The sequence below is a fragment of the Hyperolius riggenbachi genome, chromosome 10, assembly GCF_040937935.1.
Source record: "Hyperolius riggenbachi isolate aHypRig1 chromosome 10, aHypRig1.pri, whole genome shotgun sequence".
Classification (NCBI taxonomy): domain Eukaryota; kingdom Metazoa; phylum Chordata; class Amphibia; order Anura; family Hyperoliidae; genus Hyperolius; species Hyperolius riggenbachi.
The window spans coordinates 92,011,534-92,155,712 of NC_090655.1; the positions used below are offsets into that span (position 1 = coordinate 92,011,534).

The 144,179-nt window shown below is 44.3% G+C and overlaps 3 protein-coding genes and 1 long non-coding RNA gene across 8 annotated transcripts in view; 2 read left to right on the forward strand and 2 right to left on the reverse strand.

Moving 5' to 3' along the window:
* Window positions 1-7,587: 7,587 nt before the first annotated feature.
* On the reverse strand, window positions 7,588-33,570 carry LOC137535640 (lysosomal acid lipase/cholesteryl ester hydrolase-like). Of its 3 annotated transcripts, XM_068257498.1 has the most exons (10): window positions 33,489-33,570; window positions 30,198-30,324; window positions 29,379-29,493; window positions 22,564-22,762; window positions 21,408-21,517; window positions 20,715-20,851; window positions 18,481-18,627; window positions 13,660-13,731; window positions 8,795-8,863; window positions 7,588-7,827 (listed from the first exon to the last, which is right to left on the reverse strand). In XM_068257498.1, exons 1-10 carry the CDS (start codon window positions 33,515-33,517, stop codon window positions 7,594-7,596), a joined length of 1,239 nt encoding a protein of 412 aa, XP_068113599.1. In that variant the 5' UTR covers window positions 33,518-33,570; the 3' UTR covers window positions 7,588-7,593. The 3 variants fall into 3 exon arrangements, with proteins under 3 accessions (XP_068113599.1, XP_068113600.1, XP_068113601.1); XM_068257499.1 differs by lacking the exons at window positions 29,379-29,493; window positions 30,198-30,324; window positions 33,489-33,570 and adding an exon at window positions 25,639-25,692; XM_068257500.1 differs by lacking the exons at window positions 29,379-29,493; window positions 30,198-30,324; window positions 33,489-33,570 and adding an exon at window positions 25,658-25,672.
* LOC137535645 (uncharacterized) lies at window positions 30,258-49,282 on the forward strand. Its single transcript, XR_011024424.1, has 3 exons — window positions 30,258-30,339; window positions 46,537-46,664; window positions 49,199-49,282. It is a non-coding gene; the product is annotated as an uncharacterized lncRNA (long non-coding RNA).
* Window positions 49,283-55,484: 6,202 nt separating this feature from the next.
* LOC137535641 (lysosomal acid lipase/cholesteryl ester hydrolase-like) lies at window positions 55,485-92,383 on the reverse strand. Of its 2 annotated transcripts, XM_068257501.1 has the most exons (10): window positions 92,310-92,383; window positions 86,988-87,120; window positions 75,589-75,703; window positions 69,133-69,331; window positions 65,307-65,416; window positions 64,538-64,674; window positions 62,434-62,580; window positions 59,126-59,197; window positions 57,799-57,867; window positions 55,485-55,903 (listed from the first exon to the last, which is right to left on the reverse strand). In XM_068257501.1, the coding sequence occupies exons 2-10, from the start codon at window positions 87,111-87,113 to the stop codon at window positions 55,670-55,672; spliced, it is 1,209 nt and encodes a 402-aa protein (XP_068113602.1). In that variant the 5' UTR covers window positions 87,114-87,120; window positions 92,310-92,383; the 3' UTR covers window positions 55,485-55,669. The 2 variants fall into 2 exon arrangements, with proteins under 2 accessions (XP_068113602.1, XP_068113603.1); XM_068257502.1 differs by lacking the exons at window positions 86,988-87,120; window positions 92,310-92,383 and adding an exon at window positions 86,466-86,683.
* Window positions 92,384-133,629: 41,246 nt separating this feature from the next.
* RNLS (renalase, FAD dependent amine oxidase) overlaps window positions 133,630-144,179 on the forward strand; it is a 207,257-nt gene continuing 196,707 nt past the window's right edge. For both annotated transcript variants that reach the window (XM_068257503.1, XM_068257504.1), the window contains exon 1: window positions 133,630-133,820. In XM_068257503.1, the coding sequence (XP_068113604.1) occupies window positions 133,700-133,820 (121 nt within the window). In that variant the 5' untranslated portion in view covers window positions 133,630-133,699. The remainder of the gene's footprint in view (window positions 133,821-144,179) is intronic.

Below are 144,179 nucleotides of genomic sequence, written 5' to 3' on the forward strand. Positions count from 1 at the left end.
AAGGACAGCCTGGTGTTTGTTCTCACGGCAGTTGCATGCTTAATAAATAAAATAACTGTACATTAATTGACTTGTCCATATTTTGTAAATAGAGTTTTGTTAGATCTGATATTTGAGTGTTAAAACAGCTGCTCACAGACATCCTCTGGGACAGCTGAATGCAATAGTCTGTGATTCTTATTTGCTGGACGTCTATGAAGGGGAAAAAAAAAAAAAATCTGTTGAGGTAAATCCTCTGGAGGAAATTCCATGAGCAATGGGCTGTGACTATCATTAGACATGATCACCAATACATTGATCTAGAATCTGGGAAGAGTGGGTGCACAACTCAAATCCCCGAAAAATATGAGACCGTGCTGGATACCAGGTTTGCCAAGCCAAGTGTTAAATGGACAAGCAAAAAGACAGATCTGCACTTCTGAAACAAATATAAATATATAATATTTACTATCCACTTCCAATCACTAACCTGTTTTTTCCAGTAACCTCCAGGACAGGTCCACCATGAGACGACCTAGGCTCCTCCCAGGAACAGGAAACGTACCAATTGAGCACTCTATAAATTTTCAACTGACCCCTCTAACCTCAGTTGACGTTTCCTGTTCCAGGAAAGAGTACTCTAGGTCGCTCGCCGGTCCGTCTAGCCAGGTGTGCTGGGGACCTTTGGTTGGCGATGTATGGTGGACCGGCCCGGAGAGGAGAGCTGTCTGAGGCGTGCTGGTTTACCTTCTTCTACGCGTTATGGCTGCCCGGGTGGTGGTGGTTCCGAGGACTCGAGCGGCGTCCATGATTCACTCGTGGCGGAGGCTGTGGCGCGCCGGAAGTGACGTGGGGCAAACCTGGGCGTCCGGAGGGACTGGCAGTGGAGTTGCCCTCAATGGCGGCGATCGGAGTGCGTACTTCCGCCCATACATGACGTCATTTCCGGAAGGCGCGAGTGAAGAGACGCCGGATGCCTGCAGAGCTCGGCATTTCATTGTGCGAGCAGAGCAGGATGGACGCTAAGCAGGAGCCAGGAAAGGTAAGATGGGCGGAAGGCTTGGTGACCTTTATGGTATGAGCCGAGGAGCCCTATGCCGCGTCTATGCTGAGGTCTTATCTGAGAATAGAAATTAAGGCAAGGCATGTTATACTGCTTAGCGTCTGATCTGAGGTCTCTATTTGTAACAGAGTATATCCATATGTATATATATATTACGTCTGTCTGAGGTTTGAATACATAGAGGTTGTGTATATGGGCAGGTTGTGTGACATTAGTGTTACTTAGTTGCTATCACATACCTCAGTTTATGTATTTGATAAACCCTGTTCTTTCTGAAATTTCTCAGGGAGCCTCAGTAAAGGTTTTATGTACTGCTATTCTTATACTTATACCTTTTTTCTGTTCTGGTGTTGGAGACATTATAAAAATCACGCTCTGAAATCATACACCTGGGTGTCCTTATAAGCGGCAATTAGAAGCAAGGGATTGACATTCGGTTTTTTTCTGTGTTTCATTATAGGGCACAGAATCTGCTGACCCATCAAGGCCTAGGAGGCGTTGCCCGCTCTGTGACACAAAACTTGCCAATACATACAGTAAACAGTTTTGCCAACCCTGTCTGGTTAAAATAATTCAGGAGCAATCGGGGGGCCTAAAAGATGAAATTATGACAGCTGTTAAGCAGGAAATGTCAGATACTATTAAGTCTTTGAAGGAGGTTTTTTCTTCGGCTATGGTCCCACCTACAGACAGATCTAATGCTAGCACTAGTACGGCTGTTCTAGCAACTTCCGTACCTGATACTGGGGACGCAGTGGCTGAACAACCAGCAAAGTGTAGAACTAAAAGTAAAACCTCATCTAAGAGACCTATCATTTCCTCCTCTGAGGATGAAGAGGTAGAGGAGAGGGAAGATGAGGATGATAATGGTTCTGATATATCTTCAACCAAAAGTATGGAAAGTATATCAGACATAAAGAAAATATCTAGATTCAGATTTCCGGCAGATGAGACTGATCAGCTGATATTAGCAATCAATAAAACTTTAAAAATTGAACCAAAGAAATCGGAAGAGATATCGTTACATGATAGACTGTACCAGGGAATGGAACCAGATGAGCCACTCACATTTCCAGTACATAGATCAACAAAGAATACTATTCTGAGTCAGTGGAAATTCCCAGATAGGAAATTATTTATGTCCAAGGGATTTATGAAGAGATTTCCATTTACCGAGACGGACGCCAAGGTTTGGGACCGATGTCCTAGACTTGACGCAGCTTTCTCTCAAGTCAATAAAGATAACGAATTAGCCTTTGAGGATCTAGGATATCTTAAGGACCCACAGGATAAAAAGGTGGAGTTTGCCCTTAAGAAGGCATGGACTTCAGCGGGAGCAAATTTTAGACCTGCAGCCGCTACGACATGTGTGTCCAGGGTATTAGCCTTATGGGTGAAAGACGTTGAAGACAAGGTAGAGAGAGGAGCATCTAAAGAAGAAATACTAGAATCTTTGGAGGTAGTATCAAAAGCTACAGATTATATAACGGACGCGGCAGCCGAGAACATAAGGGTGAATGCTAGAACTTCTGCCTTAATTAATTCCGCAAGACGTAATTTATGGATCAAGAATTGGGAAGGCAGTCAGGCCTCAAAGACAAGGGTGTGTAACATACCCTTTGATGGAGACCTGTTATTTGGGGCCCAACTGGACGAAATACTGGAGAGAACAGGGGATAGAAAGAAGGGATTCCCAAAGAAAAAAATTTATACAGAATAAGAGGTTCTTTAGAAAGAATAGGCAGGAGATCAGGGATAAACCTCAGCAGAGGAGAAAGCCCTGGGCCTTCAATAGAGAGGTAACGAAAAGGAATCCTTCCTTTCGGAACCCAGATGCTCAAGAAAAGAAGTGACGCCAAAGAAAAGGTTGGGGGTCGTCTAACAAAATTTTATTCACAATGGACGAAAATAAGCAGAAACGATTTCATCCTCAGTCTGGTAAATCAAGGGTACAAGATTCAGTTTCAATCATCTCCAAGAAACAGGTTTGTTTCCACTCCTCTGCCAAGGGACAAACAAAGACGTCAGGCCTTACAAGGCATCATAAAGGATATGATAGAGGAGGAGGTGGTGGTTCCAGTTCCTTGCGATCAACATCGCAAGGGATTTTACTCTACGATATTTCTTGTAAAGAAACCGTCGGGGAAATTCAGGTTAATTCTAAACCTAAAACCTTTAAACCCGTTTGTGACTTATCAAAGATTCAGGATGGAATCGATCTTCTCTGTGAGAAACTTGCTAACCCCCAACTGTTTCATGACAAATATAGATCTAAGAGACGCCTATTGGCATATTCCGATAGGAGAATCATCACAGAGATTTCTCAGATTTGCGGTAAGACAAAACAAATCAATCCAGCATCTCCAATTCAAGGTCCTGCCTTTCGGCATTTCATCGGCACCCCGCATATTCACCAAAGTAATAGGGGAAGTGGTAAAGAATCTTCACGAAAAGGGAATACTAGTAATTCCCTATCTAGACGACTTACTAATAGTGGCAGACTCTCATCAACAAGCAAGAGAGGACACGGAAAAGGTACTGGATCAACTTCAAGCTCTCGGATGGTTGATCAATTGGGAGAAATCAGTACTGAAACCAACATCAAGGATACAGTTTTTAGGGACAGTCATAGACTCAGGAAAAGAAAGACTGTACTTAACAGAAGAGAAGATAATAAAATTAAGGAGGATAATACAGGATTGTATGACAAATCCAAGACTGACGATAAGGGAGGTCATGCGAATACTGGGTTTTCTGACGTCCACATCTCCGGCAATCCAGTGGGCGTTATTACACACAAGACAACTTCAAAGTTGGTTGATGGAAATCTGGAGCAAGAGACAGGACGATCTGGAGAGAGAGGTAACATGTCCAGAGACAGTACTAAGATCATTAGAATGGTGGATGTCAGAGAAAATCCTAACCGAAGAAAGATTATGGACAATTCCAGCACAAAGTTACGTTACCACAGATGCAAGTCTTCTAGGATGGGGGGCTCATCTAAACGGAAGGATGTTCCAGGGTCTCTGGACAAGAGTAATAAGACACCAATCATCAAATTACAGAGAACTAAGAGCAGTAAAGGAGACATTGATACGAACAGTACAGCTTTTGAGAGGACAGCACGTACAGATCAGAACGGACAACACGACAACAGTAGCATACATAAACCGTCAGGGGGGTACAAGGTCAAAGAAACTTCTAGACCTAGCAATAGAGATCCTAACAATGGCAGAGGAAAACTTCCTATCCCTGTCTGCAGTCCACCTGAAGGGTTCATTGAACAATATGGCAGATTTTCTAAGTCGACACAGACTCTCGAATTCAGAGATGGAGATATCCAGGAGGGTCTTCAGAACATTGGTCAAGAGATGGGGTCGGCCCCAATTAGATATCTTCGCAAACAGAGGGAACACGAAGTGCAAGAGGTTTTATTCCTTAAATCCAGGAGAAGGGGCGGAGGCAGTCGATGCGCTCAGCCAGACTTGGACCTTCGAGAAGGCATACGCGTTTCCACCAATACAATTGATACCTCGAGTTTTGCAGAAGTTAAGACAGTCCAGAGCAACATTAATCCTGATAGCTCCAGACTGGCCAGGGAGAAGCTGGTATCCGATCCTTCTAAAGATGAAGCTGGAAGGACCCGTGAGACTCCCTCACGGAACAGTGCTAGCACAAGTGCAGAAGGGAAGTGTAAATTGCATACCAAATCTAAACCTGTCTGCCTGGCTTCTGAGAGGTCTCCTCTAAGGAAGAGAGGTGTTTCCGAAAGAGTGATCAGTACACTTCTGGATTGTAGAAAGAAGATAACTAGAAAAATATATTTGAAATATTGGAAGACTTTTAACATGTGGAAGGAGCAGACAGGATTCTCTGGCGAACTGATACCCACAGTGTTAGAGTTTCTGCAGGACGGAGTAGAAAAGAACATAGCTCTCAGTACATTAAAGGTACAGGTGACAGCAATATCCACTTATATGGACAGAAAATTAGCAAACGATCCCCTTATCATTCAGTTCTTTAGGTCTATAGAAAGAAAGAAACCCATTATAAATAGAAGAGTTCCTCCCTGGGATTTATCCCTGGTATTAAGAGTTCTAAAGGGAGATCAGTTTGAACCTATTACGGAGATTCCGTTAAGACAATTAACAATGAAGGTTATCTTTTTAGTAGCTATTACTTCAGCCAGAAGAGTGAGCGAGCTGGAAGCATTATGCTGTGATGAACCCTTTTGTCTAGTAACGACAAGGTGATATTAAAAACATGTGAAGAATTTCTTCCTAAGGTAGCTACTAGATTCCATAGATCGCAGGAAATTGTACTACCCTCATTCAAAGAAGAACCATCTTTAGATGTCAAAAGGTCTCTTATAGCTTACTTAGATAGAGTAGCAGACTTCAGAGAATCAAGAGCCCTATTCATCAATAGCACAGGCGCTACAAAAGGAAGAAAGATGTCTAAAAGAACTATAGCTAAATGGATAAAACTATGTATAGAAGAGGCATATAGATTAGCAGGGTCCACACTGCTAGGTACATTAAAGGCTCATTCAACTAGGGCAGCTGCCACATCATGGGCCTACAGAGCGGGTGCTACGCCAGAAGAGATTTGTAGAGCCGCTACGTGGTCAAGTATGGGCACCTTCTCGAGACATTACAGGGTGAATTTGATGACTGCAAGACAGCAATCCTTTGGAGAAAAAGTTCTGCAGGCAGTCGGCCCACCCTAGAATTGGTAAGATCTTCTTGCTCATCTTCTCATGGTGGACCTGTCCTGGAGGTTACTGGAAAAACCAGTGTTAGTTACCTGGTAACATCCTTTTTAGTAACCTCCAGGACAGGTCCGTAACCCACCCGGATAACGGGAAAAAATATATACATATATATGTTTACAGATTGATTTAGATGTGTATAGATATGTATTATGATGATATTATGACCCTCTTTGATGGGAAAACAGTTCTTGTGGTTGACTGAGGTTAGAGGGGTCAGTTGAAAATTTATAGAGTGCTCAATTGGTACGTTTCCTGTTCCTGGGAGGAGCCTAGGTCGTCTCATGGTGGACCTGTCCTGGAGGTTACTAAAAAGGATGTTACCAGGTAACTAACACTGGTTTCAGGCCTCATGGGCCCATAATCATAGCCTTAACCAATCATTAGCTATGATTTAAGGATCCATGAGGCCCAAAGCAGGTTAGTGATGAATGGTAGCTGATGTCTGTGCTTTGGTTGATTACAGCCAGCAATACACTGATTTGTTTGAGACTAGTGCTGATCTGTCCTTTTTTTTTTTTTTTTTTTTTTTTTTTTTTTTTTCCTTGCATGTCTTTTTCTATAATATTAAAGGAAACCTGTAGTAACGTAAAAAAAAATCACTTGCCTGGGGCTTCTGCCAGCCGCTTGTAGCCGCCCTGTGCATGTGCCGTCCTGGAATGATCCTTCCGGTCCCCTGCCGTGGCTCCATTTCACTTTTACCGACTTACAAGTCAACGGCCACTGCGCCTGGCCACATGGGTCTTTGTGCTCCCGTCCCCGGGAATGTCCTGCACAGTGCGAGAAAACTCCTTACTGCGTCTACCCAGGACGTTTCCGGTGATGGGAGCGTGAACGAGGATGCGCACAGGTGCAGTGGCCAGCGACAGGCAAAAGTGAAACTGAGCCGTGGTGGAGAACTAGAGGATTGTTTAGACCGGCTCGGGCACAGGGTGGCTGCAGGGGGCTGGCAGAAGCCCCAGGTAAGTGAAACTTGTTTGTTTCTTTTGTTTTTTGTTATTACAGGTGTCCTTTAAAATAAAGGTATAGTTTTTAAAAGGTAGGATTTCAAAGATTACCCAAACTGCTTAACAGCAAGCTATGAGTCTTTACCGCAGAGTTCACCATGAACTATGCTGCTGAATACAGTTACCAGCCTTGGCAATATGCCCTCACTCAGCCCCACTGCTATCCTCTATTTTCTCTAAGGCCTCTTTCACATTACAACGTGTGCAGGAGAACGGCTCCTGCACTCGTTGAATAGGCTGCGATGTGTCGTCGGGAATCTGCAATGCGACGCTGAGTAGCGGCGGTAGTAATTAATCCGACGGGGAAATGCAGATTCCCGAAGTTAAAATGCTCCCAGGTGCGTCGTACCGCAACGCAGCATCGGATGTGAAAGGTAAAATGAAACCCTATGGACTTTCATTTCACCTTGGTCAACGCAAACTATCATAGTTGTTTGAAACGCTGGAAACTAGCTGTAGTGTGAAAGGGGCCTAAGGCACATCCATCATGTCCATTCCATCTGTACAATATCAGAAGCTGAGTGAGGAGGCAGCCATGCTCCATGTGGTACATTTCATATCTAGACACATGATGGGGGGTATGTAAATTGTTGACACATGAGGAAGTGGGGGTCACATAATGAGGGGAGTAAATGAAATGGGTAAGGGGAATGGGGATGTGGGAGGAAACAGGAGTGCCTAAAGGACACTTGTGCAGTGTGGACAACCATAAGATGCTACTTCAACAGTCCATCTAGGGAATTCTTGCTACAACACAAGAAACCCAGTACGAGTTATGAGAATTTCTTCAGAAAATGGACAATCTCGTTGTACATTCGATATGGAGCGTCCAGACCCCAGATGAAGTCTAAATGTTGCCACTGCAGAATCTCTTTGTGATAGACCAGGTTATCCAGTTCCTTTAGTAATAGGGCCATATCGGTACGGTCAGCCAGCCTGTCCCTCCCCCCACTCCACACAGCTGTTGGAACCTTCATGTCTTTTACTTTGTACAAAGGAGGAGTACTCTAGAGGGGAAAAAAAGAGCGAAATGGTACAATTGCTTTTGCCAATTAAAATAAACTAGCAATTATAAAGGTTTCATGGTTACATAACTGCATCTATGATGCTGTAAGTCTATAAAAATCAACTTCATAAAATATTTAAGTATTCTGAGGATAGTTTTACCTCTTAAGGTCTCATTTCTGACCTAATATTGCATGCATTAGCAGTGTAGTCACTTTATGATATTTTTCTCCTTAGAGTACTATCATAAAGACCGATGAGACCTTGCTCAAGACAAAGCAGACCAATATAATATCATAGCAGACACTTAAGCCATGCTTACAGTGAAATTCCAGTATGCATGGGGAATGGGGGTCCCAGATGGTGGCAGAGCATGGGGCCTCTGCCTCTCATGTGCACCAGTGTTTTGGTGATTTTTAATTTTCTAGTTGGGAAGATGCAGTTGGCCTAAATTAAGCTCGGTGTCAGCGGCGGTGCCGGCTATTTTCCTTCCGGGGTCACGCAGCGCTGAGATTAAGCAGCCATGTCAGTCCGCTGCACGCATGCGCTCCCGGCAGCTAGCTTTCTACATAAAAATTGGCTTCAAACTAATTTCCAAGAGTTTGACAAGACCATTGCAAGCTCGAACATTTAGGTAGGGGTCACACTTGTCTTCCAGTTATCAGCGTGAGTTTTTTGACACTGCTGCATTGCTGTCAATTGTTTTTCTACATGTGAAAAACACATTCAAGGATGAATTAGCGGCCCATTGGTTAACAATGGTCCTCAGTTTTTATGAAGTTTGACAGCTGCCTCAGGAGCAAAGGTGGATGTGAATGGTTTAATGCATATAAAAAAAAATGTCCAGGATTTTGTTGGTAGCATAACCATTCACAAATGCATGAAATGTGTAACCTATACAAGAAAATGGCTACATGAAACTGAGTGGCAATAAAAGCAAAACCTTCATCTTTGTCTCCAAGTTCTTACCTGATTGTAATACTTTCTGTTTAGCTTAGAGCCCCAGTCATAAGCTTGCAGACGGCCGGAGTGTACAGCCTACGTAGTGAGTGAAGAAATAGAGTTACAGCAGTGACATGGTTAGAAACAAGGGGCTTGAATCATCAAGCTGCGCTACTAAAGCAGCACAGCTCAATGTGCTGTAGTGCGCGCTATGCATGCCTTACATAGCGGCGCTGGTTGCCATGTAAGGAGCGTGCCTTCCTTAGTTACGTGCATTGCTTCCTTAGCAATACGCGTAACATTAGCTGCGGGTGTTCCTGTTCCTGTGAAGTATCGCTACTGCGATACTTCACTCGCGGCCGCTACTGTGTTCACTTACATTGTTATGTAAATTAACACAGTAGCGGCCGCGAGTGAAGAGTGAAGTATCACGGTAGCGATACTTCACAGGAACAGGACCACCCGCAGCTAATGTTACGCGTATTGCTAAGAAAGCAATGCACGTAACTAAGGAAGGCACGCTCCTTACATGGCAGCCAGCGCTGCTATGTAAGGCCTGCATAGCGCGCACTACAGCACATTGATGAATCAAGCCCATAGCACTGTATTGTGTTAGGAAATATTATGATATCAAATGCTTCATAACTAGAAATATAAATTTTGTATAACCAAGGGTGGGATATATTGGTTTAAAAAACACAAAATGCAGGCTCCTCACCTTGAACTAGGACTTTTAAACACTTAGATAGTGGGGATTAATGGGGAGGGGTATGGCAAGCAAAACTAAAAATGAACTTCCGCACACTCGTGCAAATCCTCATGCACCGTGTAGACACTGGGCTACCTACGCTGTGTATGTGACTATGCAAGAGACTTTATTCTTGTAACGAAGATCCCAGCTTTTAACTTAGCTGTAGGGACAGCATTGATTGCTGCATGAAGTGCGGAAGTTCATTTTGATGGATATATTGGTTTGCAAGGGAAAAGTTAGCTCTAATGGGTGATGTGTTAGAAACAGGAATAAACGGCAAACCTAAGAATCTGATGGCCAAGAACAAGCGCTAAAATGGGATGTTTAAATGACTAGGCAGCAGCAACTTGAAAAAATTATAATAATACAATAATATTAATAATACAATAACATTTCTATAGCGCTTTTCTCCCATAGGACTCAAAGCGCTTAGGCTCTCTCAGATTCAGTAATTAGTAGGATGAAGTATTCACACAACAAATGTTATATTTCTGCAAATGCCAAACTGAACAGGTGGGTTTTCAGTCTGGATTTAAACACGTCCAGGGATGGGGCTGTCCTGATCTGTTGAGGTAAAGAGTTCCAAAACGTAGGGGCAGCATGACAGAAGGCTCTGGGACCAAACGTTTCCAAGTGGACTCTGGGTATGACTAGATTATTAGAACCTGTTGATCTGAGAATGCGGGGATTGCTACGCAGCTGCAACATATCTTTCATGTATCCAGGGCCTAGATTATTCAGGGATTTAAATGTCAGTAGGCCGATCTTGAATAGGACCCTCCATTCTATAGGTAGCCAGTGAAGGGAGTGCAGGACTGGCGTTATGTGGCAGTGACGGGGTTGGTTGGTTAGCAGTCTGGCAGCAGTATTCTGTATCAGCTGTAGATGGTACAAGGCCTTTTTTGGAAGACCAGTGTAGAGAGCATTGCAGTAGTCCAGTCGGGATGTGATGAAGGCGTGGACTAAGGTTGGCAGATCTTCTGGGGGCGATGAGGTGCTTGATTTTTGCAATGTTCTTCAGGTGAAAATAGGATGATTTCACCACAGCAGAGATTTGAGTTCTGAAGTTTAAATCCCAATCAATTAGAACTCCCAGGCTACGCACATGATCAGAGCTGCGTAGATCCGTGCCTCCTATTCCCAGTGGTGAAGACTGCAAGTTAAGTTGTTTTGTTATCATGCTCTGCCCTCCAATCAGAAGGACTTCAGTTTTGTCTGCATTTAGTTTCAGCCAGTTGTCATTCATCCATTTCTGTAGTTCACATAAGCAGGCGTTTATAGTTAGAGTTGGGTCTGTCACACCAGGCTTGAAGAAAAGATATAGTTGAGTGTCGTCTGCATAGCAGTGGTATGTCAGGCCATGTTTTTGGATTAGTTTTCCCAGCGGTAACATGTAAATAGTGAAAAGCAGGGGAGAGAGGATTGAGCCCTGGGGCACCCCATACTTAAGTGATACAGGGGTGGACAGGAAGGGCCCCATAGACACTTTGTGGGTTCTGCCACTCAAGAAGGATTGGAACCACTGAAGAACTATGCCATCAATGCCGCAGTATTCCTGTAGCCTGTTTATCAAAAATTAAGTTGTGTGGGGTGTTGTAAGTATTCTCCTCCCTGAAAGCTTACCCTTTAAGCCATTCACACCTATACTCTCTAAATTTACACTCCTAAATTTCTCCTTCCACATCCAGTTGACTGCCAGCTTTTTCTCCAGTCCTCTGATATTTCTGCCCAGAGCTGGGACAAGGTCCTTGAGCACCCAAGGCTGAGACAGCAAACTGCGCCCCTCCATCCCTCCCACTTCAGCCGTCACACACTGATTGCTATTAGACTAAGAGGTGCCCCAGAGCCCCCAACCTCCCCAACACCTTAATCTCTAGTTATCTGGCTTGCAGTCACTGTCATGTATACCCTTTTCTTATTTCTTTCTGCTTCAAACACAATTGGGAATGACAGCTGAATGAGTTGTGCGCCCCCTCCTACACTGCGCCCTGAGGCTGGAGCCTCTCCAGTCTCGGCCCGGCCCTGTTTCCTCCCAAAACACATTCATCACTCTCCAAACCTTAACCTAAAGGATACCAGACCCGAAAGGCTCTGGTAAAAACTGAAGCTGTACTGGGTAGGGGGCAATAATCAAATATTCACACACCTCCTGTTCCTCTCCATCCCTCACTGCTCTTCTCCAGTCAGTCCCGTTCTCCCGGGCGACATTGGCGACTCCAAACTCGAACACACTGTGCCGCGCATGTGCAGTATGTCCGTTCTGCTCCCCTGTGGCCATGTAGTGATGTCACAGGACAGGAGCGCGCTCGGTCCTGCATCCTGGCGTGAGCACTGATTTGCAATGTGTGGAGAGTGAGCCACAAGGGATCAGAATAGACATACTGCGCATGCGTGGCACAGTATGTCCATGTTTGGAGTCGCCGAAGTCGCCTAAAAGAACGGGACTGGCTGGAGAAGTGCGGCGGGGGACGGAGGGGAACGGGAGGTGCGGTGAGTATTTGATTATTGTCCGCACCCACTACAGCTTCAATTTCTTGGCTCTGGTATCCGTTAATCTATCTGGTACTCAGTGGCTGCCTCAGATATGCAGCTTACTAACGTATTGCTGTACCTTTTTATTTCCTCCCAAGTCTTGTAGATAGTAAGCTCACAAAGCTAGGGCTCTCTTCCTATTGTTTCTTGTAGCTGTTGTATGTTTTAACCACTTCACCCCAAAGGCGTTTTTACCCTTATGGACAAGAGCGATTTTCACCTTTTAGTGCTCATCCCTTTCATGTGCCAATAGCTTAATCATTACTAATCACAATGAAATGATCTATATCTTGTTTTTTTCACCACCAATTGGGCTTTTTGGGGTTGATATTAGTTTTCAGTAATAACTTTATTTTCTATGCATTTTAAAGGGAAAAGCAAGGAAAAAATGAAATATACTATTTGTCCAATTTCATCCCCTATAGTTTTAATATAAACACTGCTACTATACATAAAAACCACACATTTTATCTGCGTATTTGTTCTGGTTATCACAAGATTTGAATTATGCCCCTAGTACAAAGTATGGTGACAATATAGTATTTGGAAATAAAGGTGTATTTTTTCTTTGGTGGTTTTTTTCCCCACTATTTTCACAAGCACGGGAATGCACGTGTATGCGCGGGAGCACGCATGCACACAGCGGCAACAGCACTGCCTGACTTATAAAAATGTCCTGGAGCCATTAAGAGGCTCTAGCAGGACGTTTGTATAAGTCAGCTTGTCATTAAGTGGTTAAACATGGTTTGTTTCAGTCAATCACCAAAGAAGATGATGACATCATATTAATCACTAATAACATATAGCTAAAAAACTGCATTATTATTTATAAATTGCAGATGTTGGTAAATAATATATATTTTGTAGAATTCATATACAGTTAGAGGGTCTGAGGGTATTTTCTGAAAGCAAAGAATTGATTTGTTAAATTGTACTCCTATTTGCCACTAAGGACCCCTTTATATGGATGCCTGAATGCTGCCCTCTCTTATACATGTTCATGAGACTGGCACTTCTGGAGAGGCCACAAAGGCCCACGCCTTGGCCGTCAGCAGCCCAAGGGGGGCACCTGAACATAAAAGAGAAGTTGCTACATAGGAAAGAGAAGGCTAAAAATGGGAGCATTGCATGGAAAAAAGGAAAAATGATGCCCAAGGCAGCTGTTCATGAAGGAAAGGGCTGCAGTAAATGGATGATACACATGGGAGAGGGGGCTGCTCATGAAAGGGGAGCCACTACATAATCGGCACAAAAAGTATAACTCCAGCCTTGCTGCCCACCACCTGCGCTGGATGCTTGCAGCCACCTACAAGGACATTGCAGGCAAAAAGAAACTGTTGACCAACTGCCAGTCGTCCATGTCCCAGTAGTGCAGTAATTACTAGTAAGTAGTGTGAAGTTTTCTTGATCAAGATTTTAATTCTGCTTACATTAGAGCCTCTTTTCGACATGTGCGCTGCTGTATCTGTATTTCACTGCATAATAATTCAGCATTTTACATGTGTGGAACTGTGTGGAGTGTTTATTGTTTGTTATCATAGTTTCTGCTTTGGCAGTTATATGTTAACCCTGTTTATAATATAAATATGCAAAATATTTCCCAACATACCTGTGACCAATGGCGCATATTCCGCACAGATGTCCCAGCAGGACAGTGAGAAACGTACACAGGCACCCGAGTCTGCAGATTGCAATGGAGGAAACGCATAAACATGTTAAGATAAAAAGTAAATCTCATTTGTCTGTCGCAATATAGAAATAATGTCATTTTAAAATGAACCAGAGGTGAAAATAAACTGATGAGATCAACAATTATATTTATCCTCCTACTCCTAAAAATGACCTTTTTAAGTATCCCGGGATTTTCTTAAAGGGAAGGTTCAGGGAGGGTGGGTAAAAAATAAAAATCAATTTCCACTTACCTGGGGCTTCCTCCAGCCCGTGGCAGGCAGGAGGTGCCCTCGCCGCCGCTCCACAGGCTCCCGGTGGTCTCCGGTGGCCGACCCGACCTGGCCAGGCCGGCTGCCAGGTCGGGCTCTTCTGCGCTCCAAGGCCTGGAACTTCTGCGTCCCACGCCGGCGCGCTGACGTCATCGGACGTCCTCCGGGCTCTACGTCCGATGACGTCAGCGCGCCGGCGTGGGACGCAGAAGTTCCGGGCCTTGGAGCGCAGAAGAGCCCGACCTGGCAGCCGGCCTGGCCTGGTCGGGTCGGCCACCGGAGACCACCGGGAGCCTGTGGAGCGGCGGCGAGGGCACCTCCTGCCTGCCACGGGCTGGAGGAAGCCCCAGGTAAGTGGAAATTGATTTTTATTTTTTACCCACCCTCCCTGAACCTTCCCTTTAAACATTTAAATATTTACAAAGTAGGTTGAATGTTTTACTGTCTCTAATCAGTGGCAGCCTATTATGTGTCCCAGATTTAGAAAAAGGTCAGTAGTTCATGTAGTTTAGTACAAATAAGGAGACCGCATATAGATAGCTTCTTCAATGTCTGTATTGAGGCCTTGTTTACATTCGGCAGAGCTATCGCAAGCGCTGAGCGATTTATACTGTGATTTTTCGAAGAGCTTCTCCCTGCGATTTGCACTTAGAAAAGCGTTTTTCTAAGCGCTTTTGTGAAGCGATGGTATTTTTTCACTTCCTGACATTAGTCAGGAAGTGAACTCTTGTACCCGGAAATGAATAAATACAATGTATTTATTCATAAAAGCGCTTGGGAAATCGCCAATCAAGTTGCTTTTCATGCGCTTTGCGATTTCTCTATACTTTCTATTGAAAAGCAAACGCTCAGAAAATGGTACATGCAGCGCGTTTGCAATTCAATAGAAAGCGGAGCGCTTATATATGAACACTCCCATAGGAAATCATTACACAAGCACTTTTAGAGCGATTTCCAAAATCTCCAGTGCTTAAAGGGGAACTGAAGAGAGAGGTATATGGAGGCTGCCATGTTTATTTCCTTTTAAGCAATACCAGTTGCCTGGCAGCCCTGCTGATCCTCTGCCTCTAATACTATTGGCCACAGCCCCTGAACAAGAATGCAGCAGATCAGGTGTTTCAGACTTTAAAGTTAGACCTGACAAGACTAGCTGCATGCTTGTTTCTGGTGTTATTCTGATACTACTGCAGAGAAATAGACCAGCAGGGCTGCCAGGCAACTGGTATTGATTAAAAGGAAATAAATATGGCAGCCTCCGTATACCTCTTACTTCAGTTCCGCTTTAAAAAAATCTGCAAACGCTCATAGTGTGAACAAGCCCCAACAGCATACATAGCTGACAGAGGCACACTTCATGTACTTTATAACTCCCTGCCCTCAGAAGTTGTATTCTGCCTGGAAAACTTTTATGGTTGTAATTTGCTTATCAGTGATGTTTACTGTATTCCCCGACAAGACAGAGGCTGCCACTTTCATGCCTAGAAATTAACTCTTTCAGGCTGCAAAATAAAAGAAGTAAAACAGCCTGGTTACTAATATGCTTTGTACTGTACATATACATGTTTATATCATCATATCACATATCGTCTCAGATAAACTTTAAAGAATAATCTGGTGTAATTAAAGATCAAAATCTTTTTCTTTTTGTCCTTATATTTTGAATCCACTATACATACTTTCCTTCCTTTGGATGTGCTGCTAATTTTAGAATCTAGAACCCCCACATACCCATGCAGAAATCAAAATGGTTAAATGGTTACATGGGGAGATTTTTACATTTGTCTTACAAACCGAAAACAAACTGATTTTCATGGCTGTTGTAAAATAATGCATTATGGGTCCTTTTATACCAAGTGAAAGTGATATTTAGAAATGTTGTCAGCTTTAGGTCCATTTTACTCATCATGTTCACACTATACTGCAGGTTTCCAAAGAGCAGTAGAGCAGAAAGAATGTACTGGCAAGTAGACAAGGATGCAAGGTCCGACTCCGGTCAGATTGTTTAAATGCAAATATACTGTATACAGTATATATATTACATTCTATCTGCTATTCAGATTTCTAACATGTAAGTAATTAGAATTTTGTGTGTGTACATGTGTATGTGCAGATCATAAGTAAGATAATTATAGCCATCCTAACAATAAAATATGTATACTGTCTGTATGTGATGATGTTTTCATTTGTAACACCAAAAAGTTACAGGATTCGTTTTCAGGAGCCCCCAGTTCCTTCGTCAGGTTGCAGGTATCACTACTGGGCAGTAACACCAGCATCTGCAAATCAGGAGCCATTTCTGGCACATTCAATATAATCCATTTCTTTTAACCAGTTCTTGATGGAGCAAGCCTGGTCACATTTCCAAAACTTGACCACGGCCAAAAATTGTCTTAAAAGTGACTTCTAATTTTTTTTGATAGGCATAGGGAATACTAGTAAAAGTAAAGACTCAGGGTTGTCAGGAACGGAGATGCCTAAACATTCATCTGCAATTTTACACATTTTTGACCAGAATGGAAGCAACCTAAAAAAATAACTTTTAAGCATTTTGGAATCTAAAAAGTTGCAAAAAGTAGGTGAAAAAGTACTACCAAAATTGTTTGGAGTGTTTTCTCACTTACGGGGGGTTTAGAAGGTACTCACTTTTTCTCCTAAGTTTTGTCCTAGATGATATTTTCACACTTCGTCATAAAATGTCCTTCTACCAGCAAGCAAGAATATACTCAAAATGATTTTGAAAGAACTTTTTTGCCAGTTTTGGGTACTTTTTCAATTGTAAAAAGCTTAAAATATTTTTTAAAGAGAGCATGAAAATTATCTCCCAGGATAAATCGGGAGAAAAAGCATGATTGCCAATCTGCAGTACCAATCTGCCCAGACAAACCATTTTAATTAAAACCTGAATATGATGGCAAAAATGTGAAGGACAGAAAATATAGAAGTCAGAATGTTAACAATATTAAGTACAAAAGATTATGCTTTCCGCACTAATCGTGTTTGTTGGTTTGTTTTCATTGCTATCGGACAGCTTGGTGGCCACTTTTACTTCAGCAACATCCTTCTCTACCCCATTCCTGATCTGTTTATGACTGTTTATACTGATTATTATGTACAGGGTTTATTGTCTTGTCAGTTAACTGTCCCTCGGAGGGGCTTACAGTCCAATCCCTACCAGAGTCATATATCTATGTATGTATCCTGTAGTGTGTGTCATAATCTAAGGCAGGCATGGGCATGGGCAAACTTGGCCCTCCAGCTGTTAGGCCCCGTTCACATCACAGAACGCAGGCGCGTTCCGTTCAGAACAAAACGCACAGGAACGCACGTCATGTGCGTCTCTGTGCGTTGCGTGGCTGATCCCATTCACTGAAGGTGAATGGGACAGCCGCGCGTTTTGTTAGGAAACGCGTGCAGCATGCGTTCCCGGACCGCACAGGTCCGGAACGCATGCAGTGTGAACATCAGACAGTGTAGTCTATGCACTGTCTGATATCGTGCGTGTCGGCCTCCCGCACGCGTTCCCGAAATGCGGACGGGAACACGTGCAATGTGAACGGGGCCTTAAAGGGATAATGTAGGGGTCGGGGGAAAATGAGCTGAACTTACCCGGGGCTTCTAATGGTCCCCCGCAGACATCCTGTGTTGGCGCAGCCACTCACCGATGCTCCGGCCCCGCCTCCAGTTCACTTCTGGAATTTCTGACTTTAAAGTCAGAAAACCACTGCGCCTGCGCTGCCGTGTCCTCGCTTCCCCTGATGTCACTAGGAGCGTACTGCGCAAGCACAGACCATACTGGGCCTGCGCTGTGCGCTCTTGATGACAGCGGGAGCGAGGACACGGCAATGCAGGCGCAGTGGTTTTCTGACTTTAAAGTCAGAAATTCCAGAAGTTAACCGGAGGCGGGGCCAGAGCATCGGGGAGTGGCTGCGCCAACACAGGATGTCTGCGGGGGACCATTAGAAGCCCCGGGTAAGTTCAGCTCATTTTCCCCCGACCCCCCTACAGTATCCCTTTAAGGATCTACAAATCCCACAATGCATTTGCCTTTATGAGTCATGACTGTGGCTGTCAGACTACTGCAATGCATGGTGGGACTTGTAGTTCCTCAACAGCTGGAGGGCCAAGTTTGCCCATGCCTGGTCTAAGGTCAATTTTAGGGGTAAACTTATCTGTATGTTTTTGGGGTGTGAGAGGAAGGGCCTTTTTGGTCCATTGTGGCTCCTTACACACTCCAATGAGTTCTGGTTTACCATGAGCTTGCTGGGTAGTCTGTAACTCTGGGATGTGAAAGGAAACTAAAGTGCGCAGAGGAAACCCACGCAGACATGGGGAGAACATACAAACTGTGATCTGAACTAGTGACCTAGCGCTGCAAGGCGAGAGTGCTATCCACTACAGCACAGTGATGCCCACATACTACTGCCCACCTATTTGATTTCTGTAATATCTTTGCCCCATACAAGCAGTTCCAGATTATATAAAACACTTACCATATTAAGATTCCATTTATTGAAGCCACACAATAGGAAGAAAACATTCCCACACAGCTCCTCAAGCACCGGTAGGCTGCAAAACCTTTTGGCCATCCATTTGATCATGTTTGATGATGGTAGAAATTGTTTTCGTCCAAAAATGGACTGCAGTTACAAAGAAAGAAATATTATTTATAGAATAGTAATTCAGCCAATATATAAAGCTGCCATGGCAGTTTTATGAAAATAAACTGATAAGATAAACAATTACCGTATATTTATCCTCCTACTCCTAAAAATGACTTTTTAAGTATCAAATGGTTTTCTTTTATATTTAAACAATTACAAAGTAGGTTGAATATTTTACTGTCTCTGATCAGTGGCAGCCTATTAAAGGATACCAGAACCCAAATCACAATGTAAAAAAAAAGACATGGTATGCTGTCAGGAGGGTGTGAGCCCGGTCTTACCGCTCCTTTGTTTGCAACCTGTGTGCCTCCATTCCCCTGTTCTAGACCCCGTTAGCGGCTCCCAACCCCAGCGTCCACTATGGAAATACTGCGCTGTGCATGTGCAGTATTTCCCCCCCCCCCCTCCCCTGTGCCCGCGGCTACGTCATTGTTAGACACGCCCATATGGTGATGACGTAGCTGCGGGCACAGGGGGAGAAGGAAGTAAATACTGTACTGCGCATGCGCGGCGCAGTATTTCCATAGTGGACACTGGGGTCAGGAGCCGCTAACGGGGTCTAGAACAGGGGAACGGAGGCACACATGTTGCAAACAAGTTAGCGGTAAGAGAGGGCTCACACCCTCCTGACAGCATACCTTGGGCTTGATTCACTAACACAAATAGCATGTCTTATCAGAGTTAACATGCCTTATCAGAGTTACTGCGCCTTATCAGAGTAGCATAGCGAGTGCTACGAACGTATGCCTGCTAATTGGCAATGACGAGAGCTCCACTCGTCCTGCCCTGAGCCCCTGAGGGTCCAATCACTTTAAAGGACATTATCCCCACACTTTGATTGGCCCAATAGGCTGCCTGTCACTTGACAGGAAACTTGATAGGCAGCCTATTGGGCCAATCAAAGTACGGGGATAATGTCCTTTAAAGTGATTGGACCCGCAGGGGCTCAGGGCAGGACGAGTGGAGCTCTAGTCATTGCCAATTAGCAGGCATAAGTTTGTAGCGCCAGCAATGCTACTCTGATAAGGTGTGTTAACTCTGATAAGGCGTGTTAACTCTGATAAGACATGCTATTTGTCTTAATGAATCAAGCCCCATGTCTTTTTTTATATTGTGGCTTGGGCTCTGGTATTCTTTAAGTGTCCCAGAGTTAGGAAAATGGTCAATAGTTCATGTATTTTATCTCTCCCTGCCCTCAGAAGTTATATTCTGCCAGGAACTTTTATGGCTGTCCAGTGATGTTTACTATATTCCTGACAAGGTTCTGGCAAGACAGAAGCAGTCACTTTCATGCCTAAAAATTAACTCTTTCAGGCAGCAAAGCAGCCAGGTTATTAATATATGTTTTATGCTCGGGGCTGATCACGGCTGAGCGGCAGACCACGGGAAGTCAGCGAGGGACCTACATGTGTTTATGGGGTGAGAGGAAGCCCCAGGTAAGTATTGATTCTTTAAATTTACTGAGCTCTGGTTTACTTTAAAGGGGGAAAAAAATCTTCATTACGTTTTATGGTAATCCTAAAAAAAAAACTGAAGTTTTAACTTCTGAACACTCCTGGGAGCACCTAAATAGTTACGCCACAGTGTTTACTTATTATCAGAAAACCTAGGCACACAGCTCACAACCCTTATTCACAACTGCAATGGCAATGGCAAGGCTCTGATTTCCTGGTCATGATCACGTGTTAAACCAGGAAGTCATCACAGGAAATCAGAACTTTAAAAATCTATCCACTGATCAAATGGATCACATGATTCTCCATGAGCTCTCCTGATCATGGAGAATCATGTGATCAGTTTGATCAGTGGATAGATTTTTAAAGTTCTGATTTCCTGTGATGACTTCCTGGTTTAACACGTGATCATGACCAGGAAATCAGAGCCTACAAATCTAACAAGTTGATCATCAGTTTGAGCATATCAAACTGATTGCATGCTTCTCCTAAGCATTGACGTCCATCTCCCTAAACAAACACAGAAACCACAGCAGTGAATTTCTTAGAACCTATATGTGTTTTCATTGTGTGCTGTGCAAGAATTCAGGTCCATAAAGATTCTCATACCTCAATAAGACAGTCTGGAAGATATTTGGAAGCTGCAATGGGGCCAATAGGATACCGCACAGTAGCTACTGGACCAAGGGCAAGAAATAGTTTGATTTTTTGAGCCAGTTGGGGCATGGTAGAGAATGCAATAAATGCTATGAAAGTAAAGACAAAAAAAACCCAACAATCAATAAAAGAAAGAAGGCCCAAGAGATACATTACTATTTAAACATGCTGTATTTAATGTTTACGTGAACAAAGCTTTAAGCTGGCCATACACGTATAGATTTCCACCCAATATTCCAAGATTGTTGATTCCTTTCTGAAAAGAATCAATTCAGAAGGAATAGATTCCTTCCATACACTGCACATCAATTTCCAATAGATTCCAGCAGGCAATCTATTAAAAGTCGATCGAACTGCAGAGTAGCACTGTTGGATGCAGTGCAAAGCTATAGGCCATCAATCTGCCAGTGCTTCTGCCCTGCCTCCGATTGATTTACATTTGCCATCCTGTCCGATCAATACTTTTGACTGATTTTTAGTCAAAATCGATCAAAAATTTACATCATTTTGAGGAATCGATTCCCAGCAGATTAATTCAATCTGCAAGCAATTGAAAGATAAAATTGAAGAATGTATGGCCACCTTTTGACGTTAATTATACATATAGAATAATCCTTGACTCCAGTAAATTGTTATAGGACTCACCTATTGTCGCTCCCTGGGAATGGCCGATGTAAAATATCTGTTGTTGTCCTGTCTTCTTCAAAATAAAGTCTATAACAGCAGGAAGATCCTTCTTTGCCATCTCATCATAGCTGAAAGAAAAGAAGATAAGGTTCTACTTGAAACAACTCAATTTAGTTCATCAAAGCCCGAATCTTCTTTTTATGAAACAATGACGTACCTCTTCCATAAAGCACTGAAAATGAACTCTATTATATCTCCATACGTAAAATAATATGCTACTAACGTGTGGGCTGAAAACCATAATCAAGGCGAAGAAAAACAGAGGAAGGAATATTACATGTGATTTTTTTAAAATAGTCATGGATTACCATGAGGGGCAGAAATAAGATAAAGTTACTAGGAATTCTGCTTTATTCTACTATTCTAATCCTTATGGTAATTAATAAAGGATCCTTTTTCTCATTTATTTGGTGTTGGCTATCCACTCACACCAATTAAGAGCGCATCAAAATAGTGTATAGCCTCTCCCTCTATGCACATCAATTACAACTGGACTTCCCAGGACCCAGCTACATGCAACCCAACTTCTTTGTGTCCTCCTAGGTGCCCCATCTCTATGGTGAGAGCTCCGTCTGTCACATGATGACAGATGGCTCTCTTACCATAGAGCCGTCGCACCTAGGAGGACACTATGAAGACTTGCTGCGTGTGGCCAGATACAGAGAAGGTGAGTTGTATCCCGCTACACTGCGTAGGGGATGGCTACTTAAACTGACGTTTCCTGTGTACACATCAGATATAATACAGGCACAATCAGATGCAAAAATATGGTGACTGCTTTACTGCAGCAGCACAAATAACTTGTTTTTTTATTACGTTTTTTTGACTAAGCACTTCTATTACTGTTACTGTATATTTATAAGTTATTTGTGATGACTACTAGCTGATCAATAGAACATTTTATCATTTTTTTTCTTTTAATTTCATGTTAAATTTATTAGGCGTTGAAGTCTATGCATTTCTTCTTGACTCTGGACTCCCCAACTCCACAGCCCTAATCACATCACATAGTAACAAACAACGCATGCAAGAATACCTTGCAAAACAATATTCTCCCTCTCGCATTGATAGTAAAAGTGGACCTTCAGTTAGAACACAGCATTTTTTGACGTACCTAAAATTCCAGAATTTAACTTCTTTAGGAGACCAGATCTTGTGTTTCCGGGACCATGTGTTCCCCCTACTGTTTCCCATCCAGACATCATAGCCAGCATCAGCCAGAATAAACCCCAGGCTATTATACTCAAAGTTAGTGACCCAGTTACTAGCATCTGCCAGCAGTCCGTGTTGCAATAACACCACAGGCCTGGAACCTAACACATGGGAACCAATAAAAGGATTAGTTAGCAATATCATGCATTTCCCTAAGTAGGCCCATAACAGGTGCATGAATCCAAACCAAACTTTGCTCCATTTAGGCCCATATACTGTACAGTTTCTCACACAAGTGAGTTCGCCTGCTTTTCATGGGATAACACTGAAGATGTGACACTTTGATACAATGTAAAGTAGTCAGTGTAAAACTTGTATAATAGTGTAAATTTCCCATCAAAATAACTCAACACACAGCCATTAATGTCTAAAACGCTGGCAACAAAATTGAGTACACCTCTAAGTAAAGAGGCAGCAACAAGCTACAGGGCCGATATGAAATTATTTCTTCTGACTTTTCTCCTAGGAGATACATTTTCAACTTCTTATTAAAATAAACTGACACTTTTCAATTGAAAAAGTACCAAAACATAGTCGAAAAAGTGCTGTCAAAATTATATTGAGTATTTTCTTGCTTGCTGGTTGTTTAAAGGGAATTTTATTAACAAACTGTGAAAATATGACCTAGGAGAAAACTCAGGAGAAAAAGTGAATTGCATATGGGCCAGACTGTCATGTATTGCGTGGACTGTTTTTAATTGTACACACCTCCGAGGTGGTGAAGTTCAGAGCTCTGATATATTGAGGAAAGACTGTATCTGAAGGAATATATATATATATATATATATATATATATATATATATATATACACACACACACACACACACACACATACCCTGGCTATTAAGGAATTAGGGCCATAAAACGTTTCCTAGCAGAGAACAACTTCTGAGAGCAGGGATAGATAAAAAAAAGTCAATAGTTTATGTATTTTAGCACTGGGACACTTAATAGACTGCCATTGAGCAGAGACAATAAAACATTTAATTTACTTTGTAAATGTTTAAACATAAAATAAAACAAAGGGATATCTAAAAAAAAAGTAATTTTTAGTAGTATGAGCATAGATACAATAATTTATCTCATTAGTTTATTTTCACCTCGGCTTCACTTTAACACTGCAGTGTGGTTTGGGTTGTAAAGTTGTGTATAGCGTGTCTTGTTTGAGGTCATATATTTTGAAGGCAAGCTTATTTATGTAGTGGCTGGATAGTGTACTGGTTAAGACTGCTACTGCCTGTAGAGCGCCATAGTGGCTGCAGCTCTGGCACTTTGAGTTTGCCAGGTGAGAAAGCGTGATATAAACGTTCTGGGTCTTGTCTTTGACTGATATGTATGCACAGCAAAGGTAGTCCTGGCAAAGCCAGCAACACCTTATTGTTGGCTCATTTGCTATGTTCATGTTGGTCATGTTCTCTTCACACCTAAGTGGTTCTCAATAGGCATTCTCATTAGGAGTGTAACTCATAAAGCATTTGAACAGGTACATGATACTAGTACATGACCTAAGTGTTTTGGACTTGAAAACAAGGATAGCATGAATATGTTCTGTATTATGTAGTTAAGGGCTGGAAAGGCATTTTTTTGTGTATTTAACGGCCTGCTCAGCCAAAATTATGCTTGTCAAGTCTTAGACAGTCTTAGAAGATCCAATGGCAACAATACCCTAGTGTCATTCCCAATTCAAGTTCCCTTACCTGGAACCTAAAGCAGGGATCACACTTGGGGCAATCATATGCAGTTTCCCCACACACAGAAACACTGCAGATGTGACAGCCCATATCAGGCAATGGGCTGGCTCACATTAGTGTGGTTCCTGCAGGCGGGAATTTTTTTTGGCTGCATACACAATATTTTTTTATTTTTGCACACCACATGTAATTCCTGTTGTCTACATTCATCTGCTGTCAGCTGACTATCGGCTGATGTGTGCAGAAAACACACATTATAAAACAAAAATTAGCCATTTTCCACAGACCCAAGTGTGGTCCCTCCTTAAAGGACCACTATCGGGAGAATCGTAAAATGTAAAATACATGTAAATGAATACAAATAAACAATATGTTTCTTCCAGAGTAAAATAAGCCATAAATTACTTTTCTCCTATGTTGCTGTCACTTACAGTAGGTAGTAGAAATCTGACAGACCCGACAGGTTTTGGACTAGCCCATCTCCTCATGGGGGATTCTCAGGGTCTTGTTTAGTTTCAAAAGCCCTTAGTGAATGGCAGGTGCTCTGTCCAAATGCCAAAAAAAAGTTTGCAGCATGCAGGGAAGCTGGCCAGAATCATTATATAAATCATTTTCAGGGAAGGTCTTTATAAAGAATAAAATCTTTGCTGAAATACCCCATGAAGAGATGGACTAGCTCAAAACCGATCGGTTATATAGCCCGACATCCTCAGCAGCACTGTACAGAGTATATTGTCTTGTCACTTAACTGTTTCTCAGAGGGGCTCACAATCTAATCCCTCCCATAGTCATATGTCTATGTATGTATCGTGTAGCTTATGTATCGTAGTCTAGGGCCCATATTGGGGGAACCCAATTAACTAATCTGTTTTTGGGATGTGGGAGGAGACCATAGTGCGCAGAGGGAACCCAGACAGATCAGGGAAAACATACAAACTCCACGCAGATAGTGCCCTGGCTGGGATCTGAACCTGGGACCCAGCACTGCAAGGCGAGGGTGCTATCCACTATGACATGTTGCCCACCTGCACCACCATGCTGCCCATGGGGAAATATGCAAAAAGGGGGATGATGGGATTGGTGGAAAAGTTTTGGACAGCTGTCTCCCAAATAAGATTGCACTGCTAACCATACAGGAAATGGAGCCGCAGGATCCAGAAGCCAGGCATTTAAAATATATTTAGTGCAAAAAGTATAGATGTGCAATGCAAAACATCTTTGTGCATTGGTACTAAATGCCTGTTAACTATTTTATGCATTAAAAATAGTCAAACCACAGCTTTACAGAAGAGCTTGAAGAGGACCTCCAGTGAACGTTTTACTGTTGGCAGGTGATGTAGCTGCTGCATGGTTTTTGGCAGTTGGAAACAGCTGTAAACAGTTATTTCCCACATTGCAACAAGGTTCATAGACAGGAAACTGACAAAAGTTTGAACTTTTCTTGTGGGAGGGGTTACTTGTGGGAGGGGTTTCACCACAATATCAAGAAGTTTTAAATCAGGATGATACCATTTATTGGCTAACTACAAATGAATAAGAATAAACAAGCTTTCGGCCTTGCAGCCTTCGTCAGGTTTACATCCTGTTAGTTTTTATAAACTAACAGGATGTAAACCTGACGAAGGCTGCAAGGCCGAAAGCTTGATTATTCTTATTCATTTGTAGTTAGCCAATAAATGGTATCATCCTGATTTAAAACTTCTTGCTTTTACTGATGGCTAACACGGTACAATACCCTACTGCTACTACCACAATATCAGTCATACAGCACCCCCTGATGGTCTGTTTGTGAAAAGGAATAGATTTCTCATGTAAAAGGGGGTATCAGCTACTGATTGGGATAAAGTTACATTTTTGGTCGGCGTTTCTTTTTAAATCAATGCATTGCAAATTGAGAAGTTAAAAAATAGATGAGAGATCAAGAAATGATTAATATTCACCAAATAATTTGTTCATATTGTTTAACCTACAATAAGCCTCGCACTGTGGGAGGGGTTTCATCACAATATCAGCCATACAGACACCCCTAATGCTATTAGAGAAAAGGTCAACATTTCTCATGGGAAAGTTGGTATCAGCTACTGATTGGGATGAAGTTTGATCCTTGGTTACGGTTCCTCTTTAAATGGCTGTAAGAGGTTTTGTTTCTAGACTATACATGAAAAATATATATATTTTTGTTCTTCTTCAGATGAATAATTCATAATTGGTCTGGCTGACTTTAAAAGAGTTCATAACAAGGACTCTTGGGTGAAGTGGAGGCTCATAAGGGTCCTTAGAGTCTGTGGCATTTCCGGGGAGAGTCTTTCTCAATAGGTGACTGAGGTGTTTATAGGGAAGGACTGGATAAAGTGGATGAAATGGTGATTCCGTGGCTTTTAGCAGAATTTTAACGAGATGTACAGAGAAAGTTACAAATATTCTTTAAAGCAAGTCTGACATGAAAATAAACTGATATGATAAACAATTGTATCTATATTCCTAATCTTCTAGTTGTATTTTGGTTTAAAAGGTTAACATTTTCAAGTTTTAAGTTTTGAGCGGCTCAGGGGAATAATCATGTTTATTCAGCACCCGTACAGACAGATTTCTATTTTTTTCACTGTTCGGTGTTCTCACAAGTATCTTTCTTACACACAAAGACTTTAATAACCTGTGATTACTTTAAAGAGAGCCCGAGGTGGGCTCATAAAATAAAATAAAAAAAGTAGGCTACCTGATCTGGGGGGGTTGAGCGGATCAGGTAGTCTCAAAAACCAGGACACTGGAATGAGAGACTGTTTCTCATTCACAGTGGGCAGGGAGGCGAGGGAAGCGTCAGGGGGCGTGGCCAGGAAAAGAGAGCTGCCCAATGGCAGCACTGGAAACCTTGTAGGAACACCTCTGGTGGGCGTCTTGAACAGGGAATTCCTCTCCCCTGTGTTTACTTCGAGATGGTGACAAATAATGTTGCCAATCTAGGGGGGAGGGTAAGCTATAGCACGACAGTGGGGGGGGGGGGGGCAGAGAGCGGTGATGGGGGGACACAGGCCTGTCAGGAGGCAGAGAACATGCCTCTGTGTACCATCTGCCCCCCCAAGTACCACCTCGGGTTCTGTTTAAAGTAGTAAACTGCAGTATACATACACACGTTTATCTCGAAAATAAGCCCATACGATTCAATTGAGCTTCAGGCAGTAAAGAATTCGCTTGTGCAATATAATGGCCAATGAGTCTTTTCACCTGAGAGCAGAGCAGGTGAAAAACCCTATCTCCTGTGTCCCACTGGCTTCTTTAGGGATCTTAGAGCCTCCTTTACCAAGGAGACCCCAGGTGCCTGTAATAAGAAAAAAGTACTTATTTACTGCTAAAAAAAATGTATTAATTCTCACAGCTGCCTGTTGGGAGCACCTATCTCACCCATTTGCCCGACACACATATACCACTTTTTCTTCTGCCAGCTCTCTGGCTACAGTGTTTGCAGAGTCCTGGGAAAAGCACCTTTGAGCCTCCCGCCTGGGCTCCCCATTGGTCTTGATATTTAACCAATGACAATCCTCCCTGAGGAGAATTTTCAGTGGTCAGTTTAGAGTCAGTTTAGTCACTTTTGATTGAAGTGTCCTTCAGCCACTGGTCCACATTGTTTGCCGCTTACCCCACGTCCGTGCTGCATACCAGGCACTGCTGGCATCCCTGTCACGGTGCACCGCCTGCTGAACCTGCTGTGACAACAGCTACTGACATCCTCTTCTCTGTCTTCAGGAAGCCCCGGCAGGCGAACACGGTAAATCCAGCGCTGGACACTTGGGCGCAGCAGCGCAGGAGACTTGGGCAAAGCCGGCGCCACCATAGGCCGTAATAGGAACTACGGCTATCGCAGGCACAGGGAGTAACTTCAGCGCCGTCAGATTATTTCATTCCCCCACTATCCATGGCGGCCTGGAGGGGGAATAGTAATTAACACGGCCCGGACTTGTGCGGCAGCAGGATCAGCCATATACTGGCTGTGTCCTGCGCCCAAGTCTCTGGCGCCGTTCTCTCTCGTACGCCCGGCAGGAGCATCTTTGAATGTCCCATTAAGGCTCCCAATTCATCCACTAGGTTGAGCAATGAGAATTATTCTGATTCTCACTGGACCAATGAGAATTAGGATGATTCTTATTGGTCCAGCTAGTGGACGAATCAGGAGCCCTAGTGCAACATTCAAAAATGCTTCTTCCAGGGCTCCACTGAAGATGAAGAAGAGGTGCAACAGGCAGTGTACAGCAACTGTGAGGCGACCGCCAGGATGCGGCAATACCAGCAGTGCCTGAAAAGCAGTGCAGAGGTCTCAAAAGTGCTTAGCATTGCTTGGGATACAGGAGCATCATTCATGTTATGAGTTATGAATTTGCCGGTAAATCCTGAGTGATGTGAGGTGATTAGAAGCTCGCATGTTTTGAGCTTCTGATCACCTCGAATTGCATATGGCCCCGTATGTCAAATCATCCTTCTTTTTCAGCTGATGTATTTTTAAGCTCCCCATTACCCTAAATAAATAAATAAATACATTGAAAGGAATAGCTTGTAATTGTTATTCTAGCTTAATACCAAGGCTTAGAAATCTTCAGGGTGTTCTCCTTTCAGGATTCTGACATATCTCTTATGTTACGTACACACAATACGTTTTTAGGTTCGATAGATGCATTCGATAGATAATTTCCGACATGTCCGATATTACTTTCAATCGTTTTACCGCTCAAATTCTCATAGAAGTGAATGGAAATTGATAAGAAAAGATAAAAGAATCGAGCGGGAAATCGAGCGTAAAAACAAATCGAAAGTCGATCAAATGGCAGAATCAACCGGAAAAACGTATTGTGTGTACCTAGCATTATAATAGAATAATCAGGCCTACGCTTATTTAGAACGCCACAGGGAGACTTTATAATCAGTTTCCTGGCAACAAGAACAAGTACTAAACAGTAGAGCTTTATTTTCACAAATGAGTATCTTTTAGAAAGTATGAGCCATTTAGTCACATTACACCTCAGAAGACAGATGTACCTGTAGGTTTGGACTTGCTTCCATATGGGATTCTGTTTATGCTAAGGATGTACCCATCATCTGTTATCACTTCATACTCTTCACTGGGGTATCCTCTGTTTGTGATCAGCTGACTCTACAAAAGGTTACAGTTCATTATTAGCCATATTCTGTACATTCATCAACACTGCCAAATCTAGATGTATTCTTTATGGGTCTGTAGCCACCTTGGCCTTGATTCACTAGTTATCACGCTTGTCAGCACGAGTAAATTCTAGTGTGCGCATGCTACGTGCAGTCCTGGCAGCGTAGCATGCGTTCTCAAGTTACACGTGATCGTTGTAAGTGCCGTGCGCTGTACTTGTATCGGGACCGCAATACTTCACTAGCATGGCCACTACTATGTTGATTAACGTCGGAGCGGCGGCACTAGTGAAGTATAACAGTTGTGATACAAGTACAATTCACGTCACTGTCATTTGTATGTCATTTGTAACTGGCAATACTATTTGCAGCATTTTTTTCTATTTAAGTTTAAGTCCTCATTTTTTCATTAGAATAATATGTAACACTGAGGTCTGAGGAGCAGTGATGCTTGTTTATGGCCCAGAAATGTATGAGGTATGCTATATGGGTAAAGGAAATATTAAAAAAAAAACCTACAACATGCAACCTAGGTTTAATACTTTTATGTTATGCTCATTATTATTTATTTTCTCTATAGTGTTACTCTTATAATACAGGATACACAGGGATGACAGAGTAAAGGGATGAAAAGCTGAGAAAATAATCTCTCTCTTACATCGCAATCAGTATTGTAATTATCTGAGGGAAACCTACCACATTCATATTGACTTCCGGGTCTACTTGATGATTCCCTTGATTCTTTGCACAAGAAGTATCCAGCAACTCCACGACAGATCCGTGAACCAAAAATGTCAGTGTGATGAACAGCCGCATCTTAAAGCTGGTAACAAAAAAGGTAAAAAGTTTAATATGTCTATGACAAAATCAAATCTTTGTCGTATTGTTGTTTTTTTTTCTTTGATCTACTTTTGCTCAAACTCTAGTGCATTTCATCTATTTGCAGCTTTTGTATTATTCTGCTGTTTAAAGCGAACCTAAAAGGAAAATAAACATACGAGATAAGTAATTGTGTCCGTAGAGCTAATCCTATGTAGTCTCATATTCTATTACAAGTCTGAAGTTTAAGCTATATTTAAGGCCACACAGCGAAGCTCATGGCTGTTTCTAGGCCTGCATGAAGTAGACACAGGGAAATTTGTGAGAAATTAGTCAATAGTAGAATGTCGGTATATTACCAATATTCTACTATTTTACAGTGGTATTTTCATTAGTAAAATATCGGTAAAGCCGGGTTCACACCTATTACTAGTGGTGTGATGCGCTGTAAGCAACGCAGGAATCAACCTTTATAAACCACGGTGCGACGACAGGGTCGTATACAAAGCACCGCCCCTGGCTAATGACGTACTTCCTGCTGGACCCTCCTGGCTCCCAAATGCAGCAATTATACCCCCAACCCCCTTTCCTTTGTAAGAAGTAAAGCCAGTATTTTTTTTTTTAACATAAAATGCCTTTTGAAGAAAACCTGTAACTAAAAAAAGTTCCCCTGGGGGTTACTCACCTCGGGTGGGGGAAGCCTCCGGATCCTATCGAGGCTTCCCCCATCCTCCTGTGTCACCCGGCAGTCTCGCTGTACTCCTCCAAACAGTGGGGATGTGAATATTTACCTTCCAGGCTCCAGTGCAGGCGCAGTATCGGCTCTCCGTTTGGAGATAGGAGGAAATAGCCGATCGCTGTCAGTCCGCTCTACTGCGATTACGATGCGAAATTACGGTAGCGTAATTGCCATTAAAATCGTAATTGAAAATACCGTAAGCGTAATTTTCAACGCGTAATTTCGCGTTTCGTTCATACCGTAATTTCGCATTAAACCATAACGCTCCCGTATAAAAAAGCCGCCGACTTTAAGGGTTAATAGCAAAGCCCCCTTAAATGCTAAGAGCCTCAAATTTGGAGAGTATATTAAGGAGATCAGAAGGAATAAGAGGGAAACATTTTTTTTCAAAAAGACCTTATAGTTTTTCAGAAAATCGATGTTAAAGTTTCAAAGGAAAAATGTATACATTTAAAAACCGACTTTAACGGTTAATAGCAAAGCCTGCTTAAAGTTTAGGAACACCAAATTCCCAGGGTATATTAAGGGGATCAGTGGGAATAAGAGGACAACATTTTTTTTCAAAAAGACCTTATAGTTTTTGAGAAAATCGATTTTTAAGTTTCAAGGGGGAAAATGTCTTTCAAATGCGGAAAATGTCAGTTTTTTTTGCACAGGTAACAATAGTGTATTATTTTCATAGATTCCCCCAAGTGGGAAGAGTTTTACTTACTTCGTTCTGAGTGTGGGAAATATAAAAAAAAAACGATGTGGGGTCCCCCTTCCCAGACCTCTTTAACCCCTTGTCCCCCATGCAGGCTGGGATAGCCAGAATGCTCCGCACCGGCCGCGTGGGGCTCCGCACCCTGACTATACCAGCCCGCATGGTCCATGGATTGGGGGGTCTCGGAATGGGAGGGGCAGCCAAGCTTTCCCCTCCCCCTCCGAGCCCTTGTCCAATCCAAGGACAAGGGGCTCTTCTCCACCTCCGATGGGCGGTGGAGGTTCACAGAGGCGCTCAAACTTATTGCTTGACTCACTGAGTTGTGCTCCCATTTTTGCCTGAGGAAGCGGGGTCACGCCCGTGAAACGCGTTGCATTTGTGGAGTTGAATAAATTACTTGACAATTCTATTTTATTGAGACTCAAGTGAGTTTTCTTTTTTTGTAAGAGGGAGGTGAGTCCACCTTAACATCCCCCTCTCCTTTTAAGCAGTTTTTAAAACGTTTTACTCTACTCTGGCGCCTCTGTATACCGAGTTTTTGCTGACCTTAATATACCCTGGGAATTTGGTGTTCCTAAACTTTAAGCAGGCTTTGCTATTAACCGTTAAAGTCGGCGGGTTTTTAAATGTATACATTTTTCCTTTGAAACTTTAACATCGATTTTCTGAAAAACTATAAGGTCTTTTTGTAAAAAAAAAATTTCCTCTTATTCCTTCTGATCTCCTTAATATATTCTCCAAATTTGAGGCTCTTAGCATTTAAGGGGGCTTTGCAATTAACCCTTAAAGTCGGCGGCTACCTAACATTGATCCATGCGTCAACTTTTCCGCTTGGGAGCAAGGTCATACGCATTAATTTCGTTCTTCATTACGATTCTTCATTACGATTATGTACTTACGGCCATAATCGTAATTACACTAATTACGCGAAATTTCGCAAAATCGTAATTACGTCATTACGCTCATCTCTAGCTATTTCCTCCTATCTCCGTGCTGAGAGCCGCAACAGCGCCCCTGCTGGAGCCAGGGAAGGTAAATATATCAAGTCTTGTCAGGCTTGTCGAGCCAGGATTGCGGGACGCTTCAGGGGAGCCAGCTGCAGCTACAGGGATGGGGAAGCCTCATTGGGACCCTGAGGCTTCCCCCTCCTCAATGAGACTTCCCCCTAGTGAGGTGGGTACCCCCAGGAGACTTTTTTTTAGTACAGGGTCTCTTTAAGCCACCGGCAAGCAAGAAAATGCTCAGAATAATATTGCCAGTACTTTTTCACCTACTTTTTTTGCTACTTTTTCTATTGCAAAGTGCTGAAAGGTTGTTTTAAACAGAAGATGAAAGATTATTAGCAGCTGCATTGAATACGTCTAGCATTGCTAATTATGCAGAACTGCAGATGCAATGTGACACGTATACGAACTGCACAGCTTGAAAAAAGATGGCAATCCGAAACAGTGCGCTGTCGCTCTGATCCAGCAGTTGCTAATATTTTTAACTACTTGAATCCAATAAAGAGCTATTTTTATGAAGTGGTGCTGCCAGGCAATACTTTTGCTGACCTCATAGAGTAGTGAGGTGTCCCTAAACAAAGCACACAAAGATCTCCAGCGAGTGGGTGCCAATCCAACAATCATGCATACATGACACTTGTTTGTCATTTCCACTCATAGAGACTTTGGTAGTAAAAGTAACAGCATTAATACATTGTATCGAAAGGAATCGGCTTACTCACCGCAAGGCACCAGCAATACTGTATGTCATATCAACACCACCGGGAATTTGGTATCAAGTATTAGACGTCGCAGTACTCCACTGGAGAGCCCTGCTTTTATCTGGAAGTATGTGGGAGGGACACAACGTCAAAAAAAAGAGAAAAAAAAAGGTACTCAGGATTTTGCAATAGTTTTAAAACAGATCTACGCCTACAGTCACATTATAAATGAATCAAAAGGAGACCTTCAGGAAGGGGAAAACCCATGCTCACTGACTGCACAAAGCAGTCTTCTTTGTAGTTGTGTAATAAATGAAATCTTCCTCAATCTGCTTTGCCTAACTTGCAAAGATGATTGTAGCTGTTTATAGAAATGAAAAAAAAAGCTGAGTGGTGAAAGTGACATGTTTGTTCTCACACTATGAGGGCTGCAGCGTACACCAGCAGGCAGTGCAGAATATAAGCATTGCTGTGCACGTTTGAACAATGTGTATATTGTGCAGTAGGTGAGGACATCAGAAGTACATAGCATGCGCTGTCTGATGTTTCCACTTATGCAGTGCCCACTGCTGCATGCATTTGCACTCTTCTGTTGTCTCCACTTATGTGGTAACATCCTGCTGCATGCATTTGCACTCTTCTGTTGTCTCCATTTATGTGGTAACACACTGCTGCATGCATTTGCACTCTTCTCTTGACTCCACTTATGCAGTAACACAGTGCTGCATGCATTTTCACTCTTCTGTTGTCTCCACTTACCCGGCAACACCCTGCTGCATACATTTGCATTCTTCTGTTGTCTCCACATATGCGGTAACACACTGCTGCATGCATTTGCACTCTTCTGTTGTTTCCACTCATGCGGTAACACACTGCTGCATGCATTTGAACTCTTCTGTTGTTTTCACTTATGTGGTAACACACTGCTGCATGCATTTGCACTCTTTTGTTGACTCCACTTATGCGGTAACACACTGCTCCATGCATTTGCAGTCTTTTGTTGTTTCCACTTATGCAGTATTGCACTACTGCATGCATTTTGGCAGGCAGTGCAGTGCTGTATTATTCACTGTCACTGTTACAGATTACCCAGCAAGCTCATAGTGAACCAGAACTCCTTGGAGTGTGTAAGAAGTAGGGTTGCTTGTAATCGAAATTAAGAGTATCATTTCCTGACTGTGGGCGAGGGTCAACTTACCCATACTTTATTTTTATAATTTGAAACTTATGAAATATATTAGGTGTTGTGAGTAGGTGTCGAGATCATTTAGGTGTCGTGAGTAGGGATAAAGTTATTGCCGATAAAACAGGGACATAGCTAAAGCATCAAAACTGTTCTGGTCCATAAGGGGAAAACAAGGTCTGGATGCGAAGTGGTTAATACTTAAACTAATTCACAAAGCAGTTTAGACCAACTGCATTCAGAAGTGTACAAGTTGAATTCACGTACAATTACCGAATGGTCTAAAAATGTTTGGTAATTCTGTCATGAACCTTGAATTCACAAAAGTGAAAGTGGGCAACTGGGCATGTTCTGGCAGAGTAGACCAGCTGTTCTATGCCGGGAAATAGATCTGTCATGAAAAATTAGCCCTATTGTAATAGAATTGAATTCATATTACATGAAGTGCAAAACAAATAGTAAACTTTACAAACATAAAACAAAAAAAATCCACATAAAAAAAATAAGTTATTTAGGTTGAAGTGTCTTTGCTGTTAACATCCAGAGAATCACTGTACAAGTTAATTCGGGAGAATACCGCAAAGTTTACCAAATACTTTAGTCCACCTTACCAAATGGTTACCCAACAATTTTAGACCTATTTTACCGAATGTCACCCGCATTTGTAAACTCTTTAGTGAATTTAAAAATAAGAACAGAAATACTGAATGTATTATACCAAACAGTTTTGATTTCCAGAACAGCCCTTAGTGAATTGAGGCCACATGTGTGAGAGATTTTTTTCCTCTTTCCTTCCAAAATGTGGGGTTTTAATATGGGTGGCTATAAATAATGCTTTAGATTATTATGTGAATATTATTTCCAATTGCACACTGCTACTTATGGGTATAAAGTATAAGTTTTTCTTCAAACACGAGCATTAGGTGATGGAGGTCGCCCCGGGCAAATGAGCTTGCAAACAAGTGTTTGCGTTGGGATTTGCGCATTTGTAACTGTGTTTACAAGGTATTGCTCATATTTGCCAGGGATAATCTTATGTCCCATTTTTCCCAGCATGACGTTAAAGCGGATCCGAGATGAAAAACTAACTATAACAAGTAACTTGTCTATATATCTTATCTAAAGTTTAGATAGTTTACACAGAAAATTTAGCTGCCAACAGCTTTATTAGAAAATTATTATTTCTTCCTGTGATACAATGACAGCAGCCATGTTGTTTGTAAACATTACACAGAGGCAGACTTATCTGTATCTTAAGCAAAAAAACCTAATCCCCCCTCCTCCCCTCTGCCTCTGAAATCTCTGGCTAGTAATACCTCCCCCTCCTCCTGCCCAGACTTAGCTCCCATGAGCCCTTGCTACTGTCTGAAAGTGCCTTGGCTCTCTGAAAACCTGTGGGCGTGGCCATGGGCGTCCGCAGAAAATTTTCCAGGGGGGGGCAAAAAGTGGGGAGTTAAAAATTTGGGCTGGTGTTGTGTGGCGCGCGTAGCGCGCCAAAAAATGGAGCTACGTCATGCGGCGCGCGTAGCGCGCCGCGCCGAAAAATGGGTGTGGTCATGAACCAGAATGTGGGTGTGGTCGTGGGTGGAGACAAGTTTACATGAACTAAGCAATGGTGGGACATTAGATTAGGACAATGGTGGCGAACCTTTTGGAGGTCGAGTGTCCAAACTGCAAAGTCACTTTACTATCACAAAGTGCCAACAGCAATTTAAACTAAATACAAACGTTTTAACTCATACATGAACATTATGGAAAATTAAGTTGAAAATAAACTGTGAAGATAAACAATTTCATCCATCGTACTCCTGAAAAAAATTATTCATTTTTTTTAGAACCTCCCAGTTTCATTTTCTGTTTTAAAAAGCAGAAAAAGTAGGTTTAATGCTATTGTCTCATATGATGATGATTCAGCTTTTTCCATAGTCTCGCAGTTAGCAATCATGTGACCCCCAACAAGACAAATTCAGCAATCATGAGGCCCCCCCCATCAAGACAAATTCAGCAATCATGAGGCCCCCAACATGACCAACTCAGCAATCATGAGGCCCCCAACAAGACAAATTCAGCAATCATGAGGCCCCCAACAAGACAAATTCAGCAATCATGAGGCCCCCAACAAGACAAATTCAGCAATCTTGAGGCCCCCAACAAATCATGAGGCCCCCAACAAGACAAAGTCAGTAACCATGAGGCCCGCAACAAGACAAATTCAGCAGTCATGAGGCACATAAATAGACAGCTTTTCACATAAATAGGCAGAATGCCCCCTTAATATGTAGACACCTCTCACCTGGCAGCAGTTCCCCAAAATACACTCAATCTGACAGCAGTGGTTCCCCAAAAATAGGTAGCCCCAGGTCTATAGGTGTCCCCAGAATAGGTGGCCAGCGGTATAGATGTCCCCAGAACTGGTAGCCAGGGGTAGAGATGTCCCCAGAACAGGTAGCCAGGGGTATATGTGCCCAGTATATGTAGGCACGGGTATATGTCCCAGTATATGTAGGCAGGGGGTATATGTCCCAGTATATGTAGGCAGGGGTATATGTCCCAGACAGTATATGTAGGCAGGGGTATATGTAGGCAGGGGTATATGTCCCAGACAGTATATGTAGGCAGGGGTATATGTCCCAGACAGTATATGTAGGCAGGGGTATATGTCCCAGACAGTATATGTAGGCAGGGGTATATGTCCCAGACAGTATATGTAGGCAGGGGTATATGTCCCAGACAGTATATGTAGGCAGGGGTATATGTCCCAGTATATGTAGGCAGGGGTATATGTCCCAGACAGTATATGTAGGCAGGGGTATATGTCCCAGACAGTATATGTAGGCAGGGGTATATGTAGGCAGGGGTATATGTCCCAGTATATGTAGGCAGGGGTATATGTCCCAGACAGTATATGTAGGCAGGGGTATATGTCCCAGACAGTATATGTAGGCAGGGGTATATGTCCCAGTATATGTAGGCAGGGGTATATGTCCCGGTATATGTAGCCAGGGGGATATGTCCCCAGAAAAAGTGGCCATGTGTGCAGGAGGAGGGGAGCAGCGGAGAGAAGAGGGAGAGCTATGGGCACTCACCTTAGGGGGCTCTCCCTCCCTCTCTCGCTCTCCCCTCCGGAGTCCGGAATGAAGTGTGCAGTAGTGTTGTCCGGATCATGAACGATTCGGATCTTTGATCCGAATCTATTTTATGAGTCGATCATCCGAATCATCAAAATGAACGATTCGGATCGCAAAAGGGGCGGGGCCAGGAGCGACACGCCCCCTCTCAGCAGGCAGCGGGGTCCTGGAAGCAGAGCGGAGATGGATCGCTCTGTTGGATGGGAGGCAGCCTTGCAGGGAGACAGGTAGATGAGAGAGAGGGGACATGGGTGCCACTGCCAGATATGTGTAGAGCACACATACTGGCTATAACGTGCTGCCCATTATAGGCTGTCTGTTCCGTAGTTGTGCTGCACAGTGAACACATTGGAAGCTTTTGGCTCAGCACAGCTCAGTAACTTTGCAGACAGTGTGATTGAAAGGCAATATAATCCTCCTGCACTCGGCACTAAACAGCTGCACTTATCTTCTGGGAATGCTTTCTTTCACTGTGCGACCTTTTCTTTCAAAGTACACAGATGAGCATATAGGTGAAATATATGTAAAGCATATGACTTCAGCATGTGGGTATTACGTGCAAACATTTCTGCTCGTCCCTCCTCCCTTCTCTGTCCACTCCCTGCCCTCTGTCCATCTTCTCCCCTTCTCTGTGTGTCCACCCCCTCCCCTTCTCCTGTCCACAGACCTGTCCTGCTGTTCATTTCACCCCCGAATGCTTCCGGTAGTAAAATGATCCGAGATTCGGATCAAAGATCCGGATCTCTTCAATGATCCGATTCGAATCATCCGGATCATTGAAAAGATCCGAACTTCCCATCTCTAGTGTGCAGCGGCTGGCAGCGGTGGGCGGAACTTACCTCCTCTCGTCGCACGCGCCGGATGGATTAGCCGCTACTCTGGCCTGATCCAGACCAGAGTGCGGCACCAGAACTTCCGGCGCAGGAGCGAGAGGAGGTAAGTTCCGCCCACCGCTGCCAGCCGCTGCACACTTCATTCCGGAGGGGACAGCGAGGGAGAGAGAGACCCCTAAGGTGAGGGAAGGGGGGGGAGACGTCCGCCCTTCCCCACTGTGCCCATAGCGCTCTCTCTCTTCTCTGCGTGTTCCCCTCCTGCTGGCTGCACGGGCACGCGGCCAGGGGGGGGCAGCGGGCGGCCAGGCTCGGGCAGATGCCCGGTTTTGCCATATGTGCGGACGCCCATGGGCGTGGCTCGTTTAGTTTATAGAGAATTAGAGTACTAAAACAAAAACAAAAAAGTATTTGGCTTGAGGAATGCCCTATAAACAATAGGAAAGGAACACAATTATGCAATGAGTAAAAGTTCATCTTGGATCCACCTTAAGGTCAGCTAGGTTGGAATAGTCAGTAAGGATTGAGTTCATCCAAGTGACAAGCAACACGCTTGCCTTGGGGTGTAAGCATTCGTGAACTGAACCCGCGAGTTCATAAACACTTTTGCGTGGGATAGCCCTTCGACTTGTGAACGCCATGGGGTAAAGTCCGCCCATCACAAACCAGCATGCATAAAAATCATCAACACTGTTTATGTATCTGTTACAGTATCTCTCTGCCAGTACATACAACACAAACTAACTACAGACTAATGATTAAAATATAACACCATGTCCCCTATCACTTTATGTATAATAATGACATGGCATGCAGCCCACCAAAACTGGCTTTCCAAGAACAGCCAGTGTGTGAGAGAAAAAGGAATAATTTGTTGATGATTGCCACTATTTAGACCACATGTAGAGGTGATCATTACCACAGCAGCACCAATAAACAGCTAATGCAGCAAATGGAGGAGGGCCTAATTTGGGTCCCTCTAGTTCAGGTTCTCGCATGCATTGCATCCTCTGCATCACCTATTGCTGTATATTGCTAGTATAACACTTCTAGTTAGCAGGGCCGGCGCTACCATAGAGGCAAAGGGGGCAATTGCCCCAGGGCCCCAGAACCTGTAGGGCCCCCAAGGTGTCTCCCCCCCCCAACTTAACTGTTGCTCCCCAGGGACCCTGCAGAGTCGTCAGCAAAACCATGGAGTGTCAGCTCATGGTTTAGGAGTCCTGGGAGAAATTTGACTGCAACAAAGGATCCATACTGCTGCTTTTTGGTTGGGGGGTATCTACTGGGGGCCCTCTGGTTAATTTTGCCCTGGGGCCCCACTGTTACTCGAACCGACCCTGCTAGTTAGACTTTAAAGATAGCAAGATGTTAAAAATTGCTCAATACAGTGACAATGCTTCCTGTTTCTTGGCTAATTCAGTTTATCAGTATTGAGGTCGTTGATTTCTTTTTTCTAAGAATAGCTGTATACTGGCTATTTCCTACATGTTCTGATTGAGGTTCGTCTCAGGGATGTGATATGAATTCATACTTAACAAACATTTCGATATTAGGAATAGTACAAATTCTATTGCTCTATTCTATTTTTTATGTTGTTTACTACCTTATTGTAAAACAATAACCTCTTTCAATAAAAATGGATGCAAGTCACCACACCTCGCTGGCTTTATTTGTCCTTTTCACCCTGCAGTTACTGATTTATTGCTGAGTAGTGGGCTAGTATACTCAGGGCCGGTTCTAGACTTTTTGCTGCCTGAGGCAGACTTGTGAGGATGAGCCCCCCTCCACGCCCGATTTGAAATGATCACACAGCACCTGACAATTTATTCTGCTTCATTTAATGTTCTCACATGACATGCTGCAGCTCAACACAATAACACACTGGCTGGCTGTGAGTCTTTGCCAAACAAATTGCTCACCCTCAGCCACTCCATTCCTCCTCAGTCAGGACAGAAGTGCCCTTTTGCTGTGCAAGTCAAATGAAACACTGCTGCTCTCCTGCCGCCCCCTCCTCACTCACTGTCAGACTCCTCACACAGCACAATCAGCTGCTTTTCCCCAATGATGACCTCTTCTCCTTGCTGGCTCTCCTCTCACTTCTCCTCCTACTCTGACTGCATGCTGATAGTGTAAACACAGTACAAAAATGCCTCTGACACAGGACACCAGGGTTCAAATCTCGGCTCTGCCTGTTCAGTAAACCAGCACCTATTCAGTAGGAGACCTTTGGCAAGTCTCCCTAACACTGCTACTGCCTATAGAGCACCCCCTAGTGGCTGCTGCTCTGGCGCTTTGTGTCCGCCAAGAGAAAAGCGCGATATAAATGTTATTTGTCTTGTCTTCATGGGAGAACCGGGCCTATGTATACTTGCGGGTCACTAAGTATTCCAGTACTTATGTCTGACTCGAATGGTTTAACTTTCACAGCAAGATTTTGACTATAAAGAATATTTGCCTCTAATGAAGCAGTTTCTGCACTGTGAAACGAGCCTGAGGTTCCAGTCTTCATTAATACTCCTGCTGTATTTATAATTCTGTTTTTAAGTGAGACCACGTTTTAATTACTAGCATAGAGAGCTTTCTTCCTTTGTATGCGACTCAATTCCAACAGTTGATCAAAATGTACATTTTATGCATGCATTTCTGTATACTTGACTCCAGTTAAACCACATTTTAATGCAACACATAATTTGGTATGATTAATCTACTTTACAGGGGTTGGGGCATGTTCTTTCCACAAAGCTTCTAGCCCATTATTTGTAAAATGTGTGATTGGGCACTGGTGTTCAAGAAATTTCAAACGTTTGTGTAATAGTCTATTTTAGCTTCATTGATTTTCCTTCTGATTATTCAAAAATATAAATGCAGTGGTAATTATATATACAGTATAAAGTATTGCCCTGCTGTAAGACATTAGGAATTTCTCCTCTAGATTAACCATCAAGAAGTTGGCATACTGTGGCGCCATTTTGCTTCCCATGGCAGTCCCCATGAGCTGAACAGTAATTGCCAGTAAGCATGGTCAATGAGGTGCAACTAAGTTCGAGTCGATGCGGGATTATGCAAATTTTGTATGCAAATGTATGCAGCTTGAAAATGGACCAATCGCATTTTACCTCAGCAGGATTTGATTGGTTAATTTTTAAGTTGCTTAAACTATTTGCATAATACTGCATCAACTCAGAATTATTTGCATCTCCTTGACCATCCCTAATTGCCAGTGGTAAAATAACTATGCATATGAAGTTAATAAACTTTGTCAGTTCCTTAGTCATGTGTTTTGGTTCAGTGAGAATGACACAAAATGACAACTACAGTATATATATATTACATGACAACCTACATATACTACGTTACTGGCTATGCTGGTACTATAGCTATATTTTCAGATAATGGTCATTTTTATTATTTTATTTTATGGTGTTCAAGTAACTTGTACACATTTCTGAGCCTGGCGCTCTTAATCACATAGGGCTTGATTCACAAAAGAGTGCTAACTGTTAGCACGGCCGTTTTAGCGTGAATTTTTGCGTTTGCGCGCGATCACGAATTTTCATGCGCAATCAACCGTTTTCGTGCGCAAACGCGAATTTTCATGCAAAAACATTAACGTTTTGCGTGAAAATTCTCGTTTGCGCGGGAAAATGATAACGATTTTGCACGAAAATTCGCATTTGCACGCGAACAGGTTTATTTAATTGTGCGTGAAAATTCGCGATTGTGCGCGAAAATTTGCGTGAAAACGGCCGTGCTAATAGTTAGCACTCTTTTGTGAATCAAGCCCATAGATGACAAGATGACAATCATAGGATAATGTCCGCAAGCTCTGTCTTCTGATCAGTCTCTTATATTGGTTGTTCACACAGTAGCACCATATAAGGAAGATTAGGCATACATTTTCTGTGTGTCATGTAGCATTCTGTCTAACTCAGCAACACCATAACAAAGAGGGTACTTCCAAGTAGTGACTGAAAACTAAAAATAAGAGGTGAAAAAGTCACATAATGTCAGTCATGTGCTGAGCAGTGGATAGATGGAAGTAATGTGTAAGAGTCATGTATGGTTGACCACTAAGAATCCAAGCAGGAAGTTCTTTTGTGGTAACAGCCAGGAGGTCAGGCCTCTCTCAAGGGAATACACAAGTTTAAAGAGGAACTGCAGTGAAAATAACGTATTTTAAAAAAGTGCTTATTTTTTACAATATTTATTTATAAATGATTTAGTCAGTGTTTGCCCATCATAAAATCTTTTCTCTCCCTGATTTACATTCTGACATTTATCACATGGTGACATTTTTACTGCTGGCAAGTGATGTCTGTAGAATGAGATGCTGCTTTTTGGCAGTTGGAAACAGCTGTTATTTCCCACAATGCAACAAGGCTCCCACAGTGTGATGTCAGTAAATAGGTGCTGACATCACACTGTGGAAGGGGTTTCATCACATTTTCAGCCATACAGAGCCCCCTGTTGATCCTTTTGAGAAAAGGAAAAGATTTCTTGTGGGAAAGGCGATATTGCTACTGATTGGGATGAAGTTCAATCCTTGGTTACACTTCCTCTTTAAGGTACAGATTCACTTCGCTCATACAGAACAGCTTCCTCTTTCCCTTATCCATCCAGCGAGGTTCTGATTTAACCCTCTGTGATTATTCAGCATGGGCTGGTTTTACGTTCTGGGTTGGAAGAAGATCTGATCTTAGGAGGTGATAGAAGACTTTTTCCGAGGACAGGACCAACGCCACCATTAAAGGGTGTAAGGTTCAGAGCAGATGTCTGCTTGGTTCTGGTCTTGGTTTGTAGTAAAAGCTCCTGGATAGTGATGGTGGTTTTTGCAAGGTAGCGACTCCGCTGTCATTGGGAGAGAGTGGGGTTCTCCTCCAAATTCAGACTTGAGTTTGGCAGAGGGAAAGTTAATCATCTCACCTACTGCAATCACATAAGGGGCTGCAGCTCTCGGTATGCAGTGGGCTGTGTGTGGAACAAGGAGGCTCCTGAAGGGCTAATGTAGCAGAGAGAGGCTGCACAGTCTGATGTAGCAGGCAGAGCCATTAGGCCCATGGCAAAGTGTAAACTCAGAGTGGTGATTCACCACGGAGGTAACCCAAGAGAAGAGAGTTGGTACAGAAGAGGAAGGCTGTGTATTTTGTATACCCTAATGAATACCCACTGTGGTATTTTGTTGTTGATATGGACAATTTTTGGCTGACGAATCAAGCTGCGTTTTTTTATTTTAATCCTAAAGAACTCACAGGCCGGTATGTTGTGATCCTTCTATGCTATAATATCCTCTACCAACATAAGCTTTGTTAACAACTTCTCCCAGAATATCACAATGGTTACAGGTGGTACTCCTGTTCTGTGACTGGAGCTCCAGCCCCCCATTCCCCCTCCCCACAACTCCCCAGGCCTTTTCCCTGTACTTCTCAGGTGGTACCCACATCTTTGCCCCACTCAAGGCAAACCTCTTAGGGCCTGTAATGTTTCCACTACACGCAGATTCTGGATGCAGAAAAACTGACTCCAATGGAAGCCTATGGGCCTGTTTCCATTAAACGCGATTTTTCTGATGCCGATTTCCCATAGGCATTCATTGGAGTCAGTTTTCTGCATCCAGAATCCGCGTGTAGTGGAAACAGGCCCTTAGTGATCTGTCACCTGGTTGTAGGAGGTGAATACAAGCAGCTTTCCAATTATAGAGAGCTAGAGCTGTATGACCATGGCCAGAAGACACAGAAAGATTTTTAAAAAATCATGCTGAAATTGACTGAAAATGTTTGTGTAGTGTGTGGAGGAATGATCCCTTTCTGATCATATAATGATCAGGATGGACCTATCTGTTGCCCACGTCAACCTGTGTATTATCACCATTAAAAAACATCCACTGTCCACTTCTATTTTCAAGAGCTGTGAATATGTACGTTACATCACTGATTGATTTTGTTGTCCTCCTCTACTGTGTTGTGTAGTATGGATAATTACTAGAACACTAGTAGAAAAGAAAATATTCTCATATTTTTATTTTCAGTTATATAGTTTTTTTTTTGTTTGTTTTTGTATAACATTGCATCATCCTCTAATATTTGCAGTTTACACACTACTCAGTATTCCAAATGATTTTACAGAGCCGGCTAGTAAACTTTTGAACTGTCCTCTGCAGAAATAAAAACAATACAGTGCCAGACACTTGAGATAATAAGTTTCAGAAGACAGAGCTTTCTGCGACCTTGAAAGTCGTGGAACTCAATGGCTCTTTTGCATAGATAACAACTCGAGTTTCTTAACTCTTCCTGTACTGGAAACAATATTAGACTTATGTCTCTGCTCCTAATGTTTTATTTCTTAGCTGTACTACACATGCAAATCAATCTATCCTAATTTTTTTCGCTTCAGTGTCTCTTTAAAGCAAAGATAACCAATTACTGTCAGTCACGTAGGGATTGATTCACTAACATTTGTGTCATGCTGATTGCACATGCAAACTTTCACTATGGCAGAGATGATATCATGTGAAAGAATCTTTAGTTCAGGTTCACTTAAAGGGAACTTAAAGTGAGAGTGATATGGAGGCTGCCATATTTATTTCCCTTTAAACAATGCAAGTTGCCAGGTTATGCCCCTAGTCCTGTGTCTCTAATACTTTTAGCCATAGATCCTGAACAAACATGCAGATTAGGTGCAAGTCTGAATCACACAACTGAAACAAGCATGCAGCTAATCCAGTCAAACACTACTGTCAGAAGATCAGTAGGACTGCCAGGCAACTGGTATTTTTGAAAAGGAAATACGAATGGCATATATGGCCATATCACTCTCTCACCTCGGATACACTTTAATACCTACTGAATGTGCACAATTTAGTCTTTAGCAGTCTGAAACAATCTTTTATCTGCCAATATTCAATATGTAGACATGCTTGCTCAGCTATCCACTAAGCAACCTATGCTGTCTTTTGGTAAGGAAAGGAAAGGAGGCAGAATGAGGGGAATCATAATGACAGTCAGACTGATACAGCACAGCGCATTGCTGGGGAGGAGGCGTTGCCTATACAGATAGTAAGCTGTCATCCAAAATGATCATGATTTCTAATCCTGCACAACCAGCGTCAGCTGTCAGTACATAAAGGCAGCAGAGACAAAGCAAATGCCATTTAGGGCTCTTGCACACTAATTTTTGACGCCATTTTACATGCGATTCTGATTTTAAATCGGTACTGCATGCTGCGTTTTTTCTGCGTTTTTCTTATTTTGATACCATCCAAGGAAAATGAGAATCGCAAATCGAAATCACAAATCGGATTTGCAGTGTGCAGGGGGCCTGACAAACACACAGTGTGGCGTCTGTCACTTTGCCATCACAGCTTGTGCAACTTGAAGTTGGCAAAGTCTCTTCAGCGCTATTCAGGTTGTGGAGAGGCTGAGAAAGAAGCACTTGACAGATTAATAATCAGAAATTGAAGTTCACATACATACTTATTCCGGCCTTTAATCACATTTTCCTTAAATGTGTAGTACGGATAATAAATAGAACATAAGTAGCAAACAAAAGAGTCTCATATTTTTATTTTCAGTTATATGGCTTTTTAATAACATTGCATCATTTTGTTATATTTGCAGTTTAGAAACCCCACTCTGCCTTCTAAGCTATAAAACAAAGCAGAATAATGGCCCTTTAAACTTTCCTGCAGTAAAACCTTATCTCAAGCCGTCTCTCACTGTTTCTTGGCTTTTTAGTGCTTCAGAAAAAAAAGGACTTTTTTCGACCCAGTGGTTGAATAGCTCAGAGAAGCTCTTTTGCACAGATAACAACTGAAGTTTTTTTTTTAACTCTTCCTGTACTGGAACAATATGAGGATCTTTTCTTTGCTACTAATGTTCTATTTCTTTACTACATCTACAATTCATTATCTCATAAGTTTATTTTCACTTCAGGTTTGCTTTAAACCTCATAAACAGAAAAAAGAGAAGTAAGAAACTGGTGACTATGTTCCTAATCATGTGATCATGCCGGTTAGAAAGTGTCAACCAAGAGCGGCAACTCCGAGATGGATCCATGGGAGGTGAGTAATGTGCAGGGCTGCCGCCGATCTATCTAGCGGTATTATTTTTAGGGTCTTAGGCAGGAGTCTCAAACTCAATTTACCTGGGGGCCGCAGGAGGCAAAGTCAGGATGAGGCTGGGCCGCATAAGGAATTTCACAATCGCGGCGCATCGCCGCCTCTGCCCGCCCCTCTCACTCTTCACAGAGAGGGGCGGGGAGAGGCGGCGATCCGTGCTGCGATTGATGTCAGGTGGGGCAGAGCTGAAGCTGAAAGCTCTGCCCCTTCCAGGAAATGCTGGCAAATTGCCCCCTGGGTGATTTGGGGGCTCTGCAGCCCTCATTTAGCGGCGGGGATGCGGTGGATTACTTGGGAGCACTGAAGCGAACTATAAGGAAGATTTTGCCGGCGAGGGCCACAAAATATTGTATCGAGGGCCGCAAATTGCCCACGGGCCGCGAGTTTGAGACCCCTGGTCTTAGGCCTTTTTCACAGTGGGACGTTAAAGCCGCACGTTAGAAAATGTTATAACGCAGACTAACGCACAGCAATACAAAGTCTGTGTGACATTCACAGTGCACACGTTGCGTTCTGTGTAACGTGTGGCAATATTTAGAAAGTGCTGCATGCTGTGTGTTTAGCAATACATTTGCTGCGTTATGTGTGTTGCACATGCTCAGTAAGGTTTTTATTTATAAATAAAATGTAACGCATGCGCCGTTTTCGTTCCATCAGTATGCAACGAAAACAGCGCACCAAGAGACACATAACGCAGTGCAAAATAAGTGCAAAATAAGATCTAATTTCATAACCTACATGCGCTGCGTTAGGGGCACGTTGTGCGACTTTAACGTCGCATCAAACGCAACGTCCCACTGTGAAAGAGGCCTTAAAGCTTGTGAAAAAGTTGCATCACTTTCAGTCCGAAAATAATCATACCACTAGGGAGGTTAATGGTGATCTTCAATAGGGATGTTCAATTAAAAAGCAAATCATTCAGAGTTGATACAGAATCATGCAATTTTTTTTATTCAAATTTATGCTGCTTGAAAAAGTACCAATCTAATCCCACCTTGGCTTCATTCACATAGTTCATTTACATGCGCCTGACATCTGCATAAAAAATGGGCAGAATCCTGCATCAACTCAGAATTATCTGCATCTACTAAAGTGTAGCAGAGATGGCACACTTGCGCTAATTTATACTTACCTGGGGCTTCCTCCAGGCCCATAAGCACCGAGGCTTCCCTCGCCGTTCTTCTCGGGCCCTCAATTAAGCCGATATGACTCCCGGAAATCCGGGTGGTTGTAGCCTTCTGCGCATGCGTGAATCAGTTGCGTGCGCACCTCCACTGTGCTCTTGTCCCCAGGAGTGTTCTGTGCCTACACAGTGCTACTGCGTAGACGCAGAATGCTCCAGGGGATGGGAGCACAACAAGGGGTACGCACGTCGCCGAGCCGCGCATGCGCAGAAGGCCGCAACCACCCAGATTGCTGAAAGTCATAGCGGCTTAATGGAAGGGCCAAGAAGGACAGCGAGGGAGGCCACGGTACTTCTGAGGCTGGAGGAAGCCCCAGGTAAGTATACATTAGTGCTAGAGAACCATTTCAGGTTCACTTTAACCAAATTGTACATATGATCTGTACTGAAGGACTGTACAAATGTAAAGGCTAGAAAATAAGCGAAGTTTGTGATTATAGTATGCTTGGGAAGTTCATAGCTGGCTACATACTGAGCTGGAAAGGTAATTTCAAATTGTGAAAACATTTGTGCCAGTGGCATAGCTAAGGAGCTATGGGCCCCGATGCAAGTTTTACAATGGGGCCCCCCCAAGCACTCCATACATACGGCGCACCAAAACCTGCCAAGGGCAACTACAGTGTCAGGTGCAAGAAGGGGATGGGGAAGAGCTTGTTAATGATTACCACTATTCAACGTACCGTATCTATAGAAGTGATTATTATGAGCACAGGGCCAATAGAGAGCTAATACTGTGGTTGAGGGAGGGCCCTTTTGGCCCAAGGGACCGATGCGGTCGCAACCTCTGCATCCCCTATTGCTACACCCCTGATTAGTGCAAAACATCTGATACTGAACCTGCTTTATAGCAATTTTTTTGCAAGTGTGGAATTTCACTTTAAGGGTTGGTTCACACTGCATCCGCTCCCGGATAATTTCCTGGAAGCTATGCTATGGCAAGAAAGCTAATTTTGGCGCAGAGCTGTGCCGATGATTTGGGCACCACCATAGGCCGTAATTGCAAGAGCTCACATTAGAAAAAAACTAGGTAATTTGACTGGGGCAACAACCGATGCTCAAATTACGTGCTGCCCCACCTCCCGCTACAACTCAGAGGGGGAATAGCATTAAAGCCAACTGGGAGTTTGCCTTCAGCAGGGTGAGCCGTCTTTCGACTTCACCCTTTGCCGACATTTGCCAGCTGCGATTTTAAATGTATGTTGCTATGGACCCTTTCATGCATATCCGTTTGAATGTGTCTGTTGCGTTACCATAATAGACAAAACTAACCTATGTGATTTATTTTTTTGAACAGTGGATGTTGTCATTAACCCAATAAAATGGCATTTAGCTGCCCCACAGTGCAGTGAACACTGCTACAGACCTTCAGAGTCGTACATTGTATCTGTACTAGCTGGATATGGCCAGATCCATTGCTTTGTGCAGCATAAAATCTGGCCTACTTATAAAAGTCTGAAGCACATGCGACTTGTCACCAGATAAAACCCAACATGGGGTGGTCAATTTCATTTACACAGTGTTGGTTGGGGATAATTTTATTAATACAGGATGTTGAACATGAATGGGGCAAGGGTTGCACCACCACTAGTCTCCAACACTTCCAGTTGCCCATAAACACCTGGCATTTTTTTATGGGAGCAACTGACAGACATTGAACCATCAATGGATATGGACCCTATACCAAACTGGTCCCCTGCAGAAGAGGAGCTGCAAGGTGGGCAGAAAAGCTTTGGTAAACACACGATGGATAGGTACCTTGGCACACATGAGGGATAGGTACAGCAGCAGAAACAGGAACCCACATTCATACCTCCATCACAAAAGACACATTAGAGCCACATCTAGATAGTCCCCAGAGCCACATACAGGTAGTTTTCCAGTTAAGAACAAACCAATAGTCCCTATCTTGTTCATAAAGTTGAATTTGTATGTAAGTTGCAAAACCGTGTGCCCCTGTGACTCCAAAATCCCTGTGCCTCCAGTGTCCCCTTCTGACCCCCTGTGCCTCCAGCGCCCTCCTATGCTTCCAGTGTCCCCCTCTGACCAGCTGTGCCTACAATGTCCCACTCTGACCTACTGTACCTCCAGTGTCCTCCTATGCCCACAATGTCCCCCTCTGAACCCTTGTTGATCCAGTGGCATCCTGTGAGTCCAGTGTTCCCCTCTGATCCTCCAGTGTCCCTGCTGTGTCCCCCTATGCCTCCAAAGTCTGACCTGTGCTTCCAGTGTTCACTTATGGCATCCTGTGCCTGCCTTTGCCTCTGTTGTCCCCCATGCCTCCAGTCTTCCACTCTGACCCCCTGTGCCTCCAGTGTCCTTCTGTGGCATTTTGTGCTTCCAGTGTCCCCCTATGCTTCCAGTGTCCCCTCTGACCCCCTGTGCCTCCAAAGTCCCACTGTGCTTCCAGTGTCTCCCCATGGCATCCTGTGCCTCCAGTGTTCCCTTCTGACCCCCTGTGCCTCCAGAGTCCCCCTCTGCCTTCAGTGTCCCCTGTAAATCCAAAGTCCCCCTGTGCTTCCAGTGTCCCCCTGTGGCATCATGTGCCTCCAGTGGAGTACATTTGAAATCGGCGCCGGTAGACTTGGGCGCAGGATACAGCGGTATATAGCTGATCCTGCTTCTGCACAAGTGCGGCCCGATTTAATTACTATTCCCCCTCCAGGCCGCCATGGATAGTGGGAGAATGAAATAATTTGGCTTCCAGCGATTGCTGGAGGCCGAATTATTATGTTTTTAAGCAACCTCGGCTCCAGCTTCTGACAGAGCCGACGTTACTCACTGAGCGCTGCAATAGGAGTGATTCCTATTGTAGTCTATGGAGGCGCCGGCTGCGCCCAAATCTAGCAGCGCTGAAAAGCACTGCTCCGCCTCCAGTGTCCCCCTCTGCCTCCAGTGCCCCCTAGGGCTTCCATTGTTCCCCTGTGCCATCAAAGTCCCCCTGTGCTTCCACTGTCTCCTATGGCATCCTGTGCTTGCAGTGTCCCCCTCTGACCCACTGTGAAGTTTATTCATCACCGAAAATGTCTCGAGGAAATCTGACAAGCTCGTATTCTTCCTCTTCTTCAATGTGGAAGTGACATCATTGTGAAAGGAAGGTTGTTTGTATTGGTGGGTTGTTTGTAAATTGGGACATATGTAACCCAGGCTGCAGTTCATTATCAAGAAATACCGCCAAATATCAGTTTAAAATTGTATTGTTTATTTTGAATCATAAATAATACATTATTTGGGAACAACTGAATAAAAAACCTGTTCATTGTTCTAAAAAATGCACATGAAAACAGTATTATTGCATAAGCGATGCAGTACCTGAGAATATGTTATTGGACCTGATAGGACACTTAATAATAACACTCAACAATAAGATCGGTTTCCAGTCAGTGGCATTATAAGAGAAATGATCACATTACAACACACATACTATTCCAGTGAATCCATCCCGATCGGTAATGTTTATAAAATCAGCAGCAGCTTGTGGTGAAAATTAAGGGATACGTTATACAGTATTTACAACTGTATGACAGGAAGTACAAATATACACTTATGCCTGACTGCTCTAGGGCTATCCAGGGAACTATATAGGGCAGTTCCTATGGTCAGAAGTGCTGCCTAAGTGCATGGGTTTTTCTAAGTCATTGGCCAATCAATACATGGCAAGTGCTGATCATTACAGAGAAACTAAAACAATCAACACATGGTACGTGCTGATCATCACTGAGAAACTAAAACAATCAACACATGGTAGGTGCTGATCATCACTGAGAAACTAAAACAATCAACACATGGTAAGTGCTGATCATCACTGAAAAACGAAAACAAAGTGCTTTAAAGAGAGCCCCGTGAAATGTTATTGGAATGGGAAATTAAACGAAATAATAATTGTCATTTAAGCTTGTTAGAAAGCTTTGTGCTTCAAAAATGATAGCTACACAAAGTTTACATATAAGAAAAAGATAGGGGAAAGAGAAACCGAGAGCCCAATATAGCATACTATGTACTGTTAAAGTATGGTATTCATCAGAGCATGAATAAGAGTAATACTTACAAAAGGAAACCACTGTATAAGCAGGTGGGGAGATTGAACCTGGCCCCACACAGGTTAAGAAGTTGCTCACTGTAGTATAGAAGAAAGAGGAAGCACCCCTCCACCAATGGTGGACAACAGTGGCGAAATGGTAAAAGAAACAGAGGTGCCAACATAGGATTCACTAAAAACTGGTTAAAAATGGAGGTAGTGGTGGAATTACCTCCAAAAAGTTAAAAACTCAAGAAGTCCAGATTCAAAAACAATGTTTATTACTACATTTAAAACAAGCTCTAACTGTGATGCGTTTTGCGAGATAAAACCCGCTTCATCAGGAAAAATAAAGACAGTATCTGTTGTGTCCAAGTGTTTTGTATCTGGACTTGTCAAGTTTAACTTTTTTGGGAGGCAAGTCCACTACTAATTCCATTTTGCACCAATTTTTTATGCATACTGTATTATCCTACGTTGGCGCCTCTGTTCCTTTGACCATTACAACAGAGTTTACATACTCTCTATAGACGGACTTCAATGCACATATAAGTGATTCAGGGAATAGCAGAAGGACACATCATTGGCATCAAAGCTTAAACGACAATAGATGTGTCTTTTAAGACAAGTGCTTTGGGCTGTAGCTTAGCATCTGGGTCATATCACATTACAATGAGGTAGGCAGGTAGGTATGTGTATTAGTACTTCTGTGATTGCAGTTGCATGCGGCATCCACAGCAAGATATATATATATATATATATATTTTAATAACTCCAGGACATCCTGAGGTTTCTTACAAACAAAAATCTTACTGTAAGAGTCCAAATCACAGTCAACAACGTTTGACAGGTTTTCTGGTTCAGTTATAATATCCCCTCTGCTGATACACGGGGATTGCTGGAGATGTCTTAGCGAATAAGCCCCTATACATAATAGACCTACAGAAAAACATTTGTGCATATAAACCTGAGTTTCATAGAGCAACTGCTATTCAACATTGTTGACATACACATGGCCTAACCCTGTAACATCCTCTTCTAAGTCTAATGTATGAAAAATATGCATCTTCAACATAACACTTCATGAACATGAATTGCACAGCTTATATTCTGAGAGTGCAGCTGGTTTAGTGGTATAATTAGCAGTACAGATATTCAATTAATAGCACATTTTTCTGAGCTGATGCAATGTGTGTGGAGTTTAAAAATGCACCAATCAAATGCAGCTGCAGCCAATCCTGATTGGTACCTTTTCAATCTGCATATAAAATACAACTAAACTCGCACCACCTATAGAGGGTATTGTTCTTCTGCTCACCCCACTGCCGGAAGCCACTCTGGCGTTGTCCCACCTCCCCCTCCATAACAACAGAACGCACCGCTAGCTTGCAGGCTAGTAACACATCTGAGCAGCATCGCGCCCCAAACTCAACCAAGCCCTGATCCATGCAGGCAACAATAATCTGAAGTGTGTACAAGGCTTTACAGACTGAGGGACCTTCTGACAGCTGGAGTGGGGTGTACGTATTAGTACACCGCCGGTGAGCAGGGCAAGCTGCATGACCTCTCACCCTGCTGCCGCTCAAATTCCCGGTGGCGTTAAATACTATTCCCCTTCTGAGTCGTCACAACTCAGAGGATGGTGTAATTCGGGGTCTGGCTATTACTGGAATCCCGAAATTACTCTTATGCGCCCTACACACTATACTGTAGCCTTGCTGCTGTAGCGGCACCAAGTTTCGGTGCGGAGTGCCAAAACAACCTGGTGAAGCCATGGAGATATAATGACTTTTGAAGACCAAAAGTCCTTGAAAGTGAATGGATAATGTTTGCTCTTGCTTAAAGTGAACCAGAGACAAATCACCCTCTTGTATTTTAGGATATATATCAGTGAGTGGGAACATTAGAGAAAACACCTACCCTGCTTTCTGTTTCATTCTTCACTGTTCAGCTTGCTTATCAGCTCTGATAAAATCCCCAACTGATCACTAAGTCTGGCTTTGCTCAGGAATCATTATAGCGGAGCCATTATAGCAGAGCCAGAAGGAGGCAGGCTTGGGCTTGAAAATACATCAGAGAAGACAGATTCGGCTATAAAGATTCCTGAGCAAAGCCAGACTGAATGCTCAGTCTGGGATTTTATCAGGGATGTTAACAAGCAAGCTGAACAGTGAAGAATGAAACAGAGAGCAGTGTAGGTGTTTTCTCTAATGTTCCCACTGATATATATGGTAAAATACATGAGGGTGCTTCGTCTCTGGTTCCCTTTAAAGCTTAGAGTGCTATTTTATGGGTAATTTGCTGTGATAAAGCAAATGGAAATGGGTTGAATTCTATCTTAAATTGACTGAATTGATTGCTACCTGGCCAGTCCTTCATTAGAGCAAATTTTGGAAAGGTTGCACCAGAAAATTTGCCAGTATTTTACTTCACTTGTTTAGCAGTGGTTTACATAACACCTGCTCAGAGATAATGGCAGGCCCCAGATCGTGGTATTTATTGCTAGACGTCGGTTAAAAAATTGCTAAAGTACCTCTGAACCGAGAGCAAAATTACTGAATGAGACCCATGATGGGCTAGCTTACCTTCTCCAGAGTGTGCTGCTGCTCATTTTCCTGTCCCCCAGTCCTCTTTATATTCGATGGGATCCTCTGGTCGGATACTAAAGCCATGAAGTTAACCCTAGCAGGGGGACATGATTTAGAATCAGATTTAGTTCTAAACCATGTGAGCACAGTGAAAGCAAGCACTGTTTCCAGGAGTACTTACTTTCACTGTGCAAGCGCAGGATGAAACACACCCCTGCAGAGTTCAGAGCAGGGGCAACACACTCAGGAGAATGTAATCTACCCGCTTCAATCAATAGGTTTTACTCCTAGTTCAGGGGTACTTTATGCCAGCTTGCTGTAAAGAGAGCTATTGGTTAGGAACAGTGACAGCAAAAGGGTCACCAGAATTTGTCTACAATGTTAGCCTGTAAAGAAAATGACATATGCTAAGCGGCCAAATGCAAACCTGATTTTTCATTTGACATTCTGCCCCACAGTTGAACAAAGTAAATTCTCAAAGCAATCACGTTGATTAATGTAAATTATAGATACTACTTCTGCAACTGAAGTTGTCAAGTTAAACAATTATTTTGTGTTATGGTTTATCTACCAATACAGGACCACATGCGTCTGCATTTCCTGTGAGCAGATCATGGTACTACAACTGTTCAACATCTACTTCCTGTGATCTAAAAATCCACATCCACATTTGATGCTGGAAAAATGTGTTCTGATATCTATTGTTCTTCCTTTGTTGGGTGTCACATAACTAAACCTGATAGACCTGCCCATCATATGCATCTAGAGAGGAGAGGATTAAAGCTGCACTGGAGTTTGGCATCCACATTGGGCTTTTGAAACACTTATTCTGTACACCACTTTGTTTTTCATCCTGATTGCTATTAGAATTTTGCCTTGTTCAAGTTTGATTGGGCTTTAACGGCATGTTTATCCCCTGTGAAAAGGAGGCCAACACAACATTGTAGTCCCACCATACATGCTTATAACACTGAATGTAGTGCTGGTAAATTTATCTGATGCTTTTTTGTAGGCTGGACAAATGCCTGTGCCAGATATCACATGGAAGGAAATGACCTGGCAAAATTAGACTATTCTAAAAACAACAAAACCTTTTTAAAGCATTTGTTAAATGTGTCTTTTACATAAATGATGTGCGGCATGAATTGTGGGGCAGCAAAGTTCAGGAGTACGTCTTGAGTAGCTGTATTATTTCACTGTACACGCGTTCCGGAGCGTCCAGACCCCAGATGAAATCTAGATGTTCCCACTCTGGAATCTCCTTGTGGTAGACCAGATCACTGATTTGTGTGAGCAACAAAGCCATGTCCTTCTGATCAGCCAGCCAATCATGGCCTCCGCTCCACAGGGCCGTTGGAACCTTCATGTCTTTCACACAGTAGAAGGGGGGAGTGGTCTGAAAAAACAACAAAGCTGAAATTAACGAAATATGCAAGCTAAAGTGAGCATTTCACTAGCAAAATATGCTGGCTTATTGAAAAAGCAGTAGAAAAAAGCAGCAGTAGAAAGCTTGCGGAGGTGGCAGGGAAAAGGATATTCAGGGCTGATTTCCACTATCAGAATTGTGCTGCACTCATGTTTCTTGCACAATGTGTGCAACATGTGATCCAATGACTTTATGGAGTAATTGAGATATTACTTTAGATCGTAAGCTCACATGGGCAGAGCTCTCTCACACTTTTGTGTCTTGGATTTTGTTACACATTTATTCATATTAATTTTGACATTGCTATTACCAATTCTATGCTTTGTACCAATTCTGTATTTTGTACCAACTTTGTATATTGGTATATACTGTCGTCTGTATTACTATGTACCCCATGTTTGATCCTTACTTTGTACAGCGCCACGGAACATGTTGGTGTTTTATAAATCAATAATAATAATATTCGATGGGCAAGAGGGGAAAAATGAGCGGGAACATTTTAGAATGGCTGGATAGCAAAAAAATCGCATAACTAACACCGCAACTGCTATGCGATTTTCCTGCGTGTCTAAACTTTCTACATGAACGCAAATGGACAAAAAACTCAGCAAGACCGACGTTTGTAATCAGCCAAACTTGCATTGCAATCACATCACACTAATGGAAATTATTCCATGCGATTTCCACTTATTTTGTAAGACCTAGCATTTTACCGTCTGCAAGCGATAAGAATGTGATCTCAAAACGCTGCTGGTGGAAAACAGCGTTAAATTCCGTCTTTGCTGAGATCTCAGCTAATACCCAATGGGACAATGTGGCCAGGTGGTAAACTGAATAGATATCAGCTGTTTACCAAATCTAGCGAAAGCATGCCCAACATTAAGGTGCGTACACACGTTTGACTGATGTCACCCGTCAGGCGACATTGCTAGGCCAGGCTGCACAGACGTGAGTCAGCTGTATAGCTGAAGACATGCTCAGTTGCTATGCAGGTGGCGGAGGGATGACACGCGGCAGGAGGGGGAGCAGTGTGCATAATTAATTTGGCCTTCGCTTGGCCAACTTGATCCGTCGGGAGGATCACTTGCGGGGTGGCAGTCAGGGGCTACTGTACACACACTTGACTTTAGTCAGGTGACAGTAAGTGGGTAGTGGAAGAACATAACATATGTTGCCATGCACAAGCGTTTCCAATACGTAGTGACTGTATACTGTATTACAAGACTTATATGTAGACCCAGTCTCAACCAACGTGTGCGCTCAAGGTTGGATGGAGATAACATACAATTTAAGCTTTATTTCTGCACAGACAGTTATGGGTAGTTGCCTGAAAATTGTCAGCCATGTAGATCCCCTTCATATGCCACACTATCCTTCAGGCTGGTTACCCATTGTATTCAGGCGAATATGTATTGACCCATTGTATTCAGGCGCATGCTCGCCGCACTGCTGCCAACAAATTTTAAATCTCTGCATCGCCCATTGACTTACATGCAATCTGCCGTTGCCGAGTCGCGGCGGAAGTCCAGCGGTATCGCACTGTTGACGGCAGGCCGGTGGCCGTTGGGGCACTTCCGGTGCAACGCAGTAAGTGTGCTAGGCCCCGATGCCTTGCATTGTCGTTGCATTACCCTGCGGCAAAAAGGGTAACGCAACACACACTTGCTAAGTGTAAAAGGGGCCTCAAAGGTTTCCTACAGCAATTGCTAGTATTCCATACACTGAGATTATGGCGTGGCTCTGGTAAAACTGTGACCTGCACAGCTAGTTCTGACAAAACTACACACTGTTTCATCACCTTGAATCCTAATGGAGGAATAAATACATGCTTATCTCTGTCTATAAAAAGAACACAATCATGTTACCTGGTTATAATGAATAAGATTGCCCTTGGTGCCCCAGTCAAAAGCCTTCAGTTCCCCACTCTTCACAGCCTGATTAGAAAAAAAGATGCATTTACACAGTGACACTGGTTAGGTTAGGTCTAGGATAAATATTCATTATAAAACATTTATTTCTATAGTCAGATCACCATGTGTTTGCTGCATAAAATAACCTGTTACATTTACACATACTGTAAATAAAGGCAAAGATGCACAAAACAATAGTACGATCAATTTACACAGTCACATGGTCCGCACATGCCCAGTAGACCAACTCCGCTTAAACATGGCCTTGCTCTAATGGGCATACGTGGACTGCACTTGTGCATGCACAGTATGGGTGTGGCTTGTACATGTACAGGGGTGCGGTCACCAAGATGAGGAGAGTCCTGGGCTTGAGGAGGATCTGAAAAGCACCTGGACCACCCAGAGGCTTCCCACTACAGAGATAAGTAACCCTCCAGTCACAGGTTTGCAAAAGATTAAACGGTACCCTAAAGGTGCCCATACATTAACTTGGCAGCTAATCGACTATCTGATTCAATAATTATAATCGAATCAGATTAAAATTGGTGCCACCATAAGCATGCCCAATCGATGATGCAGCTACTTTCGGGCTGAAATTGGTCTCATGTATGGATCGGACAAGCTGGAAATCTCACATAGGTCATGGCATGCCATAATCGCAAATGACGAATGTGAAGGAAAGCCTTGGTCACTGTCCCCACTAATGTCTTATGCCCCCCCCCCCCCCCCCCCCGGTGCACTGTGCCCTTATATTTTGCCTGTCACGCCACCTGCTAGCGTCCACTGATGTGTCCGCCATAATAATTCGGCATTCTGGCCCTAAGTGATTACAGGCATACATCACATGGGGCGCGGGTGATAATGTCACACATGGGCCTAATGTGTTTTAACACCAGCAACCACATGTGGGCACAAATGCAAAAGATGCAAAGGAACAAAGATGGGGGCAGTGCGGACAGCGGCAGGTAAAGTATAACTGAATGGGCACCAGGGAGACATATAAAAGGTTTAATCTGCAGCTATAAAAAGCATTCTTCGATGTACTTTGTACTGGTTGAACTCGATGGACGTATGTCTTTTTTCAACCATAATAACTATGTAACTATGTAACTATGTGGAGTCAGGAAAAATATTGTATTATCCTTTTTAGGCAAACTAGTCCACAATTTTGATTTTTTTTTTGTTATCCTATTACTCAGCTGGTATTTCTGAGTTTTTTTTATACATATATACAATATAGATGGCAGCAGTCATCAGAGCAGAATGAATGAGGGATCAGTACCTGTGCCCAGTGGATCATATTCTGCACAGATGTGCCGGCCGGACAATGGCTGGAGTACACATCCACTCTGGTCTGTGGGAAACACAATCATTTTAATAAGAAGGTTACTTAACACTACAGGCTTGACTAAAACATAATCAATATCTGCACATCAGCATCCATAACTAACGGAGTTGGAATTTCAGTTCATTGTTTCTGATGAATGGAGCTATCTGCAGTAAAGTGTCTGCGGACTGCTCTCCCCTCCCTGTGCATAAACATGACATCTCAGTAGAATGTCGCTCTGGGTATTGCATGGTGGTTTGGGGGCCCCAGCCAGTGATAGAGACTGGGGCCCCCGGCTGTCGTGCGAACCATTGTTTGTGATTTTTTTTTTGCAGCTTCCAGGATGCGGTTGACAGATGAGTGGTTAGGGTGGGGGCCGTGTGGGAACACATCACAAAGCAACACTACAAATAGCTTTTGGAGATTACCACGGTAAACCGTGGTAATCTCCCTTCTGGCTGCATGCCAAGCAGGAAGCAAGACTCTCTACCTTGCTGTGGCCAGAATAAAAAAAAATACACTCCAGCGCATGCGCACCGCAATGCAAAAGCAAAAAAAAAACTAAACTGCGTCGCCCCAGACTTACATGACTTCCAGTTCGCTGCACGTCACCGTGCATGTTGCCCAACAATGCGCTGTTGCTCTTGTGGTAAATCGGGCTCTTCCAGCGGATCGCAGCGCATCGTGTCAGGTATGAAATGCCCCTTAGACTTTCAACAGCGGCAAAACAGGGTAACGCACTGCGCCAGTGTGAAAGGAGCCTCCGACTAATGAGATGCAACAATTCTCATGAAGTATAACTGGGAAGCAGGAAAAAAGGGCGCATATGGCTAATGGACAAAAAAGGGCGCACCCATTCACTGCAATGCAAAATATCGGGTGCCAGAGAATAAAATTAGGGTGCCCGAGAAATAGCGGTTGCAGGGATCGTGATAACAAAACTTTTGATTTACAGAATAAGATTTATGACCTAAGAGTCTGAACTTTTTAAATATGCATGTGAAGAGGGTATACTACAAACATTTTTTAAATTATAAGCTTGTAAATAGTGATGGACGCAAAACGGAAGAAATGCACCTTTATTTCCAAATAAAATATTGACGCCATACATTGTGATAGGGACTAAATTTAAATGGTGTCATAACCAAGACAAATGGGAAAATAAAATACATAGGTTTTAATTATGGTAGAGTGGATTATTTTAAAGCTATAATGGATGAAAACTGAGAAATAATGAATTTTTTCCATTTTTTTTTCTTATTAATCCTGTTAAAATGCATTTATAAAAAAATAATTCTTAGCAAAATGTACCACCCAAAGAAAGCCTAATTAGTGGCAGAAAAAACAGGATATAGATTAATAAATTGTGTTAAGTAGTGATAAAGTTATTAGCGAATGAATGGGAGGTGAAAATTGCTCTGATGCATAAGGTGAAAAATCCCCGCAGGCTGAAATGGTTAAGATTTTTAATGCGTACGTGATTGTAAGGCTATTTATTATATTATAAACATATAACTTTTACTATTCATAATATTTTTTATGTGTACGTGATTGTAAGGCTATATATTCTTTTGAAAATATATAAATTATTCTATTGATGTTATTTGTAGTGAAGTATTTTACGGTATCAAATGTATTATTGTTTCTCTGTGTGTAAGGGTGTTTGTGCAGTGGGGATGGTTAGGGTTAGACACCAGCAGGGGGATGGTTAGGGTTAGGCAACACCAGGGGGGTGGTTATGGTTAGGCACCACCAGGAGGGTGTTAGGGTTAGGCACCACCGGGGGGTGGTTAGGGTTAGGCACCACCAGGGGGGGGGGGGTTATGTTTAGGCACCACCAGGGGGGTTTTAGGGTTAGGCACCACCATGGGGGTTTTAGGGTTAGGCACCACCAGGGGGGTCTAGGGGTTAGGGATAGGTACAGGGAAGGTTCGGTGTGAGAGTAGGGTTAGGTCTAGTTCCAGTACAATATTTGTAATAGGGCTGCACGATTTTAGGGAAAAATCTAAATTGCAATTTTTCTCTCAGAAATTGCAATTTCGATTTTCCCCCGATTTTTTTCAAATCCTGGGGGGGGGGGGGGGGGGGGGGGTTCCGCACTGCCCGCTGTCTGTAATACCTTGCTTCTGGCCCCGCTGTGCGCGGATTGGCCAGAAGCAGTTACTATGTATGAGTGTTAATGAGCGGGGGGCGGATCCACTCGAGCAAGCGGCCGGGCACATACAGCATTACCAATCACTGGCTAGTGATGGAATGACGGCAGTGGTAGGCGGAGCTGTACAGAGCATACAGCTCCGCCTACCGCTGCCGTCATTCCATCGCTAGCCAGTGATTGGTAATGCTGTATGTGCCCGGCCGCTTGCTCGAGTGGATCCTCCCCCCGCTCATTAATACTTATACATATTCACTGCTTCTGGCCAATCTGCGCACAGCGGGGCCAGAAGCAAGGTATTACAGACAGCGGACCGAAAAACCGAAGGTATTGATGATCAGCAGATCGTCTTGCCACAAACCGCGGTTTCGGTTATAAGCCTAAAAACCATGCAGCCCTAATTTGTAATATATATATATATAATTTATTAAATTATGCTTATTACCACCAGGGGGTGGGGATCTAGGGGTTGGGGATAGGTATAAGGAGAGTTCTGTGTGAGAATACAGTTAGGTATAGTTGCAGTAAAATACCTAGAATATCTACAATTGTATTACTATGTTAATAAAAGTGTAAATATCATTTTTTTGGTTATAGACGGTATTTTGCCATTTCATTACCGTTAATTCAACATATTTAGCACTTGATTTTCGTTTATAATATAGGAACGAAAAATATTGTTTTAGATAAAAACTTATAATTTCGTCTATATCCCGCACCCTTAACCAGGCCAGTTACCATTTGAATTCGGAATTTACGATATCTCTTCATCACTAGAGTCTGCTTTATGTCATGTTGAGGATTCTATTGATCTTATCAATTTAGATAGGATGCCTGGGAAAGCCTCCTCAGTAACAGTTAAGGCATCTAATTACATTTATGTTTGCTAAAGAATGTTTCTCCTCTGTATGTCAGTGTATATAAGCTGCGTTTTTCAGTTTTGGTCAGGAACCAGTCCGACGAAGGCTTTTTAAGTCGAAAGCTCACTGTTTATCCATCTCTAAGTTAGCCAATAAATGGTATCATCCTGATTCAAAAATTCTTGCTTTTACTCATGGCTTACACGGTACAACACTCTACTGCTTCTGTTATGATTTAATCCATGGCTTACCATGTTAAGGTTCTTTTCATTAAATCCGCACAGAAGAAAGAAAACATTTCCACATATTAATTTCACCACTTCACGGGTGCAGTAGTGGGTGGCAAGATATCTAATGAAATCTGACTCTGGCAGAAATTCCTTTTTCCCAAACAGGTCCTAAAATAATGGAAACAAACAATGAATTATTTAAATAAATAATAGATTTTAACTTAACTGAAACAAAATAAACATGAAAGTATACGGTAACTAAAATGCACAAATTCTTACATGTTTCATCTGGTATGTGGTCAATTAGTAAATTAAAAAGATGTGTTACTACCTTGAAAGCCATGACAGATTATTAATCAATATGGGGGGGGCAGCTGTACACAAATTACCTCTAGCGCATACATGTCAAAATCTGGCCTGCAGACTAAATTTGGTCTGCAGAGCCATCAAATTTGGCCCACAAGTGGTTTCCCCACTAAGCATTATGTTTGGCCCACTCTGGACCACCAGGGAAGCTATACTGGGGAAGAAACCCAAGATCACCAGGGAAGCTATATGGGAGGGGGGGGGGAAAGTACTAGACCCCAGGGAACACTATAGGGGAGGAAAGGGGGGGGGGGGCATTAGACAAGGGCAACTGAAGCAAGAAGAATATGGAGGCTGCCATATTTATTTACCAGTTGCCTGGCAGCCCTGTTGATCCTCTGCGTCTAATACGTTTAGCCATAGACCCTGAACAAGCATGCAGCAGATCAGGTGTTTCTGACATTATTCTCAGATCCGACAAGATTAGCTGCATGCCTGTTTTTGGTGTGATTCCGACACTACTGCAGCCACATAGATCAGCAGGGGCTGCCAGGCAACTGGTATTGTTTAAAAGGAAACAAATATGGCAGCCTTCATAGTCTTCTCACTTCAGTTGTCCTTTTAGGCTGACAAAATCAACCTGTAATGTACATTATACAAGCAACGTATACGGTACATTGTTTGCATGCTGCAAGTTAAGCGATTTACATAACCTGCATTGCATAGTGTGTGAAATTTGTTTATAAAAATGCTAGATATTTTCATGTAACTAAAATAAAGTAAAACCTCCCATTTAGCATCCATTATGAAAAAAAAAATTCAGAAAGTGTACTAGAAAACCTTCGGGTAACATCCGTACAACAGAAGAAAGCAAGAACCTGCATTTAAAGAAACTCTAAAGCGAAAATAAAATTATGAGATAATAAAATGCATGTGTAATATGGCTAAGAAATAGAACATGAGTAGCAAAGAAAATAGTCTCATATTGTTTCCCAGTACAGGAAGAGTTAAAACGTCAGTTGTTATCTATGCAAAACAGCTTCTCTGAGCCATACAGTCCTGTTTTCAGAAGCATTTAAACAGCCAAGGTACAGTGAGAAACGGCTAGAGATAAGGTTTTACTGCAGGAAAGTTCAAAGGGTCATTATTTCTGCTTTGTTTTATAGCTTAGAAGACAAAGTGTGGTTTTAAAACTGCATCTGTAACAGTATGATGCAATGAAATAAAATAATAATAAAAAATTATAAACCTGAAAATAAAAAATTAGACTCTTTTCTTTGCTGCTAATGTTCTATTCATTATCCGTGCTACACATACAATTCATTATATCATACGTTTTTTTTCCACTTCAGGTTTGATTTAAAGAGACTCAGAGACGAAAAATAATAATAGACATACCTGTGTCTTCCTCCAGCCCCATCTGCATGGATCGCTCCCATGCCGCCGTCCTCCGCCTCTATCGCCGGGCCCGAGACTCGTAACTTCCGCAAGATGTGGCCAATGGTACGCATGCGCAGGGACTCCCTCTGTCTCGCCGGCTCCTGCTTTACGCATGCGCCTGCGCAGTACGGAGTGAGTGCACTGCGCTAGTGTCGACTGGCCCCGACTGGCCGAAGTTACGAGACCCGGTACCGGCGACGGAGTCGGTGGAGGACAGCGTCATGGGAGCGATCCATGCGGATGGGTCTGGAGGAAACTCCAGTTATTTATAAATCTTTTATGATTTTCATCTCTGAGTCTCTAAGTCTGGTAAAATCTTTTCAAGGTATATACTGTAGTTTACCTGGAGGCAACAGTTTTCAACAAAATGCATTGGTACCTTCATTAAGAACTCTGGGAAGATGCCAAGTGTAGCCAGCGGGCTGCTGGAGAATTTGATGGTAGCCACAGGAGCCAGACCAAGAAACATTCTGATTTTTTGGGCTAGCTGAGGCATGCTGGAGAAGGCGATAAACCCTAAGAAAGCAGAAAGATAAACAAATCCAAGCCATGAGATGCCAGAAATGTGAAATAGGACTATGAGATAAGGGCTAGAGATGAGGAATTTCACCTGTCAGTCAAAAATTTTAAAGCATTAAAAAAGGGAGAGAGAAAAGTAAGAAAAACCTCTGGATGCTACGTTCAAGAAAAGACAAATAACATTTATATTGGGCTTTTCTCCTGGCGGACTCAAAGCGCCAGAGCTGCAGCCACTAGGACGCGCTCTATAGGCAGTAGCAGTGTTAGGGAGTCTAGCCCCAGTGTCTGACTGGGAGCTGGAAAAACTGAGGAAATCCACTTGCTGGCCAAGCAGCAGTAATCAGGTGTTGCTGCTCACAGTGAAGACTTGCTGCAGGTTTCTACTGGGAGTGATAACACAGGGTTACTGCTGCTTGGCCAGCAGGTGGATTTCCTCAGTTTTTCCACCTCCCAGTTGAACACTGTCTAGCCCCTTACTGAAGAGGAAGAGCCAAGACTGGTCTCCAGTGTCGGAGGCAGAGCCCTTAACCATTACACTATGCAGCCACGTTCAACCCATTAATGTTTAGGAATCTTCTGCATAATGTTGGATCTGAATGATAAATCAAAAACACGTATTGATGACATACCTATTGTGGTCCCCTGAGAATGACCAATATAGGAGATCTGTTCCTGCCCTGTCTTCTGCAAGATGAAGTTGATAACAGCGGGGAGATCTAGCTTTGCCATTTCATCGTAGCTGAAACAAAACACAACATTTGTGATATGCATAAAGCAAACCTGAACTGAAAATAAACATATGAGATATTGTATGCGTTGTACTAATGATAAATAGAACCTTTGTAACATAGAGCAGAGTTTCAAATAATTATTTTCAGTTTAACAGCCAAATTGTTAAGATTCTATTTGAAACAGCAGCCACGACAGTCTAATGTCAAGTCTACTTCATTTGGCTGGAAAACAAACAGCAGCAATGACCGTTTGAAATATTCAGCTCTAAAATGTTGTCAGCAGTGTTCTCTAAGCCAAACAGAAGTGGCTTGCCTTCTCTTTACTTTCCAGGTCATTGAGCTGTATTCTACAAGCTATTCGACAGCCTTATTTGCATAGAAAACACCACTAGTTTTTTGACACCTGCAGTACAGGAAAAAAGCAAGGGAGGGTTATTAGGGTGAAGAACTTCTTAGTAGGGCCAGTACTATATGTAGCTATGCAGTTCAAGTACACTTTAAAATAAACCTATAGTGAATGAAATTACATATCATATTCCTTTATAGTAAAAACTGCTGATATAATCCATACAGCGCTATAGCCTGGCTTCTTCTGAATCCCAAACTGACAAAAAAACATACATCTTTTACATCCTTCAGCATAAATAAAGCTACATGCAGATGTTAGATTTGTGTCACTTGCGACAAATCGCCACCAGTACAGATGCCCCCCTATATTGCATCATGACATGACTGACAAATGTTTGGCACCTTCTCAGAGGCGTATCTAGAGAAAACAGCGCCTATGGCAAAGAATGAAATCCGCCCCTGGGGAAGGGGGTGCACTATTCAAATATTTAGTCTCCATTGAATTGGTTGTGTGCAAGTTGAGGTGAAGCCTGTAAGAATGGAGTATCGCAATAGATGAGCCTGTGCATATCTCCCAAAAGATGTATCTAGGCAGCAGCATGCTGCCCAGATAAAAACTGGAGTTTTTGTGGAGAACAGCAGGGATACTACAAAGCAGCGCCCTCCGTAAGTGGCGCCTAAGGCACATGCCATACCTGCACCCCTGTAGCTACGCCTCTGCACCTTCTGCTGCTCTGCCTCTAGTTGTGATCCCTCCTTCCACAGAATCGAAAAGGCTGCCTAGCTGTAGCTATGCATAATGTTTCAGGCAACAATCATTGAGGGTTCGCTCACACTAGGGGCGTTTTTGACATTTTTTAAGCGCTGGAGATTTTCAAAATGACCCTGAAAGCGCTTGTGCAACGATTCTCTATGAGAAAGTCCACATCTGAGCGGTTTGTTTCCGCTCCGCTCAGAAAAGCGATGCATGGGCCATTTTTGAGGTGATTCTGCCTCAATGGTATGTATAGGAAAACGCAAAACACTCTCAAAATCGCTTTGTGCAGCGATTGCGGTCGTGTTTTTAAGAATAAATACATTGTATTTATTCTTTTCCGGATCAAATCGCTTTGCAAAAGCACTTAGAAATTCAAACTGAGAGAGATTTAGAGGCTGGCATTTATTTTCGTTCAAACAATCGCCTGGCTGTCCTGCTGATCCTCTGCCTCCAATACTTAAAGCCATAGACCCTGAACAAGCATGCAGATCAAATGTTTTTGACAAAAATCTGATGTGATTAGCTGCATGCTTGTTTCTGATTCAGACACTACTGGAGCCAAAGAGATCAGCAGGACTGCCAGGCAACTGGCATTGTTTAAAAGGAAATAAATATAGCAGCCTTCCTATGTCTCTCACCTCAGCTTCCTTTTAAGCTCTGAATTAAAGAGTTGAAGAGATAAATGTCCAAATTACTAATGTTAAAAACCAAGAGATAAACACCCAAGTTTGACATAATAATGCTTTACTGCTAGAATAGCATGAGTAGTAACAGCAATAGCCTGCACTCTAATGTTACCCAATACTGGAGAAGAACAGATAACCCAGCATACTTGTTCAATCGCCAATTCAGTCATCTCTGACTCCTTGCAACCCCATGAAGCACAGCACGCCAGGCCTCACTATCCACTACTGCCTCTCCAAGCTTTTCGTTAGTCTCTATGAGACTGGCCACACTACCAGCGGTGCAACAGAAGTACTTCGTATGAAGCAGAGGCAACACAGACTCTGCAGTGTATTGCCAAGCGCTACCGCTGGATGCACAATTGCATTTATTTATTTTAAAGAAAACATGAACTGGAAATTAAAAGTCAAAATAAACATACACAAGTCATACTTTCCTCCCGTGTAGTCTACTCAAACTTTCTCCTCTACAGTGTCCTGTTTGTCCATGGTGATCAATGAAATTCTTCATTCTCCATTTTGAAAATGGTCATCACCCCATAACAGCTTTCTGGTCAGCACACTGTTAAACTGTAACATCGTCCACTTGAGCCATAGGGAAACATGGAAATTACCTGGCACATCAGTTGTCCTCTCAGCTATAACTGACAGCAACTGATATATAACTGACAGCAACTGATATATTTCAGTTCTGACAAAATGTTGTCAGAACTGGAAGGGATCATTGTCAGAAGAAAATGGTGAGCTTCTGAGAGGAACTAATGGCAAGGCAACTATGTAATGTTCATTTGAAGTTACCTCATATGTTTATTTTAAATACTTTTACTCAGTTCAAGTTCCCTTTAAGTATTTATATAGCGCCAACATATTATGCAGTGCTGTACAGACTATATTGTCTTGTCACTAACTGTTCTTTAGAGGGGCTCACAATCTAGTCCCTACCATAGTCATATGTCTATGTATGTATCATGTAGTACATGTATGATAGTCTAGGGCCAATTAGGGGGGGGAAGTCAATTAACTTATCTGTATGTTTTTGGGATGTGGGAGGAAATCGGAGTGCCCAGAGGAAACCCACACAGACAGGGGGAGAACATACAAACTCCTTGCAAATGTTGACCTGGCTGGGATTCGAACCCAGCACTGCAAGGCGAGAGCACTAACCACTACGCCACCTTGCTGCCCATTGGAGTCAATGGCACTGCAACAATTCACTTTGATTGTTGCAATAGCGGTCAGGTCTGTGGAGTTGGTACAAAAATCATTCAACTTTAACTCTGACTCCTCAGTTTATGAGACCCCTGACTCTACAGTGCTGCTCATAATTATTCATACCCCTGGCAAACTTTGACTTAAAGTTACTTTTATTCAACCACCAAGTGATTTTTTGATGGGAAATTACATATGTGTCTCCCAAAAGATAATAAGACGATGTACAAGAGGCATTATTGTGGGAAAAACATTTCTTAGCTTCTATTTACATTTGAGCAGCACTGTAGGTAAATTGCTCCACCTCCTCGACTTCAACTCTGACTCCACAGCCCTGTTAGCGGCAGCACACATGCCCCAATTGTTCAAAATTCAGTGACGTACTTCCTGTCCAGCAGGAAGCAAGTCATTAAGCAGGGGGTGGAGCTACGCATATAACGGCTGTAATGGCTGTTGGGGCTGTGTGCAGCAGGGTGTATAAAATAGATAATGGTGCGGTACAAATGTCCTGTCGCAAGCTCTCCTGCCACAAGACAATCGCACCACACCATGTGTGAGATTACCTGTAATGGAAATATTACATGTTGTACAGGACATCCTGTTACATTCAATGGGCTTGATTCCCAAAACAGTGCGTTTTTGCATGAAAAAACGGTTATCGTCTAAAAAAATGGCGTTAACGTGATAACGGGAATTTGTGAATGATGCCCAATATGGGTAGTCGTACCTAAAAGCCCAGAACTCTTCATCATCAGCTGACAGAGACTTGTGCTTCCTGGACCAAGTGTTACCCCGGCTGTTTCCCATCCACACATCATAGCCTGCATCAGCCAAGATGAATCCCAAGCTATTGTTGGCCAGATTGGAGACCCAGTTACTCCCATCTGCAAGCAGTCCATGCTGTAAGAACACCACAGGCCTGGCATCTAGAATGACAACACAACACAATAATGAGAAGAATATAACAGAACATAAAGGCATGAATGTGCACTGCTAGACCTTAACATAACTTGTATGCAGGTTTACAAATAAACAGAAACACTGTGAGCTCATACTTGGAGTGTACCCCAAGGCGGACGTTATATTACAAATAGGACAAAGAGGCATGTTCCTTGCTCAGTGACATGACTCTGTGTCCTCTGCGCTGCTCTCTGTTCTACCTTCCCTTTGCTGTGCCCAACCAAACTCACTGACAAGCAGCTTGTCGGCATCCTAATAGGGGAAGGGCCATCGATTGCAGGAAAGGCACTAATGCAGAAAACCCACTCCGGCATTAGGAACGCCCTTTCCCACACTCTCTCTCACAACTCACATTGTGGGTCCATGATTACTGCACCCTTTTGCATAAAACTGCATCAACAATATTGCACTCATTTCCAATTAAAATGCTCAATTCTTAAAGAGAATCTGTACTGTCCGATTTGTAGCATAAAAAAACATACCAATCAAGTCACTGATCTCCTGGATCCCTCTTTGCTGTTTCCGCCGCTCCCCGCCGCGATCCTGGCTTTTAATCGCCGGTTTTAAGCAGTGTTTACAAACAAAAAGCATGGCCGCTAACCAGGAAGTGGTGTGTGTGTGTGTGTGTGTGTGTGTGTGTGTGTGTGCACGAAGTGCTGTACACACGAGAAGTGGAACGAAAATCATACAGGATTCCAAACATTTTTTTTACAAATAAATAACTGCAAAGTGGTGTGTGCATAATTATTCGGCCCCCTTTGATCTGAGTGCAGTCAGTTGCCTATAGACATTGCCTGATGAGTGCTAATGACTAAATAGAGTGCACCTGTGTGTAATCTAATGTCAGTACAAATACAGCTGCTCTGTGAGGGCCTCAGAGGTTGTCTAAGAGAATATTGGGAGCGACAACAGCATGAAGTCCAAAGAACACACAGGACAGGTCAGGGATCAAGTTATTGAAAAAATTTAAAGCAGGCTTAGGCTACAAAAAGATTTCCAAAGCCTTGAGCATCCCACGGAGCACTGTTCAAGCGATCATTCAGAAATGGAAGGAGTATGGCACAACTGTAAACCAATCAAGACAAGGCCATCCACCTAAACTCACAGGCCGAACAAGGAGAGCGCTGATCAGAAATGCAGTCAAGAGGCCCATGGTGACTCTGGACGAGCTGCAGAGATCTACAGCTCAGGTGGGAGACTCTGTCCATAGGACAACTATTAGTCATGCACTGTACAAAGTTGGCCTTTATGGAAGAGTGGCAAGAAGAAAGGCATTGTTAACAGAAAGCATAAGAAGTCCCGTTTGCAGTTTGCCACAAGCCATGTGGGGGACACAGCAACCATGTGGAAGAAGGTGCTCTGGTCAGATGAGACCAAAATGGAACTTTTTGGCCAAAATGCAAAACGCTATGTGTGGTGGAAAACTAACACTGCACATCACTCTGAACACACTATCCCCACTGTCAAATATGGTGGTGGCAGCATCATGCTCGGGGGGTGCATCTCTTCAGCAGGGACAGGGAAGCTGGTCAGAGTTGATGGGAAGATGGATGGAGCCAAATACAGGGCAATCTTGGAAGAAAACCTCTTGGAGACTGCAAAAGACTTGAGACAGGGGCGGAGGTTCACCTTCCAGCAGGACAATGACCCTAAACATAAAGCCAGGGCAACAATGGAATGGTTTAAAACAAAACATATCTATGTGTTAGAATGGCCCAGTCAAAGTCCAGATCTAAATCCAATCGGGAATCTGTGGCAAGATCTGAAAACTGCTGTTCACAAATGCTGTCCATCTAAACTGACTGAGCTGGAGCTGTTTTGCAAAGAAGAATGGGCAAGGATTTCAGTCTCTAGGTGTGCAAAGCTGGTAGAGACATACCCTAAAAGACTAGCAAAAGGTGGTTCTACAAAGTATTGACTCAGGGGGCCAAATAGTTACGCACACCCCACTTTGCAGTTATTTATTTGTAAAAAATGTTTGGAACCATGTATGATTTCTGTTCCACTTCTCACGTGTACACCACTTTGTATTGGTCTATCACGTGGAATTCCAATAAAATTGATTCATGTTTGTGGCAGTAATGTGACAAAATGTGGAAAACTTCAAGGGGGCCGAATACTTTTGCAAACCACTGTATAATATATATATCTCAATATCATGTTACAGTGTACTACAAGTTTTTATTACATTGTGAATTATCTGCACTCCTGTCAGGGATTTTCACAGTTTCTCAGCATGACAAGCTGAAACAGAGAAGAGAGCTGTATGTGACTAATAAACAAAGCACACACACAGAGCCTGCAGAGGGCCTGCAGATAGCATGCATAACTTCTCCCTATCAAAGCAGAGGCTGCATTCCTCTCTATGTCGGCAAAGCCCGGCAAAGCAAAGAAGATTAGATATATTACAGAGATTGTGCAACTAGAAAAGGCTGCAGTAATCCAGACCACATTAGAACAGGTATAGGAACTTATAGGATAGAAGAAATAAGGCTGAAAATGTTGTTACAGAGTCTCTTTAAATATCACCAATTCTCAGTACAGTACAGTCACCTATTCTCAGTACCGAGAATTCTCCTTCCCGACAAGATTTCGGCATTACGCCATCATCAGGGGGTATGCTCTACCTGCTGTTTGCTGTTTAAATTTGTGTGTGTGTGTGTGTGTGTGTGTGTGGGGGGGGGGGGGGGGTTCTAATGAATTGTAGTTATGCCACTGATACTGTATCCTGGGATTAAATATCTGGTATAACCATGCACAGAATGCAGTTTGTGTGTTCTTCTCATATGGGTGCATTTCTTGCTGACGCTGGTTTCTCCTCACATCCCAAAGACATACTAGAAGGTAAGCTGGAGTCCCTAAAACTGTCCCTAGACAATGGTGAAGACATTATATATTGGCTAAGGCAAGGGCATTAGATTATGAGCTCCACTGAGGAACAGTTAGTGATATGAACTGTTCAACATACTTAGTAAAGGGGAGCAGGAAATGTCACTGCTGCATAATAATTACAATAACACTAACAGCACGAACTATCATCATCTAAACATTATATTATAAACAGAGGGCCAAGGTGAATCAGTTAATTTGGGAACAGATGGTGTCTGATAATTTGGGTGCCTTTTTAGACTCCTGTGGAATTGCAGCTATGACAACTGTGACTGTGGCAATGGCAGCACCAAGACGGTAATCTGGGCAGCCCGCACCAGAGTTATTTGATAGAACAGTTGAACAATTAGCATTGGTAGCAATGTTATTTATGTTGGATTCAGCAACGTTATTACTTAAACTGCAGTACAGCAAAGCAACCACAAGATGTCACTGTTTGTAAAGTGAGGTGATGATCTCTATGGTATTGTGATTTCCCGATTCCTTCTGTGTTCCTCTCTGTTCTAAGTAAGCTGCATTACCTGATGGCTGTGTATGATTTATCTCTGAATGTTTTCGTCAGTAAAGAAATTAACTTGTTATACTCGGTGCCTTTTTGCGTGTACAGTCTGCTCCATCAATTTAGCAGCGCTGATTTGTTATGGAGTACTCGGTATCCAAACTCAGTTTCGCTTCAATAGCTAGTGCCGGAGTTATATAGCAACAATAGGGAAAGGATAATGTTAGGCGTAGGTAGGAGGGGGTTAGTGTTAGGAATTGGAGGTGGGGGTGTTAGTGTTCAGCGTCGGCAGGAGATTGGGTTAGCGGTGGGCATAGGTAGGGTAGTGTTAATGTGAGAGTTAGATTAGGGTATGTGATAGTAGAATAAGGGTAAAGTTACCGATATTTTACTAACAGTAAAAAGAGATAGTAGAATATGGGTACAATTTCGATATTCTACTATCAAGTACATCTCACGCCCAATTTAACACTTGGTGCTTTTAACCCATTAGCAGCTTCAATAGAGTTATCTCGTTATCTCGAGATAAGTGCACTGCTTTTGAACTCAGTCGGCAAAACTAAATGTGCTGTAAATTCTTGGAATGCTTTGATCTCTCTCTCTGCTAGCAGAGCATAGAGACTGAAAGCAGAATTCCTCTGTTATTGTCTCACACTGCCCTCTAGTGACAAGCGGCCATAAATACACATTACAGCAGTACTGTTTAGTAGCAAGCAAATGTAACAAATAAATAAAAAAATGTGCTATAATAAATTGGCCTGGAGCACTTGCAAGCCTCTAAATAAATTGGCGGTGAAAGGGTTAAATGTATGCCAAATTAGTCACAGAATTTACTATGACTGCACACATCCAGACAAAACAAAGTTCAAGGGTGTTGAGTTTCTTGGGGGAATAAATAAAAACTCCTAAAGTCCATTAAATCTGCAGATTTAATGTTCAGATTACACCAGGCTGTCTCATACTTGGAAAGAATGAGAGGAAGAAAAATGTTAGAGATTAAATGCTCTGGAGATTTCAATTAAGTTGATTCTGCCAGCTTGTTGTGAGACCTTCCAGTAATGTCATGTTCTGTATCATTCCTGACAGACGTGTCTTCTCAAATTCCGCTTCACGCACTTCCAAGCAAATCCATGCCGTTCCACATGCTGCGTTATTTCCAAGGCTGAGGTCAGCCATAGGCGTCCTGTCCCTGGCACTGAGATGCCTCACAGAACAATCCGGTGTTTTCTTGTGTACAAGGCATGTATATTATGACAAGATAATCCAGACATCTGTGTGAGGCCCGTGTCATCTCGGCACATTAATGTAGAACATCTCACACTTCATTAAGTTTAAGAGCAGGACATACGCAATGAAAAAAGCACTGTGTTATTCCAAAGGGGAAGTTTAATCCCTCCACATAAAAAGATTATATTTCTCAGGCAGTTGCTCATGCAAGCTACTGGGTTTAGGAAAATCTGCAAAAACGTCACTATGAAAAGACAGATGCTTCCAAGCCTGGCTTAAAAGCATGACAGGAAATCGTGTACTCTCATGCGAGGAGAAGTACAGGCGTGAACTTCTAATATATTATTTTTTTTTATTATTATTATTATTTAGTATTTATATAGCGCCGACATATTACGCAGCGCTGTACAATGGATATATATATATCTTGTCACTAACTGTCCCTCAAAGGAGCTCACAATCTTATCCCTACCATTGCCATATGTCTATATTATGTAGTGTAAGTACTGTAGTCTAGGGCCAATTTTAGGGGGAGCCAATTAACTTATTCGTATGTTTTTGGAATGTGGGAGGAAACCGGAGTGCCCGGAGGAAACCCACGCAGACACGGAGAGAACATACAAACTCTTTGCAGATAGTTCCCTGGCTGGGATTCGAACCAGGGACCCAGCGCTGCAAGGCGAGAGAGCTAACCACTACGCCACCGTGCTGCCCAATATAAGGATTCTCTCTATGTTCATACAAAAATGGAACTCAAAAAGTTACGACTTATAGATGGAAAAGCTAACATTTTATTTGTCTAGATACACAGAATACAGGGCTGTGGAGTCGGAGCAATTTTGGGTACTCTTTGGTTGGAGTCGGTAGTTTCAATGAACTGAGGAGATGGATGATTTTTAAACCAAATCCAAAGCCTTTGTAAAAATTAGGCTAAGGAGTCGGAGTCGAGGAGTCGGAGCAATTTTGGGTTCCTGGAGTCAGAGTTGGTGGTTACATAAACTGAGGAGGCAGATGATTTTTGTACTGACTCCACAGCCCTGACAGAATATCCAGAATAGATGCACTGGCCAGCAAGCATATAGTGTGCTGGCCACATGGGACTGCCCATGGCCTCCGAACAACCCCCCTTTCTTTTCCTTGTTATTCTAATTTATATAATTTAATAGGTTAATAGTGCCACTAATATAATTATTATATTAAGGTAAATGTGTGAGGCATTAGGGCTGAATCACACTGCAAGAGCTTTTCAGGAAGTACGTCATTGTTTTTCAGCCAATCAGCGCAAGTGCGTCTCACTGCCACTGCATTTGTTGTGGTGCCATTCACTCTAGTTAAAATGCTTGACACGCGGTATTGCTTGGCAATGCACTACAGTGTCTGCATTGCCTCTGCGTTATTTAATTACTTATGCCGCATTGTGTCACCCTGCAGGTAGTGTGGCCAATCTCAGAGTCTAGTCATAGACCAATATTTTACTATCAGAATTAACTTGAAGAATATTGGTAATTTTACCAATATTCTACTATTGGCTATCTCCGGTGCCCTTATTGCATGTGCCCTCCCCAGGACCCTCATGGACACCAGCATTGCAAATCTGTCACTGTATACCTGTAGGAGGATATTTGACTCCATGAGGTATTCGGTTGATACTCAGAATATAGCCATCTTCTGTGGCCACTTCATACTCCTCACTAGGGTATCCTTTGTAACGAACCAGTTCACTCTGCAAAAGAAAAAAAAAATGTATGATTAAAAAGAATAATAATAATAATAAAAATACAAAGCCTATACATGTTGCAAGGTACATGGCTACCATATGGAGATCCTTATGTCACCTCCTGTGTGCGCATATTGCGCCGCTGCATGAGTTGGACGTGCAGGGGATTGCCGACAGTAAAAATATAGGTAATTTATATTGTCCATATTTTACTGTGACAAATCCTGCATCCATCTGGCTACTTATGTAGATGATCAGTTACTGTGCATTTGGCGCCCAATTACCAACTGGCCACTTGATTACCGGTGTTTAGCATTGGCGTCAAATAGATGTCTGCTGAGCCACATGCCCAAATCACGTGCTCCGCGCTTCTTTACTCCTTGCTTATGTGAAGCTGAATACTTGAAAATAACATCAGTTTTAGGAAGGCAAAAATGTATTTCATCAACAGCATCCCAGCCTTCATGGAAGCACAACAGCGCAAAACGGCCATTATCTCGCCCTGCACCCAGCACCCACCATTAGCCTCAGAACCCGCATCTGTTCACGTGAACCCCCACTCATGTTAAAGAGACACTGAAGCGAAAGAAAAAATATGATATAATAAACTGGTTGTGTAGTACGGATAATTACTAGAACATTAGTACTAAATAAAATATTCTCATATTTTTATTTTCAGTTATATAGTGTTTTTATAACATTGCACCATTCTCTAATATTTGCAGTTTACACACTACTCAGCATTCTAAATGATTTTACAAAGCAGGCCAGTGAACTATTGAACTGTCCTCTGCAGAGAAAAAGAAAATACAGTAACTGACAATTGAGAAAACAAGCTTTAGAAAGAGCTCTCTGCGACTTTGAAAGTCGTGGAGCTCAATGGCTCTTTTGCATAGATAACAACTGGAGTTTCTTAACTCTTCCTGTACTGGGAACAATATTAGACTTATGTCTCTGCTCCTAATGTTTTATTTCTTAGCTGTACTACTTATGCAAACCATTATATCATATTTTTGTATTGTGTAATGTATTGTGGTCTTATTGGTCTACGCACCCAAAACATCACATGCCCATGTTCTCTGCTGCCATGTCCAGGTCACAATTTGAGAACATCCTGCGCTTCCTGCACTTCAGTGCCAATACAACCTGTCATCTAAGAGGCCACCCTGCTTATGACCGTTTCCACAAAATTCGGCCCCTCATAGACCACTTGTCATCAAAATTTGCAGATGCTTATACTCCTGAACAGTCATTTTGAGGCATTTGGTTTCTAAACTACTCCTCAAGGTTTAGGGCCCCTAAAATGCCAGGGCAGTTTAGAAACCCCACAAGTGACCCCATTTTAGAAAGAAGACACCCCAAGGTATTCCGTTAAGTGTATGATGAGATCATAGAAGATTTTATTTTTTGTCACAAGTTAGTGGAAAATGACACTTTGTGAAAAAAAAACAATAAAAATCAATTTCCGCTAACTAGTGACAAAAAATAAATTCTTCTATGAACTCACCATACTCCTAAATGGAATACCTTAGGGTGTCGTCTTTCTAAAATGGGGTCACTTGTGGGGTTCCTATAATGCCCTGGCATTTTAGGGGGCCCTAAACCGTGAGGAGTAGTCTGGAAATCAAATGCCTCAAAATGACCTGTGAAATCCTAAAAGTACTCATAGGACTTTGGGCCCCTTAGCGCACCTAGGCTGCAAAAAAGTGTCACACATGTGGTATTGCCGTACTCAGGAGAAGTAGTATAACGTGTTTTGGGGTGCATTTTTACACATACCCATGCTGGGTGGGAGATATATCTCTGTAAATGGACAATTGTGTGTAAAAAAACCTAAAAATTCTAAACTCTGACCAAGAATTGAACTTTATCCCAATCAGTAGCTGATACCCCCTTTTACATGAGAAATCTATTCCTTTTCACAAACAGACCATCAGGGGGTGCTGTATGACTGATATTGTGGTGAAACCCCTCCCACAAGAAACTCTGAGGACCGTGGTACTCCTGGCAGTTTCCAGACTGTGGAACTTGTTGCATTGTGGGAAATAGCTGTTTCCAACTGCCAAAACAGCAAGCAACAGCTACATCATCTGCCAACAGTAAAAATGTCACCATGTGAAAAATGTCAGAATGTCAATCAGGGATTTAAAAGATTTTACAATGGGCAAACACTGACTAAATCATTTATACATAATTATTGTAAAAATGAAGCACTTTTTTTTATTACATTATTTTCACTGGAGTTCCTCTTTAAGTGTCAACTGTTATCTGGTATAATAATGAATGGGAAAATAATCAGTTCAGTAGGAAACATTTTCCACATAATAACATACACCGTATACTAGATTCAGAACAGGTTTGCTGAATTTCAGATTTAAAAAGTCATTATTTGCCAACACCTACGCAAGGAAACCATGAGAGAGATACCTTGCTGTTTAATGGGCCACAGCAAATGACTTCATCCTACTACGAGAACAAAGTGCAGAGTCCAGCCTAGCCCCTTACCTCACACACTATATTTACACACTGTGAATGAATGACATCATTTATATGCACAAGAAATCTGGTCAAACTTATCCTAGCCATAATCCCATAGTCTGTGGAAATAAACTGAAAACAAGCACTCATTGGGCTTTGTCTGAAATGGGAGAGACAGTGGCCCTTATTCAATTTACTTTATTGATAAAGTGTGAAAATATCAGGTACATTCATTACCATCTTGGACAAAAACAGCTCACCCTGGGCCATATGCAATTCACTTTTTCACCTGAGTTTTCTCCTAGGAGATAATTTTTCATTTTCAATTTAAAATACCTTTCCAGCACTTTTCAACTAAAAACACACCAAAAATTAAGTGAAAAGGGACAAATAAAATTATTTTGAGCATTTTTTTGCTTTCTGGTGGCTTAAAAGGCATTTTATTGACAAGTTTAAAAATGTCAACTTGAAGAAAACTCAGGAGGAAAAGTGAATTGCATATGGGCCCCTGTGTCTGCACAAACTCCTGACCGACGGTAATTACTATTCCCCCTCCAAGTTGTAGAAACTCGGAGGACACGTGATTCATGCATCAGCTATTGCCGGCGGCCATGTTACCTTCCCTCTTAGCTAACTTGTGCAGTGCCTGGATGAAACTCTGGGGCCTCAATTCACGGAGCTTTATCAAACACTTTATCAAACGTTTGATAATTTACTTCAAGGGTAAAACCTAATTTTGAATTCACTAAGGTGTTCTATATTTATCAAATGTTTTACCGATAAAACGTTCAATAAATATACAACACCTTAGTGAATTCAAAATTAGATTTTACCCATGAAGTAAATTATCAAATGTTTGATAAAGTGTTTGATAAAGCTCCGTGAATTGAGGCCCGGGTGCCCAGAGTAGCTACGCAGTGCTGTGCTGAAATCAGCTACCTCGGAAAATATCACCAAGGAGAAAAAGTGAAATGAATAAGGGCTCAGGTCTATACATCAAGAAATTGACAATATACCCTACACCATTTAATTTTCATGAAAAATTATCAGAAAAATCTACCACTCCTGATTGACTTATACTGTATAGAAAAAAGGGGAAATTCACATTTCTCTAACAAATAAAAAAAAGAAGCTTTCAGTTTTTCTGTACAACCGATCATTTTTATCTAATTGCCTTAAAATGTGATTACTTTATTGTGATGTGTGTGGCCACCTCAAAGGCAACCTTTTGGCATTGTATACATGACCCAATATTCACTCCAGATCAATGGAGACACTTAGAATTTCTCTATGACACGTTGGCTGGCGTATGTACAAGGCTTTACAATAGCATGTTCACACTATTTTTCTCCTTAGTGAATTGCTGCAGCCTGTCCTTTTACCTACACCAGAGCCTCCCTTGCTGGTAATGCAAAAGGAATTCAGATTTTCAGTCTCATGTGGTATGTGTCACCTCAGTATGTCAGCTGAGAGTTCAGTGTCACATACAAGGAGTTTCTTGTCACTGTTTTGTTCACGCGTCTTTGAAATATGTTCTGCCTGTCCAGGGGTAATGTTGGGTACACACGATGCAATTTACTGTCTGGTTGACGTATAATCTGACAGGAAGTAGCAACGTGTGTACATGTCCAAACTGCTCCTGATCGATAACAGGATCGATTTTCCTGTGATAACGTCGGAAAATCAATCCCATTTTCGAAACGGGAGCAGATCGGACATGACAGTCAATTGGATGGGAAACTGCATCGTGTATACTGTATTCAGCATAACATAGACACTGATTAGCTCTTTACATCAGCATAGGGACAGCACTAATGTGCTAAAAGGATGTGTGTATTCAGTGTGCAATCTTATTTGTAAAGTTTTTTCTTGTAGAAGATGAACTTGCGGAAATCATGTACAAAGGTACTTGGTGAGAACAAGGGCCTTACAGCCTCTGCTGTTCCTTGATGAGTGCCAGGGATTGGCTGCACTAACTGGCTTGGAAGCCTGACCACTCTTGCTCTCAGTCTTATCACTCCTTCACTTGGCAACACTAGGCTTTCACAGTACAATCTACTACTTACAAACACTCGAGTTACAAATGTCTCATATATACAAAGTTGGTCTTGAGTACATAATGCACTGTACTTGGCTGAGTGCTGTAGAGATGCGTCACTATGCTACAGCTTTGTGGCATTCTGTTGTTATGGAGAGGGGAGGAGAACGATGCACCAGCGTATGACAGGGTGGCTTCTGGCAGGTAGAGTAAGTAGTAGCTCAAGAATTACCACTGCTATGGCAGAGCAGCTAATTTGTAAACACGGGATGTTAACCCTATCTCTGCTTCGTTGAAAAAAGGAAGTAGACACACTGCAGATTAATTGCAGGATTTGTATCAGCTGTAACAAAAATGTTTTTCTTTAAAGGATATTATGCTGTTGCCTACCTTTTACAGCAGAGAGGAAATTCTGAGTTCAGGTCCACTTTAACGGTCCACTCCAATGAAAAAAAAAAGTCAGCAGTTAAAATCTGACAGGTTTTGGACTAGTCCATCTCCTCATGGTGGATTCTCAGGGTTTTCTTTGTTTTCAACAGCATTTTCTCAATGACAGCTTAAAGTACTCCTGACCTGGTTCCCTCTCCCCCCTCCTACTTTAATAGTGTTTAATTACTGGTGCTGTGACTAGCACACAGCACCACCCTACCCCCTCCTGTGCCCTCTGTGGTCCCCGTTCTGTTCAGTCATAACCTTCGACTGAGGCAGAAGGTCGAATATGTGCGTGGAGGAAGTGACAGTTCTTCCTCCCCTGTGCTCGTTTATAATTCATCCCCCTCCACCTGCCGCTATAGATCCCCTTATGACTTACTGCACACAGCATGCAGGGGAGATGCGCTGAGAGCGATCGTGTGGTATTTGAGGTCGGAAGGATATTCAACCTCAAATACCACAGGATTCTCCCCTGCACGCTGTGTGCAGTAAATCATAAGGGGAACTATAGCGGCAGGTGGAGGGGGATGAATTATAAATGAGCACAGGGGAAGAAGAACTGTCAGTTCCTCGCCGCTGATATTTTATGTCTGAACGGGGCCGCAGGGGGCGGTGGAAGTGGGTGGACGGTGCTGTGTGCTAGTCACACAGCACCAGTAATAAAACATTTTAAAACTATGAGGACCATGTACCAGGTCAGGAGTACTTTAACTGTCAAAATAGTAAGATATCAGCCGGCCTCCATATTCACTTGCACACTATCTATCAGTTAGACTTAGCAACTGCCGTTGAGGAAATGCTTTTGAAAACAAAAACTCCCCCCCTGAGAATCCCCCATGAGGAGATGGACTAATCCAAAACCTGCCAGTTATGTCAGATTTAAACTGCTTACTTATTTCGCTGGAGTGGTCCTTTTTGGTCCTAGCTTTGTTGCAAACTGTCCCATAGTTGTAAACTCCTTACCATCCTTATGTTATTACCACTTATTTACAGCAAACACTGATTCAGGAGTTGTTTTCTACTGTGAATAAATGGACTGACATGTATGTTAAAATAGGGCTAAAGCCAATGATGTAAGCACAGCATCCTACATTACCAATCAGAGCCTCATTTTAAGATGTTTTATGCTTTAATATACTTTAAAAACATGAACTTGCATAATGGCTTGTGTATATGATACGTATGCACACATGCATCATAATCTTCTGTTACTTCCTCTTTTTTTCTTCCCCAAACAGAAGAACTATTTCCCTGTTTGATCACAAGACACTCAGATGTTCTTGTTATGTGCGGCATCCGGCTGGAGCATATCTAGTTTAATAATTCCTAATTGGTTGCTGACAATGTGCACTTGTGTGTATGAGGATACTGGTGATATACTACTTTTCAGCCAACTCCTATTTCACAATCAAAAGCAAGCTATGAAGGAGATATTTAAAGAAAAACTATGAATTATGTGCATCAAAAGCAACCATGAAACATAACCACAGCGCAAATTCAGGGAGGTAATGCTTCTGTGAAAAGAAAAACACACATTGGGCCCCTCATAAAAACAAGGAACACCAAGAGCCCCAATAGTGTAATATGTACTGGTAAATGGTTACTAGATAGAGTAAATATTAATACATACAAACCAGGGTTACCATTAGGCAACCACTGTAAAAGCAGGTGGGGAGATTTTCCTGACCCCACTCAGGAATAAGAAGTCGCTCTCTGTAGATGAGAAAAAGGGGGTTCAACCCTCCACCCAGGGTGGACTCAATATTATGCAGGAGAACAGAGGCGCCAAGAGGATAAAAGGAAGCTAAATGAGCTAATAAAATCAAATTCTTGGTAAATAGAGGAGGTAGTGGTGGACTTAGCTCTTCCAAGTAGACACACAATGACTGTAGTAAAGACAGTCAATATATTTTATTTATGAACTCCAAATATGCAACGCGTTTCGCAGGTTTGATCTGCTTCATCAGGCAATAACAACGGAGCAATAGCATATGTGGTCAGTAGAAGAGCCAGGCACCTCTACTAATGGCTCTAATCCTGTGAGATGCTTGATGACCAGGGAGTGCAAATTGGGACTGTCTTGTAGCATGTTACTTTTTGTATGCAAACACATGGGAAAACCAAGAGCCAGTTACACTAACATGAAGATGAGAATTCTAAGAAACAAGGCTCATTCAAGATTGAAATAAAAATACTTTTATTTTATTAATGCTGAACTACAGATTAGCTTGTGTGTCAATTATATATACTATATATTCAACACAGTATTTATTACCTCCATTCATATAAAACAAAAAATCCATAAACTGAATGCCTGACTTGTGTTTTGTCACTTTTGGACCCCTTTATCAGAAGCTACAGAGATGATGTTATCTACCAGTAATCCCCTGAAAGACAGCTGTAATACACATGCACATCATTGATTCCACATCGTGTTACAACTGCCTTTTAGTACATAAGATTATTATGCATGACATAGGAAGCATACGATCCCATGAATAGGTTTTTGAAGTCTAGAATAGAACCCCTTATAAAAGCAAATACTAGCATATGGAAAAAGAGACAACAAAGTGAAATGTCCCCCCTTCTCCATTATATACTACTGGACCAGCGTCTCCTCTATTCCTTGATGGTGAAACATGTTTGAGAATACACATGTTTTATTAAAAGATCTAAACATCTCTCCTATAACAGGTTAAGGTACATACACAGACACGTACAACAAAGTGCATGACCAACACAACGACAAACTTGTATTTTCCGCACACCAACTAACTAAACACCCAATCCATTTACATACTGCCCGCAAGTGAAACGACGGACTGAACTACATGGCCGCCTTGAAAACAAGTAAGTCACTCAAACAACTCGTACACACGTGGCTAACTGCACGATATGAGCCCAACAGTCGTGTGAGTTGATCCACCAGATGGATCGGGCAAACCGCCTGTTATCAGTTGCTCGTCTAGTCAATTGCCACGCGTGCACACACCTGATTGTCGTCCAACAGACCAAAATCAGATGACAATCAGGCAGTTTGGTTGAGTGTGTGTACGGGCCTTTACACATTAGTATCTGTTAAAATTAGCAGTCTTCTTGTACCTTCGTGGTGCATTGGTGTGTTTGTTTACAAGTTAAAACACTGAAGCAAACTAGATATTTGGATTAGATGCAGTGTGGTGCATACATACCTGTTATATATGTCGCCCGTTGGGTATCAGGAACCGATCCCCTTGGGTGACATCGCATGGTAGGCCAGTACAGACCCGTTGTCAGCTGTGTGGCTGACTATGCGTTCTGTTGCTATGCTGCGGAGGTAGAAGGACAATAGAGCAGCGGGCAATAGAAGGACAATAGAGATGGTGGCCCGTTGGGCGGTCGTTATCGTTATCAAGCATGTGTACGAGCCTCTAGATAAGCAATACATATTTAAAGTAATAAGATTGACTGCTGGGAGAGTTGTGGGATTTACTTTCTCACAGTATGTTGTAATAGTTGTCAAGCACAATGGAAATTAAAAAAGGAAGTTATAGAAGACAATTTAGCAACAGAAAGACTTCGGAAACAGATGAGATTGTGGCTGAACTATGATGTGACCTTTGTAAGACCAAAGTGCTCAACTACAGGTGGCCATAGATTTTTGTCGGCCACCAGATTCCACCATCAGATAGATCTGTCAAATCAAATCTGATCTGAAGCGGATCAATAACTGCCACACACTAGGCATAGATTTTTAATAGATTTCAGGCAAAATCTATTAAAAATCTATCTCACCACAGTGCTGCACTGTTCGGTGCAGAGCAATGCTTCAAGTGCCATCAATCTGCCACCGTTCCTTAACCGCCACCAATCTACTGTATATCTTCTATCTGGATTGATCAACCACTTTGATCAATTTTAAATGAAAATTGATCAGAGGATTGATCAATCAACCCAGATATCAATGGGAAAAATTAGAAAGTCACCTTTGCCTTCACAATACATAAAGTTGGAACTGTGAGAAATTAAGTATTTTTTTATATTCAGCACAGGAAAAAGGAAGGAACAAGATTTCCTTCTAAGCAGCCTATAGTTACAGAAGTTCTGATGCCCTAATCTCTGCCCTCCGGCGAACCAGCAAATCCTGAAGCCAACTCGAGTTTGGCCATCAAATTGCATCCCAAGTATGCTGGCTGCCCCCATACCCTGGCTGGTTCTCACCTCTCCCCTTTCCCCTGCTCAGCACATCTGAGGTCACCGCCCTGGGGCTGCACTGATGTCACCAACTGGAGAATAGAGAAAGATGAGAGATTTGAATGTGGGAAAAGCCATGTGATTTAACAAGTGTGAACCCTGCCTTAAAGTACCCCTGAACTGAATATTTGTTTAACATACTTTTAATCCTGACTTAGGTGCAGTGCTGGGACATATGTTACAACAACATCCGCCCCTTCCAGCCCCTGCACTGCTCAGCCTTAATCACTACTGTTCAGAGTTCAATCTCTCCAAGCCCACACAAGTCGCAGCTCTCGTGCTGTTACATAGATATTGGGAACCATCTGTGGGGAACCATCAGGGACAGACTAGAAGAGAGGAACTGCAACTTCCTCCCCACCCATATTCGACATGCTGTTCAGTCTGAGCAGTGCGGGGTGCTGGAGAGTGCAGATGCTGCTGTGACACAGCACTACACGTAAGTCGGGATTAAAAGTATGTTAAAAATATTCAGGTTGTGGTAGTTTAATCTTCCAATACAGAACTAAAGTTTCCTATCAAACTAGCAGCGCAGAAAACAGCCACCCATTCAGTGTTAGGGCCCATTCACACTTGAACGTTTTGCCGGCAATTCCGGCAAAATGCTCAAACACTAGCGCTTTTGAAAGCGCTAGTGTAATGATACCCTACGGGCCCGTTCTATTGTGAAACGCAAACGCGCCGCCTGCACCATTTTCAGGTGATTTCCCGGGGATCGCGTTTCAGTGCTACAGAAACGCTACACGCGATCGCGGAAAAATCGCCGCAGTGTTCAGTGATTTTTCCGCTGAAAAATCACTCACGCAAGCCGGCGTTTTGCACTTTCAAGTGTGACTGGGCCCTGAGGCCTCATTTACACTGGAGCATTTACCTGCCAGCATTTTGAAAAGAGCTACTGCAATGTAATGTGTATGGCAGTGTTCACACTTAGTGATCACCAGCGATTTATGAATTGCTGAAATTACAAAAGTGCTGCATGCAGCATTTTTAGCTATTTTGGAGGGATTCCGTTTCAATGTTACAGACTCGCAAAATGCAACTGCTCCAAAATCGCTTTCCTGTACAGTGAAAAATTGCTGGAAAATCGATTTGCTAAACGCGTGTGAAAGAGGCCTCAAACACTATATATTATAATCTGAGTATAAGGCCTTGGCGATTGGTATGCGATTTTCTTGCTCAATCGCACAGAAAATGCAGCAGGACAGTGACTGCATTAGGGAGAAAATTGCATTGCAAACAGATCACACTGATGAAAACATTCACAGCAGTGTGCATCAGTTTCACTGTACCTAGCGTTTTTCAATCCACAAGCGATTGGAATCAGATTGCAAAACGCTGGTAGTGGAAAAGGGTTCTTAAGGGACCCAATCGCCGTGGGTGACATCGCTGGTCCGGGCTGCACAGATGCATGTCAACTGTGTAGCTGGCGATGCGCTGTGTTGCTGTGCAGGGAGGCACGAAGGAGTGGCGCATGCATGATGTCATGCGGCGGGTGGGGGAGCAGCGTAAATATTGCAATTGGCTGTCGCTGGGGATTAGTTGATCTGCTGGGCAGATCGCTTGCAGGTCAGGGGCTGCTGTACATACCATAACAATAATCAGGTATTATTGGCTGAGGCGGTTGTAACTGGCCACTCTAGCAGACTTTAGTCAGGCCTGTGTATTTAGAGATGGGGATAGCACCTCACTTGCTTCTCTCTTGTTTGTTTTCCTAGTAAGGCAGCCTTGAACAGATCTGGGAGAGGGACTCTGAGACAATTACCGGGACCATAGGAAGTTGTATGGGACGGTGGTGCAATGTCACTCAGAGAGGCATCTGCTATAACAGACTACAGTTACCAGTATTCATCTGTGAACATTGGCCCAACCGGTCCACAATATACTGCAGCCTAATTTCAAATTACCCTTCTCTCTATGGATATTTTAGACCTTTATTTTTGCTTCATTACCTCAAGATCAACTATGGTTCATTCATTGTAACAGCTTTAGCTTTTAACCCAGATCCCAGTCAGGCAGCACCCCTTCTGGATCAGAATTTAGCGAGAGCCTTTGTGTCTCATTCCATCAATATAACATTTGGATGAAGTAAACATTGCATAAGGGACTCACAATGTTCATCGATGCTTCTGGGTCTGGCGTGAACAGGAAGATGTCATCAAGGCTCCTGATGTTCCTGTTTAGTGACTGTGCTGTAGCTGACTGTAGCAATATTGCTATGGTGATATACTGCAACATTGCAGCACTGAAAAAAATGGAAAAGACATAGATACAGAATAATAAATTGATTTTGTTGCAAAAGAATGGACACTTGTAAAGGTGGCCACACATGATACAATAAAATGATTTTTTTCAATTTTAAGGCAATTCGATAAATACGATTGGATCTCCCCCCCCCAAAAAATTGAAAGCTTTTTTTTTTCATTCGACTGAAAAATCCGATCGTATTTCCCATTTTTTCTATTTTTATCAATCCGGAATGCTGAAAATTTTTCTTCAATTTTTCTAAAGATTGCATGGTGTGTGTTAGATTGTCAATATATTAACATACACACCCTAGCAATGTTCTAAGTGTTTCCAATCATTTTTATCATAATTGGGGGAAAATGTAACATATGTGAGTGGTACATTGGTCAGATTTTTGAACTCTTACAATCAGTCAGAAAAATTGATTGCAATTCTTGAATTGAGCAGATATTTAAAAAATTGTACGGTGTGTGGCCACCTTTAGGCATACGACAGATCAATATTTTGAGAACTATTTATTCAAATGCAGTTTTACTATTATTTACCAGGATTGTTTATATATATATATATATATATATATATATATATATATATATATATATATATATATATATATATATACACATTTTTTAATATATATATATATATATATATATATATATATATATATATATATATATATATATATATATATATATATATATGCAGTGCCATCATCTTTTGTGACATTGTGCCATGTAAGTTATTGGACAATACAAGTGCATAAAATCAAACCAAAGCCCAGTACTAACTAGCACTGTCTGAACAAAGCTACTATACAAGTACTGGAATGTTATGGACTTTAGCGGCATAATTTCATTTTCAAAATTTTTGGTGCTATATATAAAATCAATGAATTGTGCCTTTGTGTACAGTATATATACATGGCAGAGGACAGGAAATATACTAGCAGACCTAAGCCCATTACAATAAGGGGCTCTAGGCCTCCCTCACAAGGCCCCTCTGGCCCGTCACCACCGCTATCCGCTGCATATCAGCGAACGTGCTACCCGCCGACCGCGCATGTGCCCGTGCTCCCCCTGCACCCATCCTCCTCCTGTCCCAAAGGGTGCCCGCGTGCCATACATGCTCAGTAGCGCGAAGGCACGGGCACAGGGGCAGGAGAGGACGCGGGGACACAGTAGGTTTATTATATAGGATAAGGGCACATAACTAGGTATGTAACTTGTACAGGCCAACCCCTGAAAGTGGAAAAAGTACACCAGGGGTACTTACCTCAGGAGGGGGAAGGCTCTTGATCTTAAAGAGGCTTCCCCGTCCTCCTCCGCAGGCCGTTCCATCGCTGAGCACCCCCCAAAAAGAGCTTGTTGGCAGCTCGTGCAGGCGCACTTGCACTGTCCTGCTTAGCTTTCTTCGGAAAAAAGCAGAGCCAGGAGGATAGAGGAAGCTACTTTAGGATCCAGAAGCTTCCCCGTCCCGGGCAAGTATCTAAATTGTGGCATGAAGACAGAGCATGAAGAAAACCGGCACTGCTGCAAGCTGACTTTAATAAAGCATCAGGTTGTGGTACAAAATTATGCAGTGTGGCATATCGCGGTGCTGCAACAGTACAATAGTATAAACGTTCATAAGGGATACCTTGTGATGTGGTGGGTGCCGGGTGGTTCTATGCCTGACGGCCGTTTCGCGCACGTCTGCGCATCTACGGAGGCTACCGTAGCCTCCGTAGATGCGCAGACGTGCGCGAAACGGCCGTCAGGCATAGAACCACCCGGCACCCACCACATCACAAGGTATCCCTTATGAACGTTTATACTATTGTACTGTTGCAGCACCGCGATATGCCACACTGCATAATTTTGTACCACAACCTGATGCTTTATTAAAGTCAGCTTGCAGCAGTGCCGGTTTTCTTCATGCTCTGTCTTCATGCCACAATACATATCTTGTTACCAGAGCACGCTCAGCTGGAAGAGGGATCAGTGAAGGACCACTGCAGAGCACCCGCTCATAAAGTAGTGCCAACCCGCTTTTTTCTTCGATATTTACATTAAGTATCTAAATTTGCCGATTGCAAACCTCACAGGTTTGCTTTATAGTACACAATACCTGGCATTCAAGAGTGAAGCCTCATACACACGCTAGATGAAACTTGGCCAAGGCGGCCGATAATGACTCTATCGAGAATCTAGCGTGAGTAGAGCAGCCCCGATGCCTCGCCCAGCGAACAGCCTGGAGTGTCAGTTTGGCCAATCGCTGACTCACCCTTGTCCGCTACTATCTCTATCCCTGCTGAGCACCATGCCCTGTATATGTGGTCAAGGCCTAACTGCACACTATGCACATTGCTTTGCAAATCCTGGAAAGTAAAATCGCAACGCAGCAGTGTTGAAAAATGCCATTGCGTGTTGCAAGTGTCATGCAACACATACAGGGATGCTAAAAACTATAAAAATCAAAGTATGCGCTTTGCATTTTTTTATTTGCCTTAAAATCGTGAAGTGCTGAAAGTCTATAGCATTGTTACTGCTGCCTGTGTCACATTTGAGGACATCATCATTACTTTCTGTCCCTGTGACAAATGACACAAGGACAGAGACGGAGGGCAAATTCTACATTTCACTGAGACAGGAAATCTTACAGTCACAACTTTCAGGTCGCATTCACAGGGGGACGTTATAAAGTCTTATAACGCAGCTCACCGCACTGCAATGCTAATCCTATCGGCCGTTCACAGTGCCACGTTAAAGTTGCGTTAAAAAATGTTGCATTGTGGTAACTCTCTGCTTGCAGTGTGTTGCCTGTTAACGCAGACACGTTGCGACTTTAACATTGCATTAAACCGCAACGTCCCACTGTGAATGCGACCTCAAAGCTGTAACTTCCCATTCCTAGGGGGTGGAGTTCCCTTCATGTCATTGTATCTGTGGAACAGGAGGTGAGAGATTATGTCCCTATCCTGGAGACAGACAGCAGTAAATACCTGACGTAGAATCCAACCCTTCCCCACTTTGTCTAAAGATAAAATAAGGATTCTGACTCGAGTTCTGCTTTAAAGAGACTCTGAAGCGAACAAAAAATTATATTTTTACCTGGTAGTTCGCTTCAGTAGTCTCATTAGATGTAAACCACCGTATCCCCGAGCCAAAACGAGGGGTTTATACCCCCCAAATCTCAGGGCAAACATCCACGACTTTCTTGGTCGTGGATTTTGCTGTCCAGGGAGGCAGAGCTTTGATATGCAGCTCTGCCTCTACTGAAATCAATCGCCGTGCGGATCTCCACCTCTCCCCGCCCCTCTCTGTGAAGGAAGACTGAGAGGGGTGGGGAGAGGCGGCGATCCGCAGCAATTGAAATCAGTAGAGGCAGAGCTGCAGCAGAAAGCTTTGCTTCTTTCAGGAAGCACTGCCTGGATTGCCCTCTGGGGATTTGGGGGGTCTAAAGCCCTCATTTTGGCTCGGGGATGCGGCAGTTTACATCTACTGAGAGTACTGAAGCAAACTATCAGGTAAAAATAGCAATTTTTGTTTGCTTCAGTCTCTCTGTAACGGGAAGCAAACCAACCCCTTTCTTACAAGGGCCTCACACAGCCCTAAGAAAATCTCTGCAAAACATTTTAAAGACTTGCTAAGTGACTTGCAAAACATTTGGCTTCTCTACACCTCCTCACTTCACCTGAGGGCACTTTCACACTACATATTGCAGTGGTGTAGCAATAGGGCTGCAGAGATTGCGGCCGCACCAAAGCCCTTGGGCCAGAGGGGCTCCCGAGGAGACCACCGCAACCGCAGTATTAGCACTTTATTGGTCTTGTGCTGGCAATGATCACTTCTATAGATACTTTGAATAGTAGTGATCATTAACACACTGTTCCCCATCCCCTTCTAGCACTTCTGACACTGTGGTTGTCCATGGCAGGTTTTGGTGCGCCGTATCAATTGTTATGTATAGAGTGCTTGGGGGGCCCCATGTAAAAACTGCACTAGGGCTCTTAGCTACGCCACTAATACAGTGCAATGCACATACAGAAATATAGGATCACAAAGAAATAGTGATGTAAAGACACATTGCAACCTAATGCTGCAATGCAACCCATATAGTGCAACACACAGTCAATAGACTACCGAGCGTGTCAACAAAGTAAGGCCCCTTTCACACTTGTAAACACAAATGTCCGTGCCTGATCACACGCCTTTTGTGCTGCCATGCATTGGGCTGCTGGTCAGTGCTGCGCTTTGCTGAAAAAAATGTGTGCAGCAGTGCAATAGCACATTGCAGTGCTGCACAGCACATGTAGTCTGTACATAAGACAGTGCAGTCTATGCACTTTTGATGTTCTTGTCTGTCGTACACCATACTTATTGCCAAAATGTGTATATTGAGAAAGAGGCCTATTGCACTGTTCCTACGAGACTCATCACACTGGAAAACTACCAATGGGAAAATATAACTGCATCGCGTTTTGATGCGATTATATTGTTGGTTGCGGCGTAACGCAACGGGCATAGTGTGAAAGGAATGAATATTTCTATTGCCTACAAGTACTGCATATAAAGAAGAAGAAAAAGCAGACATTTAGCGAATAAAAGGAGAGAGAGAGAGAGAGAGAGAGAGAGAGAGAGAGAGAGAGAGAGAGAGAGAGATCTACCTATATATCAGGGGCGTAGCAATAGGGGGTGCAGAGGTAGCGGCCGCATCGGGGCCCTTGGGCCAGAGGGGCCCCGAAGGGCCCTCCCTCAATTACAGTATTAGCTCTCTATTAGTCCTGTGCTCATAATAATCACTTCTATAGCTACTTTGAATAATGGTAATCATTAACAAATTGTTCCCCATCCCCTTCTTGCACCTGACACTGTAGTTGCCATTGGCAGGTTTTGGTGCGTCGTATCAATTGTTATGTATAGAGTGCTAGAGGGGCCCCATTGTAAAACTTGCATCGGGGCCCAAAGCTCCTTAGCAACGCCACTGCTATATATCTATATTTTGCTTTGACAGGTAGGGCATGGAACAGCGTATGTTACAGAGCAGCTCACGGTATCATCATCATCATCACAATAAGTTTGAGGGAAATTAGAGAATAATAGAAAAGTGCATCTAGGATTAAGTGATCACAATCCTGTCCAGATATCCAGATATTACAGTTATATCAGGAAGTATGTGTATATTATAGAATAGCCCTGTACATACCAGACACAGGCAGCTGATGTCACACCCAGCAGCGTACAGTCCTACTACGAGTGGAAGCAGGAACTGAGCAGCCAATCAGCAGCGGCAGCGCTCACACCACACTGTCTGCCTCCTCTGACAGCTGCTCCTGCTGCAGCCAATCACAGCCGCCGGGCTGCCCATCCATGTGCTCTATCAATGGGAGGGAAGAACGCCAATCACACCCTGCAGGCAGATCATGTGACACACTGAATTTACAGCAGCACGTGACAGCTCACTGTGAGTGAATGTTGCATCGGTGGCTCACAGCAGTTCATGGTAGAGAGGGACATTCTGACAGTCCTGTTCTCATAAACAAATCCCTGTGTTCTATGTTTTTACTGGCCGTCTCGCTGCGGCCAAATGTATCAAAAGTGTTAATTGAATTAAATTAAGCCTGCGGCAATCTAACAGATGAAGCCGCTGGCTTCGGCTCTCTCTCCTCCTCCTGCCTCTCTTCTATACAATACTGGCAGCGTGTCCCCCCCAGAGTCGTTGGTTGCGGCAGGGAATCCTTGCTTTAGTTCTTGCAGAGCGGGTGCTGGCAGAAGCAATGTCTGCAGCCTCCCTGCTCTGCTTGTTTCTTGCCGAACGACTTTCGGGACACGTGTGTCCCCCGGCTGCCAGTGTTCTATAAGAGAGAGGCAGGGGGAGGAGAGGAGGCAGCAGGGGCGTAGCAATAGGGGTTGCAGAGGTAGCGACCGCATCGGGGTCCTTGGGCCGGAGGGGCCCCGAAAGGGCCCTCCCTCAACTACAGTATTAGCTCTCTATTGGTCCTGTGCTCATAATAATTACTTCTATAGATACTTTGAATAGTGGTAATCCTTAACAAACTGTTTCCCATCCTTTTCTTGCACCTCTGAAACTGTAGTTGCCCTTGGCAGGTTTTGGTGCGCTGTATCAATTGTTACGTATAGAGTGCTTGGGGGGGCCCCATTGTAAAACTTGCATCGGGGCCCACTGCTCCTTAACTACGCCACTGGGAGGCAGAGCCGAAACCGGCGGCTTAATCTGTTAAATTGCCGGCGGCTTAATTTAATTAAATTAACTCACTTTTGATACATTTGGCCACAGCAAGACGGCCAGTCAAAACATAGAATTGGTATATTACTTAGCTTAGTTGCGCCTGGCTAACGGAAAAGTATCTATCTATCTATCTATCTATCTATCTATCTATCTATCTATCTATCTATCTATCTATATCTATATATATATCGGCATTAATTTATCTACAAAAGCTGTCAATGGGTATCATTCATAAAGAGGCTGTCGGTAGTGCGGGAAAACACCGTTCTTCTCCGCAACCGATAATTAAGACTTCTGGGTGGGCATTCATAAAGAAGTTGCCTGTTGCGATACAAGTGCGGAGGTTTTCTGGAGGAAGCTGGCGGTAGCGTGGCGGAAGACATGCGGAAACATAAAAGCTGCCCGATTCCCTCCGTGCGCTCCTCTGTCTGATGCTGCTTGGGAGGTCCGTCCCATTCATTTACATGTAATCCACCCGCCTATCGCTACTGTCGAGCAAGCGGTATTTTCCTTCCAGATACCGCTTGCTCTAATCTTTATGAATGGACGTGTTTGTAACTTTTTCTAGATAAATCTAGAAAAACTCCGCACAAGGCGGAAATGTATCGCTCTGTCAGCTTTTCATGCGGAAAGAGCCTTTATGAATGGGGATTATGCTGAGTTGTCGGTAAAGTCACCGGTATTAAGCATTTCCGCATGCGGAAATGCTTTATGAATGATACCCAATGTGTCCAAAAGATAGATCCTTTTCAGAGCACACAAATTTGAATAGATTTCAGAATGGAAATCTATTACAATCCTTTCTAACCCCAACTCCTGACTCATACTCTTCCATTTGGTAGGAACGATCGTTTTGATCAATTTAGATTGCATATTGTGGCATCGATTTCTAGCAGAGTCGATTGAATTGGAAAATCGCTAAGTGTATGGACACCTTTATAGTGTCTTGTGCAAACTGTTAATAGCTACCAACAGTCCCTTTTTTGGAGGGACAGTCCCTCTTTGGGTACTAAATCCCACTGTCCCTCTTTCTTCCTCATATGTCCCTCTTTCAGGCGCTATGCATATGATCCACACTCTGACGCAAGGTCATAAGTTTGTGATTTTTTTTTTGCGGTGCGATGAGGCAGGGCATTGCACCACAAACGCACTTCTCATGCATGTGTAAACCTGGCCTAAAAAATACATGAGGCAAAAAAAAAAAAACAGATTTACTTACCTGGGGCTTCCTCCAGCCCCTAGGAGCCAATGTGTCCCTCCCCGCAGCTCCACTCTCAGCCAGCCTCCTGGGGTCCCCTCTGTAGCATCCGCCAACAGCTTCTGCTTGAGCGCACCGATGCGCTGCTTGCTGTTGCGCTCCTGTAGCCGGGAACATTCTGCGCATGCGCAGAAGCCGCCGACCTGGCTGGGTTGGTGGCTGCTACGGAGGAAATTCCAGGAGGCTGGCTGAAAGTGGAGCTGTGGGGAGGGGCACATAGGCTTCTAGGGGCTGGAGGTAGCCCCAGGTAAAGAACCAAACTGACACCAGCCATTAGGCCTCTTGCACACAGGACACAGGAGGCTAAAGGTGATGCATCAGCTGGGTGCTTGCTAGCATTCGGCACGTACAATGGAGAGACAACCACCATATTCAATCACATCTGAGCATGGCTCTGCGTCTGAAACCCTGACACGTGGTGTGGGGCGCAAATGCTGCCATTCAGCTGCAATAAATGTCAGCTGAAAGACGCTCACGGCTAGCAGTACAGAGACCGAATGCCCAACAAGCATGAAGTTCAGCTGCCAGTCTGAAAGAAGCTGGTAGCAGCCAACTAACAGCTAGTGTTGGGCGAACATCTAGATGTTCGGGTTCGGGCCGAACAGGCCGAACATGGCCGCGATGTTCGGGTGTTCGACCCGAACTCCGAACATAATGGAAGTCAATGGGGACCCGAACTTTTGTGGTTTGTAAAGCCTCCTTACATGCTACATACCCCAAATTTGCAGGGTATGTGCACCTTGGGAGTGGGTACAAGAGGAAAAAAAAATTAGCAAAAAGAGCTTATAGTTTTTGAGAAAATCGATTTTAAAGTTTCAAAGGGAAAACTGTCTTTTAAATGCGGGAAATGTCTGTTTTCTTTGCACAGGTAACATGTTTTTTGTCGGCATGCAGTCATAAATGTAATACATATAAGAGGTTCCAGGAAAAGGGACCGGTAACGCTAACCCAGCAGCAGCACACGTGATGGAACAGGAGGAGGGTGGCGCAGGAGGAGAAGAAGGCCACGCTTTGTGAGACACAACAACCCCGGCCTTGCATGAGGGCAAGAAGCGTGCGGATAGCAGGCTTTGTACCGCCATGCAGTCATAAATGTAATAAAGATAAGTGGTTCAATAAACAGGGACCACGCGGCAACGCTAACCCAGCAGCAGCAGACGTGATGGAACAGGAGCAGGCGCAGGAGGAGAAGGCCACGCTTTGTGAGACACAACAACCCAGGCCTTGCATGAGGGCAAGAAGCGTGCGGATAGCAGGCTTTGTACCGCCATGCAGTCATAAATGTAATAAAGATAAGTGGTTCAATAAACAGGGACCACGCGGCAACGCTAACCCAGCAGCAGCAGACGTGATGGAACAGGAGCAGGCGCAGGAGGAGAAGGCCACGCTTTGTGAGACACAACAACCCAGGCCTTGCATGAGGGCAAGAAGCGTGCGGATAGCAGGCTTTGTACGGCCATGCAGTCATAAATGTAATAAAGATAAGTGGTTCAATAAACAGGGACCACGCGGCAACGCTAACCCAGCAGCAGCAGACGTGATGGAACAGGAGGAGGCGCAGGAGGAGAAGGCCACGCTTTGTGAGACACAACAACCCAGGCCTTGCATGAGGGCAAGAAGCGTGCGGATAGCATGCTTTGTACCGCCATGCAGTCATAAATGTAATAAAGATAAGTGGTTCAATAAACAGGGACCACGCGGCAACGCTAACCCAGCAGCAGCAGACGTGATGGAACAGGAGCAGGCGCAGGAGGAGAAGGCCACGCTTTGTGAGACACAACAACCCAGGCCTTGCATGAGGGCAAGAAGCGTGCGGATAGCAGGCTTTGTACGGCCATGCAGTCATAAATGTAATAAAGATAAGTGGTTCAATAAACAGGGACCACGCGGCAACGCTAACCCAGCAGCAGCAGACGTGATGGAACAGGAGGAGGCGCAGGAGGAGAAGGCCACGCTTTGTGAGACACAACAACCCAGGCCTTGCATGAGGGCAAGAAGCGTGCGGATAGCATGCTTTGTACCGCCATGCAGTCATAAATGTAATAAAGATAAGTGGTTCAATAAACAGGGACCACGCGGCAACGCTAACCCAGCAGCAGCAGACGTGATGGAACAGGAGCAGGCGCAGGAGGAGAAGGCCACGCTTTGTGAGACACAACAACCCAGGCCTTGCATGTGGACAAAAAGCGTGCGGATATAGCAGCAATGCTTTTTGCCGCCATGCAGTCATAAATGTAATACAGATGAGAGGTTCAATAAACAGGGCCCGGAAACGCAACACCATCCCAGATGTTCATTGGTCATGTTACTTGGTTGGGGTCCTGGAGTGTTGCGTAGTCATTTCCAATCCAGGATTGATTCATTTTAATTTGAGTCAGACGGTCTGCATTGTCTGTAGAGAGGCGGATACGCCGATCTGTGACGATGCCTCCGGCAGCACTGAAACAGCGTTCCGACATAACGCTGGCTGCCGGGCAAGCCAGCACCTCTATTGCGTACATTGCCAGTTCGTGCCAGGTGTCTAGCTTCGATACCCAATAGTTGAAGGGTGCAGATGGATGGTTCGACACAGCTACGCCATCTGACATGTAGTCCTTGACCATCTTCTCCAGGCGATCGGTGTTGGAGGTGGATCTGCACGCTTGCTGTTCAGTGGGCTGCGGCTGCATGGGTGTCAGAAAATTTTCCCACTCCAAGGACACTGCCGATACCATTCCCTTTTGGGTACTAGCTGCGGCTTGCGTTGTTTGCTGCCCTCCTGGTCGTCCTGGGTTTGCGGAAGTCAGTCTGTCTGCGTACAACTGGCTAGAGGAGGGGGAGGATGTCAATCTCCTCTCTAAAGTCTCCACAAGGGCCTGCTGGTATTCTTCCATTTTGACCTGTCTGACTCTTTCTTCAAGCAGTTTTGGAACATTGTGTTTGTACCGTGGATCCAGAAGGGTATAAACCCAGTAATTGGTGTTGTCCAGAATGCGCACAATGCGTGGGTCACGTTCAATGCAGTCTAGCATGAATTGAGCCATGTGTGCCAGAGTCCTACCAGAATCCTCATCATCCTCTTGTGAGCGTTGTGATAGTTGTTGTGATGCATCATAGTCGTCACCTTCCTCCTGGTCTGCTTCTGCTGACCATTCGCGTTGAATTGTGGAAGTCCAACGTGCACCGCTCTGGCCCTCGTCAGTGGTGGCATGAAATTCCTGCTCCAACTCCAGCTGTTCCTCCTCCTCTTCTTCGTCATAGCTGCTGGGGCCAGCGTTCCCTGAGGCGGATGGCCTGATGTTGGTACCATCACGCTGATCGTTTTCTCCTTCAGATTCCCCCAGTTGCATCATGACAGCTGTTTCCTTGATTTTTAACATCGACCTCTTCAGTAAACACAGCAGTGGTATGGTAATGCTGACTGAAGAGTTGTCACTGCTCACAAGCAACGTGGATTGCTCAAAATTTTGGAGGACTTGGCAGAGGTCCAACATGTTGGCCCAATCGGATCCACAGAAGCTTGGCAGCTGGCCGGATGCGCCTCGGTACTGCGCCGTCATGTACTGGACCACTGCACTCTTCTGCTCGCAAAAGCGGGCTAGCATGTGCAGCGTAGAATTCCAGCGCGTAGGGACATCACACAGCAAGCGATGGTGGGGGAGATTGAAGCGCTCCTGCATCTTGGCGAGTGCCCCCGAAGCAGTACTGCAATTTCTACAATGTTTGGACACTCGACGCACCTTCAACAGCAGATCGGGCACGCCTGGGTATGTCCTCAGGAACCGCTGAACTACTAGGTTCATCACGTGCGCCAGGCAAGGGATGTGTGTCAGCTTAGCCAACCTTAAAGCGCGAATGAGATTACTCCCATTATCACACACAACCATGCCCGGTTTCAGGTCCAGCGGTGCCAGCCACAAATCCGTCTGTTCCTTTATTCCCCTCCAAATTTCCTCCCCTGTGTGCTGCTTATCCCCAAGGCAGATTAGCTTCAGCAACGCTTGTTGACGCATGCCAACAGCTGTGCTGCACTGCTTCCACGATCCTACTGCTGCTGGGTTAGCGTTTCCGGATGAGGTACAGCTTTGAGATGCGTTGGAGGAGAAGGAGTCAGAGAGGTAGGTGCTGCTGTTATCCAGTGGGAGGGACGGCGGTGCAGCTGTTTGTGGCGTGGGCAACACCCGTGCCGTAGCAGGTGAGGAATCGCTGCCAGGCTCCACAAGGTTCACCCAGTGCGCGGTAAGGGAGATGTATCGACCCTGGCCGAACGCACTCGTCCAGGTGTCAGTGGTGAGGTGAACCTTGCAGGCAACGGCATTCTTCAAGCTTCGGGTTATTTTGCTGACCACGTGCTCATGCAACTCAGGCACTGCAGAGCGTGCAAAGTGGTAGCGGCTGGGAACCACGTAACGTGGGATGGCCACTGACATCATGCCCTTGAAGCTGTTTGTCTCCACCAATCGATATGGCAGCATTTCGCAGGCCAGAAGCTTGGCTATGCTGGCTGTTACTGCCACGGCCCGGGGGTCATTTGCTGGCAATTTCCTCTTGCGCTCAAACATCTCCGACACAGACAACTGAACCGTAGCGCTGCACACGGAAGGGCTGTTGGTTGTTGTGTTTGATGAACACTGGGAGACCTCAAGAGCACTACTCCGGAAAGTGACAGTGTCAGCGTCGTCTGATGTTTGTGAATGTTGTGAACCACGCAATGGCTGGGCTACTGCTGCTGCTGAGGCGGGTCTGGTGAACCCAAGGGAGGCAGTGTTGTTTCTGGTACCCTGTCCTGACGCGTTTGCCCAAAGAGTGGGATGTTTGGATAGCATGTGACGGCTCATGCTGGTGGTGGAGAGGTTGTTAATATTTTTCCCCCTGCTCAGGCGGGTCTTGCACACCTTGCAAATCGCCATGGTAACATCCTCAGTGCAGTCTTCAAAGAAAGCCCAGACTTTGGAGCACCTGCCTCCTTGCTGGCGATTTCTGTTTGCTCCTCTTTTGCCTCTCACTTGAACTTCCACGCTTGTGGTGCCTGAAATTGCGCGCCGCCTACCTTGTGGCACAAGGCGAACTCGTGCAGCAGTGTGTTCTTCAACAGACTCATCTGTGCTGCTGCTACGACGGCGATGTTCTCGTTCACAAACAAAATCTGGGTCTCTGTCCACATTGTCCATACCCTCCTCTTCCATCTCCTCAAACTCGTCATATGTCATTGTGGGCCACCGCCGTGGAGTAGAGCTCCCCACAACAACCTCTGCGCAGCACACTCCAACGTCGTCTTCCAGATCTTGTCGGCCGACCTCCTGCAATTGCAACCCCTCCTGCCCAAATTGCTCTGGGATTTGGGTTTCCGAGTCCTCTTCGGACTCGCCTCGTATTTCAGTGCGCGGTGCATTTCCCACAGTTAACGGTTGTGAATCCAGGCACAACATTTCTGGCTGTTCCTCCATTGACCTTTGAAAGGTGGAAGTTTGTTGGGCTGGGAATAGCTCCTGCGAATACCCCATTGTGTCCTGAGGTAATTCATCGGACTGGTTATCTGGCAGTTGTGTGCGTGGTGTCGCTGCCGGTTGTGTCAGCTTTGTGCCCACTGGCTCCTTGTAACTGGCTGAGGACTCGGACCTCGTGCGTGATGTGCTGGTGCTGCTTAACCCACTGCTGGACGCTTGAGAGGTCATCCAAGTAATTATCTGGTCCTGTTCTTTTGGATTTGTGAGGGTTGTTGTCCTGGACAACATGGGCGGTATTGAGTGGGTTTTCTTGGGTGCTCCCCTGTGGCCTGTACGTGAACCGTCAGGGGAAACACCTCTTCCCTTGCCCCTCCCTCTTTCACCGGATTTCTTCCTCATTTCACTTATCCTTACAGTACACGCTGACTGGCAGCAGTACAGTGGCAGTACAGAAATGCTATACAGTACCACTATTCCCAGCAGCGACACAGAGCACAATGCTATACAGTGACGGGTGAGCGGTGTACCACTATTCCCAGCAGACACAGAACAGTACACAGAATGCTATATAGTGTGGCTGAACGAGCGGTGTACTACTGTTCCCAGCAGACACAGAACAGTGAACAGAATGCTATATAGTGTGGCTGAGCGAGCGGTGTACCACTATTCCCAGCAGACACAGAACAGTGAACAGAATGCTATATAGTGTGGCTGAACGAGCGGTGTACTACTGTTCCCAGCAGACACAGAACAGTACACAGAATGCTATATAGTGTGGCTGAACGAGCGGTGTACTACTGTTCCCAGCAGACACAGAACAGTACACAGAATGCTATATAGTGTGGCTGAACGAGCGGTGTACTACTGTTCCCAGCAGACACAGAACAGTACACAGAATGCTATATAGTGTGGCTGAACGAGCGGTGTACTACTGTTCCCAGCAGACACAGAACAGTGAACAGAATGCTATATAGTGTGGCTGAGCGAGCGGTGTACCACTATTCCCAGCAGACACAGAACAGTGAACAGAATGCTATATAGTGTGGCTGAACGAGCGGTGTACTACTGTTCCCAGCAGACACAGAACAGTACACAGAATGCTATATAGTGTGGCTGAACGAGCGGTGTACTACTGTTCCCAACAGACACAGAACAGTACACAGAATGCTATATAGTGTGGCTGAACGAGCGGTGTACTACTGTTCCCAGCAGACACAGAACAGTGAACAGAATGCTATATAGTGTGGCTGAGCGAGCGGTGTACCACTATTCCCAGCAGACACAGAACAGTGAACAGAATGCTATATAGTGTGGCTGAACGAGCGGTGTACTACTGTTCCCAGCAGACACAGAACAGTACACAGAATGCTATATAGTGTGGCTGAACGAGCGGTGTACTACTGTTCCCAGCAGACACAGAACAGTACACAGAATGCTATATAGTGTGGCTGAACGAGCGGTGTACTACTGTTCCCAGCAGACACAGAACAGTACACAGAATGCTATATAGTGTGGCTGAACGAGCGGTGTACTACTGTTCCCAGCAGACACAGAACAGTGAACAGAATGCTATATAGTGTGGCTGAGCGAGCGGTGTACCACTATTCCCAGCAGACACAGAACAGTGAACAGAATGCTATATAGTGTGGCTGAACGAGCGGTGTACTACTGTTCCCAGCAGACACAGAACAGTACACAGAATGCTATATAGTGTGGCTGAACGAGCGGTGTACTACTGTTCCCAGCAGACACAGAACAGTACACAGAATGCTATATAGTGTGGCTGAACGAGCGGTGTACTACTGTTCCCAGCAGACACAGAACAGTGAACAGAATGCTATATAGTGTGGCTGAGCGAGCGGTGTACCACTATTCCCAGCAGACACAGAACAGTGAACAGAATGCTATATAGTGTGGCTGAGCGAGCGGTGTACCACTATTCCCAGCAGACACAGAACAGTGAACAGAATGCTATATAGTGTGGCTGAGCGAGCGGTGTACCACTATTCCCAGCAGACACAGAACAGTAAACAGAATGCTATATAGTGTGGCTGAGCGAGCGGTGTACCACTATTCCCAGCAGACACAGAACAGTGAACAGAATGCTATATAGTGTGGCTGAGCGAGCGGTGTACCACTATTCCCAGCAGACACAGAACAGTGAACAGAATGCTATATAGTGTGGCTGAGCGAGCGGTGTACCACTATTCCCAGCAGACACAGAACAGTGAACAGAATGCTATATAGTGTGGCTGAGCGAGCGGTGTACTACTGTTCCCAGCAGACACAGAACAGTACACAGAATGCTATATAGTGTGGCTGAACGAGCGGTGTACTACTGTTCCCAGCAGACACAGAACAGTACACAGAATGCTATATAGTGTGGCTGAACGAGCGGTGTACCACTATTCCAAGCAGACACAGAACAGTGAACAGAATGCTATATAGTGTGGCTGAGCGAGCGGTGTACCACTATTCCCAGCAGACACAGAGTGGCAGTAAACAGAATGCTATATAGTGTGGCTGAGCGAGGTACACAGAGTGGCAGTAAACAGAATGCTATATAGTGTGGCTGAGCAAGCGGTGTACTACTATTCCCAGCAGACACAGAGTGGCAGTAAACAGAATGCTATATAGTGTGGCTGAGCGAGGTACACAGAGTGGCAGTAAACAGAATGCTGAGCGAGCGGTGTACTACTATTCCCAGCAGCGACACACAATGACTGGGGGGGACCCTGGCTAGCGTGGCTGGAGCGCGAACTACCCTGCCTGCCTACCCAAAGCTAAACCCACAGACAAATGGCGGAGATATGACGTGGTTCGGGTATTTATTTACCCGAACCACGTGACAGTTCGGCCAATCAGAGCGCGTTCGGGTCCGAACCACGTGACCCGTTCGGCCAATCACAGCGCTAGCCGAACGTTCGGGGAACGTTCGGCCATGCGCTCTTAGTTCGGCCATATGGCCGAACGGTTTGGCCGAGCACCGTCAGGTGTTCGGCCGAACTCGAACATCACCCGAACAGGGTGATGTTCTGCAGAACCCGAACAGTGGCGAACACTGTTCGCCCAACACTACTAACAGCTACCATTCATCAAGAGGGATCATGGGAATTGTAGTTATGTGTCCAATAAGCAGTTGCTTTTTGAAAAATGCAATGGTCTTGTTGTACAATCAGTATGTTAAGTTGTGTGCCCTACACTAAGTTACAACTAAGTGTAAAATTAGACCAGTGAAATTAAAAATCCTATAGTAAAAATGTAGTCAGGTGATCTAAGGCAACCCGGCTAAAAATCCCAGAAATTCCTCATGCTGACCCAATATCCCAGTTCCGTTGCATCATATGTGTAGCCACACCCCTGTTCTCTTCCTCCTAGAAGTCACAACAAGAGACTAGGTGACTGAGATTATACTAGTGATGGGAATTCCGGCTCTTCTCTGAGAATCGGCTCTTCTGAATCGGCTCCCATTAAAGAGCCGGCTCTTACGGCTCTGAATCGGCTCTGCATTAAATATCACTAGACACCAGAATCAGAATCGGAGTAAAAGCCCCGCCCCCGTCTCCATGACAAATCCAGACTGCTTCGCTGACTGGGGCAATCCCTCCTGCTACTGCTCTGCTCCGCCCCATACACTCCTACAAGCTGAAAGAGGAGGACTACAGCCTCCCAGCATGCCTCAGCGCCCTTTATTACACAGCAAATCAGAGCTGTGTGGGGCGGCTGAGGCATCAGCTCTTTCAAAACTGAGAGCCGGCTCTTGTCGTTCACAGCAAAGAGACGGCTGTTAGAGCCGGCTCGTTCGCGAACGACCCATCACTAGATTATACAATAGCCCCTCCTCCAGAATCTGACCCAGAGGGCCACCCACTATGATCCCTGGAACATCAAGGTTCCAAGTGAGTATAACAAAGAAGGGGGGAGTGTGGAGGCAGCCATCTGTAGTTTAAGTTAGAAAGAAAGAGGGAAAGGGCTAAAACATAAACAATCATAGTGGAAGTATGTGTATGTTTGCGTGTTGTGTATATGCAATATGTACAGTTCATCCCATGCAACAGCTAAATGGTTAGAGTGAAAAGACATGACTGATTACATTTAGTAAAAAGTCATGGGACTAGCAGTATGTAGGATACATAATTGATCTAAACATGTTTATTTTCAAGAAAATTGACAATGCACTGGGCCTGATTAGTAAAGTATCTTGAAGCTGGAGATATTTGAAGGCCATAAGTGATCCTGGACACCAGACCCTGGTTTATTGAAAATCATCCACTAGGTGACAAATCCTTACCTCCTAAAGCAGGTGATTTTTAATAAATCAAAGCCAGGTTTGCAGTACTTATGGTCAGTGGCATAGCAATAGAACATACATGTCAAACTCTGGCCCACGGGCTAAAGCAGGCCGACAGGGCCATCACATTTGGCCCGCAAGAGGTTTTCCCACTTTGCATAATATTTGGCCAGCGAGTAGCTAAGCATTAAAGCATATATGGCTAAGTACTTAAACTATGAAGCCTCATGGTGAATAGGGATGGCCCTGCTTAGGAGAACTCGTGGAGACATGTTATCAGTTTGATCAGCTGATAGATTTGTAAGGTCCTGATTTGCTGTGATGACTTCCTGGTTTAACAGATGATCAGGACCAGCAAATCAGAACCTTACAAATCGATCAGCTGATAAAACTGATCACATGCTTCTCCATGAGTTCTCCTAAGCAGGGCCATCCCTAATGGTGAAGGGACAGGGGCCACTAGATACCAGAGGCCTTTATAGGAGAGGGAGGTTGGCACTAGACACCAGGGAACTGTATAGGGAAGAGAGGGGGCAGTAGACACCAGGGAACGGTATAGGGGAGGGAGAGAGGACCACTAGACACCAGGGACTGTATAGGGCAGGGAGTGGGCCAGTAGACATCAGGAAATTGTATAGGGGTGGGCACTAAGCACCAGAGAAGTGTATGGGGGGAGGCATTAGTCAACAGGGAAATGTATAGGGGATGGAGGGGACATTAGACACCAGGGAACTGTATAAGGGAGGGAGGTGGCCACTTGACATCGAGGTTGGCCACCGACTTGGTCCCGGTTTTCAACTTCATCCCACTGTGTATTTAAGGTTACAACTGCACCAGGGCCCCTGGACCTGTGGATTCAAAATTGGGTCCTCTTCTTATTGCTGCGTTATCTCATTCCTGGTGCTGTAGTGGTAAGGATCGCCTCAATATGTGCTTTGAATAGTGGCAATCATTAACAAACCCATTCCACTACAACTGTAGTCAGAAGAATATGGAGGCTGTCATATTTATTTCCTTTTAAACAATACCAGCCTGGCAGCTCTGCTGGTCTATTTCAGAATCAGAATCAGAATTTATTTTGCCAAGCATGACTGGGTCATGCCCGTAATTGGGTTTGGGACATATACATAGCTCTCGAGAGGTACATAGACAGAAAGCAGGAGAAAGCATCATAAATACAGAAGCACAATAAGATCATGACAGATATAGAAATATACACGGATGCACAGTACATTCAGCGTCAGTATGCATTTTCCAGAAACAGAAACAGAAGAACATTGTTGAAAAGTCTACCGAAGCTAGGCAGTTTAAATGTGATGCCTGGTGGCAGGTTGTTTGACAAGGAAACGTTTTATTTTTGCAGTCTGCTACTTTGCAGGTGGAAGGACACTGATAGAAGGTGGAAGAATGTTAAGGGAGTTCAGGAGGCTAACGGCCGAAGGGAAGAAAGAGTTCCTGTGTCTGGTGGTCTTGGTGGCGATGGCCCGAAGTCTACGGCCCAATGGTAGTGCAGTGAAAAAACAGTGGCCTGGGTGTGAGGGGTTACTTGCGATCTTCAGTGCCCTGGCACGCAGTCTTGTGTTATACAGGAGGTGAAGTGGGGGCAGAGGTCTCTCAATGATCTTCTCAGCTGACCTGACGATCCTCTGTAGGGTATGCCTGTCGCTGGCAGTGGCTCCCGCATACAAGACCAGGATGGAGGAGCAGAGGATCGATTCAACGGTGGCTGAGTAGAAACAAGTTAAAATCTCGCCATGCCGAACTTCCTCAGTTGGCGGAGGAAGAAGAGCCTCTGCTGGGATTTCCGCTGGGTTGCCATGATGTTGGCCTTCCAGCAGAGATCGCAGGAGATGATAGTGCCCAGGAGGCGAGCGCAGCGCACTCTGGCCACCTCAGTGCCGTCAATGTAGATGGGAGGCAGAGGGAGAGCGGACCTCCTAAAGTCGATTATTAGCTCCACGGTTTTGGCCGTGTTGAGCACCAGCCTGTTCTCCTTGCACCAGTGGCATAGTCTCTCCACCTGCTGCTGGTAATCCTGGATATTATCCTTGGTGACGAGACCGACAATGGTGGTGTCGTCAGCGAATGTTATGACTTTGACAGAGTCTGCTGTGGATCTGCAGTTGTTTGTGTAGAGGGAGAACAGCAGCGGGGACAGGACGCAGCCCTGGGGTGCCCCTGTGTTGGTTATCATTTCTCGCGAGTAGATGTCCCCCAGCCTGACAACTTGGGATCTGTTGGAGAGAAAGTCTGTGATCCATAAACGTAGGGTGGAATGGACCCCAAGTGTAGCCAGAACATTCTGGAGGATGCATGGACATATGGACATATGGGGCTTGATTCACAAAAGAGTGCTAACTGTTAGCACGGGCGTTTTCGCGCGAATTTTCGCATTGCGCGCGATCGCAAATTTTCACGCGAAACAATAACATTTTGCGAATTTTTGCGTGAAAATTCGCATTGGTGCGCAAAACCGTTATAAAAATACAGGTAGTCCCTGGTTTACAGACACCCGACTTACGAACGACCCGCCAATATGATCCCGTCGCGAAGATATCATTTCGGTGGGGGAAGTTTGAAGAAGCGGTTGTAATACCAAAAAAAGCCAGGTAGCATCAGGGGTAGGCCAATGCTATCATCTTTCCTAGGGACTTATTGCACCTTAATCCATCTCTGAGTGAGATTATAGCTACTGATCTTGAAATAATGTCCTACTTTATTAGTAATCATTGAGGATTAAAAGACTACTGGACAATGTTCTGTAAATGTCTAAACTGTTAGAATTTTATATTTCCACTTGAAAGAGAATCGTAAAGGGCAACTGAGAGGGCTGTGGAGGCTGCCATATTTATTTCCTTTTAAGCAATACCAGTTGTCAGACTGTCCTGCTGATCCTCTGCCTAATACTTTTATTCATAGACCCTCAACAAGCATGAAGCAGATCAGGTCTTTCTGACATTGTTGTCAGATCTAACTGGATTAGCTGCATGCTTGTTTCTGGTATTATTCAGACACTACTGCACCCAAATAGATCAGCAGGGCTACCAGGCAACTGGTATAGTTTAAAGAGACTCTGAAGCGAGAATAAATCTCGCTTCAGAGCTCATAGTTAGCAGGGGCACGTGTGCCCCTGCTAAACCGCCGCTATAGTGCCGCTAAACGGGGGTCCCTTCACCCCCAAACCCCCCACTGCCACACTTGGTCGTAGACTTGGTCGCTCCTGGAGGCAGGGCTAATGGCTGCAGCCCTGCCTTCAGTCGCGTCTATCAGCGGCGCATCGCCGCCTCTCCCCCGCCCTCTCAGTGAAGGCAGACTGAGAGGGTCGGGGGAGAGGCGGAGATACGCGCTGACAGACGCGCGTGGGGCAGGGCTGCGGCGGTTAGCCCTGCCCCAACCAGGAAGCGCTTCCCCGCTGAAACGAGGGGATTTGGGGGTGAAGGGACCCCCGTTAAGCCACGGGATGGCGGCGGTTTAGCAGGGGCACATGTGCCCCTGCTATCTATGAGGTCTGAAGCGAGATTTATTCTCGCTTCAGACTCTCTTTAAAGGAAATAAATATGGCAGCCTCCATATACCGCTAACTTCAAGCCTAAATTAAAAAGTAGTTTAACTTAACTGGGCTGGGGCTTCTTGCAGCCCCCTGCAGTCACCCTGTGCCCACGCCGTCCTTTGGTGACCTTCAAATCAGCAGCATGGACCTCCTCAAGCCAGTTGTTGCTGGTCACAGGCTACTGCGTATGCTCAGCCCGGGCTGTGCTCTTCCTTATCATGCTCCCGGAGCCTGGAGCATTCTGGGCATGCACAGTAACAATTTTCTGGTACTGCCCATAACACTGCTACGCACAGGAGTGCAATGAGGAGGCCCAGGGCTGGCATATAGCTGATTGAAGACTGATACAGCTGACAAGAGGATTGTGAAGTGACGGCGCGGGCACAGGATGACTGGAGGGGGATGCAAGATTTTTTTTGGGCTTGAGATTCCCTTTAAACTGCGCAGAAAAGTGAAATATGAAATACTTCTAGTGAGAGAGTAATAGTCAGTGGTGAGTAAGTAATATCCATGTGAAGTGATAAGCGCCGAGAAACAGCTTCAGCATATCCTCAATTGTTGAGTCACTTCTCAATTATTTACCTTCTCTCGTCACTATCCTTCAGCCAAAATCCTATATTTACTCCAGGCACACTGCCTGCTGTCTGCGTTGAATTTGTATTGCTGATATTCAGTTAACCTATTAGTTGAACAGTACCTTATTATTTCAATGGCCTGGAATCTGAGCTTGTGGTTCCTGCAGTGAGTACATGTACAAAAACATAATGTAAGGTGTACACGCAGGGGAATAACAATAAGCCCCCAAGACTCCATGCAAAATTGTTGTCATGGGACCCCCAAGCACCCTCCCCCCACCGTGCATGGCCAGTTACACAATCCCCCCCCTCCCCCCCCCCGATGCGCCCCCACACGTGGCCAATCACACATGCACACCTCAAACCCCACATTGGAGCAATGTCTAATCACCTGCTTCAGTGCTGTGTTGGGTCTCCTCCTCTTCCTGGAAACTGCACTCTCTGTGCTGCCAACCAGCTTCCGATCACATGACATGCATCAGGAGCTGGAGGATGGCAGCATAGAGCATGTGTCTGACGGGAAGAAAAGGAGACCCAATGCAGCTCTGGAGCAGATTAACATACAGTGTTCAGCTGCCCCTGCTCCGTAAGTTAACATGTGAAGGAGAAGGTTGGGCCGTACACGGCAGTCCTACAAACCCAGGTTTTAGGATCGACAGCTGGGGCACAACTAGACATCACTGGGCCCCCTGCGAAACTTTGGATGGGGAACCCCAACCCCACCTCCCTTGCTTAGTCGCTTTCTACACAGGAAAACTGAGGACCAATGTGTTTTCCCCATGCAGATAGAAACACTTAGACTGAAAGGAAACGTCAGGCAATCTATGCTACTCCCAGATCTACTTACACGGGGCTTCCTCCAGCCCCTTGCAGCCGACAAGTCCCTCGTTGCAGCTCTGCTCCCAGTACGTACATACACACACAGCTGTATTATTTTACTACATGAGAGCACATGCTACTGTATATGGAGGAACAACAATGACATCCTGAACATAAGATAAAGTATTCACTGTAACGTTGGCAAAATATTCAGAATGTCACTGATGGATACTGATTCAACAATTGACTCAATATGAGACAACAAGCTCTCAATGAGGCAGCGACAGTCAGACATCAATCTTACCCACTCTGCTGTGTTGTAAAAGTAATCAGATACCATAATGTCATTAGCCTGTGTGTGATAAGACTCTAGGAATCTCTTTGGAGTGATTGCTGAAAATGGAAAGTCTTCAACTTTTTTTAATCTGTGACTTTTTTTGTATGTAAGGTTGTACATGAAGTCATCAGAACTTTTCTGTAGTGTGAGACAGATGTTTTTTTAACGAACCCTAGGGAGCAGGGACAGTGTACAAATTCCAAAGTGTGTATGATTCCTTATCTGTGTGGTGGAAACATGCAGTCAATATAACAATGGTGCGAGAGCAGAATATGTTTTTTCTCTCCATGCCCTTAGTTTGTCAGTCTCTTAAACTTTTCCCCCCACGAGCCCCCTGTGGCTTCTGGGCCCCCCTGCGGAGGCCTCCCTTGCAGGGTCTATTGTTACACCCCTGACCGACAGAAATAATTAGCTCACCTGGAGCATAAAAAGCAGCATCTCTCAGAAGGTGAGGAGCTGTGCAGGAGAGAGTGCTGGAGTGAGTTGGACTCCAGTTCTGGGGATCTAGGAGTGGCATGGATAAACGAGTGGCAAAACAGTGCCATTAGGCCAGTGGCAGGGGTTCACTTATAAGCCAGCGAGGCTGGTGAAAGTAGTCTTGCTGGTGGCTTAAAAAGCATGTTATGGCTCGTCTGCTGTTAACTTTTTCTCCTTAGTTTTCTCCTAGGTGATATGTTCAAACACAACTGAATGCCTTTTTATTCCACCAGCAAGCAAGAAAATGCTCAAAATTAAATTCAATTAAAAACTTTTTTGTACTTTTTCTATTACAAAATGATGAAAAAAAATCCTCTATAATAATATGCAAGTGTGTCTGCGTCCCGTGTCCCTGTGTGTGTTTTTGTTGTGCGCATGTGCAGGGAGGGACGCAGAGACACAGGAGAGCTGGGGAATGACGCGGCGGGGGGCCCGTTTTTGAACAGGCTAAGGTCACTAGTTTTAAATAGAGCATGAAAAATTATCTCCTAGGAGAAAACTCAGGCGAAAAGGTGAATTGCATTAGGGCCCATGTTCTCTGGTGAGGTGAATGGATGTACAGATATCATAATTTATAATATTGTTTCACTCTCCAAAGCTTAACCAATTTCGAACCAACGCAGTTTAAATCTACAACGGGCAGGTGGCGCTGCGGTTCTGACCGGACATAAGTGTCCCCGCCCGTTTCCGCCGCTCTCGCCGCTTTCCATCCGCCGCAATTAGCTGCCCTGCCGTCTCTATGACGGCAGAGCACTGTGAGCCGGGCAGGAGCCGTTTTCACTGGCTCCTGGCCCTGTCATTCCTGTAAGGCAATCCCATTGGCTTACATTGAGTGACAGGGTCAGGAGCCAATGAAAGCGGCTCCTGACCGGCGCACAGCGCTCTGCCGTCATAGAATCGTAGAGACGGCAGAGAGAGCAGCCTGCGGTGGGGACAGAGCGGCGTGACCGGCGGGAGCGACAAATTATTGCGTCGATTCGACGGTATGCACGTTTTAGTGTACCAGCAGCCTCTGGTCCTTAAGGGGGCAGAGGCTGCTGTTACCGAAGTGGTTAAAGAGGAACTTCAGCCTAAACAAACATACTGTCATTAAAGAGGAGCTCCAGCCTAAACAAACATACTGTAATTAAGTTACATTAGTTATGTTAATTAAAATAGATAGGTAATATAATCTCTTACCCACCCTGTTTTAAAAGAACAGGCAAATGTTTGATATCATGAGGGCAGCCATCTTATTGGTTGAAAGGAGGTGACAGGGAGCATGGGACACAGTTCCAACTGTCCTGAGTCCTCATCACCCCTCCCAGTTGCTAGGCAATGAGAACAACAACATAGGAAATCCCATCATGCTTTGCATAGCATCAGGGGAAAAATGCCTGGGCAGTTTTCATTGATGGGGTGGAGCTTAGCTTCTGTGCAGCTAAAAATGAGGCTTAGATAAAAACAACAACAAAGTTTTGATGCTGTGAAACTGTTAAAGAAACACTAAGCCTTTTCAGTGCTGCTGAGTAGATTTTTAGTCTGGAGGTTCACTTTAAAGTGGCTCTTTCATAACTGTAGACAGACAGAAACAGAAATGTTTTTGCCTTTCCCCACACTGTTCTCTGGTAGTTTAAAACAATTGCTAGTTAAAAAAAAATTGTGCAAAAATAATATAAAACTAATAGACCAAACATTCATGGGAACTAAACAGCCATTCTCACATACATTAAAAACTCATATACAGGGCTGATAAGGCACTAAAAGGCAGAGGTTTAAAAAATAAATAAAAGCGTTACAAACTATAAGCATTACAATGAATTTTAAAATGTTAACAATGGCATATAAGCCTGAAATAGCAATAAATGGAACCGTGTATATTTACTGTATGTTGTTTTCTTTAAGAAGAAGGCAATTTTGCTGTATATTTTACAATACAAATACAACTGAGTGATATCTGCATGAATTGTAAATAAACTATTCAGTAAAAGGGTTCAAAGCTAAACCATAACTTTTGTGCTAAATATATAGATTTGCGCATGGATGCCAATAATGACACGCTACACTACATGACTCCATGTTGTTCCCAGTAAAATGCTGCCTGCATCTCAGGCATTTACAGAGCCATTTCCACTCTAGGTAGGATAAAGACTATTTTCATAATAATAAAGTGTTACTGACGCATCTAAATATCCCCTGTGTCACCATGGAAACTGCATCACTGTGAAGCTGGAGTCTAATAGCAGAAATGGCATTTGGCTGGAATAGCAGTTTTCATATAAAACCAAATTTAAAGAGGTCAGCATTTTCAAGCTTGTGCTAATACAATTTCGTCTTCTTAAAATAGAAAATATTTGCAAATATTCAGCTTCAAGAAGTTTCTCCCATAATGCCATCTCATTCTCTACCCCCTGCTCCTTCTTTTGCCTTCAATCTTTCCAGGTCATTTTGCTGCCTGAGGCAAACTTGTGAGGATGCCCCCCCCCCCCCCCCCCTCCACTCCTCGATTTGGAATGATCGCACAGTGCCGGACAAATTACTCTGCTTCATTTAATGTCCTCACATGACATGCTGCAGCTTAATACAATAGCACACTGGCTGGCTGTGACAAACAAACTGCTCACCCTCAGCCACTCCATTCCTCCTCAGTCAGGACAGCAGTGCCACCTCATCCCTTCTGCTGTGCAAGGTAACACTGCTGCTCTCCTGCCTCCCCCTCCTCACTCACTGTCAGACTCCTCACACAGCACAACAAGCTGCTTTTCCCCAAAGATGACCTCTTCACCTCTCACTTCTCCTCCTACTCTGACTGCATGCTGTTAGCGTAACACAGTACAAACATGCTGCCCCTGTAATTTCTGCACCCGGCGCAAATGTTTTATCTTGCTTCACCTTGCTTCATGACAGAACTGGCCCTGAGTCTTTCCCAGCATCAGGGTCTTCTCCCAAGGTCAGTTCTAGTAACAATGGGGCGCCAAGGCAAAATCAGCCCAGGGGCCCCCCATCAGGCATTCCTCGACCAAAAAGCGGCATTAGGGGTTCTTTGTAGCAGCCAAATTTCCCTCCTGGGCCCCTGAGCTGGCTGTGCACCCTCCCTACTAATCACCTCCCAACTTAACTGTACTCCCTGCGGCCCCTGCAGAGTCTTTGTCAGTGTAGTGTCTCACCTGCCGGCCAGTAAAGTGTAGTGTCTCACCTGCCTGCCAGCACAGTGTAGTGTCTCACCTGCCGGCCAGCACAGTGTAGTGTCTCACCTGCCTGCCAGCACAGTGTAGTGTCTCACCTGCCTGCCAGCACAGTGTAGTGTCTCACCTGCCTGCCAGCACAGTGTAGTGTCTCACTTGGCGGTCAGCACAGTGTAGTGTCTCACCTGCCGGCCAACACAGTGTAGTGTCTCACCTGCCGGCCAGCACAGTGTAGTGTCTCACCTGCCGGCCAGCACAGTGTAGTGTCTCCCCTGCCTGCCAGCACAGTGTAGGGTCTCACCTGCCGGCCAGCACAGTGTAGTGTCTCACCTGCCTGCCAGCACAGTGTAGTGTCTCACCTGCCTGCCAGCACAGTGTAGTGTCTCACCTGCCGGACAGCACAGTGTAGTGTCTCACCTGCCGGACAGCACAGTGTAGTGTCTCACCTGCCGGACAGCACAGTGTAGTGTCTCACCTGCCGGACAGCACAGTGTAGTGTCTCACCTGCCGGACAGCACAGTGTAGTGTCTCACCTGCCGGACAGCACAGTGTAGTGTCTCACCTGCCGGACAGCACAGTGTAGTGTCTCACCTGCCGGCCAGCACAGTGTAACAACAATAACAATAATATTTATATAGCGCTTTTCTCCCTGGGGACTCAAAGCGCTGTGACCCTGCATTATGCAGTCTCAAAGGCTAGGGAAAAGAGGTGAGTTTTTAGCCTTTTTTTAAAGCTGTCCAAAGAAGGAGCCTCTCGTACTGATTGTGGAAGTGAGTTCCATAGAGTAGGGGCTGCATAGGAAAAGGCCCGAGCACCAAATGTTAAGTGTATCCTGGGAATAACCAGCTTCATCTTGTTGGCAGAGCGGAGGGTGCGTGGAGGGGCATAAAGTTCCAATAGATCCGCTATGTATTTGGGTCCCATGTGGTGTAGAGCCTTGAATGTCAGCAGGCAGATCTTAAAATTGATTCTCCATTTTACTGGCAACCAGTGAAGAGTTTGCAGTACTGAGGTGATGTGTGAGCTGCGGGGGGCATTGGCTAGGAGTCTGGCTGCAGCATTCTGTACTAGCTGTAAGGGGCGCAGAACCTTATCTGTAGATCCGATTAACAGGGCGTTGCAGTAGTCTAGGCGGGAGGATACAAATGCGTGAACCAGGGCAGGTAGGTCTTCAGCTGGGATAAGGTGTTTTATTTTCGCTATATTTCTTAGATGGAAGAAGGAAGACTTGACGACAGCTGATACCTGCTGTCTGAGTTTTAGATTTCCATCCAGGATCACCCCAAGGTTTCGCACAGATTCTTTATACTGTACAGTATCTCCCCCAATTGCTAGTTTGACGTGGTGAGCGTTTTGAACTTTATCCATCATGTGTGGACCACCTACCACCAACACCTCTGTTTTGTCAGAGTTCAGCCTCAGCCAGCTGGTGTTCATCCAATTTTGTAAATCCACTAGACACGCATTTATGGATGCTGATGGGTCTTGGGTGCCAGGCTTGAAGGACAGATACAGTTGTGTGTCATCTGCATAACAATGGTGTCCTAAACCATAGTTCTGGATTATTTTGCCCAGTGGGAGCATGTAGACTGCAAAGAGTAATGGTGATAGTACAGAACCCTGTGGAACTCCATAGGCAAGTGGCACTGGATTAGAGTAGTGTGTGCCCAGACATACTTGCTGTGTCCTGCCAGATAGGAAGGTCTGAAACCAGCTAAGAACAGTACCCCTTAGGCCACAGTAATTCTTCAGTCGCTGGATTAGTATTTCATGGTCCACAGTATCAAATGCTGCTGACAAGTCAAGAAGAATCAGAATTGAGCAATCACCCTTGTCCCTTGCAGTAAGTAGATCATTCATTACTCGGACTAATGCTGTTTCAGTGCTGTGCCTTTTCCTGAATCCTGACTGAAAAGTATCAAAGATGTTGTTATCTGTAAGCCTGGCTTCTAGCTGGTTGGCGACTGCTTTCTCGATAACTTTTGATAGGAATGGTAAGTTCGCCACAGGTCTGTAGTTGGTTACAGAATTAGGATCTAGTGATGGTTTCTTCAGGAGGGGTTTTATGATTGCTTTCTTTAGTTCTTCTGGGAAAAGTCCACTTTGCAAGGAGCACTGAGTGATTTTGTGAAGTGCTGGCCTGAACAGCGCTGGGCACTGCATTAAGGATCCAGTTGGGTGTCTCCCCTGCCTGCCAGCACAGTGTAGTGTCTCCCCTGCCTGCCAGCACAGTGTAGTGTCTCACCTGCCGGCCAGCACAGTGTAGTGTCTCACCTGCCGGCCAGCACAGTGTAGTGTCTCACCTGCCTGCCAGCACAGTGTAGTGTCTCACCTGCCTGCCAGCACAGTGTAGTGTCTCACCTGCCGGCCAGCACAGTGTAGTGTCTCACCTGCCTGCCAGCACAGTGTAGTGTCTCACCTGCCTGCCAGCACAGTGTAGTGTCTCACCTGCCTGCCAGCACAGTGTAGTGTCTCACCTGACGGCCAGCACAGTGTAGTGTCTCACCTGACGGCCAGCACAGTGTAGTGTCTCACCTGCCTGCCAGCACAGTGTAGTGTCTCACCTGCCTGCCAGCACAGTGTAGTGTCTCACCTGCCTGCCAGCACAGTGTAGTGTCTCACCTGCCTGCCAGCACAGTGTAGTGTCTTACCTGCCGGCCAGCAGAGTGTAGTGTCTCACCTGCCTGCCAGCACAGTGTAGTGTCTCACCTGCCTGCCAGCACAGTGTAGTGTCTCACCTGCCTGCCAGCACAGTGTAGTGTCTCACCTGACGGCCAGCACAGTGTAGTGTCTCACCTGCCTGCCAGCACAGTGTAGTGTCTCACCTGCCCACCAGCACAGGTGAGAGGCTACTCTGCCAAAGACTCTGCAGAAGCCCCGAGGAGCAACAGTTAAGATGGGGGAGACACCTTGGGGGCCCCTGCATGTTCTGCCCCCTTTGCCTCTATGGAAGCTCCGGCCCTGTCTTAAAAATTAATCCTGCGGGATCATTATGTGCGATTAACTTTTTCTCCTGAGTTTTCTCCTAGGTTATATTTTCACAGCTTGTCAATAAAATGCCTTTTATTCCACCAGTGAGCAAGAAAATGCTCACAAATATTCTGATAGTACTTTTTTAGCTACTTTTTGGTACTTTGTTTGTTCTCCCTGTGTCTGCATGGGTTTCCTCTGGACACTCCAGTTTCCTCCCACATCCCAAAAACCTACAGATTTGTTTATTGAATTCACCCTAAATTTCATACATAGACACATTCGGCCTCTTGCACACTGCAAGTGATTCCGATTCAGATTCCGCTTTTTAATCAGTTTTTACATCCGATTCAGATTCCGATTTGCAGTTTGCTCCCTGCACACTGCCAGGGGTGCCTCTAGGCATAGGCAGTACAGGCCATTGCCTGGAGTACCATTCGTCCTGGGGGGCGCCATTTTGCTGGATTAAGCCCCGCCCCAAAGTAAGCCCCACCCCCATGGGTGTTCTGTTACTTGTTTCTGCTGCATCTACTTAGCGTAAGTTGTAGGCAGCTGCCACCTCTGTGCCTTGAGCATCCTTCTTTAGCCCTTTGTGCCTCCTTCTGTCTCCCTTTGTGCCTCCTTCTGTCCTCCTTTGTGTTTCCATTGTGCCTTCTTTTGTCCCCAATTGAGCCTCATTCTGTCCAACTCTGTGACTCCTTATGTCCCCTTGTGCCACCTTCTGTCCTCCTTTTTAACTTCTTCTGACCGTCATGCCTTCTTCTGTCCCCCTGTACTTCCCTATGTCCCCCTGTGTGCTTTCTTCAGTCCCCCTGTGCCTCCCTCTGTCCCCCTTTGTGCTTTCTTCTGTCCCCCTTGGTTCCCCATTCTGTCCCCCATTGTGCCTCCTTCTGTCCCCATCATGCCTCCTGACTCTCTTCCAGAGGCGCCTGGTCCACCAGGCCGACCTGGCAGCCACAAGTGCTATGCGGGGGGGGGGGGGTAGCATAGGGGGCTTTGGCCACCCCCCCTCCCCCCCGCACCAGATGGTGAGCCCCCAGGTGGTGAACTGGTGAAATGCTGCAGCATTACGATTATTTTCTGGTGAAACATTGCCGCATTACAATTATTTTCTGGTGAACCGCTGCCGCATTAAGATTATTTTCATGGGGGGCGCCACAGATTTTCTCGTCTGGAGTGACAAAATGGCTAGAGGCACCCCTGCACACTGCAAATCGGAATCTGAATCGGATGTAAAAACTGATTAAAAAGCGGAATCGGAATCAGAATCAGTTGCAGTGTGCAAGAGGCCGAATATGGTAGAGATTAGATTGTGAGCCCCTCTGAGGGACCGTTAAGTGACAAGACAATATACTGTGTGACTTAACTGCAGAAGATGTCGGCGCTATATTCATACTAAATAATAATAACTCAGGAGAAAAAGTGAACTGCATATGGCCCTATGTGTCCAAAGTATTTCATCTTCAGCCTATTCAGTGAATAGTCAGGATTGCCTGAATGGATCTTCTTGCAATTCAAGGGACTCTCAAAAGCCTTCTCCAGCACCACAATTGGTTGATTCTTTAGCGCTCAGTTATGGTCCAACTCTCACAAACATGCAGTAATACTGGAAAAACCATGGCTTTGGTTGCACAAACCTTTGTTAACAGTGAGATCTCTGCTTTGTATTATATTGTCTAATTTAGTCATTGCTTTCCTTCTAAAGGAGTAAATGTATTTGAAAGCGGATCCGACATGAAAAACTAACTATAACAAGTAACTTGTCTGTATATCTTATCTAAAGTTTAGATAGTTTACACAGCATATCTAGCTGCAAACAGCTTCACCAGTTTATGATTATTTATTCCTGTGATACATTGAGGGCAGCCATGTTCTGTGGGACATACTTTCAGCGGTGGTTTGCAGGCACATCTGCAGGGGGCAAAGTCCGATCTCTCTCCCCTTGTATAGTGGGCATGTAAGAGTACATGCCCACACAGGTGGTACCCCCCTGCCCCAAACCGGAAGTGCGCGATCAGCGCTACCAGGAAGTGACAGATGCATTGAAATTTCCTTGCATTTTCCTTGCAGATTATTTGCAGATTCCTTTTTGCAGATTCCTTGCAGATTCCATTGTAGATTTCTTGCAGATTGCTTGCAAAGTTGCATAGAGGATCAATAGCATCCTATGCAATGGATGTGGAGGAGCGTCTAAATAGTAGCCAGCATTTCATTGCTCTAATTCCCAATCGAAATACCAAAGATTGCATTGTGTGTAGTAACATGAAGACACCGGGGGGCAGGCATAAAACCACCTATTATTGCGAAACTTGCTCACGCAAGCCAGGATTACACCCAGGAAATTGCTGTAAAATTTACCATACCTTGGCTTTCTTCTCTGCTACCAGCCAATAGAAGATGCCAAACTGTCCAAATAAGGTATTAAATCAAACGTTATGTGTTCTTTAAAATAAGATATACCATGTTATTATGTTATGTTCCATGTTAAAATGGGAGAGAGAGTAAGAGGGAGAGTGCATTTCTGTAAAAAAAAAAAAAAAAAAAAAAAAAACTCAGAGCAGAAACAACTTCCTTTAGGAAAAAATTCTGAGTGAAAAGGTTAAAGAGAGACTGAATCCTTTCAAAATACTTGTTTTTATGCTGCAGGTTTCTTCATCATTATAACCCAAGCTGATTTGCTGTGGGGACGCAGCAGAACAAGGTCTTTATCCCCATGAAATTCCGGGGCAAAATTCCACAACTTTCCAGGTCGTGGATTTTGCTGCCCGGGGGAGGCAGAGCTTTGGGCTGTAGCTCTGCCTCCAGTACAGTCAATCTGCGCTGATCTTCGCCTCTCCCTGCCCCTCTTAGTGAAAGAAGACTGAGAGGGACGGGGAGGGGCGGCGATCAGAGCAGATTGATGCAAGTAGAGGCAGAGCTACTGCCCAAGCTCTGCCTCTACCCAGAATCTTCCACCTGGGGTTTTGGGGGATGAAGACTTCGACTGCTGCGTCCAATGCAGTGAATCAGCTTGGGTTATAATGTTGAAGAAGCCTGCAGCATAAAAACTGGTATTTTGAAAGGCTTCAGTCTCTCTTTAAGTGAGAGATTTCAGTTATTAGATATGCTGCTTGAATAACATATAGGATACCTTTTATCCCCATAACCAAAAAGTGGGTGGAGACAAATAAAAATTTAACTGGGAAAATGTAAATTGCAGCCATTCTTACACGATTAATGCTTCTCAAACTTTGCACAGTTGGTCACTGGGTGACTGGGATTAATATTCAGAAAAGAGGGCGGAGCCTACAAAAGCCAATCAAAATTCACCTATTGATTTTCAAGGGGAATATTTAATTGCTGCCATTCTTGCACTGTTAATGGCACAAGCCTCAAACCTGGTACAGTTAGCCATTAGGTGACTGCGGTTCAAATTCAGAAAAGAGGGTGGAGCCACAGCCAATCAGATTTGTTTGTTTTATTTCAATGCAAATTGATGCCAAAGACCACAAAGCTCACAAACTAGGTCATTGAGTAATTGTGTGTTAGGGTTAGAAAAAGTGGATGGGATGGAGTCATAGGTGCCAGACATGGTGACAGTTCAATTCAATTTAGGTCCAACTGCATGCTCTCTCCAGCCCCGATGAGTCAGCTGTGCTGATGAAACCGGTAGGGCGGAGCTAAGGGAGACACTCTGGACTTGTATAAGAGAGAGAGAGAGAGATTGGACAGCCGTGGCCGGACCACTTCTGCAAAGACGGTAAATATACGGTGTGTCTTTTTTTGATCAAGGATCTTATGGATGTATTTTGTTCTTGATGGCTGATTAAACTTGCTTGTTTTACACATGGAGTGTGTTATATCCTGAGGTATACCTGGATGCTGGTCTCTGGTTATGTAAAGGGGAAGGAAAGTGAATTGTGACATTTTGCAAATAAGAGACTGCTTGGTGCTAGTGTAACTAAGAAGACTTACCTGGATGGCGGTGTCTGGAGCGATAGCATACTATTACACCTAACTACAAGAGATTATCAGGTGAGCAGGGGAAGGAAAGGGGGTGTGACCCCGATATCCTGGTGACAGCTCTTGTCACACTCTGGAATACTAAATGGATATGGCTTTAAAAGGCACATATAGGTGGATAACCCAGCTAGTTTTTATCAGTTTGCATTATGATTTGTTGTCTTTAATATTTTCGAAGAGGAGCTCCAGCCTAAACAAACATACTGTCATTAAGTTACATTAGTTATGTTAATTAAAATAGATAGGTAATATAACCTCTTACCCACACTGTTTTAAAAGAACAAGCAATGTTTGATTTCATGATGGCAGCCATCTTTTTGGTTGAAAGGAGGTGACAGGGAGCATGAGACACAGTTCCAACTGTCCGGTGTCCTGAGCACCTCTCCCAGTTGCTAGGTAACGTGAATAACAACATAGGAAATCCCATCATGCTCTGCACAGAATCAGGGGAAAAAAAGCCCAGGCTTTTGTTCTTTAATAGGTGGAGCTTAGCTAAAAATGCAGCTAAAAATGATGCTTTGATAAGAAAAACAAAGTTCTGATGCTGTGAAACTGTTAAAGAAACACCAAGCCTTTTCAGTTCTGCTGAGTAGATTTTTAGTCCGGAGGTTCATTTTAGGGTGTATTGTGATTAAAGAGGTATGTGGTAATTGGGCACTGCAACATTTTGAATACTGAGCACTACAACAAATTGGTTTGTATGTGAATTGGACTACAAGCTGGTCTGTTTTGCAGTGCTCCACCGTACGAGGACTAGTAAAATCACGTGTGACTCTAAGAGCGGTTTACACATTTGTTTTAAGGAGCACATGGGTAGGGGGAATGGTAGGGAGAAGTCCCCCTGAAAGATAACTAATGCCTGTCATCCCCTCCCCCCTTAACGGCCCGCTCCACAAACCACCTTTGAGGCCTTGTTCACATTGCGTTCGGCTCACTTGTCCGTCCGCGTTGGGCTGTTTTTGAGGCGTCTTTTTTTTCTTTATTCCCGGCGCTTGAGTGGGCGATTCGTTTTTGTGCTTAGCGGTTTTCTAAGCGTTTTTTCCCCAGCGGTTTTATAATTCACGCCCTGACTCAAGTCAGGAATTGAACTCTTTGACCCGGAAAAGATTAATTACAATGTATTTATTCTTAAAACCTTGAACGCAATTGCTACACAAAGCGATTTTGTGAGCATTTTGCGTTTCTCCTATACTTCCCATTGAGGCGGAATCACCTCAGATATGGTTCACGCAACGCTTTGCTAGACGCACAGCGCATGACCCACGCTGATATGAACCTTCTCATAGATGTTCATTGTCCACGCGGTCGGGGGATTTTTTAACCACTTGAGGACTACAGTACTAAACCTCCCTAAAGACCAGGCCAGTGTTTGCTTAATAGGCCACTGCAGCTTTAAGGCCAAGCTGCAGGGCCGCACAACTCAGCACACGAGTGATTCCCCCCCCCCTTTTCTCCCCACCAACAGAGCTCTCTGTTGGTGGGGTCTGATCGCCCCCCAGATGTTTGTCCTCATGCAGGAGATGCGCGATCTCCTGCAGTAGCCGGCCCCAGGACCTGATGCCAATTGGCGTTAGGCGGTCCTGGGGTTGCCGCCGCGACCACGCCCATTGGCGTGGGGCGGTCGTTAAGTAGTTAAAAACCGCACGGGGGCCTCTAGTGTGAACAAGCCCTAAAGCAGATTCCTCTTACTGTATATGCAGTATTTTTTTTTTCCATGTAGTGCTCAGATCCCATTAATGGCCCTGACAGACAATTGCACCACACTGTCATATTGGAATAAAGCGAAGGGAGGTCAGAAGGCTAATTAAGCGTCCCAAGTGAGTATATAGAATTGGCAAAACACGTGTTATGAAGACAAGCAAGATGTACACCTCATTGTAGAGGATGTGTCACAGGTAGTCTTTATTTGTTTTGTGTGCATTAATCTCAGACTTTGAGTAAGGATTTATGATTCATTGCAGAAATGTTTAAAACCCAGTAAATGAATAGCTCTTCAAGACTTTACAGCTTAGCAGATATGCAGACACTCATTATTATTATTTTTTTTTTTTTTTGCTTTCAAAGATTTTTATTGAGTCAATTAAAGAAACATTACAGAACAGTGGAACACAATTTGAAAAATACAACATAAAAATGACAACAAAGCATGAAACAGAATTACCGAGGTTGGATAAACTAATGGAAACACCTTGAAAATCAACAAAATATATTTTAATATGGTGTGTAGGTCCACCTTTTGCGGCAATAACAGCCTCAATTCTCCAAGGTATTGATTCATACAAATTGTGAATTGTTTCGAACTAAATTTTTGCCTATTCTTCAGTTAAAACACCCTCCAGTTCTTTTAGAGACGATGGCGGAAATCGACTTCTTACTTGAATCTCTGAAAACGACCATAAATGCTCAATAATGTTGAGGTCTGGGGATTGTGGTGGCCAGATGAGATGCTCAATTTCATTAGAATGTTCCTTGGGTCATTGTTTAACAATTCTAGCTGTATGGATTGGGGTATTGTCATCTTGAAAGATGGCATTCTCCTCTGGAAACAGTTCTTGAACCATAGGATGAACTTGGTCGCCCAAAATTCCTAAATATTCTTGGCTGTTAATTCTTCCATGAAGGGAAATCATTGGCCTGTCGGATTTCCAAGAAATAGCACCCCAGATCATCACAGAACCCCCACCATGTTTTACGTTTGGGAGAAGGCAGTCTGGATGAAATGCTTCTTTCGGCTGTCTCCAAACGTACACTTGGCCGAAGGTCGGAAATAAGGTAAACGATTTGTCAGAGAAAATCACATTTTTCCACTGCTCGAGGGACCAATATGGTGGTTTCTACACCACTCTAGACGCTTTGAAACATTTGTCTTTGAGAGCAGAGGTTTTCTAATTGCAGTTCTTCCGTGGAATCCTGATTTGTGATCTCCCGACGAACAGTTTTTGTGGAAACTGGGTTCTGTAGGTGTTCATTCAGCTCTGCAGTGATTTTAGGAGCCGTGGTCTTGCAAGCTTTTCTAACAATTCGATTTAGAGTCTGACGGTCTCTCTCAGAGAACTTCGACTTTTGGCCACAACTGTGCTTTGCTGAGGACATTTTTCCTTCTCTTTCAAAGGCAGTCATTACTTTTGATACAGTACCTCTTGAAATGCCAAGCATTCGGGCAGCTTCTGTTACAGTAGCACCTGCCATACGAGCACCAACAATTTGGCCTCTTTGAAAGTCTGAGAGATCTGCAATTTTTATAAATTATAACCAACTTTTGTTTAAATATCCGTAAAAAACAATTATTTTAATTAAACGTATCAAATAACAAAGATAATAACCCCCCAAAAAATTAACATATGTCAAGTTTTGATTGCTTAAAACATGTTCAAAGGTTAGGATGCCATAATGTTAGGTGTTTCCATTATTTTGTCCAACCCCCGTATCTTGATAATTCTAGAGAAATAGAGCAAGGTAATTTATACCGCAAGATAAATAAGAAAAGTAAGGAATCAAAGGTCTACAGGTTATGAGGTTAAACTCTAAATAGTTTTATAAGAAAACATGAAGCGACATGAGCATCGTAAAAATAAAAAATTGAGAGAGCAGTTAAGTAATCTACTCAAACTGAAGAGCTTTATGTTTAGGTTCAGATTTTCTGGGGAAAGTGAGACCATGAGGGCTTATTCACAGTGAGACATTGCATTATAATGCGGCGTTAAAGTCACAATGCAGCATTACAACGCAACACAAAAAAAGGTGGTAACGCAAATTAACACTGTGTTACCGTCCCATACAGTAGCTACAGGAAAGCATACAGGCAATAAAAAGTATGCTTTCCTGTACCTGATAACGTGTGCATTTAGAGCAGGGGTGTCGAATTCAAATACAAAGTGGGCCAAAATTGAGCCCTGGGACCAAGTTGCGGGCCGACCTCAATGTTTAGTGGCCACCTCTATCCCTTATAAAGTTCCCTGGTGTCTAATAGCCTCCCTCCATCCCCTATACAGTTCCCTGGAGTGGAATGGCCTCCCTCCATCCCCTATACAGTCCCCTGGTGTCTAGTGGCCCCCTCCTTCCCCTATACAGTTCCCTGGTATCTAGTGCTGTCCCCTCCAATATAGCTTCTTTGGTGGTCTAGAGTGGGCCAAACATAATGCAAAGTGGGAAAACCACCTGAGGGCCAAATCTGATGGCTCCGAGGGCCAGATTTGGCCCTCGGGCCAGAGCTTGACATGTATGGTTTAGAGGTAACACACTGCAAGCAGTGCGTTACCATAACGATACAGGTTACAATGCGACGCTAATGTCGCACTGTGAATGTCCCATGGGATTAGCATTGCAGTACGGTAAGACTTTATAACGCAACTCCGCAAAGTCCCATTGTGAATGTAGCCTCAGTGGGAACCCAGAGGAGAATTGGACTAGACAAACCACATATCCAAAACGAAATCAATATCATCACTAAGATAAGTAGTAGAATATTAATTTAGGCATATATGGTTTATTTTTGAGATTACAAATTCCAATCAATATCAATTGATAACCATTTGGCTGCTATGGAAATTCTAGTGGCAGCTAAAAAATGTTAGAAGTAATTTATTCTCTAAATGACTTATTAAGTTTAATAATGCATTTTTCCGATTGGGTAGTATGTGATTATGGAAAAGAATGCTGGACACTCATTTCTATATCCTGATGATACTGCACCTAATCTCAAAATCACAAGGGATTTTTTTTTTTGTAGAATGACTAAAACTGAAAGGGGAAATTAGATGGTGTGAGTATGACTATCAAACGTTTCATAATGACAAATATAGACATGTGGACTTATAGTCTTTTCTTTTTATCATAGTTATATAATAATTGACCTTTATATCTGCCAGTAATGGTAGGAAGTTAAAAATAGTTTTTCTAGTTATGTTGCAATAGTAAAGCTGCATCTCTTACATGGTCAGTATTGAACACATTAGAAACTGTACAATAATCTGTAGTACTTATTACATGAGGGTTGGCTGTTCCTTGTTCATCCATGGTAAACCATGGGACCCACTGGAAATCTCTGTAGCCAAGGATCAGCATTTTTACTAGCGTTTGCTTCAGCGATTTGTATGGGGATTGCAAGCGGTGTACAATTTATTGCTGGCGATTGTACAGCGCTTCCATTTTGCATTTTTTTTTGTATCCTGTGTAAATAAAGTTCAATCACTTCACCCCACAATGTATTTTACCCCTAAAACAAAGAAAAAAGTGAAAATACGAAAAATGAAAAAATATACTATTTCTCTAATTCCATCCCCTATAGTTTTAAAACAAACAATGGTACTGTAGATAAAACCCACACGTTTTATGTGCCTGTTTGTCCCAGCTATTACAAAAATTTTTATTATTTTGTACCCTATCAATAATTGCAAGCCCTTTTTTGCTAAAATAACAGTATTATACCTTAACGTATACTATTTATGTATTTTTTTTAAACTGTCACTTTTTATGAATGAACATGGCTCCTGATTGGAGTCATTTTCATTAATTCCCATGCGCTTGGATTGGCTCAGGGAACACATTGGGAATGCTGTAGATGTGATATACTTGGACTTTGCAAAGGCCTTCGACACTGTTCCCCACAAAAGTCTGGTGCAAAAGTTGAGGATGCAAGGACTGGGGAAGAGTCTGTATTCATGGATAGGGAACTGGCTAATGGACAGAAAACAAAGAGTTGTGGTCAATGGATCGTACTCAAAATGGGAGACTCTTAGCAGTGGGGTCCCACAGGGGTCTGTACTGGGTCCAGTGCTCTTCAATTTATTTATTAATGACCTAGTAGATGCAGTAGTGAGCAATGTTGCTATTTTTGCAGATGATACAAAATTGTGCAGAATCATCAACTCTCAGGGAGTGTCATATTGCAACAGGATCTGGATAGGATGGCTATATGGGCACATACATGGCAGATGAAATTCAATGTTGAAAAATGTAAAGTCATGCATTTTGGTCATACCAATAGTCTAGCATCATACAAAATAAATGGGATACAGTTGGGGACATCAAACTTGGAGAAGGACTTAGGAGTACTCATCGACAACAAGTTAAATAATCGTACTCAATGCCAAGCCGCTGCAGCTAAAGCGAACAAAATTTTGGGATGCATTAAAAGGGAAATAAAAACTTGAGATGCTAGCATAATATTGCCCCTGTTTAACTCTCTAGTAAGGCCACATCTGGAATATGGAATTCAGTTCTGGGCACCACATTATAAAAAAGATATTGCAGTTTTAGAGCAGGTGCAGAGACAAGCAACAAAATTGATACGTGGAATGGAAGGTCTCGCTTACCAAGAAAGGTTAGATAAACTGGGTTTATTTAGTCCAGAGAAAAGACGCCTTAGAGGAGATCTGATTAACATGTATAAATACATCAGAGGGCAATATAATAGCTTGGCGGATAAGCTTTTTGTCCCTAGGCCTTCTCAAAGGACTAGAGGACACAATCTGCGCATGGAGGAAAAACGTTTTAGCCATTTATTTAGGAGAGGGTTCTTTACAGTAAGAGTGATTAAGATGTGGAATGCATTGCCACAGGAAGTCGTTATGGCAAACTCTATACCTGCATTTAAAGGGGGCTTAGATGCTTTCCTTGCGTTGAAAGACATCCATGGCTACAATTACTAGGTAATGCCTAATGATGTTGATCCAGGAATTTTATCTGATTGCCATTTGGAGTCGGGAAGGAATTTTTCCCTTGTGGGGCTAATTGGACTATGCCTTGTAAGGATTTTTTCGCCTCCCTCTGTATCAACAGGGATATGTGAGGGAGCAGGCTGGTGTTGTACTTTGTACTGGTTGAACTCGATGGATGTATGTCTTTTTTCAACCAAAATAACTATGTAACACTGGCCTCAATTCACGGAGCTTTATCAAACGTTTATCAAACACTTTATCAAATGTTTGATAATTTACCTCATGGGTAAAATCTCACTAAGGTGTTATATATTTGTTGAACGTTTTATCGGTAAAACATTTGATAAATATATAACACCTTAGGCCTCAATTCACGGAGTTTTATCAAACACTTTATCAAACGTTTGATAAACGTTTGATAAATTACCTTATGGGTAAAATCTAATTTTGAAATCACTAAGGTGTTATATATTTATCGAATGTTTTACCGATAAAACGTTCAACAAATATATAACACCTTGGTGTGATTTTACCCATGAGGTAAATTATCAAACGTTTGATAAAGTGTTTGATAAACGTTTGATAATGCTCCGTGAATTGAGGCCTTAGTGAATTCAAAATTAGATTTTACCCATGAGGTAATTTATCAAACGTTTGATAAAGTGTTTGATAAAACTCCGTGAATTGAGGCCTATGGCCTCAATTCACTAAGCTTTATCGAACACTTTATCGAACGTTTGATAATTTACCTCATGAGTAAAATCTAATTTTGAATTCACTAAGGTGTTATAGATTTATCAAATGTTTTATGGATAAAATGTTCAATAAATCTATAACACCTTAGTGAATTCAAAATTAGATTTTACTCATGAGGTAAATAATCAAACGTTTGATAAAGTGTTTGATAAAGCTTAGTGAATTGAGGCCAATGTAACTATGTTCCCCTTCACCAATCGACAAGGTGCATGTCTCACTGTGAACGAGCAGTGGGTGTGTGAGCACCCCCACTAATTGACAGAACGTACCGGTGCGTCCTGTTTGAGGCTCAATCTGGAGGTACTGGTACATCCACATATAGTTAAGTGGTTCAAATATTTACTGAGTCTCCCAAGATTCATTTCCACGCGCTTTAAGTGCATAGCCGCGCCCTCTGAGCACAAACGGTCATAGGCACTTCTCCAAAGAGAGATAGACGCTTAAAAATTAAAAAAAAAAAAAAAACTTTGCCGCGCTCTTATGTTTTGAATTGGAACACAATCTCTCCACTCTGGCCAAATTGCAATTGCGGGTTCACCTCCATTTACATGCGCCAGAGTAGCACTTTTTGGGATTACAGGCGATTGTCAGTGCTACCAAAAGCACAGCTGAAACTGTTCTAGTGGGACCATGGACTAACTTTGTATCCTGTGATTAACAGAGACCATTCTAGCGATGTATGGGCAGATTGACCAAGAGACAAATCAGAGAGGAATATGTTGGCTGCCCATACACAGAGGCTGATTAACGATCAATTTCAGCATGAAATATTTCTGGAATCAGCCTCATGGCACCACTTCACCAGCCCCAGGCCCATTAAAATACTTTGACTATCCACCTTCCTCCGAGTGTCTGCTGTATTTTCGCATTGGAATCTCACATGATGTCACACACCTATATGCCAGTAGTCATGTGGGATCCGAATGCGGAAGCACAACTGACATTCGACATATTGTTATATGGCCATTGTTATATGGCCATCTTTTGGCCTCTCAGACAGGCAGCTCACAGGTGGTGAATTCACTGCCTGTCAGCTGCTGTCCTACACTGGCGGGGCGCTTGTTATAACTCGGTACCGGTGCTGGACAAGAGACCCCCCATGGAGTCTTATCTGAGCGTGATCGCTGTCTGCCGCTGGGTGATGCCACAGTGTGTCAAGCGCCAACACACACCATGTTACAACCGCTGCCATTCAGCTGCATTTAACTTCTTTGGGATCGCACGGCTCTGGCCACTTGAAGACCAGAGCCTTTTTTTCACATTTTGCTTTGTGCTCACTGTGATTGGCTCACGAGTTTTGTGCATCGGAGCCACTGTAGTTAAAACTAACCTGCATCAGGCTTAAGCAGTCACTAGTGTGGTATAGTTTTTCTATGTTTGGTCCCAAATGGGTTCAATTGCACCCGAGTGTCGATTGTGGGCGACAAACGGGACGCTCTATTGCCTGAAAAGTGTGCAGCTCAGCAGTCCATCTGAAAGAAGAAATACTTTTAGCCAAAGAACCTAATCATTTGGTGCTCTGACTCAGGCCCCTTGCACACTGGCATTGTGAATCAGCATTGTGTCACCCTTACTTACCGCAACAGAGTAACCAAGCAGCTCTGGGTGACCCAAACCACCAGGAAAGTATAGGAGACTAAAAGAGACCGAAAACCCCTCCTACTAAAAAGCAATTATTTGTGTGACGTGCCTTCTTAAAGCAGAAGGAAACTTGCAATAAATAATTCAGCTATAAAGGGAAGATCCGCGCATTATATAAAAAACAAACTGCACTTACCTAGGGTTTCTTCCAGTTCCTGGCAGTCGATCGGTGCCCTCGCCGCAGCTCCTCTCCCTCCCGGCGTCCAGGGGTGAAGAAGCCGACCTCGACCAAAGCCGAGCGTGCGCTCCACGGCGGGGGGGGTTGTGTCACGTGGTGTAGGGACGTCATCGGGTCTCTACTGTGCAGGCGCAGAACTACTGCGCCTGCGCAGTAGAGACCAGATGACGTCACTTACACCACGTGACCCGTGCCGTGGAGCGCACATGAAGCCGACCCGGAAGCCGACCTGGCGAGGTCGGCTTCTTCACCGCTGGACGCCAGGAGGGAGAGGAGCTGCGGGCACCGATCGACTGCCGGGAGCTGGAGGAAGCCCCGGTAAGTGCAGTTTGTTTTTTATATCATGCGCGGATCTTCCCTTTAAAGAGAACCCGAGGGGGTTTGTGGGAGTGGGGGCAGCTGGGACAGAGAGGCATGCTCTCTGCCTCATGACACACTGCCACTCTCTGCCCCCCCCCCCACCGTCGCGCTATAGCCCCCTGAGATTAGTGACAATATTTGTCGCTATCTCGGAGGTAAACACAGGGGAAAGGGATTTCCTGTTTAAAACACCCACCAGTGGCATTCCTGCAGGGTTTCCAGAGCTGGCATTGGGCAGCTCTCTCTCCCTGGCCATGCCCCCTGCCACTCCCCACACACAGTCTCTCCTTGCAGCGTGGTGACCCAGAGGTCACGAAAGTGAGAGAGGGCCATTGCGGCCCACAGGAGCGGTGGGGAGTGGCGTTTTTTGTGGCTACCTGATCCGCTCAGCCCCCCAGATCAGGTAGCCTACTTTTTTTTTTATTTTATGATCCCACCTCAGGCTCTCTTTAAGTGAACATGTGTGGTTACCCACAATGCACCACTATTGATTATGTAAATTATCTCTTTATGCCCCTGTAAGCCAGACTAGCATCCTGAAACGCTGAGGTATAGGAAGCCTATAGCTTTAAATTTTACACAGCCACATCAACCCCACATGTAGACAGCCTGTTTCGGACTTCACCTTTCTTACCGCAAGGTGCTGTGAGTGCAGTGTAAGTCTATGGAGCCTTGCAGAGTTAATGTGGTGCGGTGCATTGTGCTGGAAGCATCCTATCTGACGCAAAGTCTGCAGCACATTACCGCACAGATCATGCAGTAATGCACGTCAATAGGCGACTCAGGCGGTATGCAGGACAGGAAGTGGTATGACGGGTGAGCAAGTGCAGATCAAAGGGAATGGTAGTGACTTACTTCCTGTCCAGCAGGGAGTAAGTCACTAACCGGGGGCGGACCTATGCATCGCACCTTGCAAATGTAAATGCCAGGAAACTAGTATAGTTTAAAAGCAAATAAATATGTCGGCCTCCATATGCCTCTCGCTTAGGGTTCCCTTTGGCTCTCATCACATCTTTCCCCAGACATCTTTGGACAAGTGAGTAAGTTCACAAGTGAGTGTTTAATTTAGTCCTTGATTTGTCCTCCATAACACAAACATCACAGTTGTTTAGGGAAGTGGCAACAAACTACCATGGATGGTGGAAATATCCCATAAATAAACCCTCAAAGAGAAAAATATTTGTATCTTATTGTAATCCCAACTAGATGTTTTGGTTTTATGTTGGCAAGTTAATCAAATTCATAAAAAAACATACTTGAGTTTGTCTTTCGCTCTCCAGTAACAAAACTTTGGATATGAATGCTAAAGAAAGCTGCAGTGAACATGGTGGATTAGCTACTAATCTCGGTTCTCATTTGCAGCACTGCATTTTGGCCCATTCGAATTGGACCAGTTCAATGTCCAGATGCGTTGGCACCTTAGGTGGCTATGGGCAAAGCATCGGCTCGCCTGGAAAAACAGAGCAAATCATGACTGCATTCCGTATGCCGTAGTTCAGTTGTTTGCACAAATGGAAGCGGACCCTATTTTTAACAACAGGATGCGCTTTCTGCATTCTCCCATTCTGTACGTTTTCTACACAAGTGGAAACCGAGCCAAAGGCAGAGGACAACTAATAGCACTATGTAAAGTACACTTGCGTTGAGAAGGATTGATCGGCATGGCAGATCAGGCAATAATTGACGTCTATATGGCTAGCTTATCTTCTTAAAGTGACTGGAAACCGCATTTTTTAAAAAAATGAAGCAAATACCTAAGGAGAGGGAAGGTTCTGGGTCGTATAGAGCCTTCCGCCTCCTCTCTCGGTGCCCTCTATCCTGTGCTGGCTCCCCCCCCCCCCGTTTCAATCCCCCACCGAAAGGGTATTTGGAATCTTCGTGAGCCGTGTCCTCCCGATGACGTGTGGCTCCATACTGCACAGGCGTGAGCGTGCAAGAGAGCGTGCTTGCACATGCTCAGTACAGCACTCGGGCTCCTTGAAGACTTCTGAAGCCTCCTTCGGCCGGGTAAAGCAGTATTTGACTAAATTAGTCAAATACTGCTACCGGGCGAGCCAGCACTGGATCGAGGGGACCAGGAGAGGAGCCGGTAGGCTCTATAGCAGTGTTTCTCAACTTTTTCGGCCCAAGTACCCCCTACCGCAATTCAGTTCCAGCCAAGTACCCCCTACCGCAATTCAGTTCCAGCCAAGTACCCCCCCCCCACGTGTGTATGTATGTATATATATATATATATATATATATATATATATATATATATATAGCCAGGCATGGGTGCCCCCAGTACAGCCAGGATTGGGTGTCGCCCAGTATAGCCAGGCATGGGTGCCCCCCAGTATAGCAAGGCATGGGTGCCTCCCAGTAAAGCCAGGCATGGGTGCCCTTAGTACAGCCTGGCATGGATGCCCCCAGTATAGCCAGGTATAGGTGCCCCCAGTATAGTTAGGTATAAGTACCCCCAGTATAGCCAGTCATGGGTGCCCTTAGTACAGCCTGGCATGGATGCCCCCAGGATAGCTAGGCATGGGTGCCTACAGTTTAGTTAGGCATGTGTGCCCAAAGTATAGCCAGGAGGGGATGCAGCGCAAAACGGGGGAGCATGCCCACACATAGCGGCGGGGAGGGGGGTCCACTCCCCCCCCCCTCCCTCACCTTGGACTCTCCCGTCAGTGCTTCCCCCTCCGACACGTATTAATAGCAGCGGCGGCGGCATGGTAAAAGGAATGCACACTTACTTCTGCGTTCCATGCCGGAGGTCCGATCTTCTCTGAGCCTGACACTACTTCCTGATAAACAGGAAGTAGCGTCATCGCTGAGAGAGAAGGACCTCTGGCGTGGAACGCGGAAGTAAGTCCGCGTTCCTTTTACCATGCCGCTGCCATTAATGCGTGTCGGAGGGGGAAGCGCTGACGGGGGAGTCCAAGGTGAGGGTGGGGGGGAGTGGATTCCCCTCCCCGCCGCTATGTGTGGGCATGCTCCCCCGTTTTGCGCTGCATCCCCTCCTGGCTGCGTACCCCCAGCTATGGTCTCGCGTACCCCCTGGGGTACGCGAAACCGCGTGTTGAGAAACACTGCTCTATAGGACCCAGAGCCTTCCCTCTCCTTGGGTAAGTATCTGTCTCATTTTTTTAAACACGGTTCCCATTCACTTTAAGCCGTCAATTATATATGATTACAACAGAAAACAAGACAATCATATGAATGTTTTAAAGGACAGCTGAAGTCAGAGGGATATGGAAGCTGCCATATTTATTTTCACTTAAACAAAACACATTGACTGGCTATCCTGCTGATCATCTGCCTCTCATACTTTCTCATACTTTCAGCCATAAACCCTGAACAAGCATATGCAGATCATTTGTTTGTGACAGTATTGTCAGATCTGACAGGATTAAATGAATACTTATTTCTGATGTGATTCAGACTCAACTGCAGCCAAACAGATCAACAGGGCTGCCAGGAAACTGGTATAGTTTAAATGGAAATACATATGGCAGCCTCCATATTCCTCTCACTTCAGTTGTATGTTAAAGTTCAGTTTGTTCAGATCTAAAATTCCATTTCTCTTGGAAAGATGGCCATACATATAGAGATTTCCATCCAATCCTCAAAAACTTTTAAAAAAAGAGGCTAGTAAAGAATATGAAACTATCTTGTAATACTAGACGGTAGGTCAGTTTTGAAGATATTTCAGCGTGAGGCTGCTGAATGCTCCATGCTGTCAGTGTTATGTAAGGGAACTGTCAGCACCATGTATGGGAGTCATCAGTGCGCAGCAGCGTGCCTGAGACTGCCTGTCACCCGGGGAAAGCGCTGGTTGTCCCGCAGCAGCTGTGCATAGAGAGGCTGATCATAGGATCCTCCATTCCCCGGCAGGACGACCATGGCCAGCAGGGTTCTGATCGTTGGAGCAGGGCTGACAGGCAGCCTGTGTGCTCACCTCCTGAGGAGGGAGCTGGCCGGGAGGCTGCAGCTGGTGGTGTGGGACAAAGCAAGGGGGGCAGGTAATGATGCTGCACACAATTTCCTGCTGGAGGCAGACAAGCTCTGGCCCTGTACTGTTTACATTCATGGGATGTGTGCACCTCTCTACAAGTATACAGCTTTCCTAAAACATGCTGCTAAGTAAAACCCGGATTTATGGATCCGAATATGTTCTTGAAGTGAACCTGAGGTGTTTTATTTTCAAGCTACTTACCTAGGTAGAGGGAGGCCTCTAAATAGTCCAGGGGCTGTCCTAGTCCTCATTGCCCACACCATTGCTGTACATGGACCCCCTGAAGGTACCGCGCAGGGGTCAGCCATACTCGCACAATGCAGCTGCGCTAGCGCCTGCGATCTTTCAGGGTGTCCCTGGCAGCTGTCTCATGGAGGACAAGGGAAGCCTCTAGACTAGAAGATGCTTCTCCTTAGGTAAGTATCCAGTGTTTTATTAAAAATGTGGGTTTGTTTTAAACTTTGGACCAGGTCATAAACTTTACAAGACAAGACATTTTGCAATAAAGTGTTTTTTTTTTTTTTCACTAACTACATTATTAAAGCATATCCGAAGTGAATTTAAAATGAGCAGATACTCGCCTATGGAGAGGGAAGGATCTAGAACCTGAGCCTTCCTGTTCCTCTCACGGGAAGACAGCGCTGTCACCCTGACTCTGTACTGCGCGAGAGAGTGCGTTTACGCATGTGCAATATGGAGCAGTCTGACTTTGGGAGCACTCCATCTTCGTAGCCTCACAGAGCAGTATTTAACTTATTGACTATCTCTAACAGAGGTGATAGTGTTGAAACGAGGGGACCGTGAGCGGAGCAGTGCTTTTCAGCACTGCTAGATTTGGGCACAGCCAGTGCTGCCATAGACTGTAATGGGAATCAGTCTATAGCGCCGCTCAGTGAGTAACGTCGGCTCAGTCAGAAGACGGAGCCGAAGTTGCTTAAAAAAACAATAATTCGGCCTCCAGCAATCGCTGGAAGCTGAATTATTTCATTCCCCCACTATCCATGGCGGCCTGGAGGGGGAATAGTAATTAAAACCCGGACTTGTGCAGAAACAGGATCAGCCATATATCGCTGTATCCTGCGCCCAAGTCTACCGGCGCCGATTTCAAATGTACTCAACCGTGAGAGGAACGAGAAGGCTGAATAGGACCCAGTGCCTTCCATCTTCATAGCTAACTGTGTTTTTTTTTTTTTTTTTTTTTTTTTTTTTTTTTATTCACTTCAGATTTTTTTTTTTAAAGGGGCTTTTAAGTGAAAAACAAATTGCCCAGTTAGGCCTCTTTTCCATGGACAGTTGATAGGCAGTGAAATGCCTCTCAAACTCTCACAACTGCTTGTTGCTGTCGCCTGGTAAGTGTTCACTGCTGTCTAGTATCTGCTCACTGCTGCCTGGTAACTGCTTGCTGAGCACACAGTTCAACAGTCTTTGGAAAAGAGGCCTTACTTACTTGCAGCTTCTTCCAGGCTCCTGAAGTCCTTTTGCTCCCTTACCATGATTCTGCCATTCCTCCGCTGTCCCCATCCGTAAGCCGGATGACTCGCAAGTCGCCTGTGCACTGCGCATGTGCTGCGTGCCTCCTCTATCACATTCTGCGCATGCGTGCCAGCAATTTTTTCTTACTGCGCAAGCGCAGAGCTATTGGAGCGTGTTGGAGGAGACGCGTGATCCAAGGCGAACTTTGAAGGAACAAGGCAGCATGGGATGATGGCGAGGGGCCAGGAAACCGTCGGGGGACTGGAAGAAGCCCCAGGTAAGTAATTGGGCATTTTCTTTATCACTTAGTTTCTTTTTAAATAGAACCTGAAGTGGGTTGATTTTACCTGAGTAGTGGGAAGCTTTTGGATAGTCCAGCGGATCTATCCACGAGTGTAGGTTTCCTGTGCAGGGTCCCTCTGAATATATACAACAAGCTTGTCGGATATGTTCTTGTGGCCTCTCCCCTTTGTGTACAAGCGTGACTGTACTGTGCATCTGTGAGTATGGCTGCCACTGCGCAGTGGCGGTGCTCATGGATGAGCGGCTTTGTGCTACTGTGCAGTCGTATTGCGTATAAACAATACAACCGCTGTGGAGGGTTTGAGGAGGACATGGGAAGCCACTAGAGCATCTACTTGGGTAATTTGGGAAATCACAGGCTTGTGTTAAAAAACAGGTGTATATATTTAAGGTTTAGAGAATCAGATTCATCCAGACAGGTGGAAAGTAAGGCCTCTTTTCCACGAACTGTTGAGCTGTGTGATCAGCAAGCAGTTGCCAGGTAGCGGGGAGCAGTTGCCAGGCAGCAGCAAGCAGTTGTGAGAGTTTGAGAGGCATTTCACTGCCTGTAAACAGTTTGTAGAAAAGAGGCCTAAGCTGGAGCAAGAGCGGAGCAGTAATGCATAGCAATCAATCAGGTTTCATGTGTTGGAGAAAACCAGGATTCTGCTTGACTGCTCTGGGAAACTGCTCCACTCTTCTTGCAGTTTCCTTTCCTTTGCGGGCTCAAACCCACTAGCAGCCTTTTCTAATCGCTAGTGATTTGTAAAAGCTCTTGCTAATGCAATGCTATGGGGGATTTTTATAAAATCACATCGCTCAAGTGGGATCACACCAATAGCTTTACATTAGCAAGAGCTTTTCAAATCACAAAGCGCTCAGAAAAGCTCTCCTAGTGGGACCCAGGCCTGCATCAGTGTTGGTAGAGGAACAGCCTTTTTATTTGCTCTTCACTTTTAACAATATGATTATCACTTTAATAATGGCACATTTATTTATAAAAGTGTCCCTATTAAAGTGGTAATGCTGTATTTCCCTTAAAGGGAACCTAAACTGAGAAGGATATGGGTTTTTCCGTTTGAAATAATTCCAGTTGCCTGACTCTCCTGCTGATCCTGTGTCTCTAATACTTTTAGCCACAGCCCCTGAACAAGCATGCAGATCAGGTGCTCTGACTGAAGTCAGACTGGATTAGCTGCATGCTTGTTTCAGGTGTGTGGTTCAGTCACTACTGCAGTCTAAAGGTGGCCATACACTGGTCGATTTGCTATCAGATTCGACCAAAAGATAGATCCCTCTCTGATCGAATCTGATCAGAGAGGGATCGTATGGCCACCTTACTGCAAACAGATTGTGAATCGATTTCAGCCTGAAACCGATCACAATCTGTGGAGCTGCCGCTGCTGCCCCCCCCCCCCCCCCCCATACATTACCTGTTCCGGCCGGCGCGAGTCCCCTGGTCCACCGCTGTCTTTTTCTGCGCCTGGTCCCGGCATCTTCTTAGCATCGGCTCCCGGCTGGCATCTTCTCCCATCACCTTCCGCATCACACATCCGGCATTCGCGTATAATCACTCCAGTGATAGCGGAAGTTCAAATAGAGTGCCCTCTATTTGTACTTCCGCTGTCACTGCAGTGACACAGGAAGTTATACATTGATGCCGTGATGCGGAAGGTGATGGGAGAAAATGCCAGCTGGGAGGTGACAGCCGTGACTCGCGCCGGCGGAGCAGGTAATGTATCTCTGCTGTATTGCGTTGGTCGTCGGGCATTCGAACGCAGACAAGCCCTGGCCCTGTACTGTTTACATTCATGGGATGTGTGCACCTCTCTGTGCTCAACAAGTATACAGCTTTCCTAAAACATGCTGCTAGGTAAAACCCGGATTTATGGATCTGAATATGTTCTTGAAGTGTACCTGAGGTGTTTTATTTTAAAGCTACTTACCTAGGTAGAGGGAGGCCTCTAGATAGTCCAGGGGCTGTCCTAGTCCTCATTGCCCACACCTTTGCTGTGCATAAACCCCCCTGAACAGGTATGGCCGCGAGCTACCGTGCAGGGGTCAGCCATACTCGCACAATGCAGCTGCGCTAGATCGACGGGAGTCGACAGATTTCGGACGGAAATCCATCGTTCTGTCAGCGGTGTGCACGGCGATTTCGATCACTGTGATCGAAACGGCCGTATTTCGGCGGGAAAATCGTTAGGTGTATGGGCCCCTTTAGAGATTAGCAGGACTGCCAAGAAACTGGTATTGTTTAAAAGGAAACATCCATATCCCTGTCAGTTTAGCTTCCCTTTAAAGAGACCCTGAAGCGAAAAAAAAATATATGCTATAGTGAATTGGTTGTATACTATGAATAATTACTAGAAGATTAGCAGCAAAGAAATTATTCTCATATTTTTATTTTCAGGTATATAGTGTTTTTTTCTAACATTGCATCATTCTATAATATGTGCAGATTACACAACACTCAGCATTCAAAATGATTCTTTCAGAGTAGTCTGTGAACTAATGACCTCTCCTCTGGCAGAGAAAAAGTAAATAGTTCAATAACAGTTGAGATAATAAAAGTCAGATAACAGCCCTCTCCACGACTTTGAAAGTCGTAGAGCTAATGGCTTGTTTGCATAGAGATAACAACTGGAGTTTCTTAACTCTTCCTGTACTGGAAACAATTAGACTGATGTATCTGATCTTATTGTTTTATTTCTTAGCTGTACTACACATACAAATCATAATATCATATTTTTTTTTCCGCTTCAGTGTCTCTTTAAAGTGCTGATCTGCAGCTGAGCTAGTATGGTTGAGGTGAGCGAGCAAGAAGGTCCACAGGAAATTAATCGCAGCTATGTCCAATCACAGCTACATCTACAACTTAAAGCATTTTAATTGGCCGAATAGTGTGGCTGTATTATTATTACAACCTGTCTGAAACCTAGCAGGTAGATTTTCCCTATGGATTTTCTGGTTGGCTTACCTCAACCATACTAGCAAATCTGCAGCTTGCCTTGCTTCAGTGGAGGAGAAATATTACTTTTTCGGTAGAGGAAGTAGTGATAAGTGGGAATGGTCAATGAGATGCAAATAATTGATGGATTATGCAAATTTTGTATGCAGGTTGAACATGGACCAATAACGGAAAATTGTTACTTACCTATTGGTAATTTTCCTTTCCTGATGCATCCATGGCAGCACATTGGGTAATGGCCCCGCCCCCTTACCCCATAGGACCAGTGAATATTAAACCCTCCTGACGGTCTATTAAAAACCGCCAGGGGGCAGCGCAGCAGTTTGTTTTTTTTTTCAGTTTTTTTTTTTTAAATCATGTAGCGAGCCCAGGGCTCGCTACATGATAGCCCCTGTGCAGCAGCATCCGTCCGCCCGCTTCAATCGCCTCAGGCGATCTCCAATCAGGAAATCCCGTTCAAAGAACAAGATTTCCTGGAGGGCTTCCCCCGTCGCCGTGACGTCATTGGGAGTCCCGATCCACCCCTCAGCGCTGCCTGGCACTGATTGGCCAGGCAGCGCACGGGGTCTGGGGGGAGGTGGTGTGGCGAGCGGAGGCTAATCGGCGCGGCGGCGATCGGAGTGCACACGCAGCTAGCAAAGTGCTAGCTGCGTGTTGCAAAAAAGGAGGTCATGTATTAATAAATTCTGTTGAGCAACCTAATCTTTCCAGTTTTTCCCTCTCAACCTCCATGCCCACAAATTCAATATGTCCGGATTCGGGTGGAGGATCGGGCCCTGCAAGAGTAACGTCCTCTTTAGTGGAAGCATAATTGAATCCTCTATCTGTAGGTTCAATAATAGCGGATATCATGGACGACGCGGCCAATCCGGTATAATCGCCATTACTGTGACTGGCTCTTCACAAAATGAAGAAATCCGCACTTCCAGCTAGTTGCAATAATGGGGATGTGCCAGGATCAGGAGTTGACAGCAAGCAATTCCAATCTTGTGTAAATAAAGTTGAGTCCGGCACCATCCACTTGAATGCTCTTTAAATTTATTGAAAGATATCTGACATCTCAGACAAAGGCGTCAATTCACCAGAGGTTACCAACCTATTTATCTCTTGGGAGGTAATTTACCTCCTGTGATATCTCCAAATAGCAATTCTCCAGAAGTATAGGGGTAAAAATTTCGACAGAGAGAAATGCAAGAGATAAATGTGAGATAAGTATGAGATAAATAAGTGATAGTTAGTAGTTAGTTTTTCTCCAAATCACAATTCACCAGGGAAGAAAGGGGGTGTGGCCATTTGTTATTTTTTCATCTCTTTATCCCCTGAATGAACCTGGAGATATCGTGGTTTTCACACAGCAGCTGCTGCTGTGGAAGATGGAGCCTTTTGAGCTTACTCTGTTAGGCCTGGTGCACACCAAAAACCGCTAGCAGATCCGCAAAATGCTAGCAGATTTTGAAACGCTTTTTCTTATTTTTCTGTAGCGTTTCAGCTAGCATTTTGCGGTTTTGTGAAGCGTTTTTGGTGTAGTAGATTTCATGTATTGTTACAGATAGGCTTCTTGCACACCAAGACGTTGTGTTAGGTGGCACGTTAAGGTCGCATAACGTGCACCTAACACAACGTATGGTGCTGCAAAAGCCGACGGTAGAGTGAGCCGCGTTAGGCTGCTCGATGCCCATAATATCTCCCAGAGTGGCGCTGATTGGCCAGCGGGACCACGTGATGCGGAGCGAGACACTCCGCATCACGTGGTCCCGCCGGCCAATCAGCGCCCGCCAGTGCAGTGAATATTAAGTAGCCATGTGCGCGGCTACTGTAGCTGGCTCTCCCCGCCTCCTCCGCCCCCCACTGCGCATGTGCAAACAGTCTAACGCGGCTATAGCCGCTCCAACGCCGTAGCATGCTGCACTTTGCACAGAACGTGCAGCGTTACATGTAACGCAACGTGGGCTGTGTGAACAGCCCACTTGTGTTACATTGCTGTGCGTTGGGGGAGCGTTACAGGCGCACTAACGTGCGCCTGTAACGTCTTGGTGTGCAAGCAGCCTAAAGCTGTTACTGAACAGCTACTGTAACAAAAACCGCCTGGCAAACCGCTCTGAAGTGCCGTTTTTCAGAGCGGTTTGCGTTTTTCCTATACTTAAAGGGAACCTTAACTGCCGTGGAAAAATAAATTCACTTACCTGGGGGCTTTCCCAAGCCTCCTGCAGCCGTCCTGTGCCCGCGCCGGTCCTTCGGTGCCCTCCGGTCTCCCTCCGCCGCTAAGTTTCGTTTTCGGACGACTGCAAGTCGTCCTCGGGCCTCTTCCGCATTCCTCGTCGTAACTGCAGTAAACGCGTCATGTGCATGACGCCAAACGCGTCATGCGGACGCGCTTTACTGCAGTTTACGACGAGGAATGCGGAAGTGGCCCGAAAAAACAAAACTTAGCGGCGGAGGGAGACCGAAGGACCGGCGCGGGCACAGGACGGCTGCAGGAGGCTTGGGAAAGCCCCCAGGTAAGTGAATTTATTTTTCCACGGCAGTTAAGGTTCCCTTTAACATTGAGGCAGAAACGCCTCCGCAATCCAAAATCTGCAGCAGCCCGGGAGTATGCGTTTCTGCAAAACGCCTCCCGCTCTGGTGTGCACCAGCCCACTGAAATACATTACCCAAGCGTATCCGCAGCCGCAAGCGGATTGCAAAACGCAGCCGAACCGCTCTGGTGTGCACTAGGCCTTAGAGCTTGCTTCTATTATGAGGAGACGAAGGCGTGGAGGAGGGTCTGTTTAATCGCCCCTCGTATTTTTCGTGAGAGGACAGTTCTTGATAATTTTACTGAGACAGAGGTGGTGAAGAAGTTCAGACTCACTCGTAATATGATCTATGATATGATCCGGCAGTAAAAGGCGGGAATACTCTGGTCAGGTAGTGGTAAAACTCCGCCTCCTACCCACAATGCTTCATTTTCAAGCTTACAGAAAGGAAAAGTATCCCATGTAAATCATTAATACCGATTACCTAACTCTCTGCTTTCTCACACTTTCCTCATGCATATCTCTCCATTATCCTTTGCTATCGAACACTTTTCACTCTGTCCTCTCACACTGGTGAATTGACTCCAGAGTGTTAAAATACCTCATGAGATAAACTACCTACCTTTTTTCTCTTAGTAAATCCTCTCTGGTGAATTGACGCCAAAGTGTCTGAGCTGTCAGATATCATTCAATAAATTTAAAGAGCATTCAAGTGGATGGTGCAGGACTCTACTTTATTTACATGTAACTGGCTCTTGTTGTATTCTCCTCAGTAGGTTGTAGATCATCGGTATCAGAGGGAAAACATACCCACTCGTAAAGTCCCAAGGGGCTGTCAAGACGTCTACTGCTTCCGCTCCCCGGAACGAGTATCTAGCTATAAATCTCTTGCACTTGGTGTTGTCTGAGTTGCCATCATGTCTATCTGCGGAGGTCCCCACTTCTTGCAGATTAGAGCAAATGATTCCTGATCCAGAGACCACTCCTTGTTGTCCAGATCCTTGCGACTCAGGAAGTCTGCCTCTGTATTCAGGGCACCCAGAATGTACACTGCGTGTCCCCCCGTCTCGATGTATACCACCGCTGTTTTGTTGTCTATCCGAAGTAAACAATTCTTGTTGACCTCTAGAGATAGGAAGGACTGTAGGGCATAAAAGACTGTTCTCAACTCCTGTGAATTTGATTCCTCTGATGTTTCCTGACTCCAGAATCCTTGGGCTGTCAAGTGGTTGCATGTCACTCCCCATCCCCTCTTGCTGGCATCGGTAGTTATTACTACCGGGGGTTCCGGCATCAACTGCAAGTGCCGATTGATCTTGTGGTCCAGCAGCCACCAGGAAAGACTGTCTTTCATCGTTTTTAGTACTAAGATACGTTGGTTGCGATTCAACTTGTTCCATTGATGCAAAAATCCCACTTGGAAGTTCTGAATGTGCCAGTGGGCCCATGGAAGCATAGGGATGGTCGATGATAATGTGCCTAATAGGCTGAGACAAGTTGTTGCAGATGCCACTGAGGAGATCAACATGTTTTACTTTGTTTTGAATAAAGGGAATCTTTTCTTGAGGAATTGATATTGAATTTAGATGAGTCTGGAATCGGGCACCCAAAAACACCAAATTCTGGCTTAGAGTTGACTTTTTTCCAGGTTTATTAACCATCCAAGTCTCATCAAGGTGTGTAACAGTGTCTCTCTGTGTTGAAGGATCTCTTCCTGACTGCTGCACAGTAGTAGGATATCGTCAAGACAATGATACACTCGCAGTTTCTGAACTCTGAGACTGGCTATAATGGAGACCAGAACCTTCCTGAAAGTTCGGGGGGCGGTGGAGATGCCAAAGGGTAGGCACGTGAACTGATAATGGTTCTCTCCCGCTGCGAACCTTAGGAACTGTTGAAGATCTTTGCGGATCGGGATGCTTCGCCAACCTCATGGCAGAAGCGTCTGCTATGGGTGCATTCTCAAGTACCTTTACTTCGTCTACTGATAAAGGATATATTTTTGCTAATTGGTTAGCTGTTGGTGGCTTTTTTTCCAATCTTTGCCATTCATCTTTTATAACTTCAATTACTGCCAGATAAGGAAAAATGTCCTTGGACTTTTGAAGGTGCTCGTAGTATCTTTTCTTTTCTTACTCATTGTAGATGAATCTTCCATTTCATCTCCAGATTCCTACTCTATGGCCTCTCTTACTGCTCTGATGTATGGAGGGACTAGGGCGAAAACGAATCCGCAGTCAGTAGTACTCTCCGTAATAGGTTCACTGGATGAAGTATGAGGTTGTTCAGCAGAACGGGAGGGAGGGAGGTTTGCAATATAGGTTTCCATCGATTCCTGAACTGCCTTTTTAATTAGTCCAGACACATCCACCGATTGTTCAGGCATTTCTGACATTTGTGAAAAGCAGTTAGCACAGACCAATTTTCCTGGTGTCACCGAGTCTCCACAAGCCCAGCATGACCGCTTCTCTGATCGACGGTGATGATATTCAGGAGAGTAGTCCCTTCTGGGTGATCCATAATATCCTCGATATGAGTAGTAGTAATCATAATAATCCATGTAGTCGATCCTGGGATGAAAGCAGCTTCTAGAGTTGTGTCTTCTTGACCTCGACGAATAATAGCGTGGAGGAGACTATTTCCTGGGTGCTTTCCCGCTTTTAGATCTTGAGCTTCGTCTTCTCCTCGGGCTGAAAAACCTAGCCATAATTATGACCATTTGAAGAGTGCACTCCCAAGCAAGCTAACCTACCTGACAAACACCTACCTATCATTAGTTTGCTGATCTGTTAAAGGACTTCCAAGGCCAAATGTAGAAAAAAAAATGAAAAAAGTTATATACCTGCATCAGTTTGGAAGGCACGGAGGATGCCGTCCGCGCCCTCCGTGCCGTTCCGCCGGGTCCCCGCCGCTCAGTAGCCCCACCCCCCTCCCCGACACACTGGCTGCATACATCATAACCGGAACCACTATGCGATCCAGGCAAAAAAAACAGTGTAAAAAATGAACAAATATTGTGCACCCTACCTCTCCACCTCTACGATTTCGTCCTGCAGATCCAAACCGGTCGCATCCATCCTGCTGCCAGTGTCATCAGCAGTGAACGCTGCCGCCACTGATCTAC

Coding starts and splice junctions, on each gene's coding strand:
- LOC137535640 (XM_068257498.1), bottom strand. CDS start 33,517: ATGACATACAGTATTGCTGGTGCCTTGCG. Junction 29,494..30,197: donor CGGAAGTCAATATGAATGTG/GTAGGTTTCCCT, acceptor AACCTTTTGTAG/AGTCAGCTGATCACAAACAG. Junction 22,763..29,378: donor AAGCAAGTCCAAACCTACAG/GTACATCTGTCT, acceptor CCCATGTGTTAG/GTTCCAGGCCTGTGGTGTTA.
- LOC137535641 (XM_068257501.1), bottom strand. CDS start 87,113: ATGTTGCAGTATATCACCATAGCAATATTGCTACAGTCAGCTACAGCA. Junction 69,332..75,588: donor AGTCAAATATCCTCCTACAG/GTATACAGTGAC, acceptor TTGTCATTCTAG/ATGCCAGGCCTGTGGTGTTC. Junction 62,581..64,537: donor TCCCAGAGTTCTTAATGAAG/GTACCAATGCAT, acceptor CCATTATTTTAG/GACCTGTTTGGGAAAAAGGA.